The 142,651-nt window shown below is 40.0% G+C and overlaps 2 protein-coding genes and 1 long non-coding RNA gene across 3 annotated transcripts; 2 read left to right on the top strand and 1 right to left on the bottom strand.

The window, feature by feature from the left end:
• Nucleotides 1-59,461: 59,461 nt before the first annotated feature.
• Nucleotides 59,462-104,280, top strand: LOC135480964 (thrombospondin type-1 domain-containing protein 4-like). The gene is made up of 16 exons (XM_064760895.1): nucleotides 59,462-59,590; nucleotides 79,715-79,818; nucleotides 81,055-81,127; nucleotides 81,649-81,754; nucleotides 82,981-83,171; nucleotides 85,666-85,786; nucleotides 86,880-86,960; nucleotides 87,660-87,835; nucleotides 88,654-89,200; nucleotides 92,578-92,710; nucleotides 94,746-94,953; nucleotides 99,634-99,789; nucleotides 100,448-100,621; nucleotides 102,065-102,244; nucleotides 103,039-103,186; nucleotides 104,055-104,280. The coding sequence occupies exons 1-16, from the start codon at nucleotides 59,462-59,464 to the stop codon at nucleotides 104,207-104,209; spliced, it is 2,682 nt and encodes an 893-aa protein (XP_064616965.1). The 3' UTR covers nucleotides 104,210-104,280.
• LOC135481074 (uncharacterized) lies at nucleotides 89,226-91,617 on the top strand. The gene is made up of 3 exons (XR_010445968.1): nucleotides 89,226-89,509; nucleotides 90,400-90,516; nucleotides 91,513-91,617. It is a non-coding gene; the product is annotated as an uncharacterized LOC135481074 (long non-coding RNA).
• A 10,708-nt stretch (nucleotides 104,281-114,988) lies between the features above and the next one.
• On the bottom strand, nucleotides 114,989-134,008 carry LOC135480435 (FAD-dependent oxidoreductase domain-containing protein 1-like). The gene is made up of 9 exons (XM_064760269.1): nucleotides 133,564-134,008; nucleotides 131,720-131,849; nucleotides 130,496-130,595; nucleotides 128,712-128,806; nucleotides 125,803-125,978; nucleotides 122,052-122,197; nucleotides 120,300-120,435; nucleotides 118,008-118,112; nucleotides 114,989-116,001 (listed from the first exon to the last, which is right to left on the bottom strand). Exons 1-9 carry the CDS (start codon nucleotides 133,822-133,824, stop codon nucleotides 115,747-115,749), a joined length of 1,404 nt encoding a protein of 467 aa, XP_064616339.1. The 5' UTR covers nucleotides 133,825-134,008; the 3' UTR covers nucleotides 114,989-115,746.
• Nucleotides 134,009-142,651: the final 8,643 nt, after the last annotated feature.

Raw genomic sequence — 142,651 nt, forward strand, 5'->3', positions numbered from 1 at the left:
TAACTTATTTTTACAATCAATTCTAAACTCATTTATAAGGTGTACAATATCCATGTGCAAGCAGGATTAGGGCTGTTTCTTTCTCATGACGTCAGCATCATTAGTAATAATACTTTCCCCATTAGCCTGCAAGAAGGGATATGGATGGCAGCACGCTCTAAAACTCGACAAGTACAATGATCCAGAACCTTTTACCAATGTGAGTTCAAATCCAGCTAATGCTGGCTTCCTCTCCGGTCGTACATGGGAAAATCTGCCAGTGACCGGTAGATGGTCGTGGATTTCCACAAACCCAGTTTGCTTCCCCCACAATGATGAAAGCCGTCGTTTAAGTAAAACATTCTTGAGTACGGTGTTTACATTTATTTCTAACCAAACCCACACAAAAAATGTGAGCGGACGAATCTAGAAAATCTCACTTGCTGCCTAAGTCAGGGGTTGAACTTGTTTCTCGTGGATAAGACTCACTATAAGAAGAATGACTTGATTCAAACATACCTTCACTTCTTCTGGCAGTTCGCGCTCTGGTATTATTATATCCTCAATACCAATCCACTGGTAACAAAACGGACAAGAATTGGTAACTAAACGAAATATGATGGCAAATCGAGGAATTGATAAAGTAATCAAAAGAACAATATACTGAACATGTCTGAACTTTTAATGTAAAAACTTTTCATAGATGCACACGTTAAACAACTGACAGGGGCCTCCGTGGCTCAGTTGGTTACCACGCTAGCGCAGCGTACTGACCGGGGAGCCTCTCACCAATGCGGTCGCTATGAGTACAAGTCCAGCCCATGCTGGCTTCCCCTCCGGCCGTAAGTGAGAAGGTCTGACAGCAACCTGCGGATGGTCGTGGGTTTCTTCTGGGCTCTGCCCAGTTTCCTCCCACCATAATGCTGGCCGCCGTCGTATAAGTGAAATATTCTTGAGTAGGCGTAAAACACAATCAAATAAATAAGTAACAACTGACTGACTGCTCCTAGAAAGTAAAGCATTAACGTGTAATAAGCTAACAGAGTTGAAGTTAAAAATCAACGGAACAGTCCATAACATTAGACTAAATCAGTAAAACATTAAGCATTAAAAAACAAATGCTCGCTGAAAATAAAGGCTCTGTAGAACTTCAACACGAGCCAGGATGGTATGATTGTAATCGCTTCTTGACAAATCTTGATTGCATGATTTGACACGTCCCAATTCCACACACCACGGGAATAAGAAGAAGGTAAAAACCGTGTTATATGGTTTAAAGCTAAATTTTCAGACTTATATATATAATACATGTCAGTAAAATATAACTCACTCGTTTCTGTCTCTGGCTGTCAAGGTCGTCGCCAACGAAAGCATCTTTGTCATCCTGAAATTAGATCCACCACTAGGCATCAGACTAACGGGACAAGCCTATTGAAGTTCACTACAGCAGTCTGGACATTCAACGTTTACTACATGATGGTGACGTAAACTTTTTGCCGTAGACCGATTAGTCACGGCTCTTACAGGCAACCCTATGCACTGGCGTGACCCAAGATCTATTGCAAACATTTATGGACAGAAAATGCTGCAAATTTCCGTGAAAATCAGTTTGAGAAGTCAGTGTGCCCATACCTTAGCAGGGTGCTTCTTCCTGAAAATTACGTCATCCTCAATAACGCATTGTTTTCAGTGAAGACAACAATAAGGACTGTATTAAATGTTATACTGATTTATGAAAGATTTGTTTATTTATTTGACTGCTGTTTCACGCCGCACTGAAGAGTATGTAACTTATACGACGGCGGCCAGCGTTACAGTGGGAGGAAACTGGACCGAGCCCATGGGGAAACTAGCGACCATCTGCACGTTGCTGTCAGACGTAATTATTTTAATAGTGTGGAACGCAATACCATTACAATGGTATTTATGGGCTGTTGGACTTTTCATGTTTTAAGGAATTGCAGACCTTCTGTAGATGTGAATAATCCTAGTACTAATTCTATGCTCTCCCAAAATCTATACTTGTATCCTACATGTTCGATTAAGTTTGTCATACCTTATCGCTTCGATTCTTCCCTTAAATCAATAAAATACTAAATGTCGTTAGCTTTCTTGGGAGAAAGCAATGGCGGGAAATACTAACAGCCGCTCAAAAATGAAAGTGTGTAGTCGGCAATTCCATCAAAATCCAACAAAACAGCCCCAATTCTTTTGCCCAGTATGTTGTATTTCCATAAATACGACAGAGGGCAGCGATTGGACTGTTAAAAAATATATATGTCTGTATCCTAGATATTGCCAAAGAGGGCAAATCTACACCTGGACATGATGATTAACAATTCTATGATTTTGATGGGCTAAGTACGTATATCAGCATTTATATATACACATTTTTGAAACTGGACGATACAATCACAATCGCAAGCTCAAATTTATGTATCACGTAAACTGCATACACTCCAGAAAATAACCTGTTAATTTTAACAGTCTTTTTGTCCGAGTGACGCTAGGATGTATTCTGCTATTGCAAACCGATTATTCTGTTAATAAAATTCCGCAAAAGGATTCTAGTAGCCTAGCAGGATATTATGTTCAGTATGACACAGTATTATGCTATAGTAACAGAACACATTCTACCATCACTCAGATAACAGACTCCTTCCTTTTTTGACTGTGAGGAAGCACAGAAGAAAGAGAAAATGTTTTTTTTATTTTAACCCCTGAGTCGAGACCGCGACTTAATTGTCCAATCGTAGGTCGGCTGTCATCAAACAGTGAATATGGCAACCACATACGCGCATCTCTCACTTATAACTACATGTTTTGAGGAGGGTTTTACCATAAGATAAGTAACTTGTATTTAAATCAAGACCAAGAATTACACCTTGGTCGCCTACACACGTCATTTATAATCTGTTTAAAAACACGTTCTCAACTGCCACGCTGCTGTGCTTGTGAAATTCATGTACACGCACGACTTTGCTTGACGGGCGCGACTAGATCTACGCAGAAGGAATAAAAGAGTACACTGCTTTAGACCCACTTGTTTAAGGCGGACAATGCATTTCCCTATTTTAAGGAGGCAGCTTATTAATAAACAGAATTCATAGAGACAATATATGGACTAAGTAAGAACAAAACACAAAAAACAGCGTGTAGCCCAGCCTTTATATAGCCTAGATGAGTTCTTTCAATCTCAACTGTAACAGCTATATGTGAGACACTTTTCGCATACATGTGCTTGATACAGGCAGGGTGGAACTAAGGCAAGCCATGTATACGTTAGGACCAACAGCGTTAACTTTATGTCACATAAATGTCTGAAAACGGCTGCGAAAAGTTTTAAATTTTTCGTATTATTTGGTTGAGTGTTTACTTTATCAATAACAATCGCAGATTGATGGAGTTAATCGTGTTGGCGTTCCTGGTCGTCTAAAAGAACATTTTGGAACTGAGAAAGTATAATTTGCAAGCGACAAAAGTTAATTTGCAAAGCATAATGTCACTGACGATCAGGCAGTAGCCTTCAATGTATAGATGAGATTTTAGCGAATTATAACTTTTTATTGTGATTGTAATTGTAATTTCAAAAAAATTCTTTCCGCCCAAAAAATTGTTTTCATAATGAAATTTGTTTTCTTCCAATTTTTTTCACCAATGTCACTTTTACGGTTCTCTACAGAAGTACATTATGAAGTAAAACATCTTATTAGTCATATATTAATGAAGAATATAAACTAATAACAACACGAGCAACACTGTTGAAAAATCTTCCCAATTCATGGGCTCTGTCCAGTTTCCTCCCAGTCGATATCTGGGATAATCTACATCTGGAAACAAGACGGAAACCATTCATAAAATCATCTATGTCTTCAAGTAATTATCAAGACAAATACCATAAATATTATCTAAAATGAAGTAGCAAAGTTATCATTATACATACACTGCGTGAACACGTTTGTAACCAATTTAAGTACTGGTCTGTATCGAAAAACTTGCTGGGTGTTGCTGGGAAAATAATCGAAACGCATTGTTTCGTAAAATGTTGCTTTTATACTCCACAAAATAATCGTCTTTTGTGTAGAATACGACTGCGTAAAGTATCAATACAAAAGCTCCTATGTCGTATAATAGGATAGGGTAAAATCTTAATACAAACCCAACAAATGTTTCAACATCTATACAAGAATATACCACCCATGACTCCTGTTTCTTCTTATTGTAGAAATGAACAAAAATCTTGATTTTTAACTTTTAAACTTAAGAAGAGTGAGTAATTAAGTGCCGGGGGTTTAACGTCTTTCTTAACAATTTTTTAGTCATGTGACGACGAAGAAATCCTTAGAGTGCATGTAATGTGCCTCTTTGGTGCAGGACGGATTTTCACCGCTCTTTTATCTAGTGCTGCTTCACTCAGACGCCTTACCCAAAGCAAATAAGCTATTATACTGATACGGGTCGTTGCAATATCCCCTTTATGTCGAACGCCAAGCGAGGAAGTTCCTCTTTTAAAGTCTTAGGTGTGACTCGACCCAGGATTGATCCCTGGGTCGAAGCGGACGCTCGACCAACTGCGCTATTGAGGCCGTTAACATAAGAAGATGTATAGTGTTAAATTTTGACTAAAGTTTAAACTTTGACAAAGAATGGTATATGAATGTCGGACATGACGCTTATATTGGTATGTTTTTCACTGTACAGGATGTATGTAATTTGGATCAAGGTTTACCAAAACTGCATCCGATTCATTTATTGGACAGGAACATCTAGTAATTTGTAATAACCAATCTCCATTCCAGTTGTGTTCACGCACAATGAAGTATGTTAACCACAAAGTTACCGTTAAACTGTCGCCGCTGAATGGCACTTACGCAGTTGTGTTGGATTTGGGTGGTTAACTTGATGCTACTTTTTCAATGCCTGTAACATTGTAACTAGACCATCAGAAACAGCTGAGCGAAGTTCCAAGGGAGATAATCCCCTTTAGCGTGCTCGTACGACTGACTCACCGTGGCTGCTCGTTTCTTTCTGATACCCATGATATCCTCTTCAATGAATTCAAAATCGTGTTTCTGAAACAAGAACACGTAAATTATCAATAAAACGGAGTAAGTAAACCTTGGTAAGTTATCACTTGCGTACAATTATCAATACAACGGAATAAGTAAACTTTGGTAAGTTATCACTTGCGTACAATTATCACGTATCACATGGTCACTGCTCAGTTTTACCTACTTTTCCGTCCAACAGCCATTTCTTACACCTCCATGCACCTTACAAAAGCTTTGGGGAACCAATTGATACGATATGTATTTAGTCTTAACCTAATTCCGAACATGTAAGTTGACCGTACAAGGTCTAGCAATTTTTCAGTTTTCTGCAGGCAAGACAGTCAGATGATTTCTAAAGATTCTGTAAAAAAAAGAATTTTTTCTCATTGATATTCTGTTCTTCTTTATCCTTTTTCATGTTTAACGAGATGACATGTAATCTATCATGACATAAATGGCTACCTGTATAAGATTACACCCCCCACCCCTCCTTCTCTAGAGAATTTTGTATGCAATAGCTGAAAATATTTACTTTAAAGTAACAACAATTCCTCTGTCATTTGCCTCTGTCAATGCTGTGTGAGTTTTCATGGTTGTCCAACTATTTATTTTAACTGATTGGTGGTTTACCTCGTACTCGACGGCGGTCAGCATTATGGTTGGAGGAAACCGGGAGAAATTCCATTATTTTTAGATATTGGATAATAGATAAGCAAATCAAATAGAACAACTTCTTGTAAAAACATGAAAGGTCTAAAGCCTATTGGGTACATCGCGACGACCTTGCTCTGAATACCCGGGAAGGGTTATCAATATCATCCACGCCTTGTCAGCAATATTCAACTCTAGACTGATAATACATTGCACATGATAAGTCTAATTTTAGAGGATTCGCTGATTTACAATTCATCTGGAAATGTTGTCAGCCTTTTCTTATACTGTACCTCAGCGTCATGCTTCCCTTGAATGATGTCTTCCTGAATGATGATAGGTGACTGTGGAAAAGAAAAGCACCTGCTAATTGTAATTTGACAACTGCATAGAATCGTCAAGGGACATTTCATTCAAGTATGGCAATATGCTGACTAACACCAACATCAGTGTTGACGTCATTACTATGAGTGTAAAACATTAAACATTACGACTTATTATACCTAAAATTTCGACCTTTAGTCGAGGACAAGACCATATCATTATTAGTTATTCCTTGGCGTTATGCTTTTCGAAATTACCTATTATTAACATATCGAAAACCATTGTCTGCCACGAGGTTTAAACATTTTCTCACCCATGTCGAATTAAGCCGTACTCATTCATTCGGCCATTCTTTGTTGTTGTGTTATAAGGATTGCAGTACATGGTTACATGATTACAGACATATATAGACGATTTTTTTTAATGAATAGGTTACATTTGCCCTTTAGATTTGCCAATTTCAAAAACAACAACCTTAAATTTGGTTACTGCTATGTTGCATATTGTGTACTTGTAGGTATGTTTGCTGTTACATGTTGCTCTCTGGAACTTTACAGCACATAGAATATAGAAGCTTGGCACATTTTGGTGATGTCGTTCTTCGGTTGACAAATATATCTACAAGTTAAACCCTTAAACATCTTAGCATAACATCATGAAATGATAGTATATGCGGAAGGATGATATTGCACTATTTTTTACTATAGTGAAAGAATAGCATAATAACATAATTACATGTAATAATCATATTGTTGGACAAATTTGGATCGTTTTCACGCTCAGAAATTCACAGTATCGACTATTTTGATGGGTGCAGCAAACCATGGGCATAAAACTTCGTAAGTCACATTCCTTGTAACATTTTTCGTTAAAGGCGTGTATCTAGGTTATAGTGCCATAAGACGACGTCATTTAAGAGAACAGCTGTGAAAAATTGGATTACGAAGTTTTGTGAAAGTGGACCTAGAGCGGTAGGGGTAAAGCACTAACTTTTGGTATGTTTCATGGACCAACTAACTTTCCCACGTGTTGCCTTCAGTTTTCGCACGCCAACATTGCGGTAAATGGTCACAAGTGCATTGTCAATTACATGTGCGTATTGTCACCAAGCTTCCAAAGCAATAATCAAATTAGATCACAACATGCTACTTAGGCACCTATTACAGATTCTTTGTACAGCCAATTTGAGTTCATTTACTAAATGGGATTTAACAACATAGACCTCACTTAAAAATATTTCATAAAGACGAATACGGCGAGCGGGATCAGGTTCAGTGCGTGAGGGTTGCTATACCTCACGCCATGTATCTAGTCTTTTAACTATTGTGTTTAAGTACTGTAAAATATACAGTTACTATGGAAAAAAGTACTGTTGTGAAATAGCCCCAAAAATCAGGTGTCAAGAAGTGGGTTGTACTGAACATTGTTTTGGAAACTGGATCGGCGCAGGAGATTTATAGGTTTACTTGTTCTCGTTTTTCCTACATATTTCATCTCTTGCACAGGCGTAATATTAATTGAATTACCTGGCGAAAATAAAACAGAAGAGGCGAGCTGCATCCCTAAATAAGTTAGGAATATATTCATTCATTCGGGAACTAATGAATATGATGATGTAAGAATGAATGACTATGGCTTAACGCCATCTCCGATGGTGTAATAAAACTCATCTTTAAACCAATATAGTTTTATACTTATCCACGATTTAGATTGCGTATTTAACATACTTAATACTTAATCACAGAATTCCATAAACCAAAGAATGTAGACATATACATCTAACGATGCACAGACTACATGTGTAATGTATTTAATTCTTAAATCACAGAATTCCATAAACCAAAGAATGTAGACATATACATCTAACGATGCACAGACTACATGTGTAATGTATTTAATTCTTAAATCACAGAATTCCATAAACCAAAGAATGTAGACATATAACATCTAACGATGCACAGACTACATGTGTAATGTATTTAATTTCTTAAATCACAGAATTCCATAAACCAAAGAATGTAGACATATACATCTAACGATGCACAGACTACATGTCTAATATATTTAATAATTAGATCACAGAATTCCATAAACCAAAGAATGTAGACATATACATCTAACGATGCACAGACTACATGTGTAATGTATTTAATAATTAGATCACAAAATTCCATAAAAAATAACTCTTTGAAACAGAAAACTGTTCCACCCTCTAGAATGTTAACATCCATGGTGTACAAGTATCGGATCTCGCGTTGGATTACGTGTGCTCTATGGACAAAGTGTAATAAAGGATAAAGGGTTACCTGTCCCGGATTATCTTCAAGCGCCTTGGGCTGAGACACAAACTGTGATCGAGTCACGGCTGTAAGCATCCAGAGGACGCCAAGGCTCAACATGGTTGTCGCGTATTTCATCCTGCCTGAAACAATCAAACACAAACTGCAAGCAAAGTGGTAATCAGAGACTAAGAGAAAACACATGATTGTAGACGACATTGCCCCCCTCAATAAAACATAGCGGTCGAGACATCGGGTCCTCCTGCTGGTTTATGTCAAAACGTTTTTCACGTATTAAGGAGGGAAATGTGTTGATTTCCAAGGAAACATCGCCACAAATTAAGATAAACAACGATGGATTTTTTTAAAATAACAGTGCTAAAAGTCAGATTTTCAACCGAATAAAACAAATTAAGGTATTTAGCGCCGCAATTTCACAAGACAGTATAATTTGTTATCTAAACATATTGTCAGTATTTTCCACTCCTGTCATAACTTTGTTTCTTAATTTTGCAAAGTTTTCTAAAACTACACCCAAAATTTCGACCAAGGGTTGACCACTTTTTCCTCCCTAGTTCATGTCTGTGTATGATATATGCAGTAAGTGCTAGCCTTCAAAATCACATGTGATCAGATGGCAGGTCCGCGGCATTGGCAGATGTGACCATTTGCCAACTATCACCCTGTCGTCGCTGCTCTAGATTTACGGTCTATGCTGTATGTCTTTTGTAGTAATGTAGCTATCCGTGGTGAACAAACGCCTGGCTCAACTTGACACATTGAACAGTTGCGTTTTGCTTAATTTAATCTGATCTGTCTTGCTGAGAGAATTGTAGGAAAACTGATTTCTCCACCTATCTTCAAATAACTTTTATTTGTGCCGTAGTAAATTAGCTGTTTTAAACTAAAGATGAATGTAGGGCGAATTTTTGGATCATAAGTCACTAATTTTCTACACGTGGTTTGAGCGTTACTTAAGATTACCATGTTGTGGATGGTGTAACGTAAGATATGGCGCGATATTATTTTTTAGTAATTTAGAGGTATATTTTGATAACTGTACTAATACGTTTTACATTGACAAGAGGCCTTACTGCAGTGTACATGTGACCATTTGTCAGCTATCACACTGTCCTCGCTGCTCTGATTTACTCTCTATGCTGTACGTAATTTGGGAAAAACACGAGTGCCTGCCAGCAGCCCGCGAATGATCATGGGTTTCCCTCGGGCTCAGCCCGGTTTCCTCCCACCACAATGGTGGCCGCCACCGTAAAAGTGAGTTTACATGAGGTTTAACGTCGTACTTAAACGTTGTATAAGTGAAATATTCCTGATAACGGCGTAAACCTCCAATGAAGTATATAAATAATCATTTTGGGAATATATGAAGTCAGTTCGTTTTAATTTCGTTCCAAGGCACAGCCACAGAGAGCACTCTATACCTTAGTGCATAAATCAAACATTCAGAGATGATCAATATATGTTTCATTATACTGTCTGAATTAATTACTGATACAAGACATAGTGGTTAATCACATTATTAATTTACATCCAACTACAGGTTATTTTTAGATTTGGTGGATTAGATTTTAAACTGATACACCATGGTCCAGTGAATGTCAATATCACGGATCAGCGACGATGAAGCGCTTTTTTTAATAACGTCAGCTATGTCAGGTCAAATTAATAAATTCTAATGTTCATAAGCCGAAACTGTTGACACAGCTTTGGTGACACCCAGCGTTTTCATAGCTTTGTTTTACTTTTATTCAACCTGTTTATTTGGGGGCTATATATGTATATATTCAGTGGGTTGGCGTTTTTGTATAGCGTGCCCGGTAATAATTATGGAGGAAGAGAAATGGTGACGGGCGTCTTAAAATCACTTTTGGCAATAAGGTAAATTTGCGGATCTGCAGATCAAAGGCTATTTTCTAAAGTCATGCAAACTAGTTAGCCAGGCCAGCAAGAGCTATCAAATATTCATATGAAGAATCGGATATAAGAAAAACAACAACTTAGTTAACGCTGTGCCATAAAAGAGGTATTCTCCAATTATCTGATAGCGAATTGCAGTGATAGGGGACTATTTTTCTCCCAGGAAGAAAATAACATTTACATTACTTGGAGATATATACATGAACACGTTTCATTCTGATGTCATAGATAGAGAATGTATAACCATTGAAAATTCAGGCTGAAAATGTCTAACAACTTATACAACAAAATTTCATTTTATTGCATAAAACAGATCCAAAAAAATTCTCATCAAGTATTCTCAATGAATATTTCTCCAAATGTAAAAACAACCATAGCGTACTCATAACTGTACTATGAAATGTTTTTTATATTATTTACGTTCAAGTATGATAATCAAAACACTTTTGTCTTCAAGTAGCATTTAGAATACCAGTAGACAGTTATAGTTATCCCTAAAGAGCAAAATTTACCTCAAACTGTTGAATGTCCACTTCTACCAGGGTGCTTCTGGAATCAGCAGAAAAAGAGATAGGTTTATATTTAAAATATTCAAAACCTCGGCGTGGATGCAACAAAAATAAAAATAAACCACGTATAAAACGCAAATGGAAAAAGCACTATACACCTTTGTCAGAATTACTAATTGGACAAAAACAAAAGAAAAGGCTTATAATTGTATACCCTTGTAGAACACCATTGGCCAAAGGCAAGACGACTCGCATCAATCGGTTGAACCTCGACCATTAACCCAACTTTGCGTGATGGGTAGATCTTACGCCTGATAATCTCATCAACGCACGCGATTTAAATTAGAACTTAAAGCGACAGAATGAAAATGTCTGTAATGCTCCGTGTAATTTCACCTTTCTTCGGGGAGGATATAAAACATTCGAACCTTAACTGTATTTGACCTATATGAAACACCGACTGTGTTTTATTATTTTGTGGTATAAAAGAAAATGTTACATCTTACTTACTTCTGAAATGGATGAATGTTAAAAACCTGTATGTTTTCAGTAACAAAATTATGTAATAAATCAATGATTTATGTGTGTGTAGAATCTGGAATGTTTTTGTGTCAATTTGAGAAAAACAAAACATATAGTTATAGAAATTCGATGGATATAAGGCGGACTGTTTACAAATTTTAAGGTATTAAGTGATGTTTAAGAACCACCTTAAAGTAAAATAACGTTTTCATGACGTGAAATGTTTATACTTGTATAGTGCCCCAGACTTTATCATACAGCACCGTATTTACCTGATCTTAATTAATTTACACTGCATTCGTTCAATTCTTGTAACTTTTTTTCCCAAACTTAATCTGGTATTAATGAATAGATTGTGTCTTCCAGGCCATCAAATGAGGCCCACTTACAAGAAATCTCTAAAATTGCATTTATCTCTTTACCGCCTTATACACGTGTGGTGAGTTCAAGTCCAGCTCATGCTGGCTTCCTCTCCGGCCAGCAACCTGAGGATGGTCGTGGGTTGCCCCCCGGCTCAGCCCGGTTTCCTCCACCATAAGGCTGGCCGCCGTCGTATAAGTGAAATATTCTTGAGTACGGCGTAAAACACAAATCAAATAAATAAATAAATAAATAAATGAATGAATAATAAATAAATATACATGTATGGAACAACATTGTACATGTACAATCCTGTGCATTTTTTGTTTTTGTAGCATCCTTTCGCTTTTATGCGTTCCTATGACGGATCTTTTCTGATATTTGCTTTAATAACAAGCGTTTTATACGCGTGTTTTGTGACTTGATCTGCTCATGAAATCAGGTTTAAAGCAACCAGAAATGAATTTATTAGTGGAATACTTTTGAGCTGGTGGACGTCATTGTACAATCCATCCTACAAGTAATCTTCGTCTGATCATTGTCAAGGTAAACGTACATCAAATGCCTGTGCGACCATGTACCCGCTATCAACCCGTCGTCGCTGCTCTGGTTTTACTGTCTACGCTGTACGTCTATCACACTGTCGTCTCTGTTCTGGTTTTACTCTCTATGCTGTACGTCTATCACACCGTCGTCGCTGCTCTGGTTTTACTCGCCATGCTGTGCGGCTAGCACACTGTCGTTGCCGCTCTGGTTTTACTCTCTATGCTGTACGTCTATCACACTGTCGTCGCTGCTCTGGTTTTACTCGCCATGCTGTACGTCTAATCACACCGTCGTAGCTGCTCTGGTTTTACTCTCTATGCTGTACGTCTATCACACTGTCGTCGCTGCTCTGGTTTACTCTCTATGCTGTACGTCTATCACACTGTCGTCGCTGCTCTGGTTTTACTCTCTATGCTGTACGCCTTTAATTGTGTTGTTTTGGAACGCTTCATAGCCTACTGTGTGATGACACACGTTTTAAATTGAATTACGCTTTAAAACTGGATTTTTCAGCCGTGACAGGACCTAGTATGTGGCAAGTGTACCGGAGGCTTGTCATATCGTGCATTTATACAAGTTGAGAAATTAAAAGCTAAATTTACATATTTCAAACGGTCATTCGCATGTACATCGCACTTCAAGCCTGTGCAATACAAATAAATTGTTTATGTAATAAATGGTTAAGGTAAGCATCCAGGCGTTACAACCACGCTATCAACAAATTGTCGGGTCTTCCCTGATATCTCTAACAAATACAGAAGACAGGCATTTTGAAATGAGTAAAATGACAATGTTGTTATCCCAGTAGTTTCACACAGAAGTGCATCTGTAGGATAATAATAAACAAAAATACATGTATAGCTGTTGTGCACGGCGATTCTTGGTTTCTCTGTACTCTCAAGATTAATTATGCTGGAAATAGTAATAATAACTACGGTAAAATGGAGAAAATAGTGAAAAAATGAAAATGTATGTTCTGAATTTGAACAATAGGCCAGGATGGCGATTATCTGGCTTTAATCTTTAAGCCGCCCACAAAAGACAGAAGAAATACATTGTTGCAAAGTTTGATGCTCGTTTCCACGGTAAACTGGATTGCAGTTTTATGCAGTCTTATTGAAAGCTTGCATGTGGATTAGATGGAAGATTTTCAAACAGTCCTTAAAAGTTTTGTTGCTAATTTGACAACACTACACAACACATAGAAAAACCAAGAGCAGAATGGAAGTATGCGGCATGAAATACATAAGATTGCGTCAAGGTTATATCAAAATTCTAAACTTTGTGACGTCATTTGTTTTACCAATGGCGAGTTCTACAAGTTGTACACGAATTTTGACGCCTTTCTCAAACTTTTTTTTACATAGGCCCTGTCTACTCAAATATGAAATTTCAAAACAATCGGATCATAAGTTCTTGAGAAAACTAAGTTAAAAACAATTCAAATTTCACTAAATCCAAATAGGTCACCAAATCACGTGACACACTGTGCCCCTGATCTTGGGTATACCCTAAAACATACCGACGTTTCACTGATGTTTCAAAAGGAGTTTACTTCCATTTAACGGTAAAAAAAATTTGCGTAAATTTTACGCAGTCTAACACAGAGCTTGCATGTTAAATTTTGAAAACTTTTTTGTCGACTACATGAAGAGTACAACTTTACTGGGAATAATTCTTTAAAATTCATAATCCTGAGGTCAAGATGGTCTAAAATGTTTTTGTGTATTGTGCACCTGGACAATTGTACAGTTGACCTACTTATGCGCTATTTTCATTGGCAAGCCAAAGCCTGGATATGGCAAGGATTCATACTAACAAGTTTCAGCTGTCACCCAATTATAGTCACGTGTGCTAAATTTGAAGAAAATCAGCTATGTGGCCTTCGAGAATAAGTTTCTTAAATCATGGAAATCCAATATGGCCGCCAAGTCGTGTGAAATACGGCCTGACATTTTGATATTCAGACTATAGGCAAGTGCTCTGTAAAGTTTAAGTAGATTTTGTCGGGCAGGTTCCTGTGTAACAGGTCTACAAAGCATTTCCATAAATGGGGTATCCTCACCCAGGGTATCAATTCCCAAATTAGGCTTAAGAAGTAACAGCATTTTTGATGAAGGCAATTGGCCAGCTTTTGAGTAGGCCTACTTCATAGTGGCTTTGTTGGCCGAATCAGTGCACTGAAGTATGTATAAACTGATTAAAAATTTAAAAAACGGGAAAATTATATTTAGAAATGTAATAGGCTGTTAATTTCATTGTCAAGGGTAATTTCTCAAAACATGAAATAGACTCATTTTGTTCAAGTGGATACCTATTATAATTAAAAAATTGAAATAGGCTCCTAACTGTAGTGAATTTTTTGGAGCATGAGTTTGATCAGAAAGTTTTTTAGATCCGATAGGAATATGTTCAATAAGAGCCGCGATGAGATGCATTTTTCTCAGATACTAGTGCCAAATTCTTGTGCAGGGCGTTAAGCAATCAAATGAATGAATAAATTAAAATATTTTTAATATACACATCCATAAAAAATGCAGTAAAAGTTCTCTGTGTAAGGATGATTACTAAGGTAAGGTCACCTAGAACATCATGTGAAAGTGTCATAATTAATGGTTAAAAATCACATCACACAAAAGTTATCATTTTGTAATTTAGCCGAGCTCTTGCTTCTTGTATGTATGTAGGTACTTGGGGTTTTATGTCGGACTTTTAATTCTTTCAGTCATTTGACGATGATAAGTCATTAGTTGTGTGTACATTTACTGTGTCTCCTTGTGGCACGGCGATTCTTTGCCGCTCAAGTGCTGCAGCCACTGAAGTATCATGTCGAAGATAATAGTCATCACTCCCAATCCAGTCACATTATACTGACATCGCGCCATCCCGTCCTATTTCCTTGCTCTTGTCGAACAGTGCTGAGCGCCAAGTGAGACAGCAAGAAGCACCATTTTTAAAGTCTTTGTTTTTTTGTGGTGACTCACCAAACAGTCATTACCAGAGGGTAGATACACAGAACGTACGTGTACGATGATAACATAACATGAGGATATAAATAACAACGACAACAACAATAACACAAAACCTTATATACACCAGGTATATTGATTAAGACAGGAATGTATTTTCATGGGATAATGGACGCTGCGTAACTAATATGTATTCAAATGTATAATTTGCATAAATTTGTCTCTTCGCACACAGTTATATGAGAATATTCAGATCTTTTTTGTCTTTTGAGCTTTCTCTTGGAAAAGTGGGACAAAAACATTCTTCATAAAGGTAAATGTGTAAAAAAACGAGGCATGCGAACATGGATATGGACAGAAGAGTTAACAGAGTATACTGACTTGCGCGAAATAACGTGCATGTTAGAAGGTTTACAATAGAGTTAAGTTTGTTCTAGATAAATACACCTATAAAGCGTGGGCTTGACGTTAAGATTGCGTAAAATACCGTCCATGTCAGACACGATTACAACAGAGGTAACTCTTTTCTGGGTAAATACAACTGTATAACGCGTACTTGGCGTTGTGGTTCCGTGAGAACATGACCTTGCCCGGTGGTTAGGCACTTCTACCACCTCACGGGTGTCTCCGGGTGCCGAAAATCTCACTGCCAACAGACACAGTAAACACTGAAATACGAGGTATTATTTACAAGATGCAGGGGTCTGTAGCACTATACATAAAAGAATATAGGTATAAACACAAAGGACCCGGCATGGTAAGGCGGGGAATAGGCACCAGTGAAAGAAACTGTTCGCCTCAAGAAGCGAAACTGACTATAGCTGTGAGTAACAGCTGCAGACACACTCAGAAGGCCGCTTCTTTTTTCATTTCAGTTTTACTCTTCTTTTCCTGTTATATGGCTAGCATGCAACTTAATATGTATAGAATAAATACATAAAAAAAGTGTATAAAATCGCACCACAAATGTATCTTTCTGAAAAAGTCTTGAACATGCAGTTATGAACCAATCAATTAAGTAACCTTCAACCTTGCACAACGCATATAACATATTAATGTTAATCATAGTCAGAGGACCACATGATCCCTCAACAAGGACGCACGTACGATTTTGCTATATTTGCCTTATGTTACGTAATACCATGTCTTAACCTTTATAATTCTAAGATAACATTCTAAGATAACACCTCTTTAATGCAAGACGGCCTTTACCTTTCACGCACACAAACGTATGTTTCCAAGGAAAACAAAAATGATAACTCTTCCTCAAGGTTGAACTAGCATGAAGGGGATAGTGCCGCGACTGGTTGACCCGTATCAGTATAATCGCTCGGGCGGGGCGGCTAACTTACTTTCGGTAAGGCGTCTTAGTGAAGCAGCACTAGATAAAAGCGCGGTGGAAATCCGTCCTGCGACAAAGAGATACATTACATGCATTCTAAGAATTCCTTCGTCGTCATATGACTGAAAAATTGTTAAGTATGACGTTAAACCCCAAACACTCACTCACTCAAGACGGAACTTCTCAACAGCGACTTCATTAGCCCGCTGTGCTATGGAGGAAGACTGACAGACTAATGCAGAAGTACGTATTTTAAACTTGCCAAAATATGACAAAACTGATCACATTCTAAAGTTAATGTTTTATATATGAAGACAAACGTTAACAAAAACGACACTATGGCAACACGTAGAAATAAACACACGAAGGTCTCAGTGAAGATATCTTTCTAGTTAACATACTGTAAATTAAAAACACAAATTGTCTCGTTTGAACGAAAAAATTGGCGTTTTTGGTCAATAGTGCATTTTGCCGGGTTATTACTAAACAACCATCTCTTTTTATGGCCATATAACTTTTATGGTTGTTTCCACCAAGATTTATACTTCTGACTTGGAAATGTACAGAATTGTGCTGGGATTTTGAAGTATCGTACCTCTCGGGGGTAGATTCTCCGCCTTAACGTACCAGGTCCATTGTACAAATGAGTGTATTCTAGGGGTCAAATGTACACAATACTACAACGATCTAACCAGTAACAGTTGAATTGCAATGATGATTAACACTGAAAAGCCCTAATTTATAACAAAAATGCACAGCTGATATGAGTATAACAAGTCATTTTTAATTTGACGGTGTTATATTACTGATCTTTCATGTTCCAGCTTTATCTGTCAACTTAAGATAAAAGTCGCTTCATGCGTTTTAAGTGCATGGTCCATACGTATCAAATGTCTTAAGAACTGGGTCCAAAACTCAAACACAGGTGCAATGAAAACGTTTTTCTCTAGAAAGTTTAAAATTTGTACATTGATTCTTTAGTGCCGCTTAAAGGATCTTCCACAAGTTATTTCTTTTTCTGAGCTTTTCAAACACTTGGAATTTATGAGTAGGTGAGCGAGTCATTGGGGTCTAACATCGTACTTAACAATTTTTCAGTCATATGACGACGAAGGAGTCTTTAGAGTGCATGTACTGTGCCTCCCTGTTGCAGGACGAATTCCCACCTCTCTTTTACCTTGTCCTGCTTCACGGAGACGACTTACCGAAGGCAGGTAAGCCACACCGCCCGAGCCATTATACTGATGCGGCTCAACCAATGGTTACACTATCTAGCTACAACTTCCTCTTTTAAGGTCTTAGGTGTGTCCCCATCCAGGACTGACCATGGATCTACTGTCCCGAACAACACGGTCTACTTGCAATTTATGACTAAAGTCTTAAGCTACTTGATAAATGCGAAGACTGATATTAACACTACGAAGCCCAGTTAACGACACAAGCACGTAACCGCAATGGCGACATAATGCCGCCATTGCTGGTGGCCATGGTAGTTACGTGGTGGTAACGTTAAGTATGCTTTGTACAAGCAGGTCGTGGTATTACTATCTGTAATGCAGTTTTTCAAACGTATTGCCATGTGGGCTATTAGAACGGGGGAATTCCCTCGTCCAAAGCCGGTTTGAGTCCTCGCAATTAGCAGTTGAAAGGCAAGCATCTTTAATCTCTTGACGACGACCCGGTCCCTATTCCTAAGTTTGTTAAGTTAGGCAACAATTTGATGAGCCATTAGTTAGTTGTTTAACTGAAATTAAAATATGGTGAAATAAAGGTTTCAAACAGAGTAGGTCTTACCTGTATTTCCCTTTTTTTACGATTGTTAAGAATACCAATAATGACGACATTTTTGGACTGGAATATACGGGAAAAATCACTGTATGAATGAATGGTTACCAATTATGGTATTTTGGATTAGAATATACCAGTAATGATCTTTTTGATTAGAATATAGAGTAAAGATCACTGACTGAATGAATGTTTACCAATAATGACATTTGTGATAACAATATGGAGGAAAAAATCACTGCATGAATAAATGCTTACCAATTATGGCATTTTTCATTAGAATATAGAGGAAAAATCACTGCAAAAATGAATAGTTACCAATAATGGCATTTTTGCCTAGAATGTGGGGGAAAATCATTACACGAATGAATGGTTACCAATAATGGCATTTTTTTATTTGAATATAAAGGAAAAATCACTACATGAATGAATCCTTACCAATAATGATATTTTTGATTAGAATATAGAGGCAAAAACACTGAATGAATGAATGCATACAAACAGTGGTGATATTATCGGACTGAAACATATATCAATATAAAGCTCTACACAATAAATAATAAGCAATCTTCTGCAATAGGCGCCAGTGTTACACTATTTGGCTCAGGTTTTAAGGCCATCGTTAATACTGTGTGCATGGTTGTATTCCTTAATAGTTCGCACTGATTGTTTTTTTTTTATTGTAAACAATAATCATTGTATTTTTGGCCTCAGGACATAATAATTAGGTTGTGGTGCTAATAAACAGTTTTGACTCCGTGTGATTGATGAGCGGTTTTGAAAATGATATATATGTAGCTGTAAAAGAGTTCATCGGCGTTCCCATTGTATTCTTACTTACAGGATTCGGGTACAAATTCCTGTTTCCACCATGTAACACGTCATTCCCCTTGTTTCCCTGTAAAGATAAAACAAAAAATACAAAACAGTTTTTTTTTTTAAATTGGTAGCCATCTTAGAAAAATGTATAGTACATTGTTACAAGCATGTGAGCATTTTGCAAGCATCACAGTTATGACGTCTAGTGCGTGGCAACAACACAATTCCAGTTCCATCAAGTATATGTTATCTCGTTTTGTATCGGGTCTGTCTGCAACAAAACATCGCAAAACATGACACACAGATGACTTTAAACAACTGTTACACAGGCATTACGGAGTATCTATAGTCCTGGAACGCGACTCCCTAGAAAGGGGGAGCACTAGGGTTTATATAGTTACATGTAGCACTGCTTGGGGAACCACAGCAGTAGTGTATAGACACTGGCACGCATATTTTGGCCCGTTATTGATTTTAATGACATAAACCTTAGGACGATGGTAAATACAAAATGTTATTACTTTTATGAATGATTTAACACCTCAGTTTTTTTTAAAATCATGCTCAAGATATTTAAGGACGAAAACCAGGACCTTATCACGACATATCGCTGAGTGAATTCGCTTATAATATTACTATGTATACTACATGTGCAAATAAATCGTTAGAATGCCAACAAAACTTACGAATTATTAACATAAAATTATCTTCATATTTTCACCAATCTTACCTTTTTGGCGTTAACAACTGGCTACACATACGTGAGCTTAGTGTAAAAGCATTCGATCCCATCGAGACGAGATCTGAGATGTTGACTTACACTAAAACTCCATATAGCCATATTTAATAATAAAACTAACGATAATTCAATTTGCCCAGGGTCATATGATACAGGTTTTTATTTATTTATTTGATTGGTGTTTTACACCGTACTTAAGAATATTTTCTTATACAGTTTTTTGGCGGGAGGAAACCAAAGAGAGCACGGAGGGACCCAAAGCCACCCATAGATTGCCTGAATTCTTTCCCACACACGACTGAAAGGGAAACTACCATAAACTGGACTTAAACTCACATGGTTCCAGGGTATTATTCTGTGCCAGCATGCTAACCACTCGGCCACAGAGGCCCCTATATCATTTAAAACAACTGGCTCAGTGGTAAAGCGTGCAACTTCAAACCACTAGATACATGAAATACCGGTTCAATTCCGGCCTTGGACAGACAATTTAGAGATTCCCTGCTCTCACAATTCTAGCTTACATTAAACGGTGGATATCGCATACTCTATCCTTAATGCAGACCAATAGTCTTCCATTCTTATTTTCGCTTGTTACTTGCAACTGTTTGGTGTTAAGCTCTGTGATATACGTGGCAAAGAAAGGTTTTTAATAAATAAGTAAATATTTTTATCAATCATACCTTCTTGGCATTAACCACCGGGTTCACCTGTAGAATAAAAAATGCCCAAAGCGATATCAACAGGATCTGTTCCAAACAGTTTCACAGTGCAGCGGTTGATTCCACTCAGAAGACATTCATCTCATTTATAAAGCCACTGACACCATGGTCAGAAGTTAGCAATCTGAATATCTGTTGCTCCTTCAGTGTCATATTTTAGAATGAACAGCTGCAGATTTTTCGGCCATCGTATACTTGAAATTATCAGCGCTGGAGTAATTTCCTTCTTTTGGCAAAAAGCAAACTTCCCGCTTCACCGTTAAAGACGGTCAACCGCTGAACAGGCTCAGTGGTCAGGCATGCGACTTCAAACCACGAGCCACACGAAGCACTGGTTCAATTCTTGGGCAGACAATTTAAAGATTCCCTGCTCTCACAGTTCTAACTTAGGTCATTCCTTACAATAAACTATACTTGATCGCATACTTGATCCTTAATGCAGACGGATACTCTTCCATCCTTATTTTCGCTTGTTACTTGCAATTGTTTGATGTTTTACGATACATACTCTGGTTTCATCCGCTCACACAAGTTACTTCTGTGGTATAAATAGCAAAGAAAGGCGTTCAGTAAATAAATACGTTATGAGACATACCTCCTTGGCGTTGACCAACGGGTTCACCTGTAGAATAAAAAATGCCCAAATCGAGATTAACAGGATCTGATCCAAACAGTTTCACAGTGCAGCGGTTGACTTCCACTTAGAATAAATTTATCTCATTTATAAAGCCACTTACACCATGGCCAGAAGTTAGCAATTTGAATATCTGTTGCTCCTTTTATGTCATATTCCAGAATGGACAGTTGCAAATTTTTCGCCCATCGTATACTTTAAATCATCAGCTCTAGAGTAATTTCTTTGCATAGGCAAAGAGCAAACTTCCTCCTTCAAACCCTAAGATACCGTTAAAACGGCACACCGCTGTCTATTCTTCAGGTTGCGGTAATGTTACTACAAAAAACTGTTTTGAGAATAGTTGTTTCAATACTGGAATGCGACTTAATGTACGTCTTCTTGTGAAATTGCGAAATGGAAGATTTCAAGTTAGAAGCCCTAGACCCGTTAATGTGCTGTCAAAATTTTGGTTTTATCGGACGTAACTTAAACATGGACATAGTCATAGAACGCTTTTAGACAATGGATAACTTCTGAACTTTGACCTTTAATCTCTGAACCGGCGGTAATTTCTGAACAGAGTGATAATGACTGACTTCCTCCACCTCTGTAGTCAATTGATATTTGTGTAGCTCCGGGCCTTGTTCCACAAACCTGTCGTAGGCCAAGCTGACTGTAAGTGTGCCCCAGCAAAACATACTTTTAACATCTGTATACTCAGGATTGGCAATTAACTTAGCCGATGATTGATTTGTGGAATGTTGCCCAGGAAAATGTCATGTAATGAGGTTACCTGAGGGCTCCATGCATTAAGGGCAGAATTTCATGTATAATAGCGTAGGGGAGTTTTATCAATAGACTAGACTACGCAATAGACTAGCGATGTGAAAGCAAACGTTTGTAATGTACGCCCATAGACATTTTGCAATATTTACTAGAGAAACATCCTAGAAGGCATACGCAGCCACAGAGAACTTACAGAAGTCATGTATGCCTGGACAGTTTGGTTAAAAAGGAATTATTAAATATGCTGCATCAGTTATTTATAATTTTAATTGTGACTTACAATTTTAATTGTTTACTCTTTTGACGCGAGTGAATCTTGTGTTTTCTCCTCACTTACCTCTTTTGTCCGATCTCTTCCCTCACCTCCTGTTAACCTGTCATTGCCTTTACCCTTAGACAAATAGAAAATGATAATGACTACAAACATTTCACCATCATTTAATGTAAAATGCACATTTGTAGCAATGGTCGATTACGGACAGGTAAGGGAAAGCAAGTCGTTTGATATACATGGACTAGATTTCAGATGATGGACTGAGTTGGTGAGAGAGAAAAAGATCATTTGTGGATTTTGACATATCTAAACAATAAATGCATTTTCTAAACACAAAACCAAACAAAAAAGGGGAAAAAATAGTTAGTGAGTTTTGACTTACAGTGTCAGTGATAGTGTTTAGCCTAACTTAATCGAAAAATACATTAAACTAACAATAATACAAAAATGATGAAATTTTCCCAGGATCACCTGTTTTGATTTTTATTCAGCACCTTCCTTTCTCACATTTCTAAGAGAGATTGATCCCGTGTATCAACGACTAATCTTATTAATATGCAAATTTAAAGTTAACATGACAGGAAATAAAAGCTTAACTCTACATGTAATTGAATGTCTTGGTAAACCCATGGGTGACGACTTGTTGGAAATATGCTACGCAACTGCCCGTAGTTATACTGCACAGAATAACACCAAGGTGTTCCACATGGCCTCTGTCAGTTAGAAAACAAGCTATGTCTTAGTATAATGCTAAATTGAGTAACAAAGACTGACTGAACGGTAAACATGAGTAGCTCTTTAGTGGGTGTTGCAACTGTTTCAAATCCCATATGGGTAATAAATTACATACTGCGACAACAACTCACAACCCAAGGTGATGCAAAGGCCAATTTGTAAAGTGCTGCATCACTGAAGCACCATGACAAAGATAGTGCCACTAACATGAGCCGGATGGATCAGTATGAAAAGACCTTTTCATTCCTGCAAAAATACGTGTTGTATATTTAACCTTTGTAAGAAGAAAGACCGAGAGCATTCTTAATATAAGGTTAAAATAAATCTATACCATGAAATGCGGTACACACCATGGCTGCTCTCCTCTGTCTGAAGAGTTGCAAATCGTCTCCGCGCACAGACTCGGCCTGTAACCGAAGCAAACTCTGTGTCATTCTACCGTTTTTTGTTGAAAATATAACCTATAGTAACTGAAATGCGCATTTAAAAGTAACTGCTGGGTGCAGCATAAACGACTGTAATACAAAGAGTAAAATGAGAGCAGCGACGACAGTGAGATAGTTGGCAAATGGCCTCACGTAATCGGTAAAACACGGCCTCCCGTCAGTTTATTGCAGTTAGGTATTGAGTCAAAGTGGTCATGTATGTTCGTAAAGCGTAGCAAGGTATACGCCTTCTGGCATCATGGCTTAATTAGGAAAAAACACAGTGTGTTGTCATCGTATTTAACATACAGTGACAATAAAACAATGCAAAGGGGCCAGGTATCAAGGATGTTTACTCCACCAGTAAAATCCTGTCCTATTCAGTGATGCAATATAATTAATGACGTATACCATGGGGAGAGTAAAACCGAAACAGTGACTACAGTGTGATATCTGGCAAACGGTCGCACGTCGTGGGTGAAAAGCGGTCTCTTGTTAATTTACCTGAGTCAGGTTTTGAGTTGTACTGTTCGTGAACCGGACCGTTCATTACACGCCCACTAGCACCATGGCCTAAGCAAAATTAGGTAAAGAAATCGGATTGATCACAGATGCAATTTATTAGCCTGCACTGATTCAGAATTTGTCAAAATCCTATGTTGTCATCACACATAGTGTAAAATCACGTAGTAGGAATGGCCAGATTTTGGCTGTCAGTTTACATGTATGTTAAGATTTTCATGACTGTTGCCTCACGAGTGGGTATCATTGATCATGTGATGCCAACTTACTGCCAGGACAGATGGCTTTCCTTCAGTGATTGGTAAATTACAGGCAAATATGGCCGCCACCAGCAAGCATGTTCCTCCCATCAGCACGGCAGATAGCATACCCATCTCTTTGATATCTGAAACAAAAACAATGCCTGATCGATTTACTGTCTTATTGAGAGATGACAGACGTCATAACACAAAAATTTTGGCACGATATATATTTCATCCTAAATATACTCGCCAAAGTGTACGTGTCGCTCTCTACCCTCGCTTTTCATAACTACCACCACTAGACAATCTTGATCACTGGAAGCTCTGCGACGCACCAAGGTTTATTAGTGCTTAACCTCATCGTTGATATGCTCGCTTTGACATATTTAATCAGCATTCATTAATAAAGTGTTTCACGTGTTGGCTAAAATCACGTTGTGCATACTTTGCACAAAGATAGCGCATGTGCATAATATATTATTAGCCAGACTGAGCCACAGCTTTTTTGTGTCTTCAGATATCACTTCCTGCATCAACACCGGGGCAGTAGTGGTCTCAGCGCTGATTCAAGATTTCTGTGCAAAATTCACTAGTGGTGGCAGTGAAGTAAAGCGAGGGATCAGAGCGGCGCGTCCCGAACGCACTGATTTGTGTCATGGCCTGTGGACACAAATATATACCTTTTCGCTAAGGCTAATAAACGACTGGTTATCATGTATACACATGTATCTCTCCGCTGCAGATCGAGCTCTGGCCAACAAAATCGCTGCACATCGTCAAATCCGAGCCCATCAGCGTCTTTGAAGCCCAGCTCACAAGGACAACATTTGTGGTCGAAAAGGGGGATTTCTTAATTCAGACAAACATGAAGTTTGGCAAGATTTACTTTTCTGTGGGTATCCACTAGAATTCCTCATTGACCGTGATTGGCCGCAGGAATCTTTCAAAAACCGGCAACAAATGTTGACCATATGCAGGTGACAAAAATTCTGGCTCATTTGAGACCGGAATCTGAAAATCCTGTTTTTGGCCACCAGTGTTGTTTGTGTGGACACAGCCTTATGTTTTGATTGTAGCACAGGATTGTGGTGTAATTCTTTTTTCTTTTAAGGTGAATTTTCATGGCTTTCCTCCTGGTCAATTACTTATAGGCTTCCATTTCTTGTATGTCACTGTAAAAAAGTATACCAAAAGCGAGAGAAAAACGAATGGAGTGACCTCTGACAGAATAAAATTAGGCCTGTCTCATGTTGAATGCATGAGATAAAGAGCTAGAGAATAAACACCATTGGCCACAAGAATATTTTTGACTGCAACGATCAACTTTATGAGAGAGTGACGTTGTTGTTGTCTCTAGGATATGGGGGTAGGGTGGTGGGGTGGTGGTGGGGGTCGTCTCTTATTCTTCACCCTCGGCTGTTTTTGTGAAACTCATGATTTACAGATCATTGTTAACATAACAAATATACCGTCGTACGTGGGAGAGCGGATCGTCGGTTTCCCTCATCCGACTGCGACCTTTATCCTCCCATCATAATTCTGGCCTCCGTCATATACAACATAACAGATGAAATATTCTTGAATACTGTGTGCAACACCAACAAAATAAATAAATAAATAAATAAATAAATAAATAAATAAATAAATAAATAAATAAATAAATAAATAAATAAATAAATAAATAAATAAATAAATAAATAAATAAAAAAGAAATTAAAATGTTGTCTCAGAAAAAATATATGTTGCATTATAGTCAACATGTGGTCACATTTAAGTGTTTAGTATTTTATGGTTAAACGCGTTTTTTTTTCTTGTCAACGAGAAGTTTGTCTTTGTGTAAATTTTTTTTTAATATTAGTATCGGGCTAAGGAAAAGGAGCTTTCAAAATTCTGCCGCCCCGTGCTCTTTCGCCCTGATGGCAAATAAACGGTCATCAGACCGCCCTATTGGTGGTCTTACGTCAACTTCCTTAATATTCAGCCATATGACAGTCTGCGGATTTGTCCACTTCCAACGAAATTAAATGAAGTTCTATTGATATAATTTTGAAGGGTCGTAGAAACGAAACATGTGTATATGGATTGAATTGATTTACCTTGATTCTCCGGGAAAGGTTTGTTCTCCCGTTTAACGCATCTGTTGTACAGCAAGTAATCACACGTCTGCTTGCTCGTTACCGAAAAAATGGCTGATTAAGTATATATCTTCACAAATGTTCACCGTTGAAGGCACAGACTTCCTTCTCTAATAAACGCTTGAGAGATGGCAACCCACACATGCCCCTAATGCTTTTGTGTCAGTACATTCACAGTTCATAATGTCTTAAGCTTCAGTGGTTTACTAGGCTGAAATCTACAGCATCTGTTATGAATGACACGCCTTACTTATACTTATCGTTGGTTTGATGTTTAAGTCCTCAGGGGTGTTGACTTATCTCGTTTTAGATCTTTAGCGTTAGAGTGTGTGTTGAGAAAACATATACAGTCCCTAGCATCAGGGCTTAATTTGGCAGGATTAGGTACAAAAAGGTGCAGTGATCTTTGTTGCAATTTATTAGACGTCACTTGATCAAGAATGCTTTATTATCATCACATTTAATATACAGTCACAGTAAAACAATGCATAGTGTGGACCAAGGCGGATTTCATAACAGTTGTTGTCTGCTTTTGTAGCCTAGTTCCGGTACAAATGTTACAAAACAAATTCACCGCCTCTGTGTCATCACTACATACATGTAAAATATGTGGTTAAACGAACCGTGTAAGTGTAGATGTATTTCGTACAACTTGCCCTAAGGCTATTCTGACTAATATTTGTGTTACATGCTGTAATTTGTGAATTCAACACTTAGTCCCACGTTTTAAATATAGTTGATAATTGGGAGCTGTGTGTACATCTTTTTCATAACATGTTCGTGAACATGCCAGCGGTGTAGAGTGCAGTACCCGATCTCTTCTCAATGATTGCTTCCTGCATCTACCTGTAGAAATGGATTCTACTGGTGCAGTAAGCAATCCCCAGACCTGGTCCAACAGCATTCTTCTAATGTTATTATACTTTCAATATTATAGCCACATTTTGGGGATATGGGGATAGGTGTCGGTTAAGTTGTCACTCACGGTGGAGGCCTTACCTGAATGAGGTAAATTGACAAGAGGTAAATTGACAAGAGGCTGTTTTTTACCGGTTACTTTCGTCGCTGCTCTGTTTTCATACGGTGGTGTAAATACGACTATAGACAGAAATTATTGAAGAGCCAGATTTCTGTATACAGCAAAAGCTATGAAACTAGTATCAACCTTCGGCGGGCTTAAAGGAAACCATTGGGAACAACGCCATATTGGCAATAGTTCGACAATATTATGGCGAGAATATGTTAAAAGAAGGGAACCATTTTCTCTCGACATAAGAACGGAGGAACGGGAAACAGACACTTTTTACAAAACCATATAATTAGATAAAAATCAATAAAACTCGACAATCACATTAAGTATAGATTTTATAGAAAATCATATGTTTACAATATCATTTAATTATTTAACTACTGCCTCGCCAGCAAAGCCTTCGAACAGCATATTTAAGGAGTCAGCTGCTACAAGAAACATACTCGTATACTACAAATGAGCCCTACGTTAATCATCCTGTTCAAGCTTCCGAAGAAGGTCGATACCCTCTTCTATATTACCCAGGGAGATCTCATTGTTGGGCAAATGGTGAACTGAGGCTTCAATACCGTTACCGACGGTTGTTTCACCATGAACTTTTCTTTTACTCGGTGTGGACACGGAATCATGATTTGTGTCATAATACTGTTGCAGGCTCCTATCAACTTCCGCTTCCCAGACTAGCGTCTTCAGTGCACCAAGAATGCATGTGGTAATATTTGTAATCACAGAAGGAACTGCCTTTGGCGACACTTTAATGGAACATGTGTTTCTAGTTAAAGACTATAAGTCTTAACAAATCGGAATGTTTCATAAAAAGTGAATAAGCATTCTTACGGCGTGAAACAGTAAGGAAAACAACAGAACAATCATGGTAATAGTTTAATGGGTCTAGCCTCTTTTTCATTTCGGTCCACACGAGACTTAATGTCGACAAAACCTATCCCAGATTAAGTTGATAACAGTTGTACTCTACTTGTACAATATGTCCATTAGTGCAGGGAGCGTACATAGCCAAACGTTTTGCATTGATAGTTATCAGAATTTGCAGTGAAAATCACTTTTCATAGGTTATAAGGAACTTATATGTCCCTTTTAAAATGAAAACACTTCTTTACAGTGTACATTTTAGATACAGTACCAAATAAATGTTCATTAAAACATAGGGCAAAAAACCTGACCATGAACGACAAAAGAGTCAAAGATGGAATTCAAAGCCCAGTATGCTCTCCGGATTGATGCATATGCAATTCAGTGACGCAGAAATGCATAGAAATGTGATGATGAGTCATCATTTTGATGCCCCTTTGGACGCGTTTAGGTTGTAGGGTATACATTTGTAATAAATGATGATGTATAGCAAAGTAAAACCAGAGCAGCGACGGCAGTATGGTGGCTGGCAAATGGTCACACGTAACCGGTGAAATCCGGCCTCTTTTCAATGGCAAATGGTCTCACGTAACCGGTGAAATTCGGCCTCTTGTCAATTATCTTCAGAAAGGTAAGGCATCCATACTTGAAACGCGACATTTCCTTCTATAAGTTCCCTGACATATGACAACTGATGCAGCGACAAGATTTACACAGGTAGTTTGAGATAAATGTAAAGAGTGACATCAATGCGTGTTTTCGCAATGTTGTGGGATGCGTGTCAGTTTAGTTGGTTCCTGGAGATTCGGTCGTAGATAAACTACATACCCGTTGATTATGATTTATTTGCTATTTGATTATTGTTTTACGCTGTACTGAAGAATATTTCACGTATGCATTATTGTGGAGGGGGGGAGGGACTGGGCAGAGTCCCGGGGCTCATTATTATCGTTATGTCAAGTATATGTTTACAGCTCATTATCCCCCTAAAGTTTGACATCCCGTAGTTAGTGCCCCTTTGTTTTAGAAATGAATTAAAGTTTCGATGCTTCGGTCGGTTCGCCACGTCGTTTCCATGTGGCTGAACGGACACATGTCTAGATTGTCAGCCATGACATGACCTGTGCAATGTCAGCTTTTATGGTAGATTTAGAGACAGTAATTGCATGCAAAACGAAAGCTGTACGCAGTTGAATTATTTCTTTGATTAGTTTGATGGCTTGGATGATTCAATTCTCACTGGCAATATTTACACAATTGCGTCTAGTCCGTGTCATACTTGAGGGCTCCCACTTTCATTCAGTTTTGAAGACGAAGGTATTATCAATGCAAAGATAAATAACATCGCCCCGATCCAATGTTAACATGTCTAGTCACACTGAAATTAAAACATCGACTTGAGATATTTCTTTATGTCTGCTTTTGTTTGGTTGTAAATGTTTGCATTGTTGTGCGCATGTTTATGAATGGCGCCCTCGAGGCTAACCAAGAGGGTATGATTTCTGCGTCCGTCTACTGATTGTCGTTTAACAGAATAAAATCGTTTTACAGATTCGTTTTGTAAGAGAATCCTAGATTCCCTTCCCGTAACACAGCAGTGTTACATAATGTGTAATTAACTTTAGGATAGCAGAACGAAGTGATAAAAAAACTGCAGTGGGTGTTACCGTATAATTATATACGTGCCCTTTTTGGGGTTTTCCTGTGACGTTTGAGTGTCTCTAGAAAACTGGTGTTAGGCTCGTAATAAAATATATGGTAAGCGACAGTCGGTCACCATCTTTGTAGTGTAGGAGACCTCCGTGGTAGAGGTGGTAAATCATCTTTTTCAAGCTTCCCAAGAGGGTTGAGATCCTCTTTATATTACTCCAGGAGACCTCAGTGTTGCGGAAATGGTCTTCGGTACTATTTCCGTCGCTTGTTTTACCACGAACTTTTTTTTTCGGTTGGGTGTGGACACTGCCCCAGGCTGTCAATCCTGCAAAGGCTGATGTAATGTTTGATATTCTTGTGGACTGCAGAGATTTATTTCCATGCAACATGCAGGTTTAGCTCAGCTGACTTCAATTATCAATTATTTGACTGCATCGATACTTATGTTGTCACTGACAAGATCGTTTCTGGTCCGTGTCATAGTACTGTTACAGGCTCCCACCAACTTCCGCCTTCCAGACTTGGTTCTTGTATCTAATAATCTAACAGTATCAAAGTCATAATCACAGTAGAATTAATTACCCACAGTTCTTGTATGAAAGATGTGGTTATTCGACGTCCTTTTTTTCAGTTGAAGTGTTCGTAATGTTGTATGCATGGTGCACTGGCGGCCAACCACCTGTTGAAAGAAACCATGTTACAATGGTTATAATGGTATAATATTATAAATAATTATAATGGTATAATATTATAAATATAATATGCCCGACTTACATAGGTAATCATGTGGGCGTGAGAACAGACATTCTTATACCAGTTATTAAAAATCCCAAGATGTACTTTCAAATCTAGGTTAACAATCATATACCAATTGAAGTGAATGGCGCTAAAATGCCCTGCCTTTGATGACACTCCATTTTGTCTCTAGGTGAAGATAATAAAGTCAATCCAGGATGTTTTGTCAAGAGTAAAGCATTTTAGTAGGTCGTAAAACACTTATAAAATGAATACGTAAATTATGATAAGTGTTTAAAGGCTATTGTCTCTTCATTTCGGTCCACAGGAGACTTAATATCGACAAAAACCTCTCATATTCCAATAGTGCAATATGTCCATTAGTGCAGGAAGCGTATCTGGACAAACGTTTTGGATTGATACTTATCACAATGTTACAATGAAAAGCTCTCTGAATTTACATGCCTGGTATAAGCTTTACTGTGTCCAATGATATTAAAACAACTAGTTCATAACAACGTATGGAATTCAAAGCCCGATATGCTTTTCTGATTAATGTATGTACAAATCAGTGACGATGAAATGTGTACAAAAGTGATTATGGGTCATCATTTCGGTGTATACTCGGAAGTGGTTAGGTTGTAGAGCGCACACGAGTATTATTATAGACGTATAAAATAGAGAGTAAAATCAGGCCGCAACGAGGGTGTGATAGCTGCAAACAGGTCGCACGTAACCGGTAAAACAGGGCTCCTGTCTATTTATACATCAGTCTGGTATGACCAGTAGCATGAGTGACAACTCAAGCTATCCCAATCTCACATGGAATATCCATCAAGCCGAAAGAGTTATTATTACAGTTATTTTTGGCGGCATTATCCTCGTTGGAATTGTTGGAAATGTGTTAGTGATTGGCCTGATAGTGCTAGTGAAGAAGCTACACTCCACGACGAACCTGTGTCTGGCATGTCTGGCTGTGGCTGACTTGGTGGTTTTGGTTTTCTTGCCCATTATCGCTTGGCACCACCTTTACGATGTGGATGATTCTTCTTTGGGACAACATTTCTGTAAGTTCTTCTCGTAAATCTAGATATTGGTTTCAAATTCTCAAATGATACCATTTTAAGACAAATGATAAACACTATATTTGGATAATATCTGATCCCACAGCCTCCACTATGTCTATAATATCTGATCCCACAACCTGCATTATCTGTATAATATCTCATTCCACAGCCTGCACTGTTTGTATAATATCTCATCCCACAACATGCACTATCTGTATAATATCTCTTCAGATAGAATGCACTATCTGTATAATATCTCATCCCACAGCATCCACTATCTCTATAATATCTCATCCCACAACAGGCACTATCTGTATAATATCTGATCCCACAGCAGGCACTATATCTATAATATCTGATCCACAGCATCCACTATCTCTATAATATCTCACCCCACAGCCTGCACTATTTGTATAATATCTCATCCCACAGCCTGCACTGTTTGTATAATATCTCTTCCCATAGAATGCACTATCTGCATAATATCTCATCCCACAACAGGCACTATCTGTATAATATCTGATCCCACAGCAGGCACTATATCTATAATATCTGATCCCATAGCATGCACTATCTCTATAATATCTCATCCCACACCATGCACTATCTGTATAATATCTCATCCTACAGCCTGCACTGTTTGCATAATATCTCATCCTACAGCCTGCACTGTTTGTATAATATCTCATCCCACAACATGCACTATCTGTATAATATCTCTTCCCATAGAATGCACTATCTGTATAATATCTCATCCCACAGCATCCACTATCTCTATAATATCTCATCCCACAACATACACTATCTGCATAATATCTCATCCCACAGCAGGCACTATCTCTATAATATCTCATCCCACACCATGCACTATCTGTATAATATCTCATCCTACAGCCTGCACTGTTTGTATAATATCTCATCCCACAACATGCACTATCTGTTTAATATCTCTTCCCATAGAATGCACTATCTGTATAATATCTCATCCCACACCATGCACTATCTGTATAATATCTCATCCTACAGCCTGCACTGTTTGTATAATATCTCATCCCACAACATGCACTATCTGTTTAATATCTCTTCCGATAGAATGCACTATCTGTATAATATCTCTTCCCATAGAATGCACTATCTGTATAATATCTCATCCCACAGCATCCACTATCTCTATAATATCTCATCCCACAACATACACTATCTGCATAATATCTCATCCCACAGCAGGCACTATCTCTATAATATCTGATCCCATACCATGCACTATCTCTATAATATCTCATCCCACACCATGCACTATCTGTATAATATCTCATCCCACAACAGGCACTATCTGTATAATATCTCATCCCACAGCAGGCACTATATCTATAATATCTGATCCCATAGCATGCACTATCTCTATAATATCTCATCCCACACCATGCACTATCTGTATAATATCTCATCCTACAGCCTGCACTGTTTGCATAATATCTCATCCTACAGCCTGCACTGTTTGTATAATATCTCATCCCCACAACATGCACTATCTGTATAATATCTCTTCCCATAGAATGCACTATCTGTATAATATCTCATCCCACAGCATCCACTATCTCTATAATATCTCATCCCACAACATACACTATCTGCATAATATCTCATCCCACAACAGGCACTATCTGTATAATATCTGATCCCATACCATGCACTATCTCTATAATATCTCATCCCACACCATGCACTATCTGTATAATATCTCATCCTACAGCCTGCACTGTTTGTATAATATCTCATTCCACAACATGCACTATCTGTTTAATATCTCTTCCGATAGAATGCACTATCTGTATAATATCTCATCCCACAGCATACACTATCTGTATAATATCTCATCTCACAGCATACACTATCTGTATAATATCTCATCCCACAGCATCCACTATCTGTATAATATCTCACCTAACAGCATGTAGTATCTGTATGATACATGCATCACATAGCATATACTTTTCATGTAATATTTCACAAGAAGAAAGACTGCAGCAGAAATTGTCACGCCTGCGATGTAATTATATAAAATGCAGGGAATTAAACATCTGCTTGAAAATTTTTATGACGAATGATGTATGGTTACAAAATTTGAAATTCTTAGTAAACCCAATCTATCAGGACATTCCAGGTTAACAATTCCATGGTCAATTCCCAAGGCAACGTATAACACAAACTAACATAGAACTAAGAGAGTATATGAAGTACGTAACAGGATGGAATCATGCCAACAGTCTTCCAGTGATGTTCTAAAGACACAAGGTGTGTTTTAGGCGGTATACTATCAGTTGTTAATAATAAAATATGTCTCTCAGTTGCGCTTTGATGCAACTTTACCTATATCCAAAATGGCGATCTAATTCAACACAAAGAATACACCGTCCCTAGCCTAGGCCGAATTAGACAGAATTATGGAGCAGAGCGAGACACACTCTGAACGTTTCTGTACATATTTACTTAGAACAGAATTATACTCATTGTAAAACTTAAGAACTTGGTGTGAAGGCGTTTGATAGAATTACTTTGGCTTGTTTATCAGTACGTTCAGAAGTGGAATGTCCAGTTAACTTCATAGAGCAGACCGTTGCTTTGCTTACAAAAGTAATGGTCAACTGGGACGCAACCTTATCTCTTAAAGGAGAAGAGGTATAAAATGATACCAACATCAGACGAAAAAGCCTGAAAGCATGCAGTTATGAACGTTAATATTTTTTTCGATTTTTTCTTTCTTGCAATAGAAAATGCTATTTCAACATATTTGTTTATGTTTTATACTTCAACCACCCCTTAGTATGTATCACTTTTGCACAATGATGTTCTAAATAAGGATGTGATGCATGTCTAAGAAATTTATTTGTTCTTTATATCTAATCTCATGTATTTAATTTGAATTATGGTAATATTTGTGAATACATAGTATAATTGCGATCAGAATCCAGGCTGAGCACATTTCTGAGCGGAAAAGTCTAAATTCTAGTGCAAATATATCTATTAAACAAGTGTTACATCTTCATTTATAACATTTATATATAGAGACAATATATACTAACAGGTGGCCCCAAAGATTCACCGTGTAAAAATTATTTTCAAGTGTCCTTTTCTCTTTAAGGAAAAATAAGATACTGAAAATCACATTTACAGCTAACATTTCGCGCTCTTTTATATGAGATTTATGTATTTTTAATGTTTTCTCCGTCTTTAATCCTGTTAGCTGAGAATATGTATAACCAAATATAGAGCTTGAAATTATTGCTCACCTCACAGAATTTTGTTCATTTATTTATCTTGTTGGTATTTTACGCCGAATACTTCACTTATACGACGGCGACCAGCATTATGGCGGAGGGAACAGGTCAGAGCGTCAGGGCAAGCCCGGAGAACACCTGCGTCAGGAGCTGGACTTGAACTCACGGCGATTTCACTGGTGAGAGGCTCCTGGGTCACTGCGTTGCGCTAGCACGCAAAACCAAAAGACCACGGATGCCTCTCCTGACGGCACAGAAAGGATATCTAATGGGTGTACTTGATGATTTCAGATGATGAAATCTATGGTGTATTGGTATATATTGTCTTTGTAATAAAATCAAAACAATATATCCAAGCTTATTACATGACAATACCAAAATGGTCCTATATAGTGTATGTATGTGTGCATTTGATCTGAGTAGGACAGGAGTTTAGCGACAGTGTATCAATTAACACATTTAATGTTAATAGGTTGTATACGGAATAATGAACAATCCCAATGAACATTGCAGCCTTTATGGCTTGGAAGTGCTTTTTCTGTTAATGGAGCGTAACTGGCATATGGCCATTGTTAATGTTAAGCGTTTTAGCTAATACAAATGTAAAAAATAGTTACACACAGGAACAGATTTGTCAACTCGTAATTACGTTACCAGGTTATGCATATTTACTGTCAGCACTTCGGATTTCTCAAAATCGACGAATCTGGGTCTCAATAGGGCCGTTTCGAATTACCTCTCCTAAGGTCACTCTCCCGTTTAAAACGTGCGTTTTTAGGAGTAAGAAGGGAGTAAATGTCAAGTTTCGGGGTTGAAGCGGCGTAAAGCAGTTGAAGACCTAGCCTTAAGACATGTTTTAATTTTATAAACTTCTTTACAAAGAGCAGGATAAACGTTATGTAATTTTATTAATCCACTTGGAGGTAATTTTAAAATCTTCCCCCCTAATTAAATTCAATAGACTACCTTGGAGAAATCTTAAGCTGAAAAACATGAATTTCACTAACGATCTCTCTACATTTCTGCGACTATCGTAACATAAACCTACATGTACATACTGCATGTTTTCAAATGCGTGGTCCCACTTAAATTAATTGGGGGGAGGGGGGGGGGCCGTGGCTCAGTCGGTTAGCGCGCTAGCGCAGCTTAATGACCCAGGAGCCTCTCACCAATGCGGTCGCTGTGAGTTTAAGTCCAGCTCATGCTGACTTCGTCTCCGGCCGTACGTGGGACGGTCTGCCAGCAACCTGCGGATGGTCGTGGGTTTCCTCCGGGCTGTGCCCGGTTTCCACCCAGTATAATGTTGGCTGCCGTCGTATAAGTGAAATATTCTTGGGTACGGCGTAAAACACCAATCAAATAAATAAATAAATTAATTAATTAATTAATTTGTCCTACACTACCAGTTGTCTTGTCAGCGTTAAATGCGCTAGGATACGATATTTTGTCAGTGTTTACAGAGGAAAGAATTAGAATTTGAGTAACTCTCACAATGCCCTCAAACAGACAACTTATAAAATACTGTATAATGATGTGCTACTGTCGACAGCTCCTTCAGAGGTGAAGCTGATCTGTACTGAAACAGAAGCCAAACACCGGACGTTAAGGTTAGGTGGAAGCCGTAAGATTGGATGCAGTCATTGGTATTTTTAGCTGGATTTCCATCTCTGTCAGTGTATGCATTGTGGGATTGTTGTGATGTAAATACTTCAGATGATGACTAAATGCTGAAGTATTCAGTTATCATGTATGACTTTAATTCCCAGTTTCACCTCACCTCGTCTGATTTCCACGTTATTATTAAATAGATTTCTTTTTTGCTTTCAGGTATATTCATCGGCTCCATCGATAGGGGGGCGAAGGTGTGTTCTGCTTTGATATTTTTGCTGGTGGGAGTGGAACGCTATACGGCCCTGTGTTATCCACTAAAGTCGTTAGGATGGTGGACATACAAGAAAGTCTGCCTTTTATTGATCACCATCTTGTTGTTCACCTTTGGAGTCTCCATGCCTTATGGATTCGCAGCGACTTATCAGAAACACGTCCTTTCTCATAATACCACTGCAATATATTGTTACATAAACTTCGATCTTACATGGGTCAAGCAATATGAAACTGTTATTAATTGCTTATTCTTTTTCTTACCTATCTTGGTCCTGATTTTACTGTACGGTAAGGTGATCATCGCTTTGAAGACTAAGGTGTCGCATAGAGACAATCTAGGAACCGAAGCAAGAGGAACATTCAAATCTCGTTCGCAAGTCGTTAAAATGCTCGTGGCTGTAATTAGTGTTTTCGTAATCTGCCTTCTGCCAATCCATGTTTTTGTTTTTGTGCTCATGTATGCCACGGATGTCAATGATTCATTTGATAAGAAATCTATTTTCATCATCGTTTGGTCAGCACGAATTGCAATGTACATAAATCACGCGTCAAATCCCATTGTTTATTTCCTGATGTCTGACAATTTCCAAAAAGCGTTCAAGAATGTCTTTTGCAGGAGATGTAAAAGGGCTATCCACCCTCGATCTGTTGAATTTCCTCATCACTGTAAGTGAATGCTAATATATTAAAAAAAAAACAGTTTGCTCTCTCCGACAACGAGCATTCTAACTGGACATTTTGGCTTGGAAATTCTCATACCGAGGGATGTCGAGGAACATTTTCCAATTGCTTTCAAAACACATCATATTTCAAACGCGTCATTTCCGTCTATAAATTCCCTGAATACAACAGCTGATTCAGCGACAAGGTTTACACCAGTAGATTGCAATGAATGTCACCAACAATATCAATGTTACGCTATACATGTGTTTAGAATTTATTACCCCTTTGTAGTTTGAAATTTTGAAAAGATAAATAACATCGCCTCGATGCGATGTCCAATTACGCAGCCATTCAACATCCATATGTATCGACCTTAACAATTTCCTCATATGCCTGCTATTCTTTGGTTGTACACGTAATATTTCCAATGTTGGCGATATAAATAGTGTCATCGTGTCCTGAAGGCTTCTGCGTTCCTGCCTCGTGAGGCGGGTTGTCATGCCTGGTGTCTTCGGTATAATACTTCAGTGGCGGAAGCACTTTGGCTGCTTGGACTCGTCATGCCACAAGAAAGCACAGTACACGCACACTTGAAGGACTCCTCGTCGTCATATGACCCTACAGATACATACATACAAATGTAATTAACATTAATATAGTAAAAGATAGTGAAGGAAAAAAAACTGGTGTTAAAATGTCCCGTTTGTGTTTTTTTCTGTAACGTTTTACTGTAGGAAGTAAGTGTGAGACCCACACTAAAATATACCCTAAGTGTCAGTTCATCATGAAGTCTTGTGAGCAGATGGTTACACAGTTATCTGTTTATTAATATAGCATTACTTGTTACAGCCATGCTATAACTCCAATATGAATTTATAAAGCTAGTCGGTCATTATCAATTTGATGTACATGTTCAAGAAACTGGCTAGAACGGTGTTTTTCGATCTCCCTGTTCTGTTCTTGTAATGCATTCTTTATCCAGAGCATTAAAATTCCTAAATCGAATTTTGGTTTTCTCTTTAATATTTTACGAGATGTGGGGATCACCAAATAATGAAATTTCTCCCTCCGTCAGCATTTCTTGATCAATGTACACAGAAATGCGAACAGCGGACGACGAACGCAGCATCCCCAGATGCCTTTAGGGTTTAAAGTTTACCTCCGTTACGAAAATTACAATATCCAATATGCCTCCAAAACAATGATTTCACGTGATATGATCACATTGATTTCACTGTACAACACTTGCAGCTGTATAATAATCCTATATAATATATAATGACGTACTGAATCACTGCGTTTTGATATCCTCAAAGTTGCCAGATATTGGCTGCCCGACGGCGTCACAGCCTTTATAACCTCCGTGTGTTCAGATAATAACCCCCACCGTGTGCCCCAACCCTCCTATCGTGAAGTCCGGTTATTCATGTTGTTACTGTGTAATGTCATCAAAACAATTTGCTAACGCGTTTTAGTTGAAATGTATTCATCATTAATTATTCAAAGATTTTTCTCATTGGCCAACGAATAATTCAACATCAGGCCGATATGAATATACACCAGGTTCATGTCCAGTGTATCACTTTGATATTAAACCTTTAATGGTTAACATGTGGAGTGAACCTGTTAATCCAGCACCATGAGTGACATCATTTATGACACATGGCACTTCGACCATACAGGAAGGGTTATAATTACCATAATTTTTGGTGGCATCATCCTCTTTGGAATTGTTGGAAATTTGTTAGTGATTGGCCTGATAATGCGAGTGAAGAGCCTACATACCACAGTGAACCTGTGTCTGGCATGTCTGGCCGTGGCTGACTTGATGGTTTTGGTTTTCGTGCCGATTCTATCGTGGCACATTCTTTACAATGTGGACGACTCCACATTAGGATTACACTTCTGTAAGTGCATTTACGAATTTGTACATTTCCTTTAACATTGCAATTTTACCGTTACATTTTCTTGTGTACAACGCATTTTTTTGTATTTAGCCGTGGGACAAAATAATTTGTACAAAGAAATTCTTTCTGTATATATTAAATGCAAGAATAATTGAAAGAATAAAGCAAAATAAGCACAAATGCAACGAAATTTGGCTAATATTTACAAATCAGTCCACGAGTGGAAATGATTAATCTACACACGAAAGTAAGGGATAGTTTTGTTATCATCTTAGCTTTACTTATTCAGTTTGACAAGATTAATATCTGGCTCTGGGGGCCTCCGTGGCTCAGTTGATTAGCGCACTATCGCAGCGTAATGACCCAATGCGGTCGCTGTGTGTTCAAGTCCAGCTCATGCTGGCTTCCTCACCGGTCGTACGTGGAAAGGTCTGTCATCAACTTACGGATGATCGTGGGTTTCCCCCAGGGTCTGCCCGGTTTCCTCCCACTATAATGCTGGCCGCCGTCGTATAAGTGAAATATTCTTGAGTACGGCGTAAACCACCAATCAAATAAATAAATAAAGTATCTGCCTCTGTCCAGTTTCCTCCCAGTGTATTGCTGGACCTGTAGAATAAGTGAAATATTTTTGTGTACGGCGTAAAACACCAATCAAATATATACATAAATAATTATCGCAGAAGTAAGCCTACTGTACAGCCTAATTTGTAGCCACTTGTGGTTTAGCACATCTGTTTTCCGCTTGGGGGCCATCATCAATTGCCTTTTTGTTTTCCTTCCAGGCATTTTCCTCAACTCCATTAATAGAGCAGGTACGGTCTGTCCAACTTTGATTTTTTTGCTGGTGGGATTCGAGCGTTATGCTGTCTTGTGTCATCCCCTCAAGTCGATAGGAAGGTGGACTCGCAAGAAAGTCTCTCTTCTGCTAGTTATCATCCTCTTGATAACTTTTGGGGTTTCCATTCCTTTTGGATTTGCCACGAAATATGAGCAAGAAATCCTTTATGATAATACTACAGTAATAAATTGTTACACCGACTGGGAATTGGCGTGGGTAGAATCTTACGAAACTGCCGTAATTGGTGTTTTCTTCTTCTTGCCAATTCCCGTGTTGTTCTTGCTGTACGGTAAGATGATCATCGCTTTGAAGAAACGGATACCACAAAGTGACAATCAAGGAGCCTGTGCAAGAGGGACATCTCAGTCTCGTTCTAAAGTCGTTAAAATGCTGGTCGTTGTTATCAGTGTTTTTGTTATCTGTCTTCTGCCATTTAATGTTTACATTTTTGTGGATATCTATGCCATGGATGTTATTATTGCACTGGATAAGAAATCATATATCATCATCACGTGGTGTGCACGAATAATCCTTTACATCAATAACGCCTCTAACCCGCTTGTTTATTTCCTAATGTCAGATAATTTCCGGAAAGCCTTTCAGGTAGTGTTTTGTATGCGATGTAAAACAATGAATTAGCCTCTGTGTGTTCACACAATATGTTTATCACGCTGATTGGCCATTATTATATCCAGGACAGCGATTCTGATTGAACACTTAGCCCTCAAAATCCTTATCCGACAGATATCGCGCTCAAAACGCCAGGAGCGAGATTAACGCTTAAACGATTCTTTTGAAATAAATGTCAGAGAGACGACAGACAACACAAAGGAAATTGCCAGACACAAACATTGATATCATCCATACTTTTCAGAGTTATATTATAAATGTTGCACTGGGGACGGGCATTTTTGTCTACTGTCAGATTAAGGAATGTATAAAATTTGCATTTCACTTGAAAATTTAGAACTCATAATGCTAAGTCATTCTAAATTTATAATGTCATTTGTGCAGGTGTTCCAGACCCTAACCTCAATACATTGTTAAAATAGCAAAGGCATCCTAATGAATGTGTTTTATGCAATAGCCAATTTTATTATCAAATGTCGCAGATAGTCATGTGATATTTATTGGTTTTTCTGTTTCGTTTAAATAACATGGTCGTCTTATTTCGATCATGTTTTCACAAGAGTGATGTTCTCATCTGCGTTATGTTCTCACATGCATGATGACTTTAGCACTGAAATATTCTTACCTGATAATTTTAAGTGTGTGCCACTTTTATTTGCATAATAATAAAATTTGCAATTGCGAATTAAGGTTTCCCTGAAGATCAAAATGGAGCAGAAGTAGGTTAATTCTAAACTGACAAAGCTGGTGTATTTATATGTGATGATTATGATAGCACCAATCTGTCTTCGCCATGGTGTGTGTTTTTGCCGTTATTACAAAATGAAAATTTAAAAACTGTCAAAAATCATTATCTCAAATTTGTGCCATAAATGCAGTGAAATAGGCTCGGTAGAACTTCCTACAATTATAAGAATGCCTAAGACTGAGAGATAATTTTGGGTGTCGCAGGAAACCATATGGCAGCCTGGGATTATTTTCTATAAAAGCCCTCCAAGAACCACTGGAAAGATTATGTTCAAATTTAGCATATGAAGCTATCGAAAAAAGTCTACAATCTTGTTAATTTGCGGTTTAAAATCCAAAAGTTTTTCCTGTTATGCTAGATGATTTGACATACAAAAAAATTAACAAAATCTTCGAACTTCAAAAATTTCTAAAGCTGCAAAATATTTTCATCTGACAAGTAGAAAAGTGAGTGAGTGAGTGCTTGGGTTTTATCGTCGTACTCAATAATTTTTCAGTCATATGAAGACGAAAGAATCCTAAGAGTGCGTGCAATGTGTCTCCTTGTTGCAGGACGGATTTCCACCGCTCTTTTATCTAGTGCTGCTTCACTGAGACGACTTACCGAAGGCAAGTAAGCTGCCCTGCCCGAGTCATTATACTGATACGGGTCAACCAACCGTTGCACTACCCTCTTCATGCTGAAAGCCAAGCGAGGAAGTTACAACTTCGTCTTTTAAAGTCTAAGGTGTGACTCGACCCAGGGTTTATCCTGGATCTACCGCTCCCGAAGCGGACGCAAGTAGGAAAGTGAAAATGTGTCAAACTTTTAGGAGTCTTTGCATCCGTCTCCATATAGATGTTCCTATGTTTGGAGATTAGAGTAAAATGAGGCCATATTTCATCGGTTATGTGTGACCATTTGCCAGCCATCACACTGTCGTCGCTGCTCTGGTTTTCTCCCTATACTGTCGTCGCAGGTGTGTTTTACTCTCCATGCTGTACGTCTGTCACGCCGTCGTCGCTGCTCTGGTTTTACTCTATGCTGTACGTCTATCACACTGTCGTCGCTGCTCTGGTCTTACTCTTTATGCTGTACGTCTATCACCCTGTCGTCGCTGCTCTGGTTTTCCTCTCTATGCTGTACGTCTTTGTTTGTTTTGACCAATGGTCTAATTTGAATTAATCAAAATAGGACTTGAACCTGTTGATGTGGTAACATGAATTAAAATTAAATGAATTTACAAGAGATCCTTGGTGATATTACCACAGCAATATATGGTTTCACAGACTAGAATATTACATGGTGGAGCATTGTTAAACTGTGATTGGTGTGTTTTTCTTCCTTTTTATACCAACGTTATCTTGTTGTACGGAAAGATGATAAGTCTTTTGAAGACTAAAGTGCGATAAAGAGAGAATGTGTGACAAGAGGAACATTCTGGTCTCTTTCTAAAGTCGTTCTAACACTCATGGTTGTAGTCAGCGTTTTTGTTATCTGTCCAAGAAACAGTTTAACAAGAACAGATAACAAGACTTTTACAAATACTAAAGTATATAAGTTTAACAAGAAAGGATAGCAGTATCTATACAAATGCTAAAGTACTTACATGTACAACGGTGTCAAGTCCAAACGAACGCATAAACTCCATAATGCTTAAAAATTGCACAGAGGCAATATTCATAAGAGGGAAAAATCCACAGTATAACTGAGTGTATGACGAAATATGCACAAAATTCCACAGACTGGGTCCGTGTACTAATAAGCACTGTGTATACAAGAGCACAAATTAAACATACAAGTTCAGACTGAACAAGTGCTCGGTGGAGATAGGATATAACAAAGCCAGAGGCCATAAAGACACCAAAATTCAGCACAAAAGGCCTACTAAAGTAATACACAGCGAAAGCATCCAAAACTCTCAATAATTCTCCTTTCTACCCCTTTGACCCGCTTTCATAGGTCTTATATAGACTGGTGGAATTTTCTAGAATAAGAAAATTCTTGAACACTTGTTGTAAACAAACAGGCTCCGAACTGAGGGTATTCTGGAACATTCTAAGGCAGAGGCAAACAGCAGGCCCTGAACTCAGCATATGTAAACAGTGGCAAGCTAAATTTAGAAACTGACGGCAATTGTGCACATAACAAGTTACATCTACTATAAGACTTACCCAACACCGCATTAACTCAGTGGTTGAAGACCCTACAACGCATCCACGCGTTAACGCAGTGGTTGAAGACCCCACACTGCAACCACGCACTATCGCAATGGTTGAAGACCCTACAACGCATCCACACATTAACGCAGTGGTCGAAGAACCCACACCGCATCCACGCATTAACGCAATGGTTGAATACCCCAGTCGGGATCCACGGATTAACGCAGTGGTTGAAGACCCCACACCGCATCCACGCATTAACGCAGTGGTTGAAGACCCCACACCGCATCCACGCATTAACCCAGTGGTTGAAGACCCTACACAGCACCCACGCACTAACGCAGTTACATCTACCATAACATTGCAATAAATAAATCTATATAGGCAGTTGGATTGCTATCCGGCCGTACCAAGGAATGTGTGTCAGCAGCCTGCGGATGGCTAGGGGTTTTCCTCGAGTTCTCCCCGGTTTTCTCCCACCATAAGCCTAATGTTGGTCACTGTCGTATAAATCAAATATTCTTGTGTACTACGGAAAGTTCCACTCAAATCAATAATTAAATCAATAAATAACTATTCTCTAGACATCTGAAGTGTGTTAGGTATCAGAGCAAGGTAGACCCTAGCCTTGACAGTCATTTTGGGGACGCCTAGAGTGTGAGATGTGTCAGAACAAGGTGAGCCCGTAGACCCTATCCTAAATAGTCATGTTAGGGACGTCTAGGGTGTGAGATCTGTCAGAACAGGCGATTCCCTGAACCCTAGCCTAGATGGTCATTCTGGTTGTGTCTAGTGTGAGAGCTGTCAGAACAAGGCGGTCCGCAGGACCCTGGCCTAAATTATCGTTCTCGGGGTGTCTAGTGTGAGAGCTGTCAGAACAAGGCGGTCCCCTAGGCCCTAAATTAAATTGTCATTATGGGTATGTCTAGTGTTTGAGAGTTGTCGGAACCAGGCGGCACCATAGGCCCTAGATTAAGTAGCCATCCTGGGAAAGTCTAGATTGTGAGAGATCTCAGAACCAGGTGGTGCCCTAGACCCTAGACTAAATAGTCATACTGGGAACGTCTAGATTGTGAGAGTTGTCAGAACAAGGCGGTCGCCTAGACCCCAGACTAAACAGCCACTAATTCTCTCTCTGCCTGCAGGGATGGTGGTGAATGGATGGTAATGTGTTTCCCCCATGCTGTGTCCGTTTTCCTCTCACCATAATGCTGGCCGCTGTCGTTAGTAAAATATTCTTGAGCGCGGTTAATCAAATCAAATAAATAAATAAATCAACGATCTGACTCTAATTAATAACTTTACCACGGTTTACTCTAAGGTGGAGAAAACATAAAGAAACTACATAAAGTTCAGATGAAAGAATGCGAAAAGTTAATTTTAAATGTCTTCAATATTTTGTTTAAAGAGGAAGACACTTGAAAGTAAAAAAAATGTGTGTATATCGGGCATTTGGCACGGCATGTTGGTATATATTGTCTTTGCGTAATAATGTTATAAATGAGCATGTAACACATATTTAATAAATCTATTTGCACGAGAATTAGGCCATTTCAGCCAACAAATTTGTTCAGCCTGAATTTTGGTCATATTTATATCTGTAATATATTCAGAAATATGATCATAATTAAGATAAAATGTATGTGTTTTGATATAAACTAAAAAATTACATTCAAACAAATTCGGTAGAAATGCGGCACATCCTTATTTAGACTAACATCATTATACAAAGACAATATATACCAAGAGGTGGTCCTAAACGCCCGTCAAACAAAAATGTTTTCAAATACCCTTTCCCCTTGCCAAAAAATAAAAAAATAATATCATTTTTATAACATCTTCTCCTTAAACCCCGGTGTACTAATGCTCGAAATATATTTTCCGATGTGTTCTTGGCAACTTTGATGCATGGGATTTTAAATATATCACCTTAGACGTAACTCACTTGGCTTAGAGTTTAGTATGATTTGGGACGTGAAGTGCGAATCCAAGCCCCGTAGAACTTATACCTGAGCTAAGTTATTTGACCAACACTTGAATATGGCAAAGTTTATTTGATGGAATGTGTGTTTGTCATATTCACTAATCCATATTAATTAACTGTAAAGCATTTCGAATTCCCCTTATCCCCCCCCCCCCAAAAGTAAAATGCAAAACTATAGATACACGATTTCCAGTTTCAGGAAAACAAAGTGAAATCCAACCTCTTGTCAGTTTACAGAACTGCAAGGAAAGTAATTATAAACCACGATGTGGGCGTGAACTTTCTGACATGATTATTTTAGGACAGACACGTGAACACGACTCTATCAGATAACATGATTTTTTTAGGACCGTGAGAATTTCCACTTCGCAAACACCACCGGCCATTCTCGATCTTCGGCTTCAATAAAAGTTACCAATTTCACTAAAACGTTCTTATCGTGTTAATAAATAATGCAGCACTGTGCTAATAAAACTAACATAGCCCATTTAAACACCCCTGCCTGAATTGTATATTTTATGCACTTACTCTAATTGATTCTGACTGGCTACCATAAGTATCTCTTACATGGCCATACATCCGCGTTCCACTCTACCATGGTACATGTAAAATAGCCTATAAAGTATAGGAGGCGATATGTGTGGTATTTAACAAATGGTCACACGTAAACGATGGAACTGGAATTGGGACTCTATGAACCTTAGCTGGGTTTTATTATAACTGTAACATCTTATATCCTCGCAGGCACCATGGATTAAGTATTAGGGAAAAAACTGCAGTGATGTTAACAGAAATCTATTGTCCAGTATGCTGAGTTGTAATTTAAACAACAAAATAAAAGAAATGTTTAAGTTTTAAATATGGTTGTGCATTACGTCAATAGATTGCATTCACAGTCCTTTCGTCCTGATGTTTAAAGGATTGATGGTCAGATTTACCGGTATTGTTTGCTCATTATTAGCTATCCCCTGTATATATTGTTAAATTGAACGTAAAAATATTGAAAAGAGTAGATTAATCTGAGTAATATAGTACTTAAAATCACTAGTTAATGAGGCTGATTTTATGCATTTTCACGTCAGCACTCAGTAGTCCTTGGTGAATTATGTCATGCAGGTCTAACCTTTATGAGCTGACAGAGGTTTGCCATTTAGTTCAATGTTATAAAAGGCTACAATGCCGACAATGGCATTTACAGTTGTCGTCGTATTTACCTGTAGTCCATGGGCCAAGGCCCAAAATTTCACATATTGGTACCACCCATGGTGGCCAAATCCCCTAGCTATTTCTGAGGTGGCACACGTCTTTTTTCATGTTTTGATATGATAGCCCACGCAGAAGGGTAGCTTTGTATGGGTTATGTCCCCTTTAATAAGAGTACCTATTGTTCACCGAGCTAACTGATATATTGCCAACAGTCATACAATAACAGCGCTATTTGAACTCCTATTCAAATCAGGAACAGAGTGTTTACCTCTGAGAAAACTTCCTTAACTAATTCATGCTATTCTTCTCAAAAATAATGGCAGATTTGTTGATGAAAGATGACATTTTAGCCCTCTCCTGGTTGAGACAGGAGTGAGTCACAGGAGTGAGAAGGACTACATCAGCAATTCACTTTGCAGCGAAAAAAGGACAGAAAACTTTTATGTTATGTAGCATTTTATGGCATTTTATTGTGGCTGTGTTAACACATAACCGCTGACTTCAAGTTTAAAGATCACTGGTGAATTTCAAGCGGCACACAATAGGAGTCTTTCCATGACCCTAAACACCAAAGTAAACCGTAAGACTTTTGATTCTTTCAGAGGAATGCTATAGATGTTTAACTATTATCTTGCTCCTTAATTTGATGTCAGTTGCATAGTGTGCGGAGGGGAGAAGCTCCTTGGCAAGGGGGTTAGCACGCCAGCGTGGCGCAATGACCCAGGAGCCTCGAATTCTAGCTCCTGTTGGTTTCCTCTCCGGCCGAACGTGGGAAACCCCTGCAAGCAACCTGCGGATTGTCGGGGCTTTCCCCCAAGCTCTACCCGGTTTTTTCCCACCATAATGCTGGCCGTCGTCGTGTAGGTGAAATATTCTTGAGTAAGGCTTAAAACACCAATGAAATAAATAAAGTAAAATAATTGCATGGTGGCTTTAATTACGGAACCCTGGGTGTTGGCAGTCATTGGTTCATTGTAAGGTCAAGCTTCCTGGATAGAGAAGATTTCTCTTCTCATCCGAAAAACAAAGTAAAGTGATCCATTCAGCTCAATCTGAAAGATGATTGTTTGTGGACGTTTTGATCTTAATATCTTGATCTGTCAAGCGCGGCACTTTTCGATTTAGAACGAGAACTTTCCTTGCAAGAAGAGTTTTTCATTGTACGTTGAAGTTGTACAGTTCATTGTACTCTTGAAGTCTCTTTCTGTTTCTGCTCTACACTATTTCTGGGGGAATGAATGAACGATTATTTCTTTCTGCGGCTATTTCTGGATTAAAATTCATCTTTGTGTACAGTCTAGAGCTTCTAATGCATCAGGCACGACCGAAGCATCGCGGTCCGTCTTGTGTATGGCAAAGATTCTCTGGCCAAGTTTTTGGATTGCTGTTCTAATCCTGCTGCCATCTTCACCAAGCTAAGCAAACTGGATATGAGGCTCGGGTGTTTCCGTCCATTAGAGAACAACTACATCTGCATAATAATCCTTAAACATCCCGTCTGTTTTACTGCTGGGATAGTGTGCACGCACAATTTTATCTCTAAAGAGCGAATATCTTGAGATCCATCAAGCAACGTCTTGGACAGAACGCTCTGGTAGTACATTGTAGTTGATGTATCCCTAGAAAATCTACAATTGATAGTTACACGTTGATCAGAATAGTACAGTCAATGTCATGGTGAAAAACCTACTGAACAGTAGTTCTGTAGCCTGATGTCCACCGTGGTGGAATGTTCCTCGAGCCTAATCTTCTGGCGACATCTAGGATTCAGAGTCATTATCAAAACAATGAATGATGGCTAAGCTAGTGTCTTCATAAACGAATGATATATCCATTAAGAGATAATTTGTTTCCTTGTCCAGTTAGTTAATACATTTAAAGATCTATACAAGTATTTCTGTACTTAGCTTGTAGTAGCTTAGCTGTCTGCATTTATCAAGTGGCAAAAATCTTATGTGAAGTCACTGTTCAGAATATGGTCAGAAAAGGTCACACAGGTATCCAGCATATTCAAGGCAATTTACTAGGTTGTAAAAATTTGATAAAGAAAAGTATTTCTTGAGACATACACTTCATAATAGAGCTTTTGTTTTCTTTAACTTCAAAGTGGACAGTTACGCTCTGCAGAGAGTATTACGGAATAATGTAGTCCTGAATCTTAGTGTTTGGCGGTACTATCAATTACCAGGATTTTTAATGGAAAGTCAAAAAAATCTGATGAAAGGTTTGCTCTGACAATGTGGCTTTCAGACATTTCACAAATGAGACGAAGGTATGTTATTATTTATGTTATTAACTGTGAGTCCAGGATATAATGACGTTTTTCTTGCTTTATGTAATTTGCTTAACATCTCATAAGGTGATTTTATCAAAATGTGTGATAAAGCTACCATTGCAGACAGGCTATCATGTCTTAATTTACTTCTACTGATACCTTCCCCGATCGCATAGTTGGTAGAGCGTCCGCTTCGGGAGAGGTAGATCCCAGGTCAATCCTGGGTCGAGTCACATATAAGACCTTAAAAGAGGAAGTTGTAACTTCCTCGCTTGGCGTTCAGCATGAAGGGTATAGTGCAACGACTGATTGACCCGTATCACTATAGTAGCTCAGGCGGGGCGGCTAACTTGCCTTCGGTAAGGCGTCTCAGCGAAGCAATCCGTTCTGCAACACGGAGGCACATTACATGTATTCTAAGGATTCCTTTGTCGTCATATGACTGCAAAATTGTTAAGTACCACGTTAGACCCCAAGCACTTACTCACTTCTGCTGACCCTATAAACATGTTAGCACCAATTAGGTTTGGCCACCTCAGGTGGTTACAATATCATGTTCTGGCCCTTGAACTAATAGGCCTAGGTGTGAATTTAGAATCTCTCGGAGAGTTTAGTGATATTTATTGTGAAGCGGACACAGGCAAAGAATAGTAAATAATATTAATTTATTTATTTTATTTATTTGATTGGTGTTTTACGTCGTACTCAAGAATATTTCACTTATACGGCGGCAGCCAGCATTACTGTGAGAGGAAAGCGGGCAGAGCTCGGGTGAAACTCACGACCATCCGCAGGTTGCTGCCCACCTTCCCACGTACGATAAATGATATAAAATCATAAGATGAACACACGAAATGTATAGTCTAACAAAGGATAAAGCTCTAGCTTACCAGTCCGTATGGCCAGTGCGGTTAGAAATGCCTGGACAAAGATCAAATTCAGCGTTCGAAACCTTGGAATCTGAAGTCTGGCCAGAGATATCCACATCATAAATCGGAACTTCAACGTCATCCACTATGTGTTCAAATTGATATGGCAGTATATTTTTTTCCTGTGTAGCTAGAATCCATATCGAATATGACATCGTTTTAATAGCAATTCTCATGTTATTTAGAGCTGGCAGACTTAGGGAGACCATCTATGTCGTCACCTGCTGAGACGAACGGGGCGCCGGCTGGACATCGTCAAATCTAGACACTAATCCTTTAACATTCCTTTCCTCTGCTTTGTTATGCCTATGATCACGTCTGATTATCTGATCAACCAGCGGATGACTGTGGATTTCCCCAAGCTCTGCCCGGTTTCCTCCAACCATAATAATGGCTGCAGTCAGGTGAAATTGTCTTGAAAAAGGCGTAAAACACCAATCAAATCAATAAATATATTGAATATCCATCAACTAATCTCTTCCTGACCAGACACTGAATTAAACTGTTTGAGCTAATTGAGCATTGAGATGACGAGAAGAGTGAATGTAAGTCAATGTACAATTTCTTCTCTAGTAACAATCAATTCGCATAGTTTGTTTAGATATGCGCCCTGGTGTAATGTGTCGTGAAAGAAGCGTTACCACTTTCTTTTGAGACAGGACCTGTCGATATTAAGTCAAACACGGGCATTTTTCAGGGAGGAAACTTTTCGCGCGATTTCTTCAGATTATAGCAGCGCTTGTATTTACATCTATTAATGATACCTTTAAATTGTGTTCGGGCATCTACTTTTTGGAAAAATCCTGCCTACATGTGACATATCGCATTTTATTGGTACCTCTATTTCTGCTCCGCCATAGTGTCCGTTCAGGTTATCGTCAGCTTGAGCAGAATGCCGACAAATGATTGGTCACGTCCTTGGGGTCAGCCGGAATAAACGAGGTTCGTTTATCAATGTGGCGATGAAAGCCGTTCTATATTCTTTCCTCTCATTATTAAATGGCCTTTGAACTCAACAAAGAAAGCGAGTATTCATTTGCAACTGTGGCTTGAATTTCCACAAGATTTTCACATTTTAGGCAATAATCCAGGGACTTTAAGCGTGAAAACAGAGTGGTCGGTAATCACAGTTCACGGCCTTCGTGACACACTCGGCACTGAGTGCAGTGAATTGTTTTTCTACTTTTACCCAGTCAGATGAAAACATGGAGCAGCTTTAGAGGTTTTTGAAGTTTAAGAATTTTGGTAATGTTTTAATGTCAAATTATCTGGCTAAGTACGTACCACATGTGAATTCTAACCCCAATGAACTTCTGTGTAGATTTCGTACATGTTTTAGCTTTTTCTAAAATCTAGGAAATGGTAATTTTCTCTTTGTAAATATGCAAAAAGGAAGCTCTCGTAGAATAATAATATTTGTGCATTCATGGTACTAAAATTTAATTAACCAGATGGCGGTTTAATTTTGTTAATTTAAACGTTCTTTGGAGTTGACCTAGTTTTGTTCCCTATTTATTCCAGTTGCCCTACCAAAACTTTGGTTAGATACGTAGTGTTTGTCTATATCAAACTGACATTGTCAGAGAACAACAGCTACATGTGTATGTGTTAAATTTCAAGTTATTCGTACCAGAGGCTCTGGAGAATATGACTCATAAAGGATTTTCATAGAAAATAAAATATGGCGGCCATGTCACGTGACACATGACACCTACAATTTTCTAATAGCCTAAGAAATACTGAAGTTTTATGAGCTCCTGCAGAGACGTATTCTCGACATTTACGGCACCAATTTGGAAAAAAATGTGCCGCACAGTTTTTCATTTAGTAATTATTATAAAACCACTTAGCGAGGAAAGAGCGAATTATGAACCTGAAATTAAAATGTAGCGGGTACAGATTTCGTTTTGTCTATTTAGAGTTGGCCTACTTTTGCTCTATTTTCATCGGTCAGCCAAAAATTAATTCGTGATGGGTTATTTTAAGAACATCAAGCAGCTAGGAACATTATGTAAATAAAATCATCACGCAGATAGGCATTACGCAGGCAGACATCACGCAGATAAAAACATCACGCCATACAGTCCATGATCCAGCAGATTTATATGTCACCCAAAAGTATTTATTTATTTGATTGGTGTTTAAGCTGTACTTAAGAATATTTCACTTATACGACGGCGGCCTGCATTATGGTGGGAGGAAAACGGTCAGAGCTCGGGGGAAACCCACGACCATTCACCGGATGCTGGAAGACCTTCCCGCGTGCAGCCGGAGAGGTTGAAGTTAGTTGTTTAACAAGTCTAAGTTTTAAGAAATTAATGACTTTAAGATATTTTTGTCAACTTTGGAATTGGTCCCAAAATCCGTTTGCGCTCGGGCCACGGCCTTTATGGCGTCACAAGTGGTCATAAGATTTTGTTAGCCATATATTCAACACAGGAGACCGGTGATAAACGTGCCAAAAAAAAAAAACTACATAGGGAAGCATCAGTCTGAGAATCATATGAATGAGTTATGCGAAGATAGCTATATACCCGCACATGCCCCGAAAGACCACGGAAACTTTTTCTTAATTGATAATTCTCACTAAGTCCTTTTATCCGGTCTGGAAAGTAAAATGTATTGAGTAAGACTTTGCCAGTAGCATTGTAGCGGACTATTGCGAATCTTGTAATATGTCGCATTGGTATAAGACCTCTGCATTTTATAAAAATAAAAAAAAGATTTGAACAAAATTAGTTTTCTTTGCCTTTAATGCCAGTATATGAAACACAACATGGTCACACAGACGAGATCCAAAAATGCAAATTATTCCGCTTAACCATATCCTATAATGCTAAAATACATTGTAAAAATTAACTAAGGCCACGGTCATTAGTATTCAACACTCAGCCACAATAGACACATATATAAAATGTATATTTACAGGTTCAAGCCAGATAGACCAAGGACTTCTCATTGCCCTGTCTTCCCAAATACTGAAGAAATAATGTCTGAGACGAAGAGTAAGTTACAGTGAAGTCTTTTTTCTGGTTACAAATCATATGGGCTTAGCCGCAAGGCCTATACCACAACACTGAAAAAACAACGCACGAATAATGTCAGAGCTTCCGTTTGACAATTTCCTTTGCCTTGTCGGTCGTCTGTCTGACATTTATTTCAAAAGCCTTATGCAACATTCGTCGAAATTTATACATCATTGCTTTTTTGAGGAACAAAATATATTTTGTCATTTTTTGGAAAGTATTTTGACAGAAAGATAATTAGATAAACATTATTTACAGAATAATAAATATAAATATACATATAAATACATATACACACATATACACATACACATATACACAATGGATTTGTATTTAATTAAATAATAAAGCCTAGAGTTCTTTCTCTGGTGATGATTAGGTTCTGGTTTTGTTTTGTGTATCAAAACAGTATTAGCGCGACGAGTTGTTGTGGCGCGTTGAAAGTCTTGTAAAACAAAGAAATGAAAATTCTCTGTACTTACGGAAGGTTGACCATTAACAGTAACTTTGTTTAATCCTTTTATTCTTTCATAATCACTTCCATGAAACACTTTTATAAATAATCATTAAACATAATTTTATTATGTTTAATGATCACGTAATCAGTAATCTCTTGTAAGTCAGGCTGACCTTCACTAACACATAAATAACGTTGGGTTATTGTTGCTACCGGGCAATAGGTTCACCTTGGAAAAGGTTAAAAGGAAATATTTGTTTTGCCCGTTATTTTGCTTGCTGCTTAACGTGAACTTGCTCGATATCGTTAAATGTGTACGCTGTTTTCATGTGTGGAATTTAAATATAACGTTTTATAATCTTTTGTCATCAGTCTGGTTACGCTGAGTAGGCTTCCAGCGACCTGCGGATGGTCGTGGGTTTCCCCCGGGCTCTGCCAGGTTTCCTCCCACCATAATGCTGGCCGTCGTCGTATAAGTGAAATATTCTTGAGTACGGCGTAAACCACCAATCAAATAAATCAAGTGAGTGAGTGAGTGAGTGCTTGGGGTTTAACGTCATACTTAACAATTTTTCAGTCATATGACGACGAAGGAATCCTTAGGGTGCATGTACGTGTAATGTGCCCCCGTGTTGCAGGACGGATTTCCACCGCTCTTTTATTTAGTGCTGCTTCACTGAGACGACTTACCGAAGGCAAGTCAGCCGCCCAGCCCGAGCCATTATACTGATACGGGTCAACCACTCGTTGCACTATTCCCTTCATGCTGAACGCCAAGCAAGGAAGTTATAACGTCCTCCTTTAAAGTCTTAGGTGTGACTCGATCAAGGACTGATCCTGGATCTACCGGTCCCGAAGCGGACGCTCTACCAACTGTGCTATCCTGGCCGGTTCAAATAAATCAAATAAATAAATAAATGAAAGGAAATATCGAGAAACAGAAATTGTTGACATTTGTAAATGCAGTTGTCATTTCAAATGTAGTATCCATGGGATAAGGGTTTCCAAAGGATAAGTGTCCAAACAGAATTCACGCTGTCGGGAAAAGCCAATCGTCAACCTGGATATAATAATGGCTTGTCAGAGTGGTGAAGATATTGTCGGAACAGACAGAGTCCGGTTCATTGTTTTACGTCTTTTACAAAACACATCCTGAAAACCGTTCCGAAAATTGTCTGACATTAGGAAATAAATAACCGGGTTCGACGCGTTGTTGATGTATGCCACTATTCGCGCAGACCAGTTGATGATGACATATGATTTCTCATCCAGCGAAGTAGTCGCATCCGCGGCATAGATATCCACAAAAATGTAAACATTAAATGGCAGAAGGCAGATAACAAAAACACCGATTACAACCACCAGCATTTTAACGACTTTAGAACGAGACTGAGATGTCCCTCTTGCACCGGCTCCTTGATTGTCACTTTGTGGTATCCGTTTCTTCAAAGCGATGATCATCTTACCGTACAGCAAGATTAACACGGGAATTGGCAAGAAAAAGAAAACACCAATTACGGCAGTTTCGTAAGATTCTACCCACGCCAATTCCCAGTCGGTGTCACAATATATTACAGTAGTATTATCATCAAGGATTTCTTGCTCATATGTCGTGGCAAAACCAAAAGGAATGGAAACCCCAACAGTTATCAAGAGGATGATAACCAGCAGTAGAGAGACTTTCTTGCGAGTCCACCTTCCTATCGACTTGAGGGGATGACACAAGACAGCATAACGCTCAACTCCCACCAACAAAAAAATCAAAGTTGGACAGACCATACCTGCTCTATTAATGGAGTTGAGAAATATGCCTGGAAAACAAACAGGAAAATAATTAATGTTTATATAATTTAAGATCTACAACATAGAGAGTTAAACCAGAGTAACAATGTGATAGCTAGCCAGTGGTCACATGTAAGTGCTGAAAAACGCCCTCTTGTCAACTTACCTGACAAGTCAGGGTTTTATTCGAACTGTTCGTGTAAACGTATAAACAGTAGCAACTTACACGCCTCCTAGAATTATCGTCGTAATATTTGCAATTTTAATGGAAGTACATGTATACGAATTCCCAAATGCATGTATACGGACTTTCAAATGCACTTACAGAAATGTAATCCTAATGCGGAGTCGTCCACATCGTAAAGAATGTGCCACGATTGAATCGGCACGAGAACCAAAACCATCAAGTCAGCCACAGCCAGACATCCCAGACACAGGTTTACTGTAGTATGTAGCTTCCTCACTCGCACTATCAGGCCGATCACTAACGCGTTTCCAACAACTCCAACGAGGATTATGCTACCGAAAATTATAGTAACTATAACCTTTCCATTATTGTCCAACTCCCATATGTCCTCGGTTAATGTAGAGTTGTCACTCATGGTGCTGGTGATAGATATTCCTTCCGAAAGTTCACTCTCAGCAAAATAAGAAAAGTCAACGTGTTCTGCTCCTGAAGGCTTTTAATATATCCTTGCTCCTTAAAAACTGCAAGACAAAGACAGTAAAAGGAACAAAATACATGGACACGTGACGAATACAAAAACAATTGTTTTGAATATTTTCTCTAAATTAGTATGACACCAAACTTACACACAACTACCACCACATAAAGCAAAAGAACAAATGCGAACTATTTTGGCTTTGATACGCAGAATCGCAGAATGGGAAAAACGCATGCACCGGGAAAGCAAGACCTGTACCGGTCGATGACTACACCGAAGTCTACCTGACCACACCCGAATACCGTACAATTAGGGGACACAAGTTAAGTGTGTTGCAAACTACAGCTTTCACACACTTTGTCAAAATCATTTCTGGACTGATTTTTACGTGCTACTCCAGCTACTCTGGCACAAGCAGATCCAGCTTCTGAGCCGGTCGGTATATTTGGCTTAACCGTCGTTCACGCCCACACTTCGCATCGAGAGACGAGTCATCATCCAAAAACTGAACCTTCCGCACGCGCGTGTTGTAATTAGGATAAGTCTCCTTTACTCGCGCAAGAGGCCAATGGCTACGTGGAAGATTTTCGTCAACAACATTAAGATCACGTCTATCCTTGTTCCACTTGGGACAAGGTTTTAAGGTGTGATAATACTCTTTCTTCTAGCGATGCCAAAACTGGTTGGCCAGATATTGAACTCTTTGCCATCGACTCCGACAGTACCCGTCACTTTGCTTAAATTCACATGGAGGAGGCAACAAAGCTCCTGATGGCATAGTAAGGAGAAGATTTGGAGTAAATTGTTTAACTGGCAGGGGATCGTTTAAGTCATGAACAGTGAGGGGACGGCCGTTTACTACTGAGGATGGTTCATACAAAAAGGTTCTAAGTGACTCGTCGCCAAGGCATGTACCAGAGGAGGCCAAAAGTGACGACAACACCGACCGCACCGTCCTTATCTGGCGTTCCCAGACGCCCCTCATATGACTTGCTGCTGGAACATTTGTTTTAAATGCCACATAGTCACATTCCATTGTCAGCAGATTCTCACGCACGCGATCATGATTCATCTCGTCCTCTGATTTGATTTGATTTGATTGATTGGTGTTTTACGCCGTACTCAAGAATATTTCACTTAAACGACGGCGGCCAGCATTATGGTGAGAGGAAACCGGGCAGAGCCCAGGGGAAACCCACGACCATCCTCAGGTTGCTGTCAGACCTTCCCACTTACGGCCGGAGAGGAAGCCAGCATGAGCTGGACTTGATCTCGTCCTCTGCAGCGTGAAGCTCATGTTCTGTGCCAGTAAAGTTTGTGCCTCGGTCTTATGGATCCACGTAATAATATAAACCCTTGAAGCGCGTGAATCAAAGAGTGAGTGCAAAGATCTTTCACTGTCTCTATATGAACGGCCCGCGATGCCATACACGAGAATAAGGCACCGTACCGTTTTTGTTCTTTCCGACCCTCTTTTATAAACCATTTCCCAAAAATGTCAACATCGCTGTACGCAAACGGAGGAGCTGAGTAAAGACGATCGGTGGGTAGATCAGCCACCTTCCGTTCCTCTATGGGCCAACGCAATTTCCCCACACTAAACACAATTGTACACATACGTAGAGACTGCAGAAGTACAACCCACTATCCAAAAACCACTTGACCTTACCTGGTTAACGGTCATCCCACGGCTTTGGTGCTCTATCTCTTCACGGCAATGACGAATTACTCTTTCCGTCGCCTGATGCTTTTGTGGGAGAATCACAGGATGCCAGACAACGCTGGGCAATTTTGAGCAATCTTTGTCCTACTGCCATTAAACCGGTACGACGTTAAACCCTAACCACCACTCAACTCCTCAAGCCGGCCTTATCTAGAAATGAATCCAAGCGGTACAACGTACTGGTACGCTTGAGTGTCTGTTTTCTACTTTTAACAGATCCTCGACCTCTACCTGGCTCACCAATTTCCTGTGAAACTGAGACAGTTACTTCACTGGAGAAGGCCTCGCGATGGACCGCCTACAAAATTTCAGCATCGGCCTGTCTCAAGAGTTTCACAGTGACGGAATCGATATATTGGAGTTGTTTGGTGCTTGATCGAGTGCTTAGTGTAACCCAGTCGCATTGACTACGATTCAACAGAAACCACTTTAGCCACAGACAATATGGTACAGTCCGCTTTCAACGAAAACAATTAGACAAATGAGCTAATCTACCTATATCTGAATGGTGCATCATTAGATGGTACTTGAAACTTGGTATTCCAAAGAAGTGAAAGTCCAGTGATCCTTGCAGATCGGTAAAGAAGATCATCTGCAGATATGCATCTTGAACCATCATCAGCGAGATTCTCGTTTGTTTTAACATGGTGCCACTGGTAGGGAGAAGTGTGCTCTCGGATTTGCGAAACCCGGTTGGCTACAAACACATGAAATCTGTGACTTTCATTAGTTATATAGCCTAACACCACGTTACTATCTGTCCGGGGAACTTCTGTTGGATCCAACACGTAATCTAAGGCACCAAACAGTTCGTTCTGCAAAACAACTAACCCTTACTAAAACAAGTGCTGCCATGAGCTCTAACCTAGTTATCGTTACTGGGTTTAACGGTGTAACACGTAACTTACCCATTATCAACAAGCAGTCTTTTTTCCTGGTTGCAGATGATAGAATGAATAGACCCTATAAGTAAAGAAAGCCTTTATAAGGGCTAAAGTGTAAGTCATACACGGGCTTGGCATCAATGTTTATCTTAACAACGTTGTTGAAAGAACAACGCACTGGCGCAGTGCTTCCGTTTGGCCATTTCCTTTGTGTTGTCCGTCGTCTGTCTGACATTTATTTAAAAAGCATCCAGTCCTTCCTCGGGTGATGATTAGATTCTCGTTTTGTTTTGTGTATCAAAGAGTATTAGCGCAACTAGTTGTTGTGGCGCGTTGAAAACCTTATCAAACACTTTGTTTTTCCCCTTTTGTCTTTTATAATCCATCCCATAAAACAATTATAAAAATCTTGGTGTTCAATTTATTATGTTTAATGATCACGTAAGTGGTAATATCTTGTTAGTCACGCTGAACTTCACTAACACGGAAATAACGTTGGGTTTTTGTTGTTACCGGGAAATATGAGGGATCGCTGTTGTTTATTTTCCGGTTTTCTTGCTAGACAGAAGAAAACCTGCTTGTTGTTGAAGCCGGACGGTGCACGCCAGTGTGTTCACTGCTGGTGATGTCGGATCTGGTCTGTGCAATTACCAAATTCATATGGGCTCTCGCCCTCAGAGTGATCAGAAAATAGGAGTCGGTAGCCGGATATGAGTGCATTTATAATTACCTAATTAAGACGCCAGGACATTATGGGGAAGCGCTTCAGGCCCCTCAAATCCTTGGATGCCTATAATTATTTTATTTCCGGCCATGTCGGAGAATGTAGGTACCACTCTATTGATGGACATGGTTGTCACTGATGTCCCAAAAGATGTGGACTTTCCGCAGATGATGCTGTCAAAGGCTAAAGATTTTATATGTGAATTTGTCATTCCAGAGGTGTGTACTCCTCAGTTGGAGAATGTGGATGTTTGAATTAAACCAAGAAGATGACCAAATTATCTACTGTTCATGCCAGGGACCACCATTAGCCCGAATGATAAAATGTGACACTGGGAACTATGTGAATCAATGGTTCCATTATGACTGTGTCGGGGTAAAACGTAAACTAGATTTAACTAGAAAATCAATGTGTCTATTAATGATATTACTCTGAAGTAGTTCATGTTTTCTAAAACATTTTCGGAGGCAAGCGCAGATTCTAGTGCTGGTAATAGGCGCCCAGTAGTCCAGCAGATGGCGCTGAGGGTAAATACGACCTTGACGGTGAATTACAACAAAGCATTATATTAGTATCAGGTCTGATGTTTGAGGATGTTACCGGGTCTCCATTGGTTGAGTCCTGACATCCCCAAAACGAAATAAAAACTTAACATTTATTTCAATGAAATATCTCGTGTTATATTTTCACTTGCATGGAATTACGTTTCATCGAATATGCATCAAAAACTAGAACAATATTCTGAGCAGGAATGTCCACATTAGAATCTGACACACTAACCACGACACCATAAACCCGTCATTCAACCATGGGCTCAAAATCGTAAGACAACATGGAAGCGAAACATATTTCAATACCATAGTCTTACTTTACCGCCATCTATTGATCGTTGCTTAGGCAGCTATCAGGGTTGTGGCTTGATCACAATAATAAAACCAGAGTTCAGGACCCTGTTTTACAAAAGAGACGCTAGTTACGCCTTTTGCAGATGTATGTTAAATCACAGGAACTTACGCCCAGTCGTATGTATGAGGGCGCAACTCCATAGTTTAAGCTTACAACCAGCGTAAATTTACGTCAGTTTTGTAAAACAGGGCCCAGGATTGTAACTTAAGAACTAAGAACAATTTTTCATCTCTTAGAAAGCTTATTAATACTTACGGCTCTAATTAATATTTCCAACAGTTAATTGCTTTTTTGTTTGTGTCTCGACACACTTCACTTCAATGGAGGTTTTCAGGAGTGATAGAATGTTACAGTCGGTAGATCTTCAAAAGTTGTGTTATGGCGCACATTATATTTGTTGACGGTGACTAAAATGAAAGAACGTTTTACTAAAAATCATCAATTTTAGTTGTTAAACTTTGCATAAATGTTGTATTTTAACTGTAAGGATTGACATCAAGTTTTGGTTGATTCATCAAAATATGAATGCGAAAACCTCTGTGCAAACTTTTGTATGAACCCCTTCGCGTTTTTACATTTACACTTCGATGAACCTAACAAAACTTGATGACAATTCTTAAATATCATCAGTATTCACTTAATTAATCTAATCTTAACAAATTTGTAACAGCTGAGCAGATTTCAACAATGTCACTAGTTAAACGAGAAAGGGAAAGTAGAATTATTTCTTTCAAGATTTTGAAATTCGTTAGCCCGTTCTACATGAATTCGCAAACAGGAAAAATCTGTCGAGCATTTTGGACAACTCGACCAGGTAGTTGTTTGCGCCCAGCAATGAAAGAGGGGAACAAATGTAGCACCACGCACAGCAAGTTCTTGAGACATTCGAAATCCTGTGTCAGTCATCACCATGTCACCATACTCAATTTTATCGTAAAAGTCATAGTGACTTGCAACTTCAACATCTGAGAAACGAAACAGTCCCATAGAGAGTAATTCCCACTAGAAATTTCAGTGTACGATGGTGCTTATAGTTACTCCAGGTTTTAGCACGGGCTTTCAGATTATATGGTCTCTTTGTAAAAATTATGGCAGGAATACAGTAATTACTAACTTTTAACATAGGGGCAGAAGAAATACAAAACCTGTACCCGAAATCTATTTTCTTATGTCCAAGGCGAAGCTTCATCATCGTCAACAGAATCTGATCTGCTTTAGAAATGGATTTCAAATCAATAATAAATAGGCCAAATAGACAAACAACAAAAACAAATAAACCAACATTAGCTATGCCATGGGATAAAGATTTTCGTGGGATAAGGATTTCCAAAGGATAAGTGTCCAAACAGAATTCACGCTGTCGGAGAAAACCAATCGTCAACCTGAATATAATAATGGTATGTCAGAGTGATTAAGATATTGTCGGAACAGACAGAGTTCGGTTCACCGTTTTACGTCTTTTACAAAACACTTCTTTAAAACCGTTCCGGAAATTGTCTGACATTAGGAAATAAATAACCGGGTTCAACGCGTTGTTGATGTATGCCACTATTCGCGCAGACCAGTTGATGATGGCAAGTGATTTCTCATCCAGCGAAGTAGTCGCATCCGCGTCATAAATATCCACAAAAATGTAAACTTTGAATGGCAGAAGGCAGATAACAAAAACACCGATTACAACCACCAGCATTTTAACGACTTTAGAACGAGACTTGGATGCCCCTCTTGTACCGGCTCCTTGATTATCACTTTGTGGTATCCGTTTGTTCAAAGTGATGATCATCTTACCGTACAGCAAGAACAACAGAAGAATTGGCAAGAAAAAGAGAACACCAATTACGGCAGTTTCATAAGGCTCTACCCACACCAATTTCCAGTCGGTGTAACAATATATTACTGTAGTATTATCATAAAGGATTTCTTGCTCATATTTCGTGGCAAATCCAAAAGGAATGGAAACCCCAACAGTGATCAACAGGATGATAACCAGCAGTAGAGAGACTTTCTTGCGAGTCCACCTTCCTATCGACTTGAGGGGATGACACAAAACAGCATAACGCTCAACTCCCATCAGCAAAAAAATCAAAGTTGGACAGACCGTACCTGCTCTATTAATGGAGTTGAGAAATATGCCTGGAAGGAAAACAAGAAAATAATTAATGTTAATATAACTAAAGACCTACAGCATAGAGAGTTAAACCAGAACAACAGTGTGATAGCTGGGCAATGGTCACATGTAAGTGCTGAAAAACGCCCCCTTGTCAACTTACCTCAGTCAGGGTTTTACTTGAACTGTTCGTGTAAATGTATAAACAGTAGCAACTTACACACCATCTAGCACGATGGGTTAAGCAGAATTAGGTTAAAAAAAATGCAGCGAAGCAAATTACAATTTATTAGGCGCAACTGATCTACAATTGCGCAGAATGCATTAAAAGAGTCCAAAAGGGGCCAGGCCCCTGGGATACTTAGTCAACCAGCAGAATCTTGGTATCTACGTCTCTGAGAAGACAGCAGATGTGTTAAACCCCCAAATCGTCTGCAGAGCAAAAGTAAAAAAAAATGGACCATTCACAACCCAAGTCTATGCAAGATAATTTTTATTCCAAAGAAGGTTAAGTAATTACTAAACTATCTCTGGTGTAATCTTGTATTTGATCACATCTAGAGCGTGGATACTGACAAAGTGGGAAAACTCCATACGTTGTTTAATACAGTTTGAGGTTTAGCATTATGTGTAACATAATTAGTAATGGAATCTCGTTTGAGCTATTGATAGATATAGCTAAGATAAGTTTACGAATAACAAAAAATTTGTTACATGTATCTTGTACCATGTAGCATGTCAGCTTTGGTGTGTAGCTTTCTGTGTAAATATATATGTGCCTGTTACCATTGTCTGCTATACTCTCTTAATATCATTGTATCTAAAACCGAGAAGTAAATAAAATAAGTATCACCGCCATAATAGTTGCAATTTTAATGGGAGTACATGTATACGAATTCCCAAATGCATGTATACGGACTTTCAAATGCACTTACAGAAATGTAATCCTAAGGTGGAGTCGTCCACATTGTAAAGAATGTGCCACGATTGAATCGGCACGAAAACCAAGACCATCAAGTCAGCCACAGCCAAACATCCCAGACACAGGTTTACTGTAGTATGTAGTTTCCTTACTCCCACTATCAGGCCGATCACTAACGCGTTTCCAACAACTCCAACGAGGATTATGCTACCGAAAATCATAGTAACTATAACCCGTCCGTTATGGTCAAAATGCCATATGTCCTCGGTTAATGTAGAGTTGTTACTCATGGTGCTGTGGATACGTATTTGATCCGGAAGGTCACTATCAGCAAGTGTATACTCGGTTGATTAAATGCGATTTATACCGGTAAATAGCTATGTAGGCCTGGTATTGAATTATTTATGTGCCAGTAGGAAAAAAAAATTAAAAATTAATGACGGTTTCATTTCAACTAGAACGCTTTAATTAATTGTTTTCATTGCATAGCACAGTAACAAAATAAAAAATCAGACAGCTCGACTAGAGGAATTTAGGAAATTCTTGATATGATTGGTGTTTTTCGCCGTACTCAAGAATATTTCACTCATATGACAGCGGCCATCATTATGGTGGAAAGATGCGGGCTGTTATCCGCATACCACAGGACATAACACACGGATCTAACAAATACTATAAGGAGAAATGTACATGTACACGTTAGGGCTAAATCCTGTGTGTTATGTGACGATTTCAATTCAAGTAATAAATTATTACCGTTAAAAATTAACGTATCATGGTTATTCCATCAAGTGCCTTCACTCTATATTTCTACAGTCTTACAGAGCATAATTCTCTTGTAAGTAAATACGGAGAGATGAGTGTTCAGAATCTCTGGCATTCTGCTTAACAAGTCTGTCCAATTCCGTTCAACCCGGTGCTAGGGGCTGTGTAATCAATCAAACCGCAACTGAGATACATATTTGTCCAGTTCATGCTGACTTCCTAACGCCTTTCCAAAATCACTGAAATCCCTCTAGACTATATTTTAGTGTTCACCTAACACCATTGCTTAGAGTATGCATATGCTAATACCACATCTAATACCACTTCTGCTAATACCACTTCTCTGAAGCTTATAAGGACGCATTGATTTTCCTTACTATATATATATATCGTAAATTCGTCAACTGCAATCAAAAAATAAACATTTTCCATAAGATTGAGCGGTACGGCTCTCTACCGCAACATGCACCTACTATGATCACCATTTGTTTAAGCTAAAGCTGTTGGAAGTGATATCATAACACTTGCTTGCCTTGGTAACCAAGAAGCAAAACTTTTTTTCAGTTTTATCTTGTCTGTTATCCATAAGGTATAGATACACCAACGACGAGCAACAAGGTTATGACCTACGGTGGGTCAACTTTCTTGTATGTCCACCATATTAACGTTCTTAGTGGTTGGCACAACATCCTATAACGCTCAACAGCATGCTGAGTAATTCACATCACTGTGTTTTTTGGGGGTTTTTTTTGTTTTTTTTTTGTCTGAAATGCTTAAGACGTGAGGCTAGGGGGCATGTAAATTGCTACTATTTATGCCTTAACCTGAACAGTTAGAATAAAATCTTGACTGAGGTAAACTGACAATAGGCCGTATTTCACCGGTTGCCTGTGACCGTTTGCCAGCTATCACACGTTGCTCTGGTTTTACCCTCTATATCGTAGGCCTTTAATTGTATTGTATTTCTGTGTAAACCAAGATTCCGCTGTTGGACTGAGCATCCCCGAGGTCTGATCCCTTTGCATTGTTTTAATGTTATTGTATGTTAAATGTGATGACAACTCATCATTATGGTAGTTCTGGACCAGTCAGATAAATTGCGATTAACATCAACGCATGTGTGTACCTAATTCTGTTTAAGCCATGGTGCTTGGAGGCGTGTAAATTGCTACTGTTTATGCATTTACATGAACAGTTAGAATACAACCCTGACTGGGGTAATTGACAAGAGAGTGTATTTCACTGGTTATTTGTAACCATTTGCCAGCTATTACATTGTCGTAGCTGCTCTGGTTTTACTCTCTGTTGTGTATGTCTCTAATTATATTACAACACATAATAGTGTGGACATCAGATGATATGAAGTGAAACTCTGGGAGTTGAAATCACAACTCAAGTATTTCAACATTGTCATCCTCAGAAAATTTCCCATATTTACAAATGCGCAAACATATATATACTCTTAAAACTAAAGTGTTATATTCAACACTGTCACGAACAGTGACTGCACTTATACGAGCTAATGAAAAACAAAGTGTAAAGTAACAATAACTGCAAAAGTAACAAGTGCTGCAAGTCGTTTCATGACTTCCAGTTACTCCTCACACCTCGTTTTTGGCTTTTGTTTCAGTGGAGTTCAGTTTTACCTCTGACCGATGCTTGGAATTGTCGACAGGAGCACAGCTTTGTGTGAGTTTGTCAAATTCTAATTGTTCTTTAAACTATAATGGCTGAAGGGTTTCATTACGTGGGTCACACCAGGATTTGAACTCGGGTTTCAGCAGCCGAAGTCCAGTGCTCCACAAAAAACTGAGCTAAATTGAAATTTCGAATATCCACTGCCAGTATAGGCACGGAAAAACTGCTTTCGTTAGGCTATTGATATACCGTTACCGACATAGAGCAAATATCAAAACCAGACTTTAACCAATATTGAAGGCAGAATGAAGGCAGCATGGGATAGCTCAGGTGACTTACTGACAACTTCAGCGAGAAACAGTACGTTCTCCTTTGCTTAAGTAGGGTCTTACCCAATTGAACTCTGCACAGTTCATTATCAGAGTTGTATTTCTTAGCTGAAAGGACGGCCCCATATACGCTGGAGGTCTATTATTGTCACCAACACTGACTTCCGTAGGAGCGATGATTTTCGTGCTAATTCGGCTTTATCACTGGTAAAACTGATGGAAAGTTAAACTGGATTTTTTTTAGTAGTTGTAAACCAGTGACGTATTATACATTACAGTTTACACCACTGCATTTTCTTTTACGTGGTGCTAGGGTTTGCTAGCACTAGATGGTATATTGACAAGAGGCTGCGTTTCACCGTTTATGTGTGACCATTTGCCAGCTATCACACGGTCGTCACGGCTCTGGTTTTACTCTCAGTTATACTGGACTAAGCATCCCAGAGGCATGGCCTCTTTGCTTTGTTTTAATATGGTGACAACAAAGCATTTTGGGCAAATCTAGGCCAGTAATGTCTAATATATTGCAGTTAACATGACTGCTTTGTTTTTTACCTAATTTTGATTAAGCCATGGTGCTGGGGGTCGATTTCGCTGGGGGTTAATTTGCAATTGTTTCAGCAATTTGAAGAATAGTCAGAGTGAGCCCTGACTGAGGTAAAATTGACAAGAGGTCGTATTTCACCACTTACGTGTGACAATTTGCCAGAAATCACACTGTTCATAGATGCTGTAATTGTATAACATACATCTTCGTGTTCACCTTAAATATTCATCCTCAGAATTCAACCATTCTCGTTTTAATGACATCATTTGTTGGGAGCCTCCAAAGTTTTCCATAAATTATAGAATAGGGAGTACGACTAATACTGAGTAAAACATCACGTAAAATATCAAGGTAAATTTTTTTCAAAAAATCAGTATTTTCATAGCCCCAGATTTTACTATTACAAGCAAATCGGTTCATTGAACATAATAAGCTGTAGATTGATGTGAATACCAGTATGGCATGTTTGGCAAATTCTGTAATTATACCATACTTGCATTGGGCCTCACTATATTGAGTTGCAATGGCCCTAACTATGTATAACATGCACCGTCCCTACAGGTAGCTATATGTCCCTTGTACGGATCCTTGCACTGACCCTAGCTACATGCCCCTCTTAAGGATCCTTGCGCTCACCCTAGCTATATGTCCCTTGCACGGACCGTTGCACTGACCCTAGCTATATGTCCCTAGCATGGATCCTTGCGCTGATCCTGACTATATTTCCTTGCACTGACCGTAGCTACATATTTATTGCATGGATCCTTGCACTGACCCTAACCATATGTCCCTTACACGGATCCTCGCACTGATCCTGACTAAATATTCTTACATTCATTTCGTTGTAAGAAATATTATACTTTCACTGACCGTAACCATATTTCCCTTGCACGGATACGCGCACTGATCCTGACTCAATATTGTTATATTCAGCGCAAATTGAACCACAAAAAAAACATATGTAAAAAGCATCTCGTTGTAAGAAATATGATTAGCACTGTCGTGTACACAAGAAACTAAATTAAGCGAAAACATGAATGTAAAATTAAACGAATTTAGCGATATATTTGAAAATCAAAACCAATATACAGATTTACAAGATGTTGTATTTGGATGTAAGGTTCGATGTAACAAGCTGTTTTAGTCATAAGTATAAGCTGTTTTAATTACAATGTGTACAGTAATAATAGGTAAGAAAACCAAAACCATCAGACAGCTACAGCTAAGCAGGAATCTAAACTATCGAGGCACACACAGCTAAACATGAAACAAACCATCATATCACACACAGCTAAACATCAACTAAAACCATCAAGTCAGCCAGAGATAAACATCAACCAAAACCATCAAGTCAGCCAGAGATAAACATCAACCAAAACCATCAAGTCAGTCACAGCTAAACATGAATCAAAACCATCAAGTCAGTCAGAGATAAACCTAAACCCAAACCATCAGGTCAGCCAGAGATAAACCTGAACCAAAACCATCAGGTCAGCCACAGCGAAACATGAACCAAACCATCAAGTCAGCCAGAGATAAACATGAACCAAAACCATCAAGTCAGTCACAGCTAAACATGAATCAAAACCATCAAGTCAGTCAGAGATAAACCTAAACCCAAACCATCAGGTCAGCCAGAGATAAACCTGAACCAAAACCATCAAGTCAGCCAGAGATAAACATGAACCAAAACCAAGTCAGCCAGAGATAAACATAAACCAAAACAATCAGGTCAGCCACAGCGAAACATGAACCAAACCATCAAGTCAGCCAGAGATAAACATAAACCAAAACCATCAAGTCAGCCAGACATAAACCTAAATCAAAACCATCAAGTCAAGGAGAGATAAACATGAACCAAACCCATCAAGTCAAGGAGAGATAAACCTGAACCCAAACCATCAGGTCAGCCAGAGATAAACCTGAACCAAAATCATCAAGTCAGCCAGAGATAAACATGAACCAAAACCATCAAGTCAGCCACAGCTATTTCTGAATCAAAACCATCAAGTCAGCCAGAGATAAACACGAACCAAACCATCAAATCAGCCATAGAGAAACATGAACCAAAACCATCAAGTCAGCCAGAGATAAACATGCCAGACACAGGGTCATCGTAGAATGTAGCTTATTCACCAGCGCTATGAGAGCAGTCAGTAACACGTTTCCAACAATTCCAATGACGAGGATGCCACCAAATATTAGAGAAACTAACTATAACTCGTCATGTCTGGTCCACCTTCCAGGTGCCAGTAGTATCGCTCGGGTTGTCACTCATGCTGTTAGCCTTACATGTACACTGCACAAGCTAATAGCTTGCAAAGGCACTTCAATGCGATAACTCAAACCCACCTTGGTATATGTTTATTCGACATTGAATTTTGACATGCCTTAATCTGGAGGACATGTTGTCGTGGCAGCTCATGATGTTACTCTCCATGTTGTAAGCATATTGAAGACTCATTGGCTACTGTACACGTACGTTGTAATGAACAGTTTTCATTTCATTAGGGACAGTTAAGCTTCTATGTAACATGAGAGAGCTTTTCGTTGTAAAATTCGGATAAGCATTAAACCGAAACGTTTGGCAAGATACGCTCCCTGCATTAATGGACATATTGCGCAGATAGAGTATGTTTGTTATCAACCCTAATCTGAGATAGGTTTTGTAGATCTTATGTCTCATGTGGGCTTAAATATAAGAGACAATAGCCTTTATTTTATTGTCATAAATTATTAATTGAGTTCATGAGTGTTTTATGTCGTAGTAATCAATACATCCATTATAGGATACGGTCTGATTTGTTAAAAGTTCATTGTTTTCACCTGGAGGCACCTATGTTTCACCTATATATCTAATTGCCACTGCTGTACTCTAACGTCCGCTTGGATGACGGCTGTTACACAAATGTCTGTTTTGAGGCATAGATGATTACATATGTAACACGGGTATTTTATAGAACCATGGTTTCTTCCTCAAGAACCAGTACAACATGTATTTATTCCGTTTAACGACTCATATTTTCAGAGACGCACGTGTCGAATCAGCAGATGGTCGACCGTCAGTGCAAAATGGATACAACATGGCAAACATCACATGTAAACAAAAACAGGGACATAAATATATACTTTATATGAAAAGATGAGGATATTTAATCCTGCTGTGATTACAAATATTACCACAGGCATTGTGGCACTCATATTCGCCTTGGTGCAGAAAAGGCCCTAGTTTCAGAAGCGGAAGTACATGGGAGCCTAAAGCAGTACTTTGATACAGGCAGAAGACAGCTCGTAAACGTGCCCATTGCTAATATTTATCAGCTCCCAGAATTGTTGGCCGCAGGTCTCTGTGATCAAGCGTTTTGCCAGAGTGGGTGGCATTACCATTAAAGAGGTTATTCCGGTTGAATATAGTCATAGATTACGGTAATTACCCATGCAGTGAAATAACTGATTGTCAGTTGCAGTCAGCTTGGTAAAGCCTTCATGTTACATGGATATAATTCTCTACAATCCACAAGAATATCAAACATTTTATTGGTCAGCAAAATTTGACAGCCTGAGACAGGGTCCAACCCCAACGACACGAAAACAACGCAATGAAACAACCTAAACAGTGTCCAAGCCACAGTTCACAATCCCCGCAAAAGTGAGTTTCCGGGAGTAAAGAAGAATAGCATCTCAACATTCATGGGAAGCTTGTCGTAAAAGATGATTAACCCAGAATCTATAGGTCGAAACAGACATTCGTATACCTGTACCAGCCATAAACCAAGATAGACGTTCCGGCCAATAATCCAAAGGTCATTTCCCAAAATAGGACGGAATCACGCAAATAATGTTGAAAAGAGGCAAGGTATGACCTGGGCGAATGTCATCTCCAGCAAATCAGCTGTGTGTCTTTTGAAACATAATTTTGTTCTCCGCCGATATAGCATAAAAGCTAGCAATTTTGTATAAAACCTATGTTTAATATGATTTTTGAATTTTGCTGATTTTATCTCCAACGAAAAGGCTGGCCACCGTCATACATAAGTAAAACACCAATCAAATAGATAAATAAATTTTGTCTAATGAGTTCACGAATAATGTCCAAACCTTCCTACTCTGACGTGAATCCCTACGTGAATCCCTACATTTTTCTTCAATTATTTATTTAGTTCACGTTTTATGCCAAGTACCGATTTATGTATGAAGTTTCACTGTGTTATATAAGCCCACCTTATTTACATGTACCACAGAATCCTCGGCGCGCGTGTAAATCTGAGCATATGTACTACAGAACCCCTGGAATACGTGCAAGTCTGAGCCTATATGTAACAGAATCCCCGGCATACGTCTAAGCCTGAGCCAGATACCACAAGAATCCCCGCCATGCGTGTAAGTCTGATCCTATATACAACAGAATCCCCGGCATGCGTGCAAATCTGAGCCTATATACAACAGAATCCCCGGCATACGTGTAAGCTTGAGACTATACACCACAGAATCCCCGGCATGCGTGTAAGTCTGAGCCTATATACAACAGAATCCCCGACATGCATGTAAATCTGAGTCTATATACCACAGAATTTCCGGCCTACGTGTAAGTCTGAGCCTATGTACCACAGAAACCCCGGCATAAGTGCAAGTCTGAGCCTATATATAACAGAATCCCCGGCATACGTCTAAGCCTGAGCCTATGTACCGCAAGAATCTCCGCCATGAGTGTAAGTCTGAGCCTATATACAACAGAATTCCCGGTATACGTGTAAGCCTGAGCCTATATACCACAAGGAACTCCGGCATACGTGTAAGTCTGAGTGTATATACCACAGAATCCCCGGCATGCGTGTAAGTCCGAGCCTATATACAACAGAATTCCCGCCATGCGTGTAAGCTTGAGACTATACACCACAGAATCCCCGGCATGCGTGTAAGTCTGAGCCTATATACAACAGAATCCCCGACATGCATGTAAATCTGAGTCTATATACCACAGAATTTCCGGCCTACGTGTAAGTCTGAACCGATGTACCACAGAACCTCGGGCATAAGTGCAAGTCTGAGCCTATATATAACAGAATCCCCGCCATGCGTGTAAGTCTGAGCCTATATACCACAAGAATCCCCGCCATGAGTGTAAGTCTGAGCCTATATACAACAGAATCCCCGCCATGCATGTAAGTCTAAGCTTATATACCACAAGAATCTCCGGCATGCGTGTAAGTCTGAGCCTATGTATAACAGAATCCCCGGCATGCGTGTAAGTCTAAGCCTATATACCACAAGAATCTCCGGCATGCGTGTAAGTCTAAGCCTATATACAACAGAATCCCCGGCATGCGTGTAAGTCTGAGACTATACACCACAGAATCCCCGCATGCATCTAAATCTGAGCATATATACCACAAGAATCCCCTTCATACGTGTAAGCCTGAGCCTATATACCACAAGAATCCCCGGCATACGTGTAAAACTGAGCTTATATACCACAAAAATCCCCGGCATGCGTGTAAATCTGAGCCTACATACAACAGAATCCCCTTCATACGTGTAAATTTGACCCTATACACTAAAGAATGCAGGAGTTAACCATTAGATGATGAACTGCGGTTTACCCTGCCATGTATTCATTACAAAGATCCGTCATTGAATTATTTCTGCACCAATGAGCAGAGTTTTAAACAATCAATGATTACTCTGTACAAAATTTTGGTATATTTACGGTGCAAATCAAAGCAAACTGTGAAAGTTAAAATGGCTGTAGAATTTTTACATAAACATTATTGCAGCATGTCGCGTACGTCAACAAAAAATGGGGTAAATATGCGGGTATGGATAATTTACAAAGCAGTTGTAAATCTACATATATATACTGTTAAATTATACAATTAAAATTCGCGCATATCAGACCAGCACAAATATTAGTAAAATTTGAACGTTAAACACCAATGTATAATTGCAGCAGGTCATGTAAACTTACAAATAACTTGTCATATGTATGTACAGGCCTACTGCCTATATGTACATACGGTAGGCCTATATGTACAGGCCTACCGTATAGTATTACAGTAACATTAATGATATAACAAGAGCACTGTGTACATTTAAGTGTAAATTTAAGTTAATAGGGGCGATGTTTTTAAGCCATAAACATATATACAGTTTAGGACTATTAGACCTAATAGGGGCGATGTTTTTAAGCCATAAACAGATATACAGTTTAGGACTATTAGACCTAATAGGGGCGATGTTTTTAAGCCATAAACATATATACAGTTTAGGACTATCAGACCTAATAGGGGCAATGTTTTTAAGCCATAAACATATATACAGTTTAGGACTATTAGACCTAATAGGGGCGATGTTTTTAAGCCATAAACATATATACAGTTTAGGACTATTAGGGCTATAGACTAGTGTACTATAATTTCTTACTGACGCATTTCTTATAATGGATAACAAATACGGATCTTTATTAACTGCATGGTGACGTTCAATATAGATATAACACTGTTACTAAACCAATTAGATTTTTGGTTGTTGCTTAAGGTCATACTCAAGAATATTTCACTTCTATCATGACTGAGAACAAGGTGTGACCAGTGATCGAAACGTGAGCGCCTGTTAACCACGTCGCCACAACCCTCTCCTGTCTTAGGTTTGATAACGGTGTTGTATATGTAGAAAGATATCTGCGAGGCTTATATGACCGGGTAGCCTGTGCAGAAAGCTGGTTTAAGTTTCCTGTTTATCATTGTTTTTCATCACTGATTTTCGGCTAGGAAGGGCGGATTTTTTTTTAACACCGGTACTGATGTTACATTGGTAGACCCTATATCACCTAAACCTTTGTGTGTATACCACAAGGCCAATGTGGATGTACACAATAAAATGAGAAGTTTGTTGCACTTATAGATATTGACCATTCACTCCCACAAACATAGAACAACGTTTCATTTGTCGATACCTATAAAGTAGAATGACATTTTACTGATTTGTGTTACTTATAATTCTACTTCCGGTATTACTAAAAAAATTTCAATTTTTTTCTCAGATATTTGGTGTCCAAACCAAGTTTACTTTCCATATAATTTTAATATTCAAAGAACAATTAAAATAATTTTTATCCTATAAGAATGGCAGCTTGAATTTATCCATCCTGGCCAAATTGATGGTCAAAACACCTTGTCAATACTAGTGATAATACAACAGTTTAAAGCATAAATCAGCATTTATATAGTTGTAAATAGGCTCTGTGTCATTTTACTTCAAATCTGGTAGGCTATACCCTGACCGAGCGAGCAGTACGGAAGCAACAAAACAAAGATCAAATAAGTGTCACTCATGCAGACGAGTCTATAGCGGGCATTGATTTCCGTACGTGAATGCTGTATGGAGAAGTGAACAAAACTCAGAAATAAATCAATGTTTAATGGGTTACAAACGGAGTTAATCCGGTTGCAAGGATGAAACACACACTGGCCATGTAATCCGATCCCCTTCAGGGTTAAACACAGATGGGGAGTCTTCGTTCGACAATGAATGACAAGATCCCTCAAAACGAGATGCGATAAATCCTGAATAACATGTCCAATTCACGCCTAAATGAGGCTGTTGGGAAATGCATAAATTAGAGAACACCAGCTGGATTCTTTAAGGTAAATGGAGCTAATGACGGGATGAGACGCACAGTGGGGGTTGTTATCCTCGCACATCAAAGGTACGGAGGAATGAGACGCACGTTTGGAGATTGGACACAGGGGGTTAAAGCTTGAATGGAACAGTATGACGAACTTGTATCTTCTTGTATATTTTATGTGTGAGGAATTATTAAATTTTAACAAGGATGGTAGAGCTCTATAATAGGTGTAGAAATGCGTTCATGACATTTTTCAGACTGTTGGATTCGGATTCACTGTGCTCCGTCCAATTGGTTTAACCTGTATGGAAGAGTTTGCTTTTTCCAACAATGTCACTGCTAAGAGTGCAAGTTGGGATATTTTCTACCTTCAGGAAAAATGTTCTCAATGCATAATGGTAAAGTTTACTATTTATTCTAAATTCCTTTCGCTTAAGCACGTGTCTTCGGGTAAATATGCGCCAAATCTCCAACCGTTATTTTGAAAAGTAAGAAGTATTTCCACCACACAACAGTTTCAGGAACCGAAAGAGAGCAAATGAGCCAAATGTGTAGAGGAGCCACATGTGTGACAAAATTCGTCATTAACATACAAAAATATATCATATAGGTCTACAATAGAGCAGCAGGGCCTGTGTGATGTTTGACAAATGGTCACACTTCAACGGTGAAATATGGCCTCTTGTTGGGAATGCTTCTGTGGCCTAATGTTAAACGATGGGCTCGACAGCGGAACTTTGGCAATCAATGATGAGTTTACAGCGGAACTTTGGCAATCAATGATGAGTTTAGAGCGAGTAAACATAACTGGTTAGCCCGGTGCCCGCTTATATTTATTTATCTATTTGATTGGTGTTTTACGCCGTACTCAAGAATATTTCACTTATGCGACTGCGGCCAGTATTATGGTGGGAGGAAACCGGGTATATATATATATATATATATATATATATATATATATATATATATATATATATATATATATATATATATATATATATATATATTAGACGTCGCTGGTCTAGAATTTAATTCATCTGCATTCTAATTTTTATCAAGATCAGCCTCCTTTTGTCAAAAATTGTAGTGCAGCATTATCTTTGTGTTTTATTTTAACCCTTCTGAGCATAGTGAAATGTGTTTAAAACCTCATCCCCACGGCAAGCAGGTGTTGCTTTTCGCTGATATAATGACAATCAGTTTGATAATCGGAAGTACCATAAGTACCCGCGGTAATTAAACCACCGATCTTTGGAACGTTATCGACGAACTTTCCCACGTTTGACCTATAGGCCACACATATGCACACCATACTGGCGGGAGACAACTGGAACTGAGTAAACGGCCATATGAGCGTTGACGAACCTTTAAAGTCTCTTAGCCTGTAATTTTAGAGAGAGCAGGGGGAATGAACAACTTTTCGCTCCCATCCAAATCTTAAATCAGCACTCCAGTTTCATATATCATGTATTTGCAGTTACTTATATCATAATGCATAAACTAGGAAGAAGATACAACAACAACACAGATTGGTCGGATATTTGGCGTTTGCACATTTTTACAAAATGCTATGATTTGTAATGTAAAGACACGCAAAGAATTGGAAGACTGGGCCAAGTAAGATATTATTACATGTTTCAATGGATGCATTCGATGATATGAGAGATCAGTTTAGAAGGATGGTTGGGCGACAGAAAGCAGTTGGGTAGGCACAAGTATAACGTATTTAGTCAGATATACGTTACTGATTTTTTTCACCTTAACAGCGTATATCGTAGGTTTTGCTTCGTAACACCTTATTTTACGGCTACAAAAATAGGCAGCTTCTGAGTGACAGAAAACGACAGAAAGTCAAATCCGAGACGCTGTAAAGTAAAGAGAATGTAGAAATGCCCCAGGGGAGGCGATGCAACAGAATAGCACTGTGAGGGGGAAGTAAGCAAGGCTGGGCAGGCGAATGGTTAATCGTCCTGCTAAGACGTTCTGACTTCTTCCTCACACGTGGTTAGCGTGTAGGAACCCCCGGCTGCAACAAAACCACATGTAGAGGAGACGCTTTACACCGCGGCCGGGCGCTCGCCTCCAGCTTTCGTTCCCAAGTGTGCTGTCTGTCCCGCAGAAGGTCTAGGGCTGGTCAATGGACGGTCGCTAAAGCGATTGTCACAGTGAGGACAGTTTGGAAGAAGGCAAGGCTAGCCTCATGGTTTCTCAGCAATACCTCGCGTGGCTTGGAAAAGCGATTCTTTACTTCGCCCTCCTCCAACAGTCAACAGCGATCGAAGCTTCACCACCGAGTACTACTGTTGTGGTAAACCCAGTAAGTCGTTTTCTTTTAGGCTCAAGAACTTTCACAAACTGGTAGCATTATCTGAGAAACATACTTTCCGAGACTGACAGTTTTGTTAAATAATCGCCTCTCTAATAAATAACGGCCATTTTTCAAAAATGTCATCATTGGAAGCTTTATCGTTTATTGCGTTAAGAGAACGACATATTTGTCATATTCATACTTCTGTAATTTACAAATGTCGATAATTTTTAGAAAACATTTCAGGAAAATAATTTGCCAAACATCCCATACAATCTGTTTTCAATTTAACTCGAGCTGAGGAATTCTTTTCTGTGTCGTTGTATAATTTGGAATTCTGCGCGTATTTCCTCCGGTTAATTCCCCCACAAACAAAAACATCTTGCCATCTATCAATGCATACTGGTAAAGCTATATAATTCTACCTACACCTTGACAGTCTTCAAATATAAAAGGGGTGCCTTCCACCGTAAGCGGTGGTTTCCTTCCACCGTAATGCTGGCCGCCGTCGTATAATATAAACGGGGAAAGACCTACCAAATAAATAAATAAATGAATCTAATTTGCAAGATTAACAGGTAAACTGAAAGGAAATCGGATTTCACCGGCTGCTTGTGACCATTTGCCAATTATTCTTACTGCCTTGAAACGTTAAGTATGACGTAAAACCTCAAACATTCATTCATTCATTCTTCCTGTCCTGGCTGCTCTGGTTTTATTCTGTATTGGGTGGTATTTTATATTATATCTATTATATAAAAAAGGTTGTTCTTCAGAATGTAAGCAAAGTGAAAAAACAGAAGCCATGTCCCGCATTCAAAACTGTATCTTTTCCAACACTTCTGAACAAATAATGTTCGATTTACACAAAATAAAAACTGGACGCCAGTAATACACAGTAAGCTCCCAGAAAAGCACAAATAGCAAGAATTTCTAATAAGATAAGCTTGGTATTACACATTTATGGTGTGGACTTAGTGCCAGTCGGACAGATTTGGCCGTGCATACAGTGGTGAATGGATTACTGTGTAATGTTTCACGAGACATAATTTGCAGTCTCCTACATGGCCGCTTATAAGAGCCGAGTCTGTTCTCGTTGTGCTTGGTTAGAGGAGGACCCGATAGTCTCTGTTGGTGACAAGGGTTGGGTTTCAGTCAGGGCTGTAGATGAAGCCAAATGGTTAACCGCCTCACGAGCTCACAGTCAGGGGTAATGGGGTGCAGATGTCCGGGTCACAGGGAGGTGACTGAAACTGTTCGGATAGGCCTCATGCTTCTGTTCTTTGTCGTCACAAAGCTTCTCGCACAGAATGGAAGGGAATGTACTAGTTGAGATATGAGTTACGCTGATCTCTCCATTCGTGCATATAACTTTTTGTCTTAACACTTGCATTGTACTGTACTAGAAGACTCACGAGTTAACAGTAAATCCCTGCAGTCTCTGGTATGTCTGTCAATCACAACGTTAGCGATATAGGCTTTCTACAGCGGTGAATTCATCATGGAGCGTAAGATAAATGTGTAGGCAAAGGGGAATATAAGTTTATAGTAAACACAATGTAGGAGGTCTCTCTATCATTTGTTTTGACCAGTTGTTATTTTTTTTTACCTAATTCTGCTTAAACCATGGTGCTAGGGGATGTGTATCTTACTATTCTTTCAGCCTTCGGCCGTAAGTGGGAAGGTCCTCAGCAACCTGCGGATGGTCGTGGGTTCCCCCCGGGCTCTGCCCGGTTTGCTCCCACCATAATGCTGGCCGCCGTCATACAAGTGAAATATTATTGAGAACGGCGTAAAACACCACTCAAATAAATAAATAAATATTATTCTTTCAGCATATACATGAACAGTTAGAATGACACCCTAATCGAGTTAAAATGACACGTGCCGGGGATTTAACTGGTAAGACGTGTGACCACTGACGTCACGACCTTGGTTTTACCCTCTACATTGTAGTCTTTGATATTTCAATTTTCTTTGTCCAAAGTTCCATCGGAATCAGATAAAGAGAAAATGGTGGGACTACTGCTATCGGCCCTGACTTGATGAAAATACCAAATCATCATTCGTATATCCATTGTTTATTTTATTTTATGTTTTTTTTTTGATTGGTGTTTTACGTCGTACTCAAGAATATTTCACTTCTACGACGGCTGCGAGCATTATGGTGAGACGAAACCAGACAGAGCCCATCCGCAAGATGTTTGCAGACCTTTTCACGTACAGCCATGAGGAAGCCAGCATGAGATGGATTTGAACTCATATCGAACACATTGGTGGTGTACTAATCCCCTTGGCCACGGAGATCATTCGTATATCCATTGAGGATAGTTTCTTTATATATTTATTTAATTATCAATATGTTTGATATATAATGCTGTACAAAAGATTAAATCATTTACACGACAGTGGGTTTGGTTAGTGGGTAGAGGAAAACGGCTGTTCATGAATAGGCAAATCCCAGTGGCAGGATACTGACACTGGACATAAGAATTCCACAGGCTGCTTCCCTGTGATCCCTCACTAAAAGTCCAGACCAATGACACCAATCATAACGCCACTTGCATCTTAAAGTATACTGACGCCGGATATTCATAGCCCAAGTGCAGAATCCTTGTGATAAATTGTCACTAACTTGTTTTTCTCGGGGTCACTCTTAGCGTGATGAACAATTTTTGCCGATGTATATACTGACGCCGAATTTGCCCTTACGCCAAATGAATGGAAGGAAAGGCGAAAAATATGAAATCACTTCACATGAAAATAAATGAATTACATGCTGTAACAAGTGCTTAGGAATTCTTTTCTAGAGACAATTGCACAATTCTAACGCCGGACGTACATCGCAGGTCATGAGCTGTCTTATTGAAAGATCAGACCATGGATACCAGACCTTACGCCACATATTCAGTATACTGACTCCGGACATACATAGTTCAAGGGCAGATACTTTCACAGAAAGACCAGGCAAATGGCTACCGATGTGACGTCACAAAGACTGACCCCTGGTTACTTACTTGTTAAACATTGCTACTTCTGGATAGCAAAGATTGCCACTTGCTGGTTAAAGATAGCTCCATGCTGGGTAAAGATTGCTCCTTGCGGATTATAGATAGCTTAATGCTGAGGAAAGATGACTACATTTTGATTACAGATCGATAGTTGCGTGTTACGGATTGCTGTTTGTTGGTTACAGATTGCTACAGAATATCGTTGGAGTGCCTGGACAGAGTATTCAACGTGCACCAGGTCATGTGGAATAGGCATTAAATTCCGCCAGAGGGCGTGTTTCAGATTTGGGTAAGGATCGCAACCGGTCCGTTCAATGCTTCTTCTCTGATATATCGTGTGGGCACAAAAAAATGGGCCGTACCTTAACACTCAATATCTCCGAAACCCTCTTACATCAGTTTCTTAAACTTCACACACTCAAAAGCCATTATATCCTAAGTGTACAGACCAAATTTCAATTTTATCCTTTAAGATTTCTGTCCATGGGATCAAAATCAAAATAGAGTCAAAAACGCATGTTCCGGACATTTCAGAATGATGTTCTACCTTGTTTTACTTGAAAAGGTGATCAATTCCTTGCCCACCGCAGAGAAAACCATCTTGATTCAGCAAAACTTGTGCCTGTCTGGCAGAAGGGTTTCTCTGACACTAGCGCCAGACCCTTTTTGTCAGACGACACTTGATTGACGCCTATCACACAGGTGCAGCGCGCGCTCTACTCATGACACCTGTCAGGTGACGCAATGTGGGTCACCGGAAGGTGCGTGTTTGAGGCTATGTTTTCATTTTAACCCTGTGTACAGACTACTCAAGCTATGACCCTGAAAATTGGTCAGTATATTAACGAAATCATGCCATTTGAATGTCTAAAATTTAAAAAGGTTTGAACAAAGGATAATGGAGCAATGCAGCATCAAAGTACGGCCCGTTTTTTATGCCCACCCGATATATACCATTCCATGATCAAGACATGACTAGGCTTGTTTACGGAGACGTGAGAGTGACATAGTTGGAAAAAAAATTGTAAACAGAAAAAAATTGTGCACGAGATCCTTGTTAATTCACGACATATCAATTACCTCGTGTTCTCAAGATCTTTATTATGTCGTGCGTACGATTTAATAAAGATCTCGTGGGCACGCCTTAACAAAGATCTCGACCACGACATAGTTGTGCATTTCTATCTGTCAATTATCTCGTGAGCACGACTTATGAAAAAAAAAAAACAACTGACATTTTGAAAGCAAAGTGTTTCTGTGTGTGTTGTTGCTTTTTTTCTATTTAATTCTTTTTTGTTCTAATCATACCACTTTTATGGCTCCGTACTTGTTTTACCGGCCATTCATCCTTTCAAAAAATCTGGAAATGATAATGTACATGATTAGAGAAATAATAATAAACTGTCATGTAAAGTGTATACACACATAAAAACACAAGAAAAAGCAGGAAAACATTTTTAATGGAACGATTTGTTTATGATAGATTTATCGGTTCATAACTACCACTGGATTTCTTGTTTTACAGGGCAAAACCGGAGCTGGTAGATGTATCTCACTGTGGTGGTGTTTCAAGAGAAGCTAAGACGTGCAATACACAGGTAAAATTTTATTTATATAAGTAACGTGTTTGTAACGATTTGTCAACTATTACACTGTCGTCGTTGCTCTGGTTTTATTATCTATGTAGTAGTCATTTAAATTATATATTCCTGCATTAATCATAGATCAGGGCGGAAAAGAATGTTATCCTATGCGTTTAACGGCAAACAGCAGACTGATGGTTAGCAACGAATATTTTAGCCTCGCCTATTTTCCTCTGCTACACCTGTTACATAACAACTTCATACCGCATACCGGAGAAGCCCTTGCGTCATTTCGCTTTCGATATGTCACTGTGAGCAGGTTGTCAATAGACCTTAGCGACAGGAGGATCATTTCCCATCTAGTCCGATGTGGTTTCACTTATACGGAAAACTACAAAGTTAAACTTCACAAATATTTATTTAAAAGGAAAAAATAAGAAATTCGCAATATTCTTTAAACTTTAAACTTTGGATTGCATGGGATCGCCTTGGAAATCATTTTGACTTGAAGAGCTGTTGTGGTGTTTATTTTCCAGTCATGTCCAAGAGGTGCGCGAGACTTCAGGTCCTTGCAGTGTTCGTTCTTCAACGGCAAAAAACATGGCAGCACGGACCATCATGTCTGGGTACCGTATCGATCAGGTAGGCCAAGCCCGCATGAGCCGCTAGAAATGTATGTTTGCGTCTCTTTGGATGAATCCGTACGTTTTATACCTTCTTAATGCTTTGGTGGTTTGTGTTACACGTCGTTTTGGGAATTGATTCGGAACATCCTAATTGGTCGACGGCTGATATACGAATGTCTGGGGTTTTTTCACAGACTGCTGTTTTGTTTTATGGCATGCCAAAGGTTGTAGTGCACATACTTTCTCCATATCATTAATGGAAGTTGATGATCCAGAAATTCAATTGATTATATATTTATCTAAGCATCATGTTCGACATTCATAGAACACTCTTAAACAATGAAGAGACTTCCCAAGTCCACACGAGCTAGACCCATTAAGAGAATAGCCTAAACACCAGTTTCAAAAGGATTGTGTAAGAAATAAAATACAAATAGTAAATAACGCTGATTATATACAAGAGAGAAGCAGTTATTGCTTTTTATTATGCAGGGCAGACATTCCAAGTCTATGTTTTTTATTTGTTTAATCCGTAAAAAAAATACACGTCGGATATTAATATAGATGTCTCAGGTAAACAATAAAGCTCTCGACAAATCCCACTCTTTCTTAGCATCTCTTCTTGGGAAGCTGACAATTCCTGACTTCCTATCCCACAGTATACACTATATCTATAATATAAAACAATATAAAAGTGAGTGAGTGTTTAGCGTCGTACTTAACAATTTTTCAGTCATATGACGACGAAGGAGTCCGTAGGGTGCATGTAATGTGCCCCATTGTTGCAGGACGGATTTCCACCGCTCTTTTATCTTGTGCAGCGTCACTGAGACGACTTATTGAAGGCAAGCAAGTCGCCCCACCCGAGCCATTATACTGACACGGGTCATTCCGTCGTTGTGGTATCGCCTTAATGCTGAACGCCAAGCGAGGAAGTTACTTGTTCTTTGAAGGTCTTAGGTGTGACTCAACCCAGGATTGACTCTGGACATACACCAAGCCCCCTCTCCCCACTCCTCAGCACCGAAGCCGATGCTCTACCAGCTGAGCCATCGGGGCCGGTATATAAACATGATTTTTATCAAAAAAGGTGTTATGGTTCCGCACATCCTCTGCTCTGGAAAGTATTTTGGCCTATGAGTAAGTGATGTGCAAACGAAGAAAAAAACAACAAATTTCTCTCTCAAAATTTGATGAGCTGTGTATCACTCCATGCTTATTTGTGTGTTTTACCGTATCAAGCAACTCCAACTTTTTCCCTTGTCTCTTTCGCTGGAGCCAAGTTTAGACGGAACACAAAGATTAAGTCCTGTGCTCTTGCTTGTACGCCACACGGACGAGGCCATTTTGTGGTGCAGTTCTCCTCGCACGTGGTGGATGGGACGGAATGCCGGGAAAATCCACACAGCGTCTGCGTGGCCGGACAGTGCATGGTGAGTCAGTATGTGGATGTAGCTATGTATTCATTGTACATGGAAGCTATGCTATAAATAGAGGGGCTGCACGTGACACCGTCAGCCTTACAGAACAATTGCCAGTCAGCTAATTACTGTTTTCTGCTGGTATAGCGACTGTGCTCCAATATGGCTGCCACAAGTAAGACACGCAACCCCACTGAAGTGCGCATTTAACATCAAGTATAGGCTTAAAGGCAAAGAAAATACTAGCATACTAGATGAAAGACCATTCAATATTGTCCGGGACAATTGTTTCATTTATTTTTAAAAAATATTTTTCGACCTAGTAAAGTGCATTTAAAACTTTGTATTCTACTGTGGCCTTTTATGACCATATATATTGGGACCAGTGGTGTCATTTCAGCTCTTTGTCACTTGACACACATAGACTGATATATTTTATCATTCAACATGCATGTTCACTTAGAGCTATGAATGCATTATATAGAGCGGGCGGGTTGACAGTAGCTTCCTTGATGCCGGGCTATCGATTTATGTTTCACTCCTCGGAAATATACAAATATAGTCCTTTTCAGGGTAAACTGGGATGAAATGTACCTAATGGCACAAAGAGACAATGAGCGATACAAGCTCCAGAATAACGTCAAAAAGAATGGCAAGTGGCGAAACACAAGCTGACAAAGTGCTCTGTACAGAAAATGGAGTACAAATGACGAATGTCGAATGGCGCGAAAGCCGATATCTCCGAACCCAGCAAAATCCTTCACAGTGAATGACAGCAAATATAAATGCTCTAAAGTGGACTTGGGTAAATGACTGCGAGCTTCACAAAGCTGTAGATAATATTTATAGACTAACGTAAAGAAAATTCCGGATGGTTTACAACACCGATACATATTTCCAGAATTTATACGCTATGCACAATGACACGAAACTCATAAACATATAGCGTACACAAAGGGGAAATGTAGGTCAGACATTGACCCGTTAAAATAAAAAGATATATAATACAATATTTAAAGACGGGGTTCATCTGAGCCGCCAATTGCCGTTTTGTGTATACACGGACGGAAACAATGGATTAAAGTGGTGAGTTCTAATTTAGGCCACCAAATCTGGCTGAAGAACAAAAAAAAGCAGTTTAAGTGGAGAAACCTTAGTTTAGTTTTTATATTTTCCCAAACATCTTGGGGTCGACATCGATCGGCCAATAGTCCGGCCAAGTGTAAAGACGTAAGCCACATGTATCACAGAAAATTACTTTAAAAGTTGAGTACAGTATGGAAAGCCGAGAAAATGGAATTCAGCATGATGGACAATTAATTCATTCCAACTAACCATGGTGTTTAAGTCCCTATGGACTGGATCTTTCACAAGTACAGAACATGTTCACGTGATATTTTGGCTGTGACGTCAAAAACGTTATCGATTGTTAGTGTCATTTCTTATGGTGGTGAGGCAGACGTCGGTGCAATCAATCGTATATTGTGGTTATTTTAAATGTTAAACTGAAGGATTCGGTTCAACTGGACAGTCATACATTTATGTGGAACTGAGAACAGCTGCACGTGTCACAACTCCTACATGTTGGACGAGAAGCTGCAGGGATTTGCCAGTGTAATGAAAAGGCTTTACGATGTTTTTTTAGATTCCCTGATGTTTACAGACATCTAATGCCAACACCCATGCAGGCGGAGACGAAGAGGAAAATAATTATGCACTGAAAGTTTCCAAAAAGTTCGCCCTGGCAAAGTGACAAACTCAAAAGACACTTCGGCTGTTTGAACACAGAACAGAACGTGTCTGACCTTTTGTGAATGCGTGCGATATTTTTTAGTACCGATGATAGAGGGGAGTTCCTAAGTCACGTAACGTCACGACATATACTGTTGTTAAGATGGCAAAAATGGCGTAATCAAATGAGTGGTTAAGTGGTTACGATCATTTATCCTGCTGACAACTGTTTCAGTAATTTCAAAATACAGTTTTAGATTATATCTGGGAAATTTCTTTGGGCATCAATTCAAAATTTAGTGACTGGCTTCAGCTTCATTTTTAACTAGTTTTGCATCTTAATTGATAGCGAATAAGTTTTCAACAGGATAATCTAAAACCCTATCCTATACCATTTATGCCCCTGTGCATTAAAATAATAGTCGTTTATGCAAGTTGTATTTTAATTCTAAGGTTCAAATAACCTAAGAATTTGCCCCTATCTTTGATACGAAATCAATGAACTGACATTACAGCCGTAAGCAACAGTACTAATCTGACCGCGTGACTGGATCGAAGAGTTCACAAAGAGACTCATCGAAAGATTAGTGAACTACTTTCTTTCAACGCATTTGTTTTTACGAATCTGGAGTGTTACTAACAATGATTTAACAATGTTGTAAACAGTTCGGCACAGTACTGGCAAAGATCATCAGGCCAAATGGTATAAATTTAAAAATCAGATCATGTCGAAACGTCGACATTCAACAGTTATTCTTTTACGTTTCCTCCACAGGCAGTTGGTTGCGACAATGAACTTCAATCACGTGCCAGGGTGGACTGGTGTGGAGTTTGTGGGGGAGACAACTCAAGCTGTGAAACGCTGTCAGGAAATATAGCCAAAAACCTCACCGTAGGTATGCAATTTTGTATTCAACGAGCACGCTGTTGTTGTATTGTATGGAATAATACACAAAGAGCATTCTTGGCAAAGCTCAAACTATAAAGGAAAGCTTGTGTGGAATCGAGACGAAAGGTCTAGTGGGTATAATTTCCAACTCTGATAAACTGAGACCAGCGAAAATACTGGTTCGAGCGAGATTCGAACTTACGACTTATGACATCTAGCCACAGGCTCTAAATCACGACTTATAGGGTTAGACCCCCTAAGCCATGAATTCGAATCTCACTCGCGCCAGTTTTTCATCAGTGTTGGAAATTTCATCTTTTCGAAGTACTCCTTGACGACGATTAGAATTGCAATCGTATAAAGTGTTTGTTCGCTGTACACTGCTCAAAGAGGAATATTATTTTCTGATCTAGTAGATAATGGGATCGTTAACCCAATTCTGACAACTATGTTTTCTTCACTGAAAACTGCAAGCTTAGTTTTTAAAGCTGTGGGGGGATTATTTATGTAGTATCCACAGATTTAAGCCACAGTGTTTTGCCACTATCTCTATATGAACTGACCACTGTTGATTGCAATGGCCTGATTCCCTGAAACATATTTTATTGTCTCGGCGCCAAAGATTTCGTGGAATGGAATGTCCCTTTAATGTATGTATTTGTAATTTCGCTGTGACGGTATAGCGAATGGTACGCTCTCCAAAAATATATTTGGCATGCCACGAAAACGGACACTGGAAAACATGATATAACGTGTAACGTGATATTAGCCGAGCTATCACCTCCTTACAATCCATGCGGTAAAGTTTTGATATTGTTGTTGCTCTTTGATTTATTTGTGTGTTTATTTGGTTTATGTTTTGTACCGTACTCAAGAATAGTTTACATATACGATGGCGGTCAGCATTATGCTTGGAGGAAACCGGGCCCTGGGAATCCCACGACAAACCTCAGGTAGCTGACAGATATACCCACATACGATAGTTGTTCTTCGATATCGTCGTATCAAGCTGAGAGTTTTTTACTCAGTATTTTGTGTTAGTCGGTTTCACTCATTTATCACAGCCTGAGGAATACCCTATTTTTTCTTGTTATTTTTAGGCTATGGTGAATTGCTAACCATTCCAAGAGGAGCGCGCCATATAAAGATTGTAGAGAGACACAGCAGAGACGTGGTTCTGGGTAAGGTTATAAAAGCAGTCGCAGTGTCCTGTCTGGTGTCCAGTATAGTGTCCCATATAGTGTCACGTATGAGTGAATCCACGTTTGAGAAAATCATGGCAATGGTGTGGATAGATAACGTGTTTGTGTGCGTTTATTTAGTGTTTCATAAATTCCAATTATTTCCAATTATTTTGTTTTTTACATTAATCATGGCGACATTTTTTCGTTCTCTCGTGGCATGGTCAGTCGGAAGGTGATTTGAACGCGAAGTGACCGGGTTTCAAGGGTGAACTTTCGTAAGATGTCATTAGACATGTTATTTGTTGTATTTAGCTTACTTTTCTCATCCCTTTTCCAGTATGTATTTGTGTTAGTCTAAAAAAAGACATGTTAACTGTAGCGAAGAGCTATTCATATGCGTTTGAATGGAAACTGAAAATGTCAGCATATAAGCATTCAGAAATTCATGAAGTTCTGCACAAATGATAATTGTGACTCTTACATGGGCCTTTTGACGACTTCAAATCTCTGCCTTCACAAATCTGCGTATTACTCAGCTGAATTTGCATAACTGTTGTAAACACCATATTTCTGGACAGTCATTGAAAGCAAAAATCCGAGATAACCATCTGATGCTGCCTGGAATATACAGGACTTACAATTTCTTCAATCCTGTTCATATTTTGCTTATAATTCCATTTGTTCCAATTTCTTCAGCTCTGCGAAACACTCAGGGAATCTTCTTTATTAACGGTCACCTAGAAACCCGTTATTCAACCATCACTCGCCTTGTGGCAGGAACTGTTTTCTACTATCATCACCCGCTATTTGACGCACGTGGAATGGAAACTTTCCAAGCCGAAGGACCAATCAGCCAAGAGCTTGTAGTTATGGTAACCATGTCCATCTTTTCGTTTAAAAATGAATGTTGGTATTTTCTGTTTGTCGCGTTCAAGTTTTGCCTTTCATACAGTTGATAAGTTCCAGTCATTTCACTTGAACTGCATATTCATCTTCAGTCTTTTCAAAGTTAAGGCTCTTAAACACATTCTAATCTGACAGGCCTTAAATCCGTTTAACTCAACTGTGAATTTTTGTATTAAGCAACTAATTTTCTTGTTGAATAATTAGATTTTTAGATTGAAATTGTTGTTGGACAAATATGTTGAATTTAATAATAATAAATATTTAATAATAATTTAATAATTCGCTCACGTTGTAATTTTAAATCAGACGCGTGTACCTAGAAAACGGTTCATATCCCAATCACCCACATCAATCACCCCATTTCTTTGTTTCCGGAAAGTGATACATTTATAATTAATATATTCTGAAATTCCCCTGACGTGATCAACCGCCAGTAAAAATTAAGTCAAGATCACACTGGTCTCATGATGTTTGAAAAGAAAAGGAACCAAGCGGTATGATTTTAGATTTCGTGGAGAGAATGAAGTTAATTTAATCCGGAACTTTTTACCCATGCAGTATTTTGTTTCACGATGTCCTCATCTTATTGTGCTTGTTATGATTAAGGTAATGGTATTTAAGCGAGACTTTTTGTTTCATTCTGGTTACGGTGATGTATTTCGTTTTGATACGTGTTCACAAGTGCAACATATTGTTCCTTTTCTTTAGGGTCTTCACGATATGGTTGAAACATTGTTGATGTGGCGTTAAGCCATAATCATTCATTCATTCATTTATTCTTTAGGGTCACACTCAGCAAGCTCTCAGTCCCGTGGATATTTTGTTTGAATACACCGTCCTCAAAAACCAAAGTGGCCGGCTGGAATACGATACGTACAAAAATATCAGGGAGAAAAGCTTGCCTTGGGAGGCCATCTTGTACGAGAAACTACATCCGGGCTACAACATTGGAGCTGTTGGATCGGCTTATGTGAAACGGAAGAAGGAAGGCGACGAGTCATCGTTCAGTTTTAGAGTTCCACCTTGGGAACCACCGAAGCCTCGCTTAGTTTCTTCACCGAGACTACCTGAGCACGAGTTCGTCCACCAGTCCACGCCCAGGCCAGCCAAACCTCAACTCCCTCCAATTCAGCCACAATTCCAAGCGCCGCCCACATCATCGCCATCTAGAGCAGTCCCAAAAAAATCATCATGGTTACAGACTGACAGGCGCAGCCGTCTGTCATCACCGTCAACCAGAGAGCCTCATGATACTCAACGCACAACTTATGCCCGCCGGATTTCTCATCGGGACAAGAAACTCGAGGATGCCTTCGAGGATGACAGACAGCGTCAGCGAGAACAAAAGATATCGGAGAAAGATCACGTGACCAAAACACCGCCAGCAAAACACTGGTTTCAGTCCACATCTCAGATGAACAAAAATTCGAGTGTTTCAGAAAGTGCACCAGTAAAAATGACTGGTGAACAGGAAATTTGGTCTTCAGCTACCTACCAAGAAAGTTCTTTAGATTATTCCCAGGTAAGGCATCCGGTAACAGATAAAATGCCAGTGTTTATCCCGGCGGAAGACGAAGAAGAGGATCAGGGCTTTCAAATGACAGAAAATCTGATTGGATCAAATAATGAGGACGATACATGTAAGTACATTCTCTGCAATTTGTATTATCCAGTTGATTTATTATCTATGAAGTAAGTTCACAAAAGACCACCTATATCTTATATAATTAGATTCTTATCCTGAGTATGGAGAACCCTAAAATGGATTGGGCCATTAGAACCCTGCCTTTCTACTCCACACTGACAAACTCAGAGCAAAAAGACTTACTTGTTCAGCGTTCATGTACTGTGCATAGTGGAATGAATGGTCGGTTAGCGTGGTTATGGTGTTGAAGGAAGACTTCCATCGGTGAAACTGATCGCAATCGTATAAGAGAAATATTCTGGTGTTAAATATTAAACAAATAAATGAATACAAAAATGCTCCAGGTAGACAGATTATAGAAGCATATAAATTGTGCACACATAGCCCTAGCCCTCAAAGGGACACGAAAATAAATATGACAACAGCTCTGAATTCAGGTGCTAAAAAAAATCTTAGAAACAGAAAATCGGGAGATACGACGTCAGGAAGTCAGGCACCTTACCGAACATTGCTAACTTGAAAATTGTTTACATAAAGGACAAAAATTACGAGTTGCAACATGACCGAGTCTCAGGTTAGTGAATGTCACTCATTTGGAAGTTGAGCTTGTGACATGGCAAACTGATCTGAGAAAACCCGTCAATGTGTTAACCTGTAAAATGTTGTCAAATATATGGATTTTTCTTCAACTGACAAAGGAAATGTAACTCTCATGTAAAATGTGTTCACATCAATGCATTTTCGTCATTTGACAAAGTCTAACATATGAAATGGCCATTGCTTTAAGAAAGAACAGGCACTTGTTATACAAGCCAAGTAACAATCAGCATAAATGTCAGTGTTGCAACATCTTTATTTATTATTGTGCTCCTAACTTTGAGACAGTGGACAACGTCACGAGCAAGGAAATGTTCCACTCCATGTATGACATCAACGACCATCTTCACTTCGAACGGCAACCGCCAGCCTCGTTCTCAGAAAGAGGCTCTGACGGAAGGGCTGGTATGTATATTCTCCAAGAAGTACTCCTGGTTTCAAATGTTTGCGTACGCAGCTTCTGAATTCTATTGTTTCTTTCTTTGACATTTTAAACCTTCAAACCACGTAATCTGAAATGTGCTACGTGTATCACTCGGCTATGTCAGATAAATCTTAGAGCCTGAAACACTGTACACGCGTACAGTCTCCAAGAAAGATTCCTAGCTGCAAACACTTGCGGCTGCTGCATACTTTCACTGACATTTAAGCTTTCTATGTAACATGAAACCTGTTGCGTGCCCAAAACATCTGAAACTATACATTAATAATTTACAACAAGATCTTTTTTTACAAAGGCAAAAAAGGAAACATTAAAATTAAGTATAATTCAAATGAAAGACCATTAAACACCGTCCAAAGAAATAGTTCCAATCATGTTTTTAAAGAATTTTTCCAACCCAATAAAATGCTTCCAAAGCATCAGATTCTGTTGTGGTCTGTTGGGGCCCAGAGGGTATCAATGAGGACATATCCAGATATTTTGCTTGTTTCAATAATAATTTGTTTCAAGGCTGATTGGGTGAATGCATTCATGGCTCTATATATCTATGCATTTTGTAGGCTGAAATTTAGCGTTTTTAGTGCTAAGATGATAAAGTGATAAGGCGCTGAGTGGGAAAAAGATTATTTGGCAATATGGTCAGAAAATGCAATCCAAAATTCCAAGTTTCGTTGGTGATTTTCGTCATTCCCAATAGTATGGTAGGCCTACATCTATCCTGTACGTCTTAATTTTATCACAGATGAAATGCTTATTAAGACGCAATTGTTTATTGCCCTTCGATTTACATTTTATGCCAACATACCTCTGAGAACGTCGAAGAACGGTATGAAAATCTCTTAAATCTTGCCAAACAATAACGCCGAGAAACGTGAATGCTTGGATGTAGACAAAGGTTAATAGAAATGCGTCATATCCCAGAGGCTAGTTACTAGTTTCTTGCTGTTGTTACAACCCAGGTGTGAATGTCCCTCCCGATGGCGGTCCCTACCGTCACCCCGAAACTGAACCCAGGAGCCAACACGACCCACGATACCGGTGGAGACCCAAAAATATCACGCCCTGCAGCTCCACCTGTGCCCCTGGTACGTCTGTATTAGAAGCATCAATGTCAATAAAAAGCTAATGTATCGTTTGCTGGGGACTTCCGTGGCCGAGGAGGTTAGCACGCCAGCACGGCTCAAAGACGCAGGAGGCTTTCACCAATGAGGTCGCTTTGAGTTCAAGTCCCGCTCATGCAGGCTTCCTCTCCGGTCGTACTTGGGAGGGTGTGACAGCAACCTGCGGATAGGCGTAGGTTTCTCTTGGGCTCTGTCAGGTTTCCTCTCACCATAATACTGGCCGCCGTCGTGTATGTGCAATATTCTTCAGTACGGCGCAAAACACCAATCAAATAAATAAATACCGCTTCGCTGATTTTGTACATCTTTAAAAATGGCCCAAAAAAAAGTTAACATCGAAATGCAGAATATTGAAATCAGACATTTGTATACTAGCTGTGTACCAAAAAAAGGACACTCCGGGGCAGTAATCGCAAAAGCAATGTCAAAAATAACGTTGAACGTAAACCACTAACTAGTTATAAGAGAGTATATAAAGTACAAAATTGGGACGAATTCACGCAAAGAGAAGCAGTGAAGAGTTTCCGGTGATAATGGAATGACACAAATAATGGTCTAAGTTAATCAAATGTATCTCAGTAGCGCTTTGATTTGTAACTTTTCATAAGAAACTTCGTACTGTTGTCGCTGCTCTGGTCTTACTTTCCATGCATAAAATCATGAATGCTTCGCTTCTATGGTGGTCGGATTTACAAGTAAGAAGGAAAAAACTGGTACTGACCCACAATTCGCTTAAAGGAAAAAAAACCGGATAAATTAACATGAAATGCCCGAAAACAAAAGGTTAGAGCTACTGTTTGAAGACGTTTTTGTGATCTGAACAGAAGGAAACTTGAAAGCATAAACATTTCTGAGCGGTTCACAGCGGACAATATTTCAGAAACGACTGCTCGTAATTTTCAGGCGGTGTCCAGTTCGAGTTTTTTGAGTGTCATCGCACAGTAGATGGCCTGACGGTGTTAGACTCGTACTGCGATGAGCGGGACAAACCGGATCCTCGCTACCACCAGTGTACACGTCAACAATGTGTCGCCAGGTAATCTCTTTTGTTATTAGCCATTGTTTCATATGTTCACCCGTCTGTTCTTTCCCCGGGGCACTGCCAGGTGCCATCTAACCATAATGCCGGCCGTTGTCCGAATTAGTGGAAAATTCCATTCAAATAAATCAAATAAAAGGTATGTTGAAAGAGAATTTGCAGTGTGGGTTAGCGAGATGTCTCCACTACTATGTAGATTAACTATAGGTGTTTGGAAAATGCATCAATACGCACGCGCAGAACACAGGCATACGTGGAACAGGACAAAAGCTCAAGGCGATTTATGCCTACCTTGGTAACATTGCAGAATTCAACGACAGTCAATAATAATTCAGCTTTGTTCAAACTTTTTAATGTTCTCGGCTTCAAAATATGCCCTAATTCATCTCAGGTTGCAACGATGCACTTAAAATGCACGATTTTTTCTGAATTGTGTGCCAATGGCGAAGGTTACATTGCCTGGACACAGGAAGAAGTGCTGTTGTGTATCTCCGCTAAAACCGAATGTTGCCATCCGCACTCGAAATGGTTACTTTTCTTTGGTACTTGTTACAGGCTCACGTGAAACTCATCTCTGAGACGTTAGGGTAAGCTGTAGGACAGACTGGCTTGGTGTCATCTTTGGTTATTTCTGTATGATACTTCAGCAATTTGACCTTACAATATCACTAATATCACACAGCAATTTGACCTTGCAATATCACAGGAAGACGCAGTAATGTACATGTACACTCACGTAATGTCTCCTTTTCGTCATGAAAGAGACAATATAACAGCTTAAAAGCCATAAGATATACGTGTTTTCAGTGACAACTGTCTATGGAGGAAAAAAAGCAGTGAATTCACATGAGTTATATCTGAATAGAAGAGCATATAGTTTGTTTCTATTAGACACACGCCTGTATTCATTTATCCGTAAAATCAGTCATACCTCCGACAAATTTAGTCAGTGACACATAACAACACAAGATCTACATATCGACATGATGAAAATTCATATTTAATTCTTCCTAAAAAAATCAAGTTAGAACACTTTTTCTAATTCATAACGTTAAACTGCATGTGGACAGTTTTGACGGCTAGAGCCCATTGCCTCGGGTGACATCATAATTCTTTAAAAAAATTAGACAAGTGGCATGCAGGGGATATGGGTGGAGTCCGGTATGTTTTGAGGGGAAAGTGACACCAGTTACCTAAGCTCCTATCGACTTCACCATAAACCCTGTTTTTGACACTGCCATATCTGGAATTGTTTACAAGTTTTAGTGTAAAATAACCAATGTATAAAAACCAATGTAGTCTTTTCTCGGGGAGAGTAGTGAAGGCTAAGTCACTGGATGCAGTTTGTCCTAACCACATCTTGGCGCAGCTATTGTAAAACAAATTACTCTCCACGCCCATTGTCCGGCATGCCACTAGCTTAAGAATAATCATGACGCCGCCCGAGGCAATGAGTTTTTTGAAACAAGGCTTATGGAGTTTAACATAGTAAATTAGATAAATCGTCATTTTCTTTGCAAGAATATGAACCTCCAGGATACTGATGTGTAGAGCTTGGGCTATTACGTGTCACCTGGGAATAATCCCATCTGTCACTGATTAAAGGCAATTTTGGTAGCGAAAAGGTGAACTGCAAAAACACGGACTACAGTACCTTTCGTTGTCATGATCTCTGGTGTTCTTAACTGTGTTATATTGCTACTTTGCTGTCGCTGGTTTGTGATCTTCTGTGCCTTAATCCGTTTTGCAGATGTTAAGCCATTTTTTCCATGAGCCTCTCACCAGTGTGGTCGTTGTGAGTTCAAGTCCAACTCGTGCCGGCATCCCTTCTGGCCACACGTAGAAAAGTATGTCAGCAACCTGCTGGTGGTCGTGGGTTCCCCTGGACTCTGCCCGGTTTTCTCCCACCATAATGCTGGCTGCGGTCGTATAAGTGAAATATTTTTAGTACGGCATAAAACATCAATCAAATAAATAAATAAAAACATAAAATAAAATAATATAAATAAAGCCATTATTCATTGTTTTTTAGATGGGTGACCGGTATCTGGAGTCATTGTTCCCGGAGTTGCGGAGATGGTCAGACGTTCAGATCAGTTCGTTGCTGGCGTATGCTCGCTCCGGGTTTTGACAGTACTGTTCATGCTGACCAATGCAAGTCTTACCAAAAACCGGAATCGACGTCTAAGTGTAACGAAGGCGCATGCGGGCCGCAGTGGCAGTTTAGTTCCTGGGGAAAGGTAAGCGGAACTTCAGTACTTTAATGAGAAGCATGGGGGATTTAAAGATCATTCGTCGTTAACACTGATTATGACCTCTGACGCATTAATTAATTTATTATTTGATTTCCTCCCCGGCCGTACGTAGGAAGGTCTGTCAGCAACCTGCAGACGGTCGTGGGTTTCCCCCAGGCTCTGCTCGGTTTTCACCCACCATAATGCTGGCCGCCGTCGTATAAGTGAAATATTCTTAAGTACGGCGTAAAATCAAATAAATAAATAAATTTATTTGGTTGTTATTTAAACAATATTTACTTATGTGGCAATGATTTATTTATTTATTGAGTGTTTTACGCCGTACTCGAGCGGTCTTCAACGAACGGAAAACCGCACAAACGGCCCCACGAGCGACGTCGACTTCCTTCTGTCACCGAAATCACAGAAGCTGTGAGAGCCTGTGAATCTACAAATGCCCTGTTCAAAGCCGGGTTTGAACCCGCGAACGATTGATATGGGCTTCTTAAAGATTAAAGAGGGCACATTAATAAAAACTAAGTAAGACATAAGGATAATCCTGTATTGGAAAACGAGACGTGACTGGCGAGCGGTACAAAATAGATCTGTGTTCATCTTTCAGTCAGTAGAGCACACTAAGTCATGATTCCTAATGATGGCATATTAAAATGCTGAAAGATTGAGTCAAAATGAAGAAACGATAATTGGTGTACATGCGAGGCTCATATTTGGCTATTGTAAAATAATATAAATTAAATAAATATAAAATATAAATTTGATTTGATTGGCGCTGATGCGTTGTTTTTTTTTATGTTTTTTGGGGGGCTGGGGGTGGGGGTCTTGGGGGGTGGGGGACTCCAATACAGCCTCTTTATATGTGAGCCACCTAGTCCATGGGCCAAGGCCCAAAATTTCTCATATTGGTACCCCCTTGGGTGGCTAGATCTCCGCGCTGTTTTAAAGTTGGTACATGTCTTTAGTTCATATTTCAATGTGATAGCCCTCGCAGAGGGGTAGCTTTGTATGGATTATGCCCCCTTTAATAAACATACTTATTGTTCAATGTGTTAGATCATATATTGTCAACAGTCATACAATTACAGCGGTATTTGAACCCCAATCAACTCAGGAACAGTGTTTACCTTTAGAAATACTTCCTGAGCTAATTTAAGATACTCTTCTCAAACATAATGGCAGATTTGTTGATGAAAGATGACATTTTAGTTAGTCCTCGCTGGGTTGGGAGAGGGGTGAGCTTCTCGGACGAGAACTGCATCAGCAGCTTTCTTTGGAACCGGAAAATGAAAGAAGACATAAAGTTTATGTTTTGTAACATTATAGAGTATTCTATCGTGGTTGTGTTAAAAAATAACTGTTGACTTCCGGTGTAAATATCCAAATAGTAAATTCCAAATGACACACAGTGAGGGTCTTTCCGTGACCCCAAACACCAAAGCAAACTGTAAGACTTTTCATTCTTTCAGAGGTACATTCACACTCACATTTATCTGTCAGCGGGTGACATGGATGTTTAATCAACATCTTGTTCGTTAATGTGACGTCTTAATTATTGCATGATGGCTTTAATAACGAAACCCTGGGTCTAAATTAAAATTAAAGTGATTCATCCAACTCACTCTGAAACATGATACCGGCCCGGATAGCACAGTTGGTAGAGCGTCCGCTTCGGGACCGGTAGATCCAGGATCAATCCTTGATCGAGTCACACCTAAGACTTTAAAAGAGGAAGTTGTAACTTCCTCGCTTGGCGTTCAGCACAAAGGGGATAGTGCAACGACTGGTTGACCCGTATCAGTATAATGGCTCGGGCGGGGCGGCTCACTTGCCTTCGGTAAGTCGTCTCAGTGAAGCAGCACTAAATAAAAGAGCGGTGGAAATCCGTCCTGCAACAAGGAGGCACATTACACGTACATACACCCTAATGATTCCTTCGTCGTCATATGACTGAAAAATTGTTGAGTACAACGTTAAACCCCAAGCACTCCCACTCACTCGCACTGAAACATGATTGTTTGTCGACGTTTTGACCTTGATGTTAAATCCGTCAAGCATAGCGCTTTTTGATTTAAAAGAACATTCCTTATAAGGAGAATTTCTCAGTGTACGTTTTCATGAACTCTTACAGTCTGTTTCTGCACTATTTCTGGAGGAATAAATGAATGATCATGGTTTAACACCGCTATTTCTGGAGGAAGACTCCTGTTTGTGTACAATCTAGGGATTGTAATGCACGACTGTTGCATCGAAGTACGTCTTCTGTAGGGCAAAAATAGATTTTAGTCAAGTTTTATGGAATGCCGGTTTGCTGCCATCTCCACCAAGCTAAGCAAACTGGATTGGAGACACGTTTGTTTTCGCCCATTAGAACAGTTAGAATAAAACCCTAACTGGGGTAAACTGACAAGAGGCCGTATTTCACCCGTTACGAGTGACCATTTGCGAGCCATCACATTGTCGTCGCTGCTTTGGTTTTTCTTTCTATGCTATACGTCTTTAATTACACTGGAGAACAACTGCATCTGCATAATAATTTTTGAAATAATTTTAATCTTTGTCTGCTTTACTGTTGGGAGTGAGTACGCGCACGATGTCATCTCTAAAGAGCCAATATCTTGAGATCTATCAAACAACTTTTGGGTGGAACGCTCAAGAAGTAGTTCCCTAGAAAATCTACAATTAATAGTTACAGGTTAATCACGAGCACATTTGGACAGTACAATCAAGTCTTTTCATACTGAACTAGCAATCATATTATATTTTTTAAATTTGTCCGCGTTCAAGTCTTGTTGCCTGATGTCCACTGCTCCTTGTAGAATGTTCCACGAACCTAATTTTCTCGCGATATCAATGACTTGGAGTCATTGGAGTCAAAACAACTCCATTTGCTTAATAGTGCCTTCATCAACCAATGATATATTCATGAGGATATAATTTGCTTTAGGGTTTATTCAGTTAAAGCATTTATGGCTCTATTCGAGTATGTCTGTACATTTTCATGTAGTCGTTTAGCAGACTGCATTTATCAAGTGGCAAAAATCTTGCGTGACGTCAATGTTCACAGTTTGGTCAGAAAGGGCCACTTTAGTGTCCAGCATTTTAAAGGCACTTTTATTAGGTTGTAAAAATGTGGGGAAAAGTATTTCGTCTGACACACACTGCATAATATTATGTTTGTTTGTTTTTTTGTCCATCTTCTAAGTTCGCATTTCTCTCTCTGTAAAGAGTATTACAGAATAATTTAGTCCTTAATCTTAGTGTTGGCTGAACTTTCAGTTACCAGTATTCTTAATGGAAAGTCAAAAATCTGTTCATAGGTTTACTCTGACATTGTAGCTTTCAGATTTAAAGATCACAGGTGAGGGAAAGACTCGAGCGTTTACTTCCCTGAGCTAATCTACCTTAACTCACCATAGTAATGGGCGTAAATAAAAGAAGGACACACAGCTGGGAATATAAACTGTTGAGTTATGAAACCAGCTGAAAACCTCGCAAATCTCACATGTAAAAGTACAGGTCAACTAAATATTCAGCTAATAGCGTACATGAAATAGAGACAAAATGTGTACTGCTACATTTTCTTTGCTTCATAAACAATACAAACCACCCTTTTAAGTTTGTCTTATGGTATTATTAATTGAGAGTCCACGATATATTTACGTTTCTCGTGCTTTTTGTAATTTGCGCCCTATAAGGTTAATTTCATTTTATCAAAATGTTTGATAAAGCTACCGTTGCGGAAAGGCTATCCTACCTTAATTTACTTCTACTGACTCTTTAAATATTTTAGCGCCAATTAGGTTTGCCCACCTCTGGTGGTACCAATGTCATGTCTGGCCCATGGGCAAAGACCAGTGGTTAGTTGCGAGGATTAATTTCAGCATTAAATACTAACCGACGTCGGGTACATTAAACGTTCATTAAAAGGCGATTTTAAAAAAACAAATAGTGGGACCTCCGTGGCCGAGGATGTTAGCGTGCCAGCGTAATGAACCAGGAGCCTCTCACCAATGCAGTCGCTGTGAGCCAGCCCATGTTGGGCTCGTGGAAGGGCCTGTCAACAACGCGCGGAAGGTCGTGTGTTTCCCTTGGACTGTCCGGTTTCTTCCCACCAGAATGTTGGCCGCCATCGTATGAGTGAGTGAGTCAGTGAGTGAGTGCTTGGGGTTTAACGTCGTATTTAACAATTGTTCCGTGATATGATGATGAAAGAGTCCTTAGATATGTACGTGCAATGTGCTTACTTGTTGCGGGATGGATTTCCACCGCCCTTTTATCTAGTGCTGCTTCACTGAACACGACTTACCGAAAGCAAGTAGGTGGCCGCACCGAGCGAAGAACATCGTCCTCTCTTAAGGTCTTAGGTGTAACGTAAACCAGTATTGACCCTGGATCTACCGTCCCCGATGCGGACGCTGTACCATTTGGAGACATCCGCCTTCGTATGAATGAAATATTCTTGAGTAAAACCTTGGCCTAAAACACCAATGAAATAAATAAAAAGAAAAGAAAAATAAATAAATCAAACAAATAAATAATATAAACAAATACATGTGTGCAAGACAGGTCCAGATATACGTTCGCCATCTTCATAATGAGATTTGTGGACTCATTTATTTACAAATGTTTTCCAGATAGAAATGTATTTGTTGTCGTTCTCTCTCCCAGTGTTCGGCAGAGTGCGGACGAGGGCACCAGCGACGTATAGTGCGCTGTAACACAGGTGATACCCGGGATTGCCAAAAGTCGCCACGCCCCGCAGACAGGAGAACGTGTGGAAGCGCCACGTGTGACAACTTTTGGAAAACTACCAAATGGTCCAGGGTAAATAACGTCTTTATTTATTCCGTGCAATTTTAGTATGTTTTATATTCATCCACATCCAAACTGTGTTATATCGATAGACCCATGTGGGGTTATACCAGACTTTTAAAACTTTCATCACTGAGCAGTTAGAGCAAGGAAATAGGGCTGGTTGATCCGGAGTCAATATAACATGACTGGGAGGGGTGTCATTTCTGGTGTCTTCGGCATGACACATGTAATTCAGTGGCAGCAGAACTTTGGCGGAATGGACTCCAGAAGAAAACACAGCATATGTACACACACTCGATGATATCTCGTTGTCATATGAATGAAAAATTGTGAAGTACAACGTAAACCCCAAGCATGCACACTGTACATCAAATTTTTCGTCTTGGGAAGACATATAATTAACAGGACAGCTTGTTCTTCCCATTTTCTCGCCAATCCTCATCATCATCGTCTCGAGCTCTTGCAAATTCTCATCGTTTCATTCTCTTGCTCAACCTTGTCTTCTCATTTTCTTCCCAATCCTCATCGTTTCATTCTGTTGCCCATCCTCATCGTCTCATTCTCATCGTCTCATTCTGTTGCCCATCCTCAATGTCTCACTCTCTTGTTGTTCGTCATCGTCTCATTTTCATGCTCTCCGTCGTCATCTCATTTTCTTGCGCACCAGTGTTCCGGCCCGTGCGGCTCCGGCGTGAGACAACGGCAAGTGCTATGCCGTGGTGCACGAGGGAGAGCTCTAGATGAACGGAGCTGTGACCGAAGCACAAAGCCCCTTTCCGTGCAGGCCTGTGGGGAGAAGGACTACTGCCAGTTTGTCTGGGTCCCACAGCGATGGGAAAAGGTATGTTGAGCAGCGCAGTTGTAGCTTATACTAAGGAAAAATATAAAATATGGGTAGTTCATAGCAAGGAAAAACATGAATATGTTGGTACCTTATACTAAAAAAGGTCGAGGTGGTTAAAGTGCAAGCGCGGTGCAATGACCCTCTTCTCGATGTGTGCGGTCGATGTGAGTTCAAGTCCAGTCCATGCTGACTTCCTCTCCGGCTGTGCGTGAGAAGCCTATCAGCAACCTGCAGATGGTCGTGGGTTTTCCCTGGATTCTCAGGTTTCTCCCACCAAAATGCAGACTGCTGTCGTATAAGTGAAATATTCTTGAGAACGAGGTAAAACGCCATTCAAATAAACAAATATTCAAACACGATAACTTTGTTGGTGTAAACTACAGGATTTGGAGTTACAACACAGAAACGTCCATTTGTAATATTACAATCTGAAAACACATCTGTTAAAGTCACCGAACACATTTTCTCCGAGTGACAACAGATTAAACCATGTTACAAACTATTATGTCTTATATGACAAACTTGTTATCTTATTCCAACAGAATACTTCTTTTGGTCTAACGTGGTATTGTGTTATCTATAACATAAAAGTGTGTTGGAACAACCTAATTTATTCTAACATATGGCCCGCTTTCCTCTCACCATAAAACTGGCCGATGTCGCACAAGTGAAATATTCTTGAGTGTGGCCATACAAAAACAATCAAAAATAAATCACAAATGTATCAAGAAAAATATAAACACCTTGGTAGCTTACATGTATGCCAAGAAAAAGTGTCCAAAAAATTGGAAAGTTAAAAGAAAAGTTAATATAAATCTAACTGTATTTAGCCGTATGCCAAGGAAAAATGTCCAAAAAATTGGAAAGTTAAAAGAAAAGATAACATGAATCTAATTGTATTTAGGCGTTTGGGTCCATGAAGTATGTGTATCCTATCGAAAGTTCAACTAGCATAAAAAAGACCCCAGCACAGAGAGTAAATGCAGACCTTTCACGACAGTGTGATAGTTGGTAAATGCCCTCCCCCCTTCCACTCCCCCTTCTAAAACCGTGCACGAACAAAATTCACATCGTTACATCCATTTCAAGTTATGAAGTCAAATTTCACGTAGAAATCAAATGAAATATTTGATGAATGGCTTGAAGCTGTTCACCTGTCTGTCCATGAGTCTCAGTGAGGGTTTTGGTCACTGAACATAATTTTATCCAAATTCTGCTTAAATCTTGGCACGTGTAAAGTTGCTACTATTCAGGCATTGTATGAACAGTTTGAATAAAACCCTAAGTTAAAATAACAAAAGGCCGGGTTTCACCGGTTACCTGTGACCAATTGTCAGTTACATGTATAAATCTATCGTCGGTGCTGGTTTATTCTCTGTTCCATAGTCTATTTCATTTTCTGATATGTAGCTACATATATAGATAATTTGTGATTTTTAGTGTACAGCAGAGTGTGGGGAAGGGACCGCGGACAGGAAAGTGGTGTGTGGGGCCGTCTCGAACGGGCGTTTCCAAGTCCATCCAGACTCATATTGCCACCGTACTTCCAAGCCCATGACAACTGCCCGTTGTAGAGAAATGCCGTGCGAAGCCAAATGGCTAACCACCGAATGGTCCAAGGTAGGTTTGTAATCCCTTTGCTCTAGCAGGTTTTATAAAATATATGAATGGCAATCACGACTCACTGGTGAATGGACTTACACATTCTACATTGGAATAATCTCTGGTACAATGGAATCATCGGTCTTCCCGACAATCCTTCTCATTTGGGGTATTTTTGCCCGCGTCTTCCGTTTAGATCCACCGGCCCATATGGCTTGGTAGGTAGAGCGACCGCTTCCGGGGTGGTAGATACAGGGTTAATCCTGAGTCGGGTCACACCAAAACCTTAAAAGAGGAAGTGGTATCTTCCTCGCTTGGCGTTCATCATTACGAGGAAGTGCTACGAGTGGTTGACCCGTATCAGTATAATGGCTGGGGTGGGGTGTTTTACTTGCCTTCGGTAAGGGGTCTCAGTGAAGCAGTACTAGATAAAAGAGCGGTTGAAATCCGTCCTGTAGCAAGGAGGTACATTACACCTACATGCACCCTAAGGATTCCTTCGTCGTCATATGACTGAAAAATTGTTAAGTACGACGTTAAACCCCAAGCACTCACTCATTCACTCCGCTTAGATCCCTTGTCAGCAGAATTACGTACTAAATGCTTTGCCTTGGAGTCGTACGTGGGAAGGTCTGTCAGCAACCTGCGGAAGGTCGTGGGTTTCCCCCGGGCTCTGCCCGGTTTCCTCCCACCATAATGCTGGCCGCCGTAGTATAAGTGAAACATTTTTGAGTACGGCGTAAAACACCAATCAAATAAATAAATAAATAACTTTGCCTTGGTATCAAAACAGTAAACACATTTACTTGCAGTGCTCTAAAAGCTGTGGAAAGGGGGGCATTAAGATGAGAGAAGTTCGTTGTTACCATGACGATGAGGAATCCAACGGCTGCGACAACAACCGGAAGCCCAAAGCTGTTGAGGAATGCCCACTTCCGGCGTGCCCGGAAGATCGTCGAGGTGCGTTATAAAAGCAACATTCATTCCTAAAATGGCCTCCGTGGCCGAGTTGTTTAGCTTGCCATCAGCAGAGATATAACTCAGGAGGCTCCCATCAATGCGGTCGCTGTGAGTTCAAGTCCAGTCTATCCTGGCTTTCTCTCCGGTCGTACGTGGGAATTCTGACAGCAGCCCGGGGATTGTTGTGGGTTTCCCCCGGGCTCTGTTAACTGTCAGTGTCCTTTCTTGTCTAAGAGCATTCTACTCAGTGTTTTGTGATCTGGTTTTGATAATCCCTACACATGTACAGCTTTATATGCTCAAACTGATTGATATTGATTTTGCAAATGGTAACCTAGACTCTCTGTTCTCTGGATAACGATAAGATACAAATATCTGAGACGACACCACTAATGTGCTCATATGGTACTGTTTTTGTAACCACATGAAATTATTGCAATCAATGTTGTTCAGATTCTCTGTACTGTTTTCTAGTTTGGTTCATTCTTCCCAACTGTACATAGAAAAGATAAGCAATGCTCTTTCCATCTTCTTACCGGTACACTCAACAGCGATCGAATTACTTAGCCCTTTTGACACGGTCGCTTTTGTCTAATCTTGGCGGCTTTTACAAAGAGGCCATCGGCGTTTGACCACTCACGACAGCCTGTACAAAAGTAGGCGGGATCTGACCTCATTTTGGAATCTGTCAACGTCTAAGTTTTCTTCATGTATTGCAGGCAGTGAGCATAGTGAGTTGTAGTAACGCAATACACTGATCTGAAGGAATGAATAGACATTGTTCCTTGAATCCTATAAACTCCAGTCAATGTATCCACTGCTGATACAATGATAAGTAAATTGATAAGCAATCACATCTCTTCCACAGGAGGCCCACCTTGTGCAGACGACAAAAAGAGAATCAACTGTGACCTCGTGCTGAAGGTGCAACTTTGTCAACACTGGTATTACAAGACTGCTTGCTGCAGATCCTGCATTGAGGCTAACAGACGACAGAGCGAGAGGTCAGGAGACATTGGCTAACCACGAAACTGACAAGCGTTGACGTCCGAGATATGTCGATAAGGGTAGAAACAGTATAAATGCATACCCTCTCCGTCCGCTTTTGATCTGCAATAACTTATATCAAAATAAAACTATTATCTTTATACACACAAAGAAAGAAAGTCAGTGTGGAATCTTGTGGCGTGATACACGATGTGACAACTTCATTTTAACGATGACGGATTTCGCTCGTTTTTCACGAATAGTTCTTGCGTTAGCAGTTCGAGTAACCAGGGCACCCCTCCAATCAAATCAACCCCCCACCCCACCCCACCCCCCCCACCCACACCACCACCTGCACACATTTTCCCCTTACTTTCTGTCCCACGCCATAAAACGTTGTTATTAATTAGGAAAGTTCCCAAAAATAAGTTCTGGCGAAGTTCTGCATATGTATAGTTTTACACCTAGTTTCCTGTCTTACACCGGTTCCTGTCTTACACTATGCAACACGGTTTCCTCTCCTACACTATGCAATTCACGGTTTCCTGTTACAGCCTTACAACAGAGAAACGTTCATTTTTATTGGTACACTGATAAAACTAACTAAAAGTATTGTTCATTGAGTTATGGAAGAATAGATTATGTCAACAATACAAATTATTATGGTACTGAAATACTTAAGAGACTTATTACAACACGATGCTTAAAACTGATGTAAACTACAGGATTTCCATTCACAACACAGAAACGCCCACTGGCACTATGTTCTCCGACGATGGCAAAATCAATTCCCTTTTTGCTACAAACTATTATGTGATATGACAGATTGCTCTGTTATTCCAACAGAATACTTTTTTTGGTGTAAGGGGGTACTGCGTTGTCGGTAACATAATAGCGTGTCGTAACAACCTAATCTATTCTAGCATTAATCAGAAAACACTACATCCATCTGATTAATTTTAGAGTGTTTGTCGACAGTTCACCATGAGCCATATTTTTCCTGAAAATACTCCAGCTTGATAAGCTGATGACGAAGTGACGGCATATAATATAGTTACGTCGATTCCTATGTGCAATTACCACTCACTATCGGAAATTACTGCTAACATTACGGTAATTAAATCACCACAAGAACAATTAAAATATATATCAGAAAACAATTTACAAATTTTGTTAGATTTTTTGTTTTAACCCCTCAGTAAACTTTGACACAAAGGTACTGTCGAAGTACATGTACGTCCGTCCATCTGTCTTGAGAACATATTCATTTGTCGTTATAAAATGTTGTTAAACTTCTTTATGTCCTGGGCCAGTAAGAAGTCCAGATCGTACGTGGGAAGGTCTTGCAGAAATCCGCGGATGGTCGTAGATTTATTTAGCTATTTATTTATTTGATTGGTGTTTTACGCCGTACGCAAAAATATTTCACTTATACGACGGCGGCCAGCAATATGGTAGGAGGAAACCAGGCAGAGTCCGGGGGAAATCCACAACCATCCGCAGGTTGCTGACAGGCCTTCCCACGTACGGCCGGAGATGAAGCCAACATGAACTGGACAGCGACCGCATTGGTGAGAGGCTCCTGGGTCATTATGCTGCGCTAGCGCGCTAACCAATTGACCCATGGAGGCCCTGGTCGTGGATTTCCCCTATGCTCTGTCCGGTTTTCTCCAACTAAAATGCTGACCGCCGTCCAACGTGTCATGGCGTTACATCTCCTAAACTCCTGAGCCAGTTTGACGGATTCACAAGCACACTGTTTTTTCTTACTACTCATAAAGTAGATTTGCTCCGAGAATGCCCTCCCATACGTCATCTGTAATTAGCTTCTAGAATGACATCCCGTCCAGTCAGAATTAATGCATAGCAATCATTCTGTAAGCAGCAACTAAAGCAACTATAATATTGTAGTACGAGTTAGGGCGTTTCTGGGTGGAAAGAGCAGGGGTGACTAATTGTGGACGGAGAAAGGGCCTTTAGCTCCTGTAATGAGCAAGGGTATCTAACTGTGGAATGAGTAGGGGTATTTAACCGTGGAATGAGCAAGGGTATCTAACTGTGGAATGAGTAGGGGTATTTAACCGTGGAATGAGCAAGTGTATCTAACTGTGGAATGAGTAGGGGTATTTAACCGTGGAATGAGCAAGTGTATCTAACTGTGGAATGAGTAGGGGTATTTAACCGTGGAATGAGCAAGGGTATCTAACTGTGGAATGAGTAGGGGTATTTAACCGTGGAATGAGCAAGGGTATCTAACTGTGGAATGAGTAGGGGTATTTAACCGTGGAATGAGCAAGGGTATCTAACTGTGGAATGAGTAGGGGTATTTAACCATGGAATGAGCAAGGGTATCTAACTGTGGAATGAGAAGTGGTGTCATCTTGTCGTAAAATGAGCAAGGTCATCTTGCCGTTTAATGAGCAAGGTTATCTTGACAAAGGGCCTCTAACCGTGGAATGAGAAAGGGTCTCAAACCGAGGAACGAACAAGTTTATCATGCCGTGGAGCACTTGACAAAGGGCCTCTAACCGTGGAATGACAAAGGGCCTCTAACCGTGGAATGAGAAAGGATCTCAAACCAAGGAATGAGCAAGGTTATCTTGCCGTGGAATGACAAGGGGCATCTTACCGTGGAATGACGAAGGGCCTCTAACCGTGGAATGAGAAAGGGTCTCTAACCGTCGAATGAGCAAGATCACCTTGTCGTGGAATGAGCAAGGTCATCTTGCCGTGGAATGAGAAAGGGTCTTCAACCGTAAAACGAGCAGGCTCATCTTGCCGTGGAATGAGAAAGGTCATGTTGCCGTGGAATGAGAAAGGATCTCTAACCGTGGAACGGGAAAGGTTATCTTTCCGTGGAATGAGAAAGACCCTCTAGCCGTGGAATGAGAAAGGCCCTCTAGCCGTGGAATGAGAAAGGGTCTCAAATCGAGGAATGAGTGAGGGAATGAGTGCTTGGGGTTTAACGTCGAACTTAATAATTTTTCGGTTATAGGACGACGAAGGAATCCTTAGAGTGCATGTAATGTGCCTCCTTGTTGCAGGACGGATTTCCACCGCTCTTTTATCTAGTGCTGATTCACTGAGACGGCTTACCGAAGGCACGTAAGCCATCCCGCCCGAGCCATTATACTGATACGGGTCAACCTCTCGTTGCACTATTCCGTTTATGCTGAACGCCAAGCGAGGAAGTTACACCTTCCTCTTTTAAATTCTTAGGTGTGACTCGACCCAGGACTGTCCCCGGAACTTTAGCTACCGAGGGGGACACTCTACCAACTGTGGTATCAGGGCCGGGTTATGGGAAAGGGCTTCCCAAAGTCGTGTTTCCGTGGAATGAGAAAGTGTCTCTAGCCGTGGAATGAGCCAGGTCATCTTGCCGTGGAATGAGCCAGGTTATCTTGCCGTGGAGTGAGCCAAGTCACCTTGCCTTGGAATGAGCCAAATCATCTTGCCGTGGAATGAGCCAAATCATCTTGCCGTGGAATGAGCCAGGTCACCTTGCCTTGGAATGAGCCAAATCATCTTGCCGTCGAGTGAGCCAGGTCACCTTGCCGTGCAATGAGCCAGGTCATCTTGCCGTGGAATGAGCCAGGTCATCTTGCCGTGGAGTGAGCCAGGTCACCTTGCCTTGGAATGAGCCAAATCATCTTGCCGTGGAATGAGCCAGGTCATCTTGCCGTGGAATGAGCCAGGTCATCTTGCCGTGGAGTGAGCCAGGTCACCTTGCCTTGGAATGAGCCAAATCATCTTGCCGTGGAGTGAGCCAGGTCACCTTGCCTTGGAATGAGCCAAATCATCTTGCCGTGGAGTGAGCCAGGTCACCTTGCCGTGGAATGAGCCAGGTCACCTTGCCTTGGAATGAGCCAAATCATCTTGCCGTGGAATGAGCCAAATCATCTTGCCGTGGAATGAACCAGGTCATCTTGCCTTGGAATGAGCCAGGTCATCTTGCCGTGGAATGAGCCAGGTCACCTTGCCTTGGAATGAGCCAAATCATCTTGCCTTGGAATGAGCCAAATCATCTTGCCGTGGAATGAGCCAGGTCACCTTGCCTTGGAATGAGCCAAATCATCTTGCCGTGGAATGAGCCAGGTCACCTTGCCTTGGAATGAGCCAAATCATCTTGCCTTGGAATGAGCCAAATCATCTTGCCGTGGAATGAGCCAGGTCACCTTGCCTTGGAATGAGCCAAATCATCTTGCCGTGGAATGAGCCACGTCACCTTGCCTTGGAATGAGCCAAATCATCTTGCCTTGGAATGAGCCAAATCATCTTGCCGTGGAATGAGCCACGTCACCTTGCCTTGGAATGAGCCACGTCACCTTGCCTTGGAATGAGCCAAATCATCTTGCCGTGGAATGAGCCAAATCATCTTGCCGTGGAATGAACCAGGTCATCTTGCCGTCGAGTGAGCCAGGTCACCTTGCCTTGCAATGAGCCAGGTCATCTTGCCGTGGAATGAGCCAGGTCATCTTTCCGTGGAGTGAGCCAGGTCACCTTGCCTTGGAATGAGCCAAATCATCTTGCCGTGGAATGAGCCATGCCATCTTGCCGTGGAATGAGCCAGGTCATCTTGCCGTGGAGTGAGCCAGGTCATCTTGCCTTGGAATGAGCCAAATCATCTTGACGTGGAGTGAGCCAGGTCATCTTGCCTTGGAATGAGCCAAATCATCTTGCCGTGGAATGAGCCAGGTCATCTTGCCGTGGAATGAGCCAGGTCATCTTGCCGTGGAGTGAGCCAGGTCACCTTGCCTTGGAATGAGCCAGGTCATCTTGCCGTGGAATGAGCCAGGTCACCTTGCCGTGGAGTGAGCCACGTCACCTTGCCTTGGAATGAGCCAAATCATCTTGCCGTGGAATGAGCCAGGTCATCTTGCCGTGGAGTGAGCCAGGTCACCTTGCCGTGGAATGAGCCAGGTCATCTTGCCGTGGAATGGGCCAGGTCATCTTGCCGTGGAGGGAGCCAGGTCACCTTGCCTTGGAATGAGCCAAATCATCTTGCCGTGGAATGAGCCAAATCATCTAGCCAGGTCACCTTGCCTTGGAAAGAGCCAGGTCACCTTGCCTTGGAATGAGCCAAATCATCTTGCCGTGGAATGAGCCAGGTCATCTTGCCGTGGAATGAGCCAGGTCATCTTGCCGTGGAATGAGCCAGGTCATCTTGCCGTGGAGTGAGCCACGTCACCTTGCCTTGGAATGAGCCAAATCATCTTGCCGTGGAATGAGTGAGGGTCTCTAACCGTGGAATAAGCAACAACCTTAAACCGTGGATTGAGACAGAGACTCCATCGTGGAACAAGAAAGGGCATCTAGTCGAGGAATGAGAAAAAGCCACTAACCGTGTATTGAGCAAGGGGCTCTAACTCTGGTATAGACGACATGTGGGGAGTGGCTTTAGGGGCAATGGAAATGACTACTTCACATTTACTACATAAACGTTCATCATGAATAAGTCTTCAATATTAATGCTGGCATCCGATGCCGTGTGGCTAGCATGCCAGCGCGGAGAAAGGGTCTCAAATCGTGGAATGAGGTTTAGGGCCTCTAAACGTGGAACGAGAAAGGGTCTCCAGCCGAAGAATAAGAAAGGGTTTGACTAACCGTTTGACGAGCCAGGGGCGCTAACACATGTGAGGAATGGCTTTAGGGGCACTGGGAATGGTTCCTTCACATTTACTACATAAACGTTCTTCTTTAATATTAATGCTGGCATCCGAGGCCGTGTGGTTAGCATGTGCGGTGCACTGACTACGAAGCCTCTCACTGTTGTAGTTGCTGAGAGCTCAAGTCCAGCTAATGTTGGCTTCCTCTCCAATCGTACGTGGGAAGGTCTATCAGCAACCTGCGGATGTCCGTGGATGGTTTCGGTTTTCTCCCATCATAATGTTGGCCACTGTCACATAAATGACATATTTCCGAGTACGACGTAAAACACGAATCAAATAAAATTAATATTAATGTACAGCTAGTTTGGAAAAGACCAAGGTCTGGTGTTCCTTGTTGTTCTGAAGACCATACACAAAGAAAATTTGTGTTGTATGAACACATGCTGGGTTCTTTCCAACAAAAGTCCTGTCATATTTGAACAACTCTTGTGCTGAATAAACACAAGGTCTAACGTTGAAAGAACTTAACACAAGCGGTGTTGGATGTTATACACAATGCTGTAAAAACTACACAAGTTTTTCTTGTGCCAACACAAGTTAGGCAACCTGTGCATGATATGCATAAATTACCTTACTTTGGTTCAACATTTCTTTGTATACTAACATTGTGTCTTATAGTATATCAGTGAATATAATCGATCTATCACATGTCTGATTTGTCACTCGTCTGGAAAGTGAAAAATTAACGTCTTTTTTGAAGATACAAAAAACAAAGCGAAATGAAATAAGTACTCAGAAATTTTTTTTGACAAACTTTATTGTAAAATAAAAACAGCAAACAGATCACGCACCTTCCTAAGTACATTCACCTACCTTCTCACTATTTACAATGCATTAGTATACACCTATCAAAGCACTCATGTTAATGTATAGTTCTACACCTCGAAGTCATTGCATAAATTCCCTTAGCACCGACAACGTACGAAATCTCTGATAAAAATTAAACACAATTAATATGTACAGCTTCAATTCACCCCCCCCCCCCCCGGAAAATATGATTTTGTGTTCAGCTTTCTTGAGTACGAAGATAAGATAAAATAAATAAAACAAAAAAAAAAAAACAAACAAAACAAAGCGCAAATAAGAAAACCAAAAAGAAAGGAAAGAAACAAAGTCCGGATTAAACACCTGATTTCTTAATTCAAGAGATCTTCTGCGTACGGAATTGAACAGGTAAACAAGGTTGTTTTTGCGAAACAATTTTCGGATAATACTATTCAGCTCTACAGGTCACACAAAATGAATGGCAGTTCTCAATCTTCGTGCTAATTTAGAACGCGTGTGATAAATATGCCTGCTAAGAACCGCGGGTTATAGTACGTTACACGACAGAACAATTTGCACAATATACGTAAACTGTGAATATCAACGAGGTATTTTGGGTTTGTTATACGTGGTCGTGAAGCAAACGCACAATATTTTAACCTCGAGGTCTGAGTTAAGCACATGGGCACGCGCGCGTAAAACAGTTGTCAATGCTATATATGCCGTATTTTAAAGAGTAAAAAACGATTTTTCAGGCTGTAAATGAATGATTATGGGTAAACACAACATCCGTAATGTTTTAGCCATATCGTGGCTTTATCCAGTAATTTTCATGTTTTATATTTCATTTTCAACGCTTCTATTGAAATAGTTTTTAAAAGCTTTGAAAATACCTCACACCTGATGAGAACCTCGTGAAGAAAAAAAACAAAACAACAGATTGCTCAAAGCGAGTGTTTACAAAGGCTTGAGTGCACGATGATACTTCCCTTTCTCCATTACGAGTAGACTTTTAGAATACCCACTCTTTGCATTAGGATATAATAAGATAATAAGCGCCCTTTCCATCATGTTTAAATTTAACAGAAAGCCCGTCATCGGAGTAATGCTGGAGTGTAAGCTGTTACTGGAACCGATTCGGTGGCCTATTGGTTAGCGTGCGAATCGAAGTCGGGAGACCTGGGATCAAACCCGTGTCTAGTCATACCAAAGACTTTAAAAATGGCACTTGTGCAGATTGCTGATGCCTCGCATTGCGTTCAGCGCTAAGAGGTTAGAGCAACGAAACATGAATGGTTGGCCCGGTGTCAGTATGTGACCGGGTGGGGTGTCATTTCTGATGCCTTCAACATGATACAGCATGATACTACTTTAGAGACATGGACTCGGTCTGCCACAAGAAGACAGTTCATACATAAGGAGTTCTCGTCGTCCTTTGACTAAAAAATTGCTTAGTGCGACGCTGAACCCCAAAGATGCTTGCACACGCACACGCACACACACACACATACACATGTAGGTATTCTGTTATTGTAGCAGATGGTTCTGTTAAACATTACAGTACATTCTATATTACTTCAGCATGAAGTTCAGTTATCCTCATACGACATAATGTTGAACAGAACACAGTATTATGTTATAAAAACAGAACACATTCTAAGATCACTCAGGCATTAGATTATTTTTTGAGTGAGTATCACTGAGGCAGTAAATTACTCTATCTAGACTGTAAAAAGGCAATCTCGTTTCCCACCTTCCGGGGGAGCCGTGGGTATTTCACTGATAATACTTGGAGTTAAAAAGCTATAAAATGTCTTCAAAAGATTTGAAAAGGAGTTTTACAGCTTTGAAAATATTTTAAGGCTTTATAGACAGGGAATAAACAGTAAAACGTCACGTCATATTAGGGGACTACCCTTACCCTTCTAGTTTTTAGGACATATTAGCAGGACTGAAGCAAAGAATTACATTTCTCTCCCAGTTTTCTTTCTTTTTTTTTTTGAAAAGTAAAGATATAAATAGGCTGTTCATCAGCTGGACTAACCATGTGAGAAAAGTGAACAACAACAAAACCATAGGCAATATCCCATGAAAACAAAGGTAACAAGACAAACCCGCAATTATAAAGACGCCATATCACGTTTCCAGTTCCTTGGCTAAATTATAAAACATCATTTAAGAGAACAATTAAGGCACTGCAGTTCCATTCAAACTGATTTAATTTGTATTTTATGCCATACTTCAGAAAATTTCACTTATACGACCAGCATTATAGTGGGAGGAAACCAGTACGGCCTCAGAGCGACCACATTGGTAAAAAGCTCCTGAGTATAATTGTGCCTCGCTGGCAACCACCTTGACCACGCAACCCCTCCCCCCCCCCCCCACCCCCACCCCTTGGATTAAAAAGTGCCCCAGTCCCCAAAGAGAAAACAAGAAAAGAAAACCTCGGAAATATATTGATCTATAGAGACAAATGAGCGTGACAGTCGGGGAATTACCGAGACACGTACAGTATCGGATTTTTTTTTTTTTTAATTTTGGTACGGATGGAATTTCACTTATACAGACCCCGCACATGGCGCTACAATATACCACTTGTTACACAGAGAAACACGATTTTAATTTTACGCTAAAAAAAAGTCTGTTATCTGAGTGATGCTAGAATGTTTTCTACTACTGCAGCAGATTATTCTGTTAAGCATCACATGCGTATTATATTAATTCGCCATAGAGATTCTCTCAGACTAGGATATCATGCTGAATACAACAGAATATTGTGTTATAATAACAGAGTACATACTGGCATCACTCAGACAACAGACTTTCAGTTACAAGTAACAGATGAATTTTTTCAATATAATAAAGTCTGTTGTCTGAGTGATACTAGAATGCATTCTGTATTATAACATAATACTACGTCATATTCAACACAAAATAGTGTTTGTCTAATGCAATTTCTATGTTGAATTAATACAATATATGTGCTACAATACATTGATCAGGGTAATAAGTTGCAGTAACAGAATAGATGCTTATTTTAGCATCACTCTGACAACAGATTTTCCGTTAAATTTAACAGATTACTTGTACATACGTGTACGTAGATGACTTATCTACGCATTGACAACCTTTGCCTGGAAAAAGGCAGCAGCTTGCGAGAGCATTACCCGATACAGAATGGAAAACTAAGTTTATCCCGTAAATGCGACCCAGAATATGGGGTCAAGCGGGAGGGATAAAGGGGGTGGGATAAATATTGTATCCTACCTTTCGCCAACAACATTGAGAACTATTTTTGATTGGCTCACGACAGTTCATTGATCCAAATCAACCAAACAAAAGCTACACATATGCCCAAGTACTTTGTTTTATCATATACATGACTTTGTCAACTGCATTGCGTGCAAAAGTCCAAGATATCTTGACAGTATAGTCACAGATACTTTGGAAATTGTTTTTACCAGTTTCATGTGTAATTGCTACGTAAGAATGATGTTACTGACAAAGCTACATGTAGATTCGGTTGGGAGACCTGGAATCGAACCCGCGCTGGGCCATACCAAAGACTTCAACTCGGTAATTCACGGTAATTAGTATGCACACAGAGCATCAGCCATAGAACATCCTCCTTTTATCATTGTGCTTTAAGTGCACGTAAAACTTCAGGTCAATACATATAGTACTTTTTTAACATACCAACTCTATGAAAGAATATTCACAACATTCGATTAAACCTTTTAAAGATTTGAATATCTTGAATAAATACACCTGCCCGAAAATAAATAAAAAGTATTTGACACGTGACAAAACCATGATCTTTATTTATTTATTTGATTAAGGCTATATTCCGTATTCAAGAATATTTCACTTATACGACGGCACAATACCATGAAATCATGTGGTAAACATACCACACGTAAAGGGTTGCAGATTCAGTTTTCATGGTGTGAGTCATGACGATACATGCGTTACATTGACACCAATGGACGAAAGCCCCGACATCTTATTTAACCCACCTTCAGTTAAAAATTCCACTTGTAACTTCTAACTTCAAATTAGAAGGGGAAAACTAATTCTATTTTGAATGAATGCCTGAATGAATGGATGCATGAATGAATGAAAGAATGAATGCATGAACGAATGCTTCAGGTTTAATGTCGTATTTAACAATTTTCCATTCATATTTTTCAGCAGAAAACACCAGACATAGCACCTTATGCAGTAACATTATACTGACACCGGGCCAACCTGTCCTGTCTCCTTGATGTAACCTGTCAGTACTGAGCGCCAAGCCAGGCAACAAGTACCATTTTTAAGTCTTTAGTATAACCCGACCTGGGTTTGATCCGGGGCCTCCCGACTTCGAGGCGGAAGCTCAATTCTATTTTGAAGTCGCAAGTTTCATCTTGATTTCGCTTGCTATGAGTATCTATAACATCGGAAGAGCAATGGCTGATCGTACCTAACACGTATCCCGATCGGGAAGACCGATGCGACAGTTTTACCATAAAATGCCTCACACAGTAAAAGGTGGGAAAAACATGAAAAAAAAACATGAAAAGAACATTAAGTTTTGATGAAAAGTGAGAAAAGTTAGCTGTAAATGTGGTCTTAAATATATGAGTTCCATTGAAAACATCTACAGAGAGATGTTTTCAGACTTCTATGGTGATAAAAACCTACATATACTAGAAAAGTTTTAATAAGTTTCAGTACAAAAAGTAATAATCAGCAAACTTTAATTTACTCTGAAAATGCCTTTTGGGATGGAGGAGAGCGAACTCTCTGGTGAAATTTGGCTGTTTTATCTGTAATGTACAATCTGGCATAAATGTTTTGGAACATTTCACTCAAAAAATGAATCGGTTAATTTTAACAGAAAGTCTGTTGTCCGGGTGATGCCAGAATGCATTATGTTATTATACCATAATACTGTGTCGTATTTAACATAACATCCTGTTAATCTTCACATTGAATTAATAGAATATGTGTGTTATTTTCAACAGAATGATCTGTTTTATTAATAAATTACATCCTAGCATCACTCAGACAACAGGCTTTATTCAAATTAACACATTCATTTTTGGAGTGTAACAATACCCGTCCTAGTCAGTTTTATATTTAACAGTTTACTTTTCACACTATACATTTCTCCACGCAAGGTTCACATGTTATAAACCTGTTGAACTCCAGCCTGGACAGATCAATGGTTTTGTAGCCATTGTCCAGCGTCAGTTCCATGAGAGCACGGCCAGCGGCCACCGCCTGCTGGATGCCATGACCGCTGAACCCGTTCATGAAGAAAAAGTTCCTGTGGTACGGGTGGTTGCCAAGTATACAGTTCTGGTCTACGGTATTGTAGTCATAAAAACCAGCCCAGGCACTCCGCAGCTGCAATAAATGTAAGTGCATGTTGTTCAATTTCAAAATATAACTCGGGTGCACAGACCACGAACTTTTACGTACATGGAAGGTTCTGCTAGTAAGTCTTAAGTTTTGCCTGCTTTCCTCCCACCACAATGGACCACTTCAGAAGGTTTTGGAGGGTTGAGGGTGAGGATTGAGGAGAGGGGGCATGGATTGAGGGGAGGGGGCGAGAGTTGCAGGGAGAGGGCAAGAGTTGAGGTAAGGGGGACAGGGTTGAGGAGAGAGGGTTAGGTTTAGGGGAGGAAAGGAGTAAGAAGTGAGGCGAGGACTCAAAGGGGTTGAGGGTTGAGAGGAGAGGGTGAGAAGGTAAGAGTTGCAAGGAAAGGCCGAGAGTTGAGGTCAGGGGTCAAGGGTTAAGGGGAGCAGGCGAGGACTGAGAGGAGGGGAGAGAGTTGAGGGGAGGGTACAAGAGTTGAGGAGAGGGGGAGAGGATTGAGGCAAGAGAGGGTTGAGGGCAGGAGACAAGGATTGAGGGGAGGGGGCGAAAGTTGATAGGAGGAGGGGAGGGGGTGAGGGTTGACGGGAGGAGGAGAGAGGGCAAGGGTTGAGGGGACGGGCAATGGTTGAGGGGAGGGGGCAAGAGTTGAGGGGAGTGGGCAAGGATTAAGGAGAGAGGGCAAGGGTTGAGGGGAGGGGGCAATGGTTGAGGGGGCGATGGTTGAGGGGAGGGGGCAAGAATTATGGAGAGAGGGCAAGGGTTGAGGGGACGGGCAATGGTTGAGGGGAGGGGGCAAGGGTTGAGGGGAGTGGGCAAGGATTAAGGAGAGAGAGCAAGGGTTGAGGGGAGGGGGCAATGGTTGAGGAAAGGGGGCAATGGTTGAGGGGAGGGGGCAATGGTTGAAGGGAGGGGGCAAGGATTGAGGCGAGTGGGGTGATGACTGGGTGCACCTGTAAATGTTTCTCTGGCAACACAGCTAAAATGTTCACAGATCAAAACCTAAGAGGAAAACTTCCTGTTTGAGTGTATGATTTAACAGATATCTTTTCAGCTTGTACCAGGGCATAACGGCCAAAAAATTTCTAGGACTTTTCAAGTACTTCAAGTACTTAAAATACACATTCAATTACCTCAAATGCCGTGGCATTCGACTGGTACGCAGCCTTGTGTTGGTGCCATAACCTTCAGTCGGTGCAGACATCACTCATAATCAGACAACCCATAACTGATTCTTATCAATTTTCCACTGCCCATCAGAATAAAACGCGCAGATTAAAATTTTTTTCAGCACAACGCAGGTGTTCGTAAACACCGCCATTTTCAGTCACGAGTAGTCCAGGGCCGACTTGCCCATACTGGAGACATCTATACTTCGGAGACATAATCGGCAGCATGCCCGATTGTCACTGCTGGCGTCGCGCACAATAACTATCTTCACGTGCCAAGAACAAAATCAAGTACTTACAAGGACCCGTGCAAACCCTGTTGTACATGTACGCATGTGAATTAAGCAGTGTTTACCCAGTGGTATCTGCCCTACCAACTTACTCATTTCAACATGATCCACATGACTTGTGTGAAGGGTCTACACAAAAGGCACAAATTGTGTATGAAATATCAGTTTTTCCTGTTTGCATTCAAATGGTCATATCTGAAAAATCAATCTTTTATCCCTGCAGAAATTTTGGTTGGGGGGTAGGGTACCCTTTTTTCGTTGGTATTAACTGTAGAGTTGATTCTAGATCTTCAAATGGTGGCTTTACTTAAAAGCTTAATAGCCCAAGACTCCCAAAGACTGCACAACAACATTCATCAAGGCTAGGCCGAGGGACAGTGTTATTTAGTCAGAGGCCAATCATGAGCTATTTAACACATATCACCATTTTTCAGCAAGATCGAAAGAACAAAATCAGCAAGTGGCATTACAGAAAATACAATTTATATACACCATGGGTATGAGAAGGAAATGCTGTTCATGATGATCAGTTGATTGAGCGTCACAAAAAAAGAGGGTAAAATGTTCTAAACTGACCTTGGAATTCTCAAACTTGGGTATCCTGTGTGCTAACAATGGCCAGACACAGTCGTTATAGTACTCATAGTCCACATTGAGAGTGTTCACCTCGGGTTCTTCATCCTGTAACATGGAACCAATGAAAGCGGCAACAAAGTCATGTGGCAACACTGTAACAAATCTGATTTCTTTAAAGTGGAGAAAATAATTTAAACTCATATGTAAAATGAAAGAGTGTGAAGAGTTATTTGTAAATACGGTTTTCAACACTTTTTTGATTTTTTCCTTACGGACGAAAAGACATTTGAAAATTAAGACCGTATATGGACTATTGGTCTTTTCCCCTCACAAATGAGTTACACCAGAATTTCATATTTTTCATATATTTATAAATATCATTGTAATTCAGATTCAATACATATGCTTACAACAACAAATTTACATTCAAATACATTTATTAGAAATCCATCACATCCTCATTTGGAACATTATTATTCAAAGACAATTTTCTCCCAGAGGTGGTCCCAAATACCCAGCACACAAACCCTATTTTCCAATTGTTCCTATCTGCTTCCGGTATATTTGTTTGTATGCCTCAAGTTTTATGGCGTCCTTAACAATTTTTCTGTCATATGACGATGAAGAGACACATTAGGTGTGTGTATATAACAGACTGTGTCATCTAGTACTTGTGGCTAGAGCCTCCAAAATGCTGCTGCAACTCAGAGGTATCCTGCCGAAGACACCAGACAGGACACCCCACCCTGTCACAACCATGCTTTCTCGGTAATTGGACACCAATGCTGTTTGGAAGGGCCTTTCTATTAATATCTACACATGTATATTTGAAAGGGGCCTCCGTGGCTCAGTCCATTAGCGCGCTAGCGCAGCGTAATGACCCAGGAGCCTCTCATCAATGTGGTCGCTGTGAGTTCAAGTCCAGCTAATGCTGGCTTCATCTCCGGCCGTACGTGGGAAGGTTTGTCAGCAACCTGCGGATGGTCATGGGTTTCCCCCGGGCTTTGCCCGGTTTCCACCCACCATAATGCAGGCCGCCATCGTATAAGTGAAATATTCTTGAGTACGGCGTAAAACACCAATCAAATAAATAAATAAATAAATGTATATTTGAACATGATCCATCACTGACAGTGAGATAGAATGACTACCCTAATTCCTCAACCTTTTCGCACATGAAAGATCAACTTTCAGTGCAATTTATGTACATTTATAATTTGATGTTGGAGATAAAACTGCATTGGTTGGATTGGCCAGTTTCAGGGATAATTTTATCAGTCTACACAGAATAATGCCTCCAGAATATATCCCGATAAACACCTTGCAAACATGCAAAAAAGGTTAGTGAGTGAGTGAGTGAGTGAGTGAGTGAGTGCTTAAGGTTTAACGTTTCATGGTACTTAACAATTTTTCAGTCACATGATGACAGAGGAGTCCTAAGAGTGCATGTACATGTAATGTGCTTCCTTGTTGCAGGACGGATTTCCACCACTCTATTATCTAGGGCTGCTTCACTGAGACGACTTACCAAAGGCAACTAAGTCGCACCACAAAAGCCTGACTGATACCGGTCAACCAGTTGTTGCACTATCTCCTTAATGCTGAACACCAAGCGAGGACACTACAACTTCCTCTTTGAAGGTCTTAGGTATGACCCAACCCAGTATTGACCCTGGATCTAGAGTCCACAAAGCATATGCTTTACCAACTGGGCCATTAGGTCCAGTCAAAAAGGTTGAAAAACTAACAGTGCCCGGTACCATCACCATCCCATAGGGAAAAGAAAACGGTGGACGTATGGTTTGGTCAGCATATCGTATGCCATCTGTCCGCGTATACTCGCACCATGATAGGTGGAGGATTTAAAAGAGATTACACAATGTACAGTTTTGGCATTAATCCATAAAGGGCTAAACAAATCTAATTATCTGTATTTACCTACATGTAGAATAGCTCAACTTCTTGTCTGGAGTGTTATTTATAGTGTATACTGTAAAATGCATTAAAAAGTTTATGCTATGCTACAATTTCCAAAGCTTTATTTCAGATTTTGAATGGTAACATACGCGAGTACAAACAAGGCTAATATTTTGTGAAGACAATTATTTGGGTTATTGTAAAATACATGTAGAATAGAGTAAAATTAGAGTAATCTTGTTGGATTTGCAATGACCGGAAATTTTCAGTAAAGTCTTATTAATATTAGGACAACTTGCAAACCACAGAGAAAAAAAAGAAAAAAAAAAAAAAAGAAGCAAAGTGTAAAATATGGAGCAGTTTCAAATGCCTAACCTCTTCTGGGGAGCTGCCACAGAGGTAGTTGCCCGCAATACCCTCGCGCCTGAAATACATGCCTGAATTGTCGATAGTTAGTGGGGCCTCTAGACCGGGTCCGTCTGCGCAATGCACAACATACACATAGCGCTTTCTGCAACAAAAGAGGGTGAAGTATGTCTTATTTATTTATTTCTTTGATTGGTGCTTTACGCCATGTATGTGACGGGTGGTGGGAGGAAAAATAATTGAAGATCACTCTAGGAGCACAAACCTCTACCACAAATAATATGCACCAAACAGCAGAAAGAGTTGCCAACAAACAAGGGACATTACTCTGCTGGGGATTAGTACAAGGGAAAAAAATGAAAAAATGAAAAAATGAACTGGTGTCTGGCAGTGGTGAAAAACAAACTAAAAATTCTTGGATCTGGATTTCAGTCATGATTACCACTACAATGGAATGGGGCCTCCATGCTCAAAGGGCTTAACATGCCAGCACAGCATGTCAAAACATGGGAAGGTCTGCCAGCAAACTGCGGATGGTCGTGGGTTTCTCCCCGTCTATGCCCAGTTTCCTCCCACCATAATGCTGGCCACCATAACAAGGCATTCACAGAATAACAGTAGCTCTCCTGATTGAGCAGTTTGTAAAACTGCATAATGTTCCAGTCATGTGATACATTCAAATATTGACCTCTGAACCCCCGCAAAAAAGTAGAATGATTGACATTGTCATACACAGACATTATCTTCTAATTATATAGTGCTAACATCTTGCCATTAAATCAACAAGAAAAACCAAAATTATTATACCGTTGCAACTATCACTGTTTATCATATGTGTGAAGATTGCAGAGCAGTGACTTCACATGTTATGGAGCTGTAAAATCATTGTGGTGGCAAAAAGACACTGTGGGGGAGTTAGTGCACAACTTCACCACAGAGGTCTTTGATGCAAATCGTTACTGATGACTGGCTATCTGTGTACTATGGGTGGCCACTGCAACCCTATGAGGGCCAAAAACTTTAACCAAACTGGACACCTCTACACAGACAACGGCAATGCCATCAACAGCACCTGATCCCCCTATCACAATAAATCTCCTTACTTCATTTATTTATTTGATTGATGTTTTACGCCGTACTCAAGAATATTTCAATTATACGACGGTGGCCAGCATTATGGTGGGTGGAAACCGGGCACAGCCCGGGGAAACCCAAGACCATCCGCAGGTTGTTGGCAGACCTTCCCATGTACGGCCGCTCCTTATTTCATACAAGCGAGATAATAAACTACCATGGAATGGACTGGTCCAAAACTCAAGGCCAACTGTTGATCCATATCACTGTACAACTTCTTTCCTTACCCAAGAATCCTTCGCTTACACAATAGCGGTTAATCTTACAGGTGGAGGGAACTGGAGAGCCCAGCATATTAAAACCACAGACCTGTGGCCAGTCAATGACAAACTTTCTTGTTTGGCTGCCCTAACCGCCACACAAGTGCCATTGAGTGCTTACTGTCATCAAAGTGCTTACTGTCATCAAAGTGCTTACTGTCATCAAAGTGCTTATTGTCATCAAAGTGCTTACTGTCATCAAAGTGCTTACTGTCATCAAAGCCGCATGAATACTAAGAACCTGGAACTAAATTTGTGTGCCAATCCAGGTCTAAACTACAAATTATTTTATCCTAACCATTCTTGAAGTTATGAATAAAGCATAAACTTGAGGCTTAGTTTAAAAACAGAAGAACAAAGGGGTTACCTGGGCTCTACAGGTAAAGGAACAGATAACTCATTAATGCCCTGCCCTATCCCAGCCATGGCGGCCACTTCAGACGCCCACGCACCCGCACAGTTCACCGTGAAGCAGAAATTCAAAGAGTGCACCTCTCCTGTCTGATTTCGTATCTGAAAAAAAAAGTTACTGGATCATTATCATGAAAAATACAGTTATTGCTGCTGGAGTATGGAGGGCCAAATGTAGAAAAAAACATTGAAGGTTATGATCCAAAACTTATAAAAAATTGAAGGTGCATGCAGAAAAGTTACAAAATACAACCCAAATGATGCTTTGTGAGAGCTTTTACAAAGTTTCTGAACTTAAAAAATTTCTATGAAAATTAACTTTTTATTGGTAAACCATCAAATGTTCAATTTATGTGTTAGTATTATTTTTGATATGGCTTGATTTACTTGGCTGCCCACCAGACCGGAAGAACGAAAGTTCTTTGGAATTAAAATGGCTCTAATTATGACCGTGGCGTTAACATTTATTCATTTATTTTGGCTGGAGTTTTACGACGTACTCAAGATTTTTATTTAGACGACAATGCCAGCCAGCATTACAGAGGGAGGAAACTGAACACAGCCCAGAGGAAACTCACGACTGTCTGACTATTGCTGGGGGAGCTTCCTACATTCAACCAGAGAGGAAGCCAGAATGATGTGGACTGGAACTCAAAGCCTCACACTGGTCAGATATGCCTGAACATATTAAGATCAAATTTAACGTCTGAAAAACTGGGAATCTAAAGTCTGATTAGTGATGACAGTGTTATAAATCAGAACATAAACCTTGTTGACTATGGGTTCAAATTAATATGGACGCATACTTTCTTCTGCACAGCTGGATTTGATTGATTTATTTGTTTGATTGGTGTTTTACGCGATACTCAAGAATATTTCACTTACACGACAGCGGCCAGCATTATGGTGGGTGGAAACCGAGCAGAGCCCGGGGGAAACCCACGACCATCCACAGGTTGCTGACAGACCTTCCCACGTATGGCCGGAGAGGAAGCCAGCATGAGCTGGTCTTGAAAGCGACCGCATTGGTGCATAGCTGAAATCCATCTCGAAAATGGTATTATTTGATATGAATTCCCAGGTGATTTAAGGAAGCTAGACTTTGGCTGGCCATCTATGATGTTATAGTGAAATGTACATACAGTATGTATAATTAGAGAAGGAAAAACTAGACATGCACATATGTTCCGACATGACAAGAAACAAGGATGGCTGATCGTGATACGATATAAGTTTGTTACTAGAGATCTCATTTCATAATATTCATGAGGTAATCCTTTAATTTATTTTTTAAATGGAGAAAAAGATTTAATAGTTTTGAGATACTATAGATGTTTGCTGCATTGTCAAGGGCCTTTCTAATGGATGGAATACAGAAAGATGTTAGTTCTTGTAAATCGACTGTGGAAATATAGTCTTTCATTTCGTGTAGGAGTACATCAGGCTGCATTTTGAAAATGGCTTGAAACATTGTTGGAATGTTGAAGGGGACTATATATAAACTTATGGAGACAATTTGGAGGCAAGAGAAGGTGGTGAGTTGAAATATATCAAGGATTTGTAATTGATGGAATAACAATGAAGTGATAATGCAGATTGCTCACTTTTGCAATATATACAAGTGATTTAGGTTATCAAGGATTTGTAATTGATGAACAATAATGAAGTGATAATGCAGATTGCTCGCTTTTGCAATATATACAAGTGATTTAGGTTGTACGTGGCATGGTGAAACTGGGCCCAGAAGTATGTATACCAATTAACGTGCAGAATATTAACCCCTGTGTGGGATGTGGGTGTTTAAAGGCTTGTGTCACTGTCTATGCCCATTTTGTAAAAACAAAACTAGTACTTTCTGAACATTATGCCTGTGACAAAGACAAATAAAGTTGAGAATGTTAACCACTGTGTGAACCGCGTTCTTCAAAGGCTTCAACCAATATCTAACCCCCAATTTATCCTGGTTCCCCCCAACAGATTATCAGGAAACGGGAATAAGGAATAAGTAACCAGCTTCAGCCCAGTGTCAGATATATATCAGATTCCATCAAAGGGGAATAACTCTTGAGCACAGCATTATCTGCTGCAGTGAGAGACAGACATTGATCCGGAGCTTGAAAAACTCAAGTGATACTGACAGTTTTGTGATTACATAAATTTCATTATAAAATATTCAGAAAAATACAGAAAGTGACATTTTGTGGGTGAAATGTATTTGTATTATTATCAACCATGAATAATCAGAATGTACGTGTAATTGCATATATACAATACGCACTGGTAAGTGGAGTATGTTATTTCAATGAACTCATGGTGCCTCCGTGGCCAAATTGATTAGCGTGTCAACTTGGTGCAATGACCCAGAGTCCCTAACCAACAGTGTATTTAGAAGTCCCTCATGCTGGTTTCCTCTCAGGCTGTACATGTACATAGGATGGCCTGGAAACAATCTGCAGTTGGACGTGGGTTTTCCTTGGGCTCTCTTCGGTAAAACATCAATCAAATAAATAAATAAATGTTCTATCACAAGTGTTTCATCTTCAGCATGATCCCGCCCCCTCAGCATGAACCTGCCCCCTCAGCATGATCCCGCCCCCTCAGCATGAACCTGCCCCCTTAGCATAACCCCGTGCCCACAGCATGAATCCGCGCACTCAGCATGAACCCACGTCAGCGCCACTCAACATGAACCCGCCCCCTCAGCATAAACACGCCCCCTTAGCATGAACTCGCGCCCTCAGCATGAACCCGCCCCCTCAGCATGAACTCGCGCCATCAGCATGAACCTGCCCCCTCAGCATGAACTCGCGCCCTCACCATGAACCTGCGCCCACGCTCTCAGCAGGAACCAACACCCTCAGCATGAACCCCCCCCCCTCAGCATGAATACACTCCCTCAGCATGAACCCGTGCCCATGCCCACATCATGCATCCTCAGTATGAACACACACACTCAGCACGAACACACACACTCAGCACGAACTCGCGCCCTCCACACGATCCCACACCCTCAGCTTGAACCCCCGCCCTCAGTATGAACCTGCCCCTGCCCCGCGCCTTTCGCATGAGCCTGCCATCAGTATGATCCTGCACCCTCAGTATGATCCTGCACCCTCAGCATGAACCTGCACCCTCACTACCTTTACTCCGTTGCCATGGAAACTAGAAAATCAATCAAATCGACCCCAGTTTAACTTGAAAGTAGGCCACTTCATTATCAACTTATCTGCCAAACTGGGGTTTATTTAATATTTGTTTGGTGTTTCATGTCGTACTTGAAAATATTAAAATTTATGCAATAACGGCCAACATTATGGTGGGAGGAAACTGGACAGAGCCAGGGTGAACCTTCTGATCATCTGCACATTGCTGAGAGACCTTCCCACATTTGGCAAAACTTGAAATCATTGCACAAAACGATGCGACTAGCAATCACATCACTGAAACCAGGTGTTTCCAGTCAGCTGCTATGGATATCAGAAATCTAGTTGAAAACAACCCCGGGTTAAATAGAAACCTGGCTCACCTCAATACAAACCTGTACATATCAAATATCAAACAAATACATATCTGAACTATCTGAAATGGTTTGGTGACTTCTGTGAAAACGTTGCTGATGCGACAGATAGACATCCCTTTGGAATCAAACACGGATGGAAAAAAATTACAGTCCATACACACATGCAAGGAAGTCAAGACATTCCTACCTGAGCCCCTTTTAGGTATTTACACGTTCTTGTTCCTGTGCCCACGATGAGTTCTTCGTCCTTGGTATCAAAACCCACTACCTCACCAGTCACGTACCTCACGCCCAGGGACAGGTTCTTCTGTTTGAAGGCCCTGGTCAGAAGATAGGGGTCAAACCAGCCTTCTCCTTCAATACCTGCACAAAGAGATACTAACACCCTTAATATGTGCATGAAGAAAGAAATACTGACGTACTCAATATGTGCTTGCAGAAAGAAATACTGACACCCTTAACATGTGCCTGAAGAAAGAAATTCTGACACCTCTAATGTGTGCCTGAAGAAAGATCTACTGACACCCTTAATATGTGCCTGAAGAAAGATCTACTGACGTACTCAATATGTACTTGCAGAACGAAATACTGAGACCCTCATATTGTGCCTGCAGGAAGAAATACTGACACCCTCAACACCTCCAGAAATAAATACCGACACCCTCAATACAGTGTACCTCCAGAAATAAATACTGGCACCCTCAATACAGTGTACCTCCAGAAATAAATACTGGCACCCTCAATACAGTGTACCTTCGGAAGTAAATACTGACACCCTCAATACAGTGTACCTCCAGAAATAAATACTGGCACCCTCAATACAGTGTACCTCCAGAAATAAATACCGACACCCTCAATACAGTGTACCTCCAGAAATAAATACCGACACCCTCAATACAGTGTACCTCCAGAAATAAATACTGACACCCTCAATACAGTGTACCTCCGGAAGTAAATACCGACACCCTCAATACAGTGTACCTTCAGAAATAAATACTGACACCCTCAATACAGTGTACCTTCGGAAGTAAATACTGACACCCTCAATACAGTGTACCTCCAGAAATAATTACTGACACCCTCAATACAGTGTACCTCCAGAAGTAAATACTGACACCCTCAATACAGTGTACCTCCAGAAATAAATATTGACACCCTCAATACAGTGTACCTCCAGAAATAAATACTGACACTCTCAATACAGTGTACCTCCAGAAATAAATACTGACACCCTCAATACAGTGTACCTCCAGAAATAAATACTGGCACCCTCAACACAGTGTACCTCCAGAAATAAATACTGGCACCCTCAATACAGTGTACCTCCAGAAATAAATATTGACACCCTTACCATCTGCAGCAAGACATACTTACACCCTCAATACATACAAAAAAAGATAATGACACCGTCAACACCTGCAAAAATAAATACTCACACCGTCAAATCTTTCTGAAATACATTTATTAAACATGTTACATTCTCATTTATAACATTATTACACAAATCCAACATATATCAATTGGTTGTCCCAAATACTACCATACAAAAATTATTTTCAAGTGTCTTTTTCTCTTTATAGAAAAATCAAAAATAAAAAACTGAACATCACATTTACGAATAATTTTTCTTTCATCTGAGCTTTATGTATTTTATTTGCTTTCTCCAGCTTTAAGTTTATAGAAGCTGTACATACAGCGAAAACTGTGACACTCACTGAGTCAAAACCACACTCTGGGACGTGTAAAATTTGGCTGTCCACAACATGATAATTAAAAAAAATAAACAATTCCAAAAAAATCTCAACATGAGGGCGCCTACATTTACTTCTCATACTCAAGTCAAACAACTGATAATTTTGAAAACAGAAATTATTGTTGGAATTTATCCTAAAATTTTCCCCCGAAAGCACCTTTCTAAAGGAACTGGTCATACAGAATTATTAATTTATTTATTTGTTTGACTGGTGTTTATGTCATACTCAAGAATATTTCACTTATAGCCAGCATTGTGAGAAAATTGACCAGAGCCCAGGGAAATCCACGACCATCCGTAAGGTTGCTGACAGACTTTCACACTTACAGCCAGAGAGAAAGCCAACATGAGCTGGACTTGAACTCACAGTGACTGCATTGGTGAGGCACCTGGGTCATTGGGCTATGCTGGCGTGCTAGCACGGAGGCCCCATACAGAATTACATGTACTTCTGGTGCTGTAGGATATGGCAACAAGAATTCAGATGAACACATCATATGCCCAAACAAATGCATTTGTTTGAAATGTATAAAAGAATACCAGCAGCACTGTGGTGAGTATAACCTCTGAGGTGAATTTTCATGGGTGTTAATGATAGGTATGTGGTTACCATGACAACCGCACAAGTGGACAAATGAGTCCAACAAAAATGAAAACTGTATGTAGAAAGCAGTTGGAGTTGTAGCCCAGGCATGAAATCATATATTTATCTAATATAGTGCATATATACAGAAAATGGCAATCTGGCTACCATGACAACCACCCAACTGGACAAGTGTGAGGCTTGACACATCGTCATCTGTGTGTTTATGTATCCACCAAACATTAAAACTATGTGTGGAAAACAGTTGGAGTCATAACCGAAGACGAAATGATATCTATTTTAATAGTCGACCAATGAGCGAACGTTTCTTATTTCTGCTGGCCAATCAAAGCACACTTCACATGACCTGCTAGGAGACAGTTTACGACTGGCATTGCATGACAGCACAGAGCCCACCACACAGCGCTTCGGTTTTCAAAATGACAACTACTGATGACCAATCAACGGTCAAGACACACGGCAGACATTTTGATCGCAGTAAAGGAGAGTTTTATTTGTGATTTGGCTGAGCGATTAATCAGTCGCTCAAAACTATTTGGACTAGTGTGGGCACAAGTGATGGCTCACCTTTCTCAGTTACATCTCAGAATAAAGAATACAGTAGTTATGTTATATCATCTCAGAATGAAGGAGTCTACATTTTCAAATATTATATTTGTTATTTTTCCTAAAGTAATGAAAACAGTGAAGGCCAGCTGACCTGTATATACTGTAGCTGTCCTGTATATTGTTGACTTACCATAAGACCCAGCTGCAACACCCTCTAAATTTAACCAGGGAAATTTCTGGGCAAGCCGATTCTTTGTGAGCAAGTGCACTTTAGCACCTAGTTCACTGAAACATAGTGAAAAATAGAAAATCTTCAATTGTTTATCCAGTATCTGAATTTATTTTGATTGGTGTTTTACGCCGTACTCAAGAATATTTCACTTATACAACGGCGACCAGCATTATGTTGGGAGGAAACCCATGACCATCCGCAGGTTGCTGAGAGACCTTCCCACGAACGGCCGGAGAGAAAACCAGCATGAGCTGGTCTTGAACTCACAGCGACCGCACTGGTGAGAGACTGCTGGGTTATTACGCTGCTCTAGCGTGCTAACCAACTTAGCCACAGAGGCCCCCCCAGTATCTGAATATCAGTATCAGTGTCTGTATTAGTGAGTGAGTGAGTGAGTGCTTACTTGGGGTTTAACGTCGTACTTAACTTTTCAGCCTTATGAAAGGAGTCCATAGAGTGCATGTATGTGTAACGTGCCGCCTTGTTGTAGGATGGATTTCCACCACTCTAGGACTGCTTCACTCAGACAACTTACCGAAGGCAAGTAAGCCTCCCCACCCGAGACATTATACTGATACAGGTCAACCAGTTATTGCACTTCCCTTTAATGCTGCATGCCGAGCAGGGAAGCTACAACTTCCTCTCTAAGTTTTCAGCTGTGACCCCAACCCTGGACTGATCCTGGATTTACCTCCCTTGAAGCAGATGCTCTACCAACTGAGCCATCGAGGTCCAGTCTAAATTCTGTATTACGCCACACCATTTAAACTTTTCATTTTACGGACAGAATAAATCTTTTATCAGAGGGGTGTCAGAGGGTATAAAAATAAATCATCTAATTTGTGAAAAATTCTTTTCTCTTGAAGACATATTTACATGATTAGATAAGTTTGAAAAGCAGGAAAATCAAAATAATCCAAAGTGGGGTTACTTTAATTGAAAATGTGGATTTTCAATTTTTTTTTTTTTTTTTTTTATCATTCTTAGTTTCTGATTTTCTGTAAAGCAAAAAGTACAATTGGTGTTGCCACAAATATAGATTCTGACAAACTAGTCAAATGCACACCATCCTAATAACAAGGCAGAGCCATGAAAGGATGGCAAACGTTACCACTCGGGGGCCTCCATGGCCAAGTGGTAAACGTGCTAGCCCAGTCTCTCATCGATCACTGTGAATTAAGTCAAGCTCATGATCGCTTCTTCCCTGACAGGTCTGTCAGCAACCTGCGGATCGTTGCGGGCGTCACACTGGCTCTGCCCTGTTTCCTCAAACCACAATGCTGGTTGCCATTGTAAAAGTGAAATACTTTGAGGTATGGCGTATAACTCTAATCAAATAAGTAAATTACCAGGGCATCGGCTGACTTCAATCCCTTCATTCTCTACAGCTACAATGTAAGACAATGATGTCATTTGGTAAATGACTTAAAATTTCACCTGTGGCTTAAAATTTTCACCATGTAAGTTGCACATACATGCATTAATACCAGAGTGTGAGAGCTCTGTAGATCTTGGGAAGACTTTTTAAAGGTACGTTTGGAAGGTACATGCAGGATGATATAAGAAATTAATTCTTATAATAATAATTATTATATAATAGTTATAAATGATATTAGAAAATGAAGGTTTACACGTACATAGGTGAATTTTGGCCTTAATCACTGACGATCTTGGCAAAACTTCACTCGCTAACACTCCTGCACCACATTAGCTCTAAACTTACATCACTTACTAAATCTTACTTTTGCATGGTAACATTCTCCTTTAGCTGGTCTACTTGTTCTTCTGAAGCCAGAAACATATAGCCTTGTGGGTTGAACTGCACATCTGGGGGGTCCATGTCTGAAGAAAAGGGGAAAAAAAATTAGATTCTTAATTCCACTTAAAACTGGGGTCTTGATGGCCGTAAGCACCAGATGATGCTCGTGTGGGTGTTTCTGCAGTCTGAAATTTGCCAAAAACCATGTGCTTGATTTCCACCAGGAATATGGTGGGAATATCTGTACATCACATCTGGGGAAGTGTGTCACTAAATTGCCAAAGGTTGGTGGTTTCTTCCACACCTCCATATGGTATAAGTGAAAAATTCTTGAGTATTGCACTACACAACAACCAAATAAATAAATAAATCTTAACAAAAAAAAAAAAAACCAATTTTACATAATCATCTGAGGAAAGTCCATGAGCCAATTAAAACCTGTCAAAGGAACAATTAAAAAGCTTTGTCTTCTCATAAGCATTATATACCGACAATAGAATTACTAGACCTTTTTTTTCGTTCATATTTTGGTCACTCAGAAGTTTACTTCACTAAACTGTGAGGCTGTTAACAGCCTATGGTGATGTCGTCTATGCGCCCAAAGGTCCATCGCCAGCTGGCACAAATACCGTAATTCCCCTATAACAGTTCAGTATTTTTCAACTGACACATTTTCCTTTATTCTCATGACTGTCATGATTCTGATCAACCTTTACCCTAATTCTTCAACCTTTTCGCATATGAAAAAAACAACTTGCAGTGAAATTTATGCATCTTTTTACTGTGAAATTGAAGACAAAACTACATTGGTTGGGTTGTCCAATTTCATGGCTTCAACAAAAATGTAATTTTATCAGTCTACACAGAATAACACCTTCAGAATATGCTTGAATAAACACTTTGCCCACATGCGAAATGCTTGAAAAATTGCAGTAATAGTTTTGGGTGAATTACTTCGTGTAAAAATGCACTTAAGTTTTTCTGACAAGACATTAATCAAACTTCACAAAAAGTCCTATAAGCTGGACAAATCACTCAGAATCAAACAAACTGTGAAATTTAAAGGATGCAAATTTTCAGGTGAAATGAGGTCCTTTACTGATCAGAAAGGCTTGGGAGTGGGTGTCAAAAGTATCATTTTAAGAACGTTATGAGCAATTTTACCTTCCAAACTTTATAAGAAATACAGTACTTATTATTAGCTCACCCAGAACACTCAAATGTTCCCGTATGTTTCTCAAGAATTCTGACGTAAACAGCGACATTTGCACATTTTCAGGGCATCGAAACTGGTGGCGGATTCCTCCCACTGACAACATGGTAGACGACCGAGTGTACTGAAACAAAAGATGTCCGTTGTTTTACAGCGTTACACGAAATCCACAACCATCTGCAGATTGCTGGCAGACCCTCCCATGTACAACCGCAGAAGAAACCATCATGAGTTTGATTTTAATTACAGATAGCACAGGGGGTAATGAAGACAGGGATTAATTGCACATAGCACTGGAATTCGAAAGCTTTTCCCACTGAACATCTGAGAAAGGGCTCATACAGATTAACAACAGGGATCAACTTAGTCCATACAATTCAACTGCTCAGTTGGATTTAGCTCATGGTACGGGATTTAAACTGCTGCTAACTAGCACAATCCCAGTCGGTCTAGCCTTATAAAAGTCTAACTCTTCCACATTACTATGCTTTAACCTGGCGGAAAGCAAGATCGCACTGAAGCGCTTCATCAAACTTGTGCTCTTAATGTTCCTCCATGTATTCTTAGTAAAACTCAGACATTGTTTGGTCACTGACCTCCTTTGTTAGAGGGGGCCTCTGTCTCAGACAGGCTTAGCACGCCAGCGCAGCGCAATGACCCAGGAGCCTCTCATCAATGCGGTTGCTGTGAGTTCAAGTTCAGCTCATGCTGGATTCCTCTCCGGACGTATGTGGGAAGGTTTGCCAGCAATCTACGGATGGTCATGGGTTTCCCCCAGGCTCTGCCCAGTTTCCTTCCACCATAATGATGGCCGGTGTTGTACAAGTGATATATTCTTGAGTACAGCGCAAAACACCAATCAAATAAAATAAATAAATACCTTGTTAGAACGAAATCCGAAGATAAACATCAAAACTCTGACTTGACATTTTCCTCCACTACTATGTTAGGCTTAATTCGATCTGACACCGTACATCCACTCATACATCTAAACGGCACAACTTACTTTAGCGGGTTTATCTGTCCATAATGATTTCCCATAGAATTACAACTTCGAGAGAAAATATAACAGTCCGCTGTAGTAGCATAATAAACCTACTCGGCATTTCAGGAGTCCCATAAGTTCACAGAGATATGGATGAAACAGTGTGGGGGCTCTCGCAAACTAACGCAGCTAAAAGGCGACATCCTAAGGTGCTTGTCAGACTGAATACACATCTCACGCCTGTCTGTCCAACGGTACTGTTAGCCGCTACTGTAAAATTACGCCTTTTAGCCGTGCTTGAAAATTCCTGCGGTGGGTGATGGGGTAGAGTTCAATGTTATCAATGACACATGATAGAGTAGATATACTGTCGTCAAAGCGAAACCAAACATGGCAGTGGAGGAAAACTTTGAGCAGGAGCTCTGCATGATGTTTATCTTCAAGTTTCTTTCCAACAAGGTAGGTCAAAGACCAAACAATATGTGGGTTTTATTAAGAATACATGAAGGCACATTCAGAGCAAAAGTTTCATGGAGCACTTCAAGCGCTTCAGTGCAATCTCAAGAATATTTCACTTATTCAACGGCGGCCAGCATTATGGTGGAGGGAACTGGGCAGAGCCCAGTGGAAAGCAGCAGGCTACTGGCAGACCTTCCCACCTACAGCCGGAGAGGAAGACAGCATGAGCTGGACTTGAACTCACAGCGACCGCATTAGTGACAGGCTCCTGGGTCATTAAGCTGAGCTAGCGTGCTAACCAACTAAGGCTAGAAACCACCACCACCACCCCCACCACCCCCACCCCTCCACCACCCCCGCGTCGTAGGACTAGAACATTACAAACATTACGTACGGTCGGGTCTCTTTCCACCACGGTGCATGTCAGACCCTTGGGGTTGCGTTGTTTTAGCCAGTAAGCCGCACTATTGCCCATAATCCCACCTCCTATAATCAGGACGTCGGTCTCCGCGGGCACCTCAGGCTCCATGGGGGTCAACCGACCCGTTCGCAGAATGTCGAACTCTTCCTTCAGCATGTTCCATACATCCCTGCCTTGCCTGGTGCCTGGTCCCTTTGTTGAGAAGGCCCTTGACATAGGTCGAACAAGATTCATGCTGTCGTTGTTGTTGTTGGTCAAATGCTAAGACCAAGCAAACTGAACGTTTTTTTCAAACCGTTACAACACAGTCCATTCTAAGCTTACATGTTTAACCTGATTATCCGAGGTCAAGGCCATTTAGTCAGCTGTCAGTCAAAAAGTAAGACAAAATTATCATCTTACAGTCAACCCCGGTCAATCTAACTCCACACGTGGGGGGAATTATTTCTCCATACAGGGTCAGCATAACAGCAATACAGCCACGCGTTCGTATTTCCATAGCGAGGGTCTAGAGAGGTAATCACTAGATTTCATGATTTACTTATATTTATTTCTTTATTTATTTGCATATACATTTAACCGCTTTTCAGCGCGACTATATGTGATCAGATAGCTTGTCTGTAAGTAATATTTTTTGTTGTTTGGGTTACAGTATACTGTTAGCATGGCCTACATGTATGGCTATAGTTATAAAGATGCCACTGTTTATTTATTTATTTATTTGATTGGTGTTTTACGCCATACTCAAGAATATTTCACTTATACGACGGCGGACAGCATTATGGTGGGTGGAAACCGGACAGAGCCCGGGGGAAACCCACGACCATCCGCAGGTTGCTGACAGACCTTCCCACTTACGGCCGGAGAGGAAGCCAGCATGAGCTGGTTACATGTAACAGAAAGTCTATTGTCTGAGTGATGCTAGAATGTATGCTGCTATTGCAGCAGATTATTCTGTTAAATGTAACATGCATATTATATTAATTCAACATAGAGATTATATTAGACTAACAGATCATTATGTTGAATTTGACTGAATATTGTGTTATAAAAGCAGAAAACATTCCATCATCTCTCATACAGACAATTAACAGACTTTCTGTTAAGATAAACAAATTACTCACCTGAACCATTTATTGATACCCGGCACCCTCTTTCTTGCCTGATAAGATAGCTCTTGAGTTTTACCACAGACCCACTGTAGCTTTATTATTCAGTACAGGTTGAAAATTATGGCCGAGATAAGTTATGGATTATGTTTGAGATAAGCTAACGATAAAGGGCTCTTTTCACTCTTACGACAAATCAGTTATCCACCCATATTAAGATATATTTACATAAAATATATTTTGATATTAAAATATATATATATATATATATATATATATATATATATATATATATATATATATATATATATATTTGGCGTATTGTTTTTCAACATACATTTCCTACATACAGGTGCCTCCGTGGCCGAGGTGGTTAACGTGCCAGCGCGGCACAATGACCCGGCCATGAGCCTTTCGCCAATGCGGTCCCTGTGAGTTGAAGTCCAGCCCATGCTGGCTTCCTCTCCGGCCATACATGGAGAGGTCTTGCAGCAGCCTGCGCCTGGTCGTGGATTTCCTCCCGGACTCTTATCCGTTTCCGCCCATCACAGTGCTGTCTGCCGTCGCATAGGTGACATATTCTTGTGTACGGCGTAAAACACCTATACCGCCGTCGTATAAGTGGAATATACTTGAAAACGGCTTAAAACACCAATGAAATAAAACACCTATCAATTTTTTTAAAAGAGCAAATAAATTATAAATTTGTATAATGTATACATGCATGTATACTAATCCAGATTACATCCCAAAGCAAATGAAGCCAAGTCTTATGTTTCCCTCCAGTGCACCTTAAGGCTATCAGCAGTTTGGAAATTTCTGATAATACATATAACATTCATTCAAAGTTGATTGTGTATCTTCATTTACACAAGTTTAGGTAATATGTTCAATTATATGAACTATGGATCTTCCAAAAAGCACAAATAGGATACCATATTATTAATATGTCAGAACCGTGAATGCTGTACCTTCTGAATTGCATTTGTATACGAGACTTCCTACTGTTGTTGAAATCCATTTCTAAACTCAAAAAATGTATCTGTTAATTTGAAGAGAAAGTCTGTTGTCTGAGTGATGCTAGAATGAATTCTGTTATTATAACATAATGTTCTGTCATATTCAACATAATATCCTGTTACCTGTAGCCTAATGGAATCTTTATGTTGAATTAACAGAATATGTGTGTTGTGTTTAACAGAACAGTATGCTGTAATAACAGAATGCATTCTAGCTGACACAGCTGCTAAAATTAACAGGTTAATTTGTTTGAGTGTGCGCACCAAAAAGAGAGCTGAGAAGATATTTTTGTGCTTTGAGATTTTAGGTCATCATATAAATGCGCATGTAAGAAAAAAGAAATCAAAACCAACCGTTTCATGTATCATTTCATTTAACAAGAACCCAACTGTAACCAGTTGCCAACTACATGTATGTAGGACTGTATGCTACTGTCGCTGAACTCCTCATGTTTTACTCCTCATGCTGTATAAGGGTTTCCTATTTACATATACTATTAGTTACGTGGTTACTCAGCGGTAGGATACCCGATACGAAAATATGTGGTGTCAGGAATATGTGGTGTTACCGACATCATATATGTGTAGACATGTGCAGGCCCCATATCCAGTAGCCTATATTTCTAAACGCGGGCATTCATGACCTTGCACATGAATCGGATGTACAGGTTCCATAGCTCTATCGATCATTTCTTATCCTTGTAGGTCGATCTACATGCTGTGTAGAATAAAGTCACTGATCAGCTGGGAAAATATACATATATGCAGAGGGATTACCGCCAAAATTCTGTTATGCTATATTGTATTATACTTTTAAGTGGTAAAATGCTTAGTGCTCTTGTAAGTAAAATATGGACAGAGCGTCCAGAATCTCTGGCGCTTTACTTCATGATTGTGTCTTATTCCGCTTAACCCGGGACTAACGGTTGTATATTCATCGTGTTGAATTAGATCGCCACGTTGGATATAAACTGACGGCCAAAAGAAACTTTACGAATCCGTGAGTCGTAAACCTGCCTTTTCAGCAAATTAAAACCAAATTATTGTCGGAAAACATTGTACGAAGCATATTCCCGTGTGCGACAAAGGTCATATACGCCCACACGAATTTGTTTTGAGACAACCAAGACAGTTGAAAAATCACGTGACCCATGGATGGCCGCAATTGCATATGTAATAAGTGTATAAAAACGTTACACACAGTGTGCTGCACTTGCACACTGACTAAAAACCACCAAAGCAATGCCTCGATTGACTCCAGAACAACGCGAGAGGGCCCTGGGTATGGTATCCATGGGAGCTAGTCATGCCCACATTGCAAGGACCTGCTCTCGGCTGCTCTCTTGTGTCTGAGTCAAACTTGAGGAAACGTTACAGACAGACACGGCAGACATCGGACAGGCCCAGAACTGGCAGGCCTAGGGTAACTACGCCCAGACTACTGGTACCTGATGACAGTGATGTCACTGTCAATCAATGCCTTAGGTCACCGGGTCAGTCTGCAGACCGTGTCCAGGAAACTCATGGCTCACGGAATTAGGGCCTATCGCCCATACAGAGGGCAGTTGTTGACAGCTGAACGTCGTCGCCAGAGATTGCTATGGGCTCGAATTGTACGCCGTTGGCAGCGACGTGATTTTCATCGTGTTGTTTTTACGGATGAAGCCGCTTCTGTCTGTTCCGAGCCAATGGCGAGTTTACCGTCGAAGAGGCCAACGAACGGCTGCATCCTGCGTCCAGGAGGTGGTACCTTTTGGTGGTGGCAGCGTGATGGTGTGGGGTGGGATGTGTGGAGAGGAACGGACACCACTGGTTATCATCTACGGGAACCTAACAGATCAACGTTACGTGGATGAAATTCTACGTCCTGTTGTCCTGCCATTCCTTCAACAGCAGCCAGGTGGTGTCCTGTACCAGCATGACAACGCCAGACCCCATACAGCTCAAGTTGTGCAGAACTTCGTGGTTGCCAACGACGTCAACGTCTTGCCGTGGCCTGCACGTTCCCCAGATATGTCCCCCATAGAACACGTTTGGGGTATCAAGGGTCGTCGAGTAAGACAATGGCCACACCTTGCAGCCAACCGACAAGCACTGGCGTTCGCTCTCCAAGATGAATAGCAGCGAATCCTACGTCATCTCATCAGACGACTGACCTATGCGTCGGAGAGTTTTTGCATGCATTGAACAAATGTGGCCACACGCGATATTGATTGGTTTTGATAATGACTGATTTTAAAAATAATCAACTTTTTGTATACTCTGCCCATTGTTATCCAAGATGGAATGGCTATTTTTCTATCCCTACTCTGTTTGTTCACTTGTAAAATGATTTGAGGGCTGCTTTGTCCGTTCTTACTCAAGGCTTTCAATATCTAAAGTCATTGGTCTTTTCAGTATATTAAACTTCAGTCATCGTATTTTTTGCTTTGGCAAAATAAATTGATTTGAACTCTTTGTAAAGTTTCTTTTGACCGTCAGTTTATGAACAGATGCATTCAAAGCGCAACTGACATACATATTTTGTTATAGACAACTTATATTCTAGCATGGCACACGATTTGAATACTGATTTCATTCAATCGCCTAGAACATACTTTGCGATTTTCCAACATCACGGAAAACTGTTGACTGCTTCTCTTTGCATGATTCCGTCAAATTTTCGTACTTTATATACTTTGATGGTTTGTGTTATGCGTTGTTTTGGGAATTGGCCTTGCGATTATTGAACGTCTTTTCTGCTTGACGACTAGTATACGAATGTCTCCATGTATAGATTTTTGCTTTGTGCCACGCTGCCTCATCCTTTCATCTATTTGCTTTGTGAGTTCAAGTCCTGCTTATGCTGGCTTCCTCTCCGGCCGTACGTGGGAAGGTCTGTCAGCAACCTGCGGATGGTCGTGGGTTTCCCCCGGGCTCTGCCCGGTTTCCACCCACCACAATGCTGGCCGTCGTCGTATAAGTGAAACATTCTTGAGTACGGCGCTATACAACACCAATCAAATAAATAAATAAATAAATAAATCTGTTTGCCTACCCTGTGTGGGAAACGCATGTGGCCTTGTGCTATCTGCACTGCTCAACATGCCTTGTGACAAATGTGCACTTTTCAACATTCCCGTACAGAACAATATTTTTAGTGTTTCATAGTACAAAATAATTGATTATATATAATAATGCATGGGCCAACCCAACAACCAATTAACCAAACGCAGAGAGCAATGCCCGATATGAGAGCCATGTGTCAGCATATATGAGGCCTTCACGGCCAATCCATATCGGCCCTGAGTCATTTTGCACCTGTGGCCAATATTTGCCTGATCAGGGTTAAGACATCGAACCCATGTGGGAACAACATATTGGCTAGGGTCCAAGAGGGGTATGATCAGATCTTCAACATGGGACCCATGCAGAATCCACCATGGCCATACATGGTCTCCTTTTAATGTGGTATATTGTATATGGGACCAATATGGATATTATCAGAGTGTCGAGATGGGGTGTGCGTTCTCTATTGGTCGAATATAATGGCAGGTAATTCATATTTTTATTCCTCTTATTGGGCTACATAAAGGTGAGAGGGAACTACCCCATGTGAGGCTCGCTTATCAGTGGCCAGGATTTCCTGCCCAGGTCCAGCTGTCAGTATATCAATGACAAGTACATCTGTACCAAATATTTCTGCATGTATATAGTTACATACACTGTCTGCGCGAATAGACTACTTTGTTTTTATTACACAATCTTCAAACTGCCACCTCTATAACCATATTGCCGTGAGATCATATACTGTAAGGGATAAAATAAAATTCATTTATTTAGGTTTATTTCATACTTAAACGTGTAGGCAAATGTATACACACACACGCATGGACGCACTCACGTGCACACACAGATTATCAATACTGTAACTGAGTTGCTGTCCTGACACGCTACTCGGCATGTCTCGTTGAGGACTATAGTAATATGTCATGGAAATAAAATGGGAGAGTATCTAGTTATAGAAGAAAAAAATACCTAGAATAATAATCTCGTCGAACTTACTGGGTATAAAACTGACATTCGATTTATAGCAGGACATTATTTCTGTTCTATAAGAGACCTCAAAACGTGTCATGCAGGTAATAAGTGACATATAGTGACATATTTCAGATCAATGCTATCACTGGAAGATCACAGCATAGTTACTGTAAATAGCGCGTGACCAACAACGTCAAACACACCACACGAAACCATTGCTTTTAAAAAGGAAGGGTACCAGCCTATATAACTGCGACTGAGTTTAGTTCTAACGAGTATCAAATTTATCACAAACGATGTTGTGGAAAATTAATCAGCACAGTGTTTTAATTATGTAACAGAGTGTTCTAACAGAGAACGGCGTAAAACACCAATCAAATAACCAAATAAATAGAATCGGAAATCATTTGACAAGAGCCGATTCTGACTGAATTGTGAACCCTAGAATTATCTCCCTTGAATGCAAACTGTCCTCCCCTTGAGCAGCAGCCTGAATTCTTCAATTGCCCCCAGGTCATATCCTACTAAATCCCAACTTGTTCAGAATTAAACTTCATGATCCGTGACAATCATTAGAATGAAGAAACAATAGTCCAATGACTGTATACTCTAATTTTAGTGTTAAAACCGGCAATGCATCCGTAAGTGTTTCAATCTTTACATAATTTTATCTACGAGATCAATGTCGCAGATTTGGACGTGTCTTTGATGTTCCTATAAGCCTATATATGGAGTTTTATTTGTATGATTTGCTAAGACTACATGATGTCCCTTTTGTGAAATTAAAGAATCTTTGTATCAAACCCCAAAACTCGACACATCCTGAACTCCACATGGGCGTTGAGTTTAAAACTCGTGTGGTGTGGATAAGAGATAGGCCTATCGGAAAATAACACTATATACGGTCTCTGTTTCTTCATGTTAGTATTACAACTTTAGTTCCAAAGTCACGTTCTCGCCAGAGATATTGAGTGTTAGTAGAGTAAAATCAATGTTACATATAGTATTTATTTAATTTGATGTTTTACGCCGTACTCAAGATGTACGCCGTAGGCCAGCATTATGATCGGAGGAAGCCCGGCAGAGCTTGGGGGGAACCCACGACCATCCGCAGGTTGCTTTCCACGTACGACCGCAGAGGAAGTTACATACAGTATGATTTGTGTCCATACCTCTAGACAACAATGGACACGTAAAAATTTATTTATTTATTTATTTTATTTTATTTGTGTTTTACACCGTTCCTGAGACTATTTGATTTATACGACGGCGGCCAGCATTATTGCAAGTGGAAAACAGGAAAACCCAACGACCATCCGGAGGTTCCTGATAAACCTTCCCACGTAAGGCCGGTGTAAGAGAACGGGCAAAGAATGTATGCACCGTACACATATAGTTTCTTACATGACAGTGAGTACGACGTTAAACCCCAAGCACTCACTCACTCTTACATGACAGCCAAGTAGCTGAAGCAGAGGTTTTCAAACTGTTATTCATAGAACCTATGATAGTGATGACCTGTCAAACGCCTGGCAGTTGAACCTTGACGCCATTTTGTTGACATCAAACGTTCGTTCTTCAGCTCATCATTATGACATTACAATAAAGACAGAACGACATTACAGTAGAAGCTGATACAGTGTAACATTGTAGACGTTGAGCAACAATAATTTTTGACGTAACACCAGATCGAGGCCCTGTTTCACACTAACGCCCCCTTACGGGATTAAAAAATATGCCGCCTTCCCATTCATTTTAAATACAGAATTTGAATCAAACTTATATGTAATACTATTATAGAACCTTGAGCGATATACATGCACATTCCGTGACTTCTGCTTTGCGCTGATTATTTGAAAATCGAGTTGAATCGACATTTTCTTTAAATTATAGGAGCATGGCGATGACTTAATAATAACCCAAGAGATCCATGGCCGAGTGGTTAACGTGCTAGCGCTGAAGAATAGCTCATTAGCCTCTGACCAATGCGACAACCGTGTGGCCGAGAACAACTCATGTTGGCTTCTTTTCTTGTCGCTTGTGCCCGGGAAACTATGTACAGTCAGCAGAAAACAAAGAGCAGGAAACCAGATACAGTTCGCAGGTAGGCCCCCCTATAGTGCGCCGGAAACCAGATACGATGCGGAAGAAGCCTGCAGAGTGCACTGGGAACCAGGTACAGAAGGCAGGAAACCAGATACAGGGTACAGGACATGAGATATAGAGTGCGCACGAAAAAAGGCCCATTGGCAAGCGGATAATTTCGCCATGCAACTCCTAACCAGGCAGTCATACAAAATTTTTTTTTTTGTTGGCTCAGCGAGAATTTAATTTTAATTTAAGAGGAGACAATATATTTACATTTATTAGGCATGGCAACAATTTATAAGGTAACCAAGGCCTGAACTCTATAATCCAAACACAGGTTGATAAAAGCACTGAAAGGGCAGGAAAAACGCATGAAAATTAATGAAGGCATCTCAAAGAGTTCTAAAAGCGAGCATTTGTTTACACATCCCGGTGCGCATCGATTCAGTGTCATCCGTTAGACACACAGAAAAAGGTGATTGTATTATAACATACACTGAGCCATTAGAGCTTAGCCCCTCGTAGAGATGCTAAGCTAGAGCGCCAGGACATGCAACAGACGTGCGTACAAATTTACTTTTCAGGAGCATTTCCAGTGAAGGTATTGTTAGAAACTAATTAAGTCAAAGAGCGAATCACACTCGATATATATGCTCTTAAAGAAATCGATGGTTGTTAATCACACTCTGCATACAGATCTTTGTGCGAGAAATTTTCGATCAAAGGTTTTATCTGAGTATTACAGTATGAGAAGCACTTCATACCAACATTTCTTGTTCATTCATGTTTATATACATACTGCAGCTTAACCATTGCGTTATGACC

This window comes from Liolophura sinensis, chromosome 13 (assembly GCF_032854445.1).
Source record: "Liolophura sinensis isolate JHLJ2023 chromosome 13, CUHK_Ljap_v2, whole genome shotgun sequence".
NCBI classification, from domain to species: domain Eukaryota; kingdom Metazoa; phylum Mollusca; class Polyplacophora; order Chitonida; family Chitonidae; genus Liolophura; species Liolophura sinensis.

Excerpts from the sequence above, each read along its gene's own strand:
- LOC135480964 (XM_064760895.1), top strand. The coding sequence starts at position 59,462 with ATGTCGGAGAATGTAGGTACCACTCTATTGATGGACATGGTTGTCACT. Across the intron at positions 99,790-100,447 it reads AAACTACCAAATGGTCCAGG|TGTTCCGGCCCGTGCGGCTC; the intron begins GTAAATAACGTC and ends CTTGCGCACCAG. Across the intron at positions 102,245-103,038 it reads TAACCACCGAATGGTCCAAG|TGCTCTAAAAGCTGTGGAAA; the intron begins GTAGGTTTGTAA and ends ATTTACTTGCAG.
- LOC135480435 (XM_064760269.1), bottom strand. The coding sequence starts at position 133,824 with ATGAATCTTGTTCGACCTATGTCAAGGGCCTTCTCAACAAAGGGACCA. Across the intron at positions 130,596-131,719 it reads GGAACATTTGAGTGTTCTGG|ACATGGACCCCCCAGATGTG; the intron begins GTGAGCTAATAA and ends CCTTTTCTTCAG. Across the intron at positions 120,436-122,051 it reads CCTTTACCTGTAGAGCCCAG|AAAGCGCTATGTGTATGTTG; the intron begins GTAACCCCTTTG and ends CTTTTGTTGCAG.